We start from the raw sequence: 141,591 nt of genomic DNA, 5'->3' as shown, positions 1-141,591 counted from the left end.
GTCCTTTTTCCATCTCTGTGTCTCTTAGCTGGTGATGGAGTATTGTTTGGGTTCGGCCTCAGACCTGTTAGAAGGTGAGTCACCGGTCAGGGGGATATGCTTGTCTAGGTGTCAGCTTTTAAAGGGTTGCACTGTTTCATTTGAAAACGCATCAGTGCTTATTAATAAACTGTAGAACATTAACCGCTTAACTTCATATTTTACTCGTGTTTATATTCATTTTTGCTCTAAGCCAGCTGTGGTGAGACATTGAGACATGATCCACGGACGATTTTGTTATCGTTAACTCAGTGCAGATTTGCATTTATTTAAGAAAAAAAAAAGCTTTTGAAGCTTAGTTTAAGCTCTTCAGAACTTTGAACTTATCTTCTCTCCTCTCTCTCTTTCTTTCCTTTTCAGTTCACAAGAAACCCCTACAAGAAGTAGAAATAGCAGCCATTATCCATGGTGCATTGCAGGGCCTGGTATACCTTCACTCGCACAACATGATTCACAGGTTTGTGTCTGTGCATCATTGAACATCACATTCGACAGTCATACATTTCTGACACTTTACCTGGAGCTACCTGACTGTTTGTTGGAGGTTGCAGTATGCATTATGAATCCATATAAATGCTTCTTAAGTATTTCTTAGTCATGTTGCTGTTGGAGCAGGTTCTGTGCAGGAATTAATGGGTCTACCTCTCTCTGTCTCTCTGGTATTATCTCTCTATGCTTCTCTCTGTCTATCTGTCTCTCTCTCTATCTCTCTCCCCCTGTGTGTCTGTCTCTTTACCCACCCACCCACCCTCTCAGGGATGTAAAGGCAGGAAATATCCTACTGACAGAACCTGGGCAGGTTAAACTGGGAGACTTTGGCTCCGCCTCCATCGTTGCCCCTGCCAACTCTTTTGTGGGCACGCCCTACTGGTGAGACAGTTATACCACTGAGGCTCAGTCCAGATGAAATGTAAAATATGACCCGTTAAAAGCAGTGAAGATGGTTTATGTGCTGATGCTTGGAGTGACTGATGTACGCTGCTGTGCCGTTCAGGATGGCTCCAGAGGTGATCCTGGCCATGGATGAGGGCCAGTACGACGGGAAGGTGGACGTGTGGTCGCTCGGCATCACCTGCATAGAACTGGGTGAGTCAAGGAGACAGTTTCTAGACATGGGACGACTCTTTCCTGGCATGCTCCTCTTTTTACGGGTGGCCGCTTGCGTAGCAAGTGAGCAAATGAATGTAATAAGATTTTGTTTTGATGGCACCCTCTAAACCATGTGTCTGAATTGGCTTTTTAGCGGAGAGAAAGCCTCCCTTGTTTAACATGAATGCTATGAGTGCCTTATACCACATCGCCCAGAACGAGAGCCCAGTCCTGCAGTCCAATCACTGGTGAGTGAAGCCTCAGTGTCCTCCTGTGCTTTCTCTCTCTCCTTCATCTCCACCTCTGTCTCTGTGCCACTTTGTGTTTTGTTCTTTTAAACTGATCCAATGTGAAGCTTGTTTGGTCTGCCTAACTTTAGACTGGATTTTGTCGGGTTTTTTTTCTTTTCTTTTTTTCTTTTTTTTTTTTTTACGCTCTGATGCACTCTCTTTTCTGTTGCACTCACCATTTCCCAACTAATGGTGATTTGTTTTTTTTTCAGGTCGGATTACTTCCGTAACTTTGTAGACTCTTGTCTGCAAAAGATTGCCCAGGACAGACCTACCTCTGACGTGCTGCTCAAGGTAAAGCTCTGAGGCACAAAAGCATGTAGGAGTGAAATGCATGGACACAGCTCCGTTAGTCAACCACAGCTCTCAACGCTCCAGCATGTATTTCACATATGCAGTGCTAAAGTGTTTATCCTTCTCACTTTCGTTCTCTCTCTCTCTCTCTCTCTCTCTCTCTCCCCCTCTCTCTCACTAACACACACACACGTTCTTTCAGCATCATTTCCTGTGTCGTGAGCGTCCAATGACTGTGGTGATGGATTTGATCGCCCGCACTAAGGATGCAGTGCGGGAGCTAGATAACCTGCAGTACAGAAAGATGAAGAAAATCCTCTTCCAGGAAACACACAACGGTCCAGCCCCAGAGGGTGCCGAGGAAGAGGAGGTCGGTGGTCCCCTTTTGCCCGTGGCTTTAGTCACTGCCCAATCTGCATGTCAAACCTTAACAAGTGCTGATTAAGAACCACGGTCGGTTTTCCAACCCAGGCCCTCATTTTGAAACTGCTGGAGGAATTCACAGTAGTAACTTTACATTCTTTAACTTAGGATTATAGTTTTTCTCCCCTCTGCTATTTTCTGTTCTCATGTACCGGGTACTTACTGTTTTAGTGTTTTTTTTAGAGTGCTCCTGTAGAAATGCCTAATTCTTTAGGGAGTAGTGAAGCAGTGGCTGAATGTTTAGTAGTTGGAAAGATATATTTGTCAGTGGACATGCCTCTCAGCTGTACCTCAGCTAATGTTTTAACATAAAGTACCTGAGCTTTTTTTTTTATTATTTATTTTTGTTTTGTGCTTGAGTGTGCTTGAATACTGTTTTGTCGCAGTAATGGCTCTCTGTCTGTTTGATCTGTGCTCAAAAATAGATTTGTATAACTGGAACTCTGGACCTAAAAGCCAAATACAGTTTTGAAAGGTTTATGTAATATGTCATTGAAATTTGCACAGTTTTATTTTACTTTTGTCTGCAGTTTCTAGTACTGTATGAGGACAGGTTATGTTGTTGGAGAGGAGTTATATCGTCATCCCCTGGCTTTGACCTTCGCCCCTTTCCTGACAGGATGTTGAACAGTATATGTTGCGGACTGGCACGGTGAACAGCATGGAAAGCTCCCATTCGCTGCCCTCAATGTCAATCAGTGCCAGCTCCCAGAGTTCATCGGTGAACAGCCTGGCAGACGGCTCAGATGACAGCGGAGAGATGGCCATGATGCAAGAGGGTGAACACACGGTCACCTCCAACAGCTCCGTACTGCACAAACCCCTGGTCAGTGTGTGTGTCTCTCTTCCTGTTTGTTAGATTTGAGCAGCATTCGTGTGTGTGTGTGTGTGTGTGTGTGTGTGTGTACCCGTGATCGGAGCTCCAGACAAAAAAAATGTCCTTTTTCTCCCTTTTTTTCCCTCTCAGAGCCATGATAACATCTATGACGACCCTTACCAGCCGGAGGTGGACTCCCAACAGCAGGGCCCTTCCGGGGGCCGTCGCCGCGGCCACCGGGGCCGGGATCACTTTGCCACCATCCGAACGGCGTCTCTGGTCACCCGTCAGATTCAGGAACACGAGCAGGGCTCAGCGCTGAGGGAGCAGATGTCAGGATACAAACGCATGAGGAGGCAGCACCAGAAACAGCTCATGGCCCTGGAGAACAAACTGAAAGCGGAAATGGATGAACATCAGCTCAGACTAGACAAAGAGCTGGAGACCCAGAAAAACAACTTCGGCAGTGAGGCAGACAAGCTGAACAAGAAACAACAGGCCATCCTGGAGAAGGAGGTAAGTGGAAAGACAGGAAGCTGGATGGTGATTGAGAGCTTTTTTTTTTTTTTAAATCCACGAATTGTCTCTCTATCTCTGTTGATCGCAACTGACTCATTTCTCTTTTCTTTTTTATCTCTCTCTAGGTGAAAAATTGTACGACTGAGGAGAAGAAGTTCCAACAGCACATACTGACTCAGCAAAAGAAGGAGCTGACCACTCTCCTGGAATCTCAGAAACGCCAGTATAGACAACGCAAAGAGCAACTTAAAGAGGTTCACTCACACGCTCAGTCACTCACCCTCTGATTCACACAGCCTTTCTCTCTCTCTCTCTCTTTCTGTAACCTGTTACTAAAAACTTCAGTGTACAAGTCTTCAGTGTATTGCGTGTCTTGCTCCTACTCTGTCTCTACATGAACAGACATTTGGATTCACCTTGAGAATCTGAGTGTGGGTTTGTTTTTGGGGGTTTTTTGTTTTGCCCAACACAGCAGAAGTTAGGTGGATGTAGTAACCTGTCTCTGATGTGGAGTTGATTGGTCAATTTTGCCCCCTTGGATAGGAGCTGAATGAGAATCAGTCCACACCAAAGCGGGAGAAGCAGGAGTGGCTGGTACAGCAGAAGGAGTGCTTGCAGCAGCTCCAGGCGGAAGAGGAGGCAGGGTTGTTACGGCGACAGAGGCAATACTATGACCTGCAGTGTCGACAGTACAAGAGGAAGATGCTGTTGGCACGACACAACCTGGAACAAGACCTTCTGAGAGAGGTACTGTGGTTACACGCTATGGCCTTATGGAAGGTGCAACATGTGCTTTGCAGATATATCTTTTCAATTATATCTGCAAAGCAACTGTTCCTTTTCAAGTTGGTGACAATGAGCGTTGATCCGTTTTTGTACGGCTTTCTGTTTGTTGGTTTTTTGTTTGGCGTCTTGTTTGTTTGGGTTTTTTTGTCTCAGATTTTTCCATTTTTTTGATGTGAACAATTCAAATGACTGCTAATGTGCTGAATTTATGCCTCCATTTGCATGTCTTTTTCTCGTCCTCCCTCTCTGTCTCTCACCCTCTGGTTTTTTTTTTTTTTTGTGTGTGTGTGTGTGTAGGAGCTGAATAAGAAGCAGACGCTGAAGGATCTGGAATGTGCCATGCTGCTGAGGCATCATGAGTCCACTCAGGAGCTGGAATTCCGACAGCTGGCGTTGGTGCAGCGCACCCGGGCTGAGCTCATCCGCACGCAGCACCAGACCGAGCTGACCAATCAAATGGAGTACAACAAGCGTCGCGAGCAAGAGCTCCGCCAGAAACATGCCATGGAGGTCCGCCAGCAGCCCAAGAGCCTGAGAGTGAGTGACTGTGACAACACTGAGAACACTGGAGAAGGGGAGGGGCCTGAGAGAGATGGGGTGGAGACTGATTCAGAAGGGGTGGGCGTTGAGAGGGGGGGACCAGGGGAAACAGAGGAGAAGAAAGAGGAGGAGGGAAAAGTCGCGAAAGGGGAGGAGGGCGATCTATTCGAAGAGCCTGGTGCTGTTAGTCAAGGCGCGCGTGAAAGTGAAAAGCACGACAGAACCGTGAAAAGTCGTGAAGTTGAAGAAATTGGTAGAGAGAATGAGACTCTGAGTGGAGACATAGGAGAAAGCCTTTCAGAGCCACTTATAGACCAAAATAGGGATGAATTCAGTGAAGGACAGACAAAAGAGGTAGAGGGTTTGATAACAGAACAAGAAAATGCCAAAGGGGATGATCAGATTGATGGACAGAAAGAATTTGGTGCTAAAATAGTCAGGAGTTTGAAGGGAGACCCAGAGATTGTTGGTGAGGGAGCCCAGGAGGAGGAGGAGGAGGAGGAGGAGAAAGATAAGGATGAGAGTGTTGGGGATGAAAGACAGGTTGAGGGTGTGATGTGGGAAGAGGAGGTCGAGGACGGGGAGCAGAGTGAAACTGAGATAGAGACAGAGGAAGAAGGGGAGGAGGACAGGGGTGTGGCCGACGGTTGCCCGTCAGAGTTAATTCCCACTCCCGCCCTCGAGCGACGGCTGCGGGATCAGGACACGGACGAGCTTTCGGAATTCTATTTCCCGGACACCCTAGAGGAACTGGAGCCCCCTCCTCTCTCTTCTCCTCCTCCCTCCCCGACGTCTACGCCGCCCTCCCTACCTTGTCTTTTCTCTCACGCCATCTGTATTGTCCTCTCCCTTTCTGCCGCCGCGCAACCATCCGTGCCCACCCTTCTTTTTCTCTCCGTCTTCCTCCTCTCTCTCCGCCGCTCTCCCCCTCTTCCTTCTCTTTCCTCTATCCTCCTCTCCGCGGAGCTTGCCTTCCTGGCTCTCTTCTTTTCTTATCTGTTCCTTCGGTCCTGCTGCTCTCTGTCTCTCTCCACCTACCTCTCTCTCACTCTGTGGGGCTCAGGCGTGTTCAGTATGGGCCTCTCAGTAAGCCTGGGGCTCTATTATGTCCCCGTAGCCCTGGTATCTGCCCCTTTCCTCAGCTCACCCTCCCTGTTCCTCACCCTCTACTTGCTTGTAGTGCTGGTTGTACGGCCAGCTCGAGTCTTCCTCCAGAACGCCCCAAGAAAACTCAGACGCCTTTGGATGCGCATCCTTTTCCGCATGCCTAAACCCCTGTTCACCGTCTGCCAGTCCCTCCTGGGTGGTCTCACCGAACGGAACCTCTATGATATGTTTCCCAAGGCCGGGCGGAACTGGGGCGTGCGCCAGTCCCGAATCCCCGTGCCCTTAAAGTCCCTCTCCGTCGAATACCAGTCCCAAAGCAAACGCGCTGTCCTGATGTCCAGGTGTCTCCTGTGGGGACGGCGCTTTGTCAGACGGCCCCTAGGGGTCCTGGCAGACCTGGCTAACTCAGTAGTGCTGAAGATAGCAGGTCGCGTACTGAGAGAGCTGCCTCAGAGTTACCTGAGCAAACTGAGGACCTTTGGCCTTTTACGAAAGGAGAAACCCAGCAGGCTGCCCAGACTTTTACCCAGAAGAGTCAGGGAACAGACACGCAGGGAGAGAGAGAGGAGAGAGCGGGAGAGGAGGAGGAGAGAAAGAGAGAGATTGTACAGGGAGGAAGGGAGGTGGGAGAGCGGGTTGAGGAGAACGGCCTCTGGGAGGCATTTGAGGGGAAAAGTGGTTCCCTGGAGATAGACGTAGGAGGAAGGTGGGGGCTGGGACAGAGAGAGAGGGAGAGAAGGGATGAAAGGAAGAAAAAAAAAAAAAGTGAGAAAACGAGGCGTGAAAGAACGGTGCGGTCGCTTTCTGAGAGCGCCGTTTCATTTGTAGCGTGTGTGTGCGCGTGTGTGTGTGTGTGTGTGTGTGCGTGCGTGAGTGTGTGCATCTGTGGAGTGCATCCTTTGTTTTGTTCTTTCTGGCCTGCCCAGTCACAGAGTCCACCTTCTTTTCCTTTAGCCTCAACCAGCAGATGTAAATCTGTTTGTGTTTGTTCATAGCCACAGTGTATGCCTATGCATGCTGAGGTTTAGAAACTCACTCTTCATGTATTGTTCATCCTACATGTATTTTCACTGTCTGTTGTCCAGTGAAGCTTAAGTCAATATTGTGCTTTTTGTAAAAGTTTTTCATTTTTTTTTTTTGTATTTGTATGATTGAATTTTGTTCTTAAATAGTAAGAGGAAAATATGTCTTATGGTTATTGTTAAGACCATGTTTGTGCAATCCTGTTTTATGTGTTTTGTAGAAGTCTTATGATTTCAGGCATGAAGTTGGCAAGGCGCTGCTGAAGCAGGGCTAGTTTTATAACGGATGTCTGTGAAAGTCAACATAGGCCTTATGTTAAAGCCATAGCTGCATTGGTCAGAGGCTGTTTAAACCCCAGTGCAAACTGTGAACGTTAAAGTAGTATGTAAAAGCTTTATGCTGTTTGACCCCGTGACACTACGTTTATTTGAATCAGTGCAATAGTTGTTGTTCCGCAGAGAAACTTGGAACGACCTAAATTACTTGACATTGAAAACCCAGTGGAGACCCTGCTATTGAAGATCAACTATACTGAAATTTGCTTTAAATACAGCATGTTTATGGCACGTTTCACTCAACCGTCGCTGCAGATTTGTCGAACGCATGCTGCTAACCACGTGGAAGCCCATTAGCACTGCTGTCATCAGTACACCGACTCCCATATTATTTTACGTGTACAAACTACAAATCAAATAACAACATTTTTTTGTCCAAAAGCAAGAAACATACAGACATCTACAGATGTGTTGCTTCTGTACCAATCAGCTTTGAAACTGAGACGATTTTCAGGGAGTAATATGATGTCTTTTCCTTTTTTTCGGCCAGTGAGTTGGCCAAAAATAAGGGCATGTGATTCCTGGTGAAGTGAGTTGACTGAATTGAGGCCTTTGCTCTTAACTGGAAGTAGAAACCGTTTACTTCTCTTTTTCTTTTTCCTGTTTTTTTGTTTTTTGTTTGTTTGTTTTCTCATTCTGAGAGTGACACACTGGCCTAGGTTTAGAAATACACGATTGAGTAAAAATTCTCACTCAAGTCGTCTTAAGGCACCAATGGAGCATTTGCACAAAACTAAATTGACGTATTTCATGTCAGGGTCTGGCCAATAGTATTTAATACCTAACAGTTAATTTCACTTCTTGATTGTGAACTATAAGCATGGATAGATTTTATAAGCATAGCGAACTCATGTACTTGCCAAACCTCACAGCGTAACATACTGTTTTATTTTTAGAGAGATGGTGTTTAATAGAGGACCATTTTCACACAACTGTATTTCTTAACCGATGCTGAAGATGGAATAATTAAACTAGATAAAGTAGTTAAGGATTTATATATTTTTTTTTTTTACAGATATCATTGTTATTGTACTTTTACAATAACTTATTGAGAAGGATTTACCATGTAAACACACATTACTATTTTGAATAATACTTACTTGACAGTACAGAACCTGCCTGTTCACTATTCTACAACAGAGAATTTCTTAATATCAGAAGTAGTTTTATTTCTCAGTATCTGAATGGCACTATTATAATTTTTTTTAAATCAATATTTTATAAACTTTAAAGTAGAGCATAGCATACATCATTTCAAGCTGTTGAGACAATCCCTTGAGTGAGTCGTAGATTTTGACATTAAGAACGCAAAATCCATACCAAAGAAAAATGAAGCCATTGAAATGTACATCACAGAGTGGAATAACAAGTTTGATTCCTGATTGACTTGCACTGCTATAAAATCCCTACCAATTAAGAGACCATGAAAATTCAAAGCAAGTGGTTCTTTTTGTGTTTTTGCTATTTATTTACCTTAGATAGGTGGAAAATATCCAGACATTTCACATAATGTCTTTACTGTCTACTGAAGTTATTCATAGAAATGACAGAGATTGAGGGAACATTATAGTTCAGATGAGGCAAATTTGACCAAAGAAGAATTTTATGTTTAAGTGTTTTGTTTTGTTTTTCTTTGTTTTCTGTGAGTTGATACCCCTCTCTGTCAAACCATTCTGATACAAATTTGGATAAATTAGCATTTGCGTCTGCTCATGCTGAATGTAATTTCAACCTGTTTTCTTGTGTTTAAGTTTTTTGTTTTGTGTGTTTGTTTATTTATGTTCTGTGTGTTCCGTCTTGTATGTGTGAACCTCATCAGAATTTTAAATGAGAAATATATTTGCAGTATTTATGTTTTGTACTGCATACCTTTATTTGAGGCCATTCTGTTCATTTCATCCTCATCCGTGTGTGTGTGTGTGTCTGTGTGTGTGTGCGTGAGCGTGTGTGCACTGATTGAAGGCTATTGTTTATGTGGATGTGCATACAGTATTTCTTTGTCACATTCATGTTTCAGAAATAAATTTTCTTTTTCGTTAAAATGATTGTCTTTTGTTCAGTTTATTTCTGTTCTTCGTTTTTGTCTTGATTTTTTTTAATCATCGTTACTCTTTTCCTCATGTTGTCTTGGCCTCTTTGTATATCATCTCTTTATTTTTCACCAACCATCCCAAATTCAGTTTACGCAGGCATGACTGACACACATGCAGTGTAGTTGGATTTTTGTGGGGTTTTCGAGATCACTGGACACAGGTCAGAAATGTTGAACATGAACTGATGTTTAGAGAAACTTGTTCAAAATACCAGCAGCCGGAAGAGAAATGAATTTTCCAACAGCATTACATATTTTCCAATTTAAGGTTAACGGAATAAAGTGGGTATGGGCACAATTTAAATATATCATGTAATTTATTTTCAATGGTGAAATTTTTGGTCTTAATTAGGACATATGTTTGAATGTAGAGCTTCATCACGCTAAATGCACTGAAAGACAAATAGTGTACCACTTGAATGAGAATGAGCTGCAGTGAGTCTACAAATAAAAAGTAGATTCCTTCTAAAGGTTCTGTTTTTTCCTCCCTTAAAGAGTGAGCCACACACACACACACACAGGTTCATTTAACTCATTAACAGCCCTCCTTACAAGCTCTTCTTCCTTCCTTCCTTAAATTAAATTCTTCTTTTCACAACTCTTTCACTCTTGCTTTCTGCCCATTACCTCTTCCCTTACTTTAGTCCAAAGAGCTGCAGATAAAGCGTCAATTCCAAGACACGTGTAAGATCCAGACCCGTCAGTACAAGGCCCTCCGAAACCACCTGCTGGAGAACACGCCCAAGTCAGACCACAAAGCCGTCCTGAAGCGTCTAAAAGACGAGCAGACCCGCAAGCTCGCCATCTTGGCCGAGCAGTACGACCACTCCATCAATGACATGCTGTCCACACAGGCTGTGAGTAAGGCAAGGACACGTCACTCACAATTTCTGCTCCAATCCTCATCACCTTATCTCCCAGACAAGACCCCCCCCCCCCCCCCCCCCCCCCCAACTCAAAAACATGACTAACATCATGGCGATCACACTAGCATCCAATGCCAAAACACTAGAGAAGCTTCTTGATGTCTCGCTTTGCTTTACTTCATTTGCACTGATCCTTTGTAAGACTGTATGGGTGTGAGCAGTCTTGAAAGTGTCTCTTTCATTGTGTTGTCACCCAAAAAGGTGCCGATCTATAACAGTGCTCATGAAGGAGCAGAGACAAGAATGTGATGCTTTTGTGGAGTTTTTGAGTTTGGGTTTAGGTGTGAATGGTAAGGAAATCAAAACATCAAATGCACCATGAACCACGTCCCCGATTCCACCTGCTACACCCCCAGCATGTCCCTCTCACCTTTTAGGAGACTAGTTTGTCCGTTTGCTTGGCTGTTCCTCACTGACTTTTTGACTTTGGCAACACTCTCTGTAGCTGCGTTTGGATGAGACACAGGAAGCAGAATACCAGGCACTGCGAATGCAACTGCAACAGGAGCTGGAGCTACTGAATGCTTACCAGAGCAAGATCAAGATCCACACCGATTCCCAGCATGAGCGAGAGGCCAAAGACCTGGAGCAAAGGGTGTCCATACGCAGAGCCCTGCTTGAGCAGAGGGTAGGAGAGTTTGTGTGTGGGTGTGCATAAATGTAAAGGAAGCCCTAAAGGACTCAGTGTCTAGTAACTCTTAGCGAATAGCATTGAAGAGTGTATGTGTCTGTGGAGTGTTGGCATTTCTTAATGTTCGAGTATAAGTTTATTCTCAAGGTGTTTTTTTTTTAAAAAATTTTCTCCGTCTCTATAGATAGAGGAGGAGATGTTGGCACTGCAGAATGAGCGCTCTGAGCGGATCAGATCTCTGTTGGAGCGCCAGGCCTGTGAGATCGAGGCCTTTGACTCGGAGAGCCTTCGGCTGGGCTTCAGTAGCCTGGCTCTGACTGGCATCCCTTCCGAGGCCTACCCAAAGCAGGGTTACCCGTCCGGTCAAACCCCTCGCTCCTCCAGTCACTGGAGCCACGCTGGAGGCGCCCATCCACATTCCCGCAGGGGCCCCAGCAGAGCTGAATCTACGTCGTCATCTTCATCCGCCCATGCTTTGGGCCTGGGACGAGACGGGCCCGTCCATCACTCCTCTCGTTCATCTTCCTCTTCTTCCTCCTCATCCTCATCCTCCCACCATCACCGCCATCACCTGCCGCAGCACTACCACCACCAGAGCACACCACAGCTGTACAGGGAGAGAGAGAGGGATAGAGAGAGGGAGCGAGAGAAAGAGAGGGAGTGGGCAGGGGGCAGGGGGGACATGGCACACCCCCATGCCTTCCCTCACCACCTCCCTTCCCGCTCCTCCTCCCAGTCCCTCGCTCTCCTCCCTCCTCCTCCACCTGCTCCTCCTTCTATCTCCCTCTCTTCCTCTTCCTCCAACCAATCTTCCTCCTCTCAGGGGGTGTATGGAGGCGGAGGCGGGGGCCTGGTGGTGCGGGGCCCGAGTTTGATGGCACTAAGAAACAGCCCCCAACCCTTACGCAGAACGGCGTCTGGGGGGGGCCCGGGGGGTTCGGGTGGGGGTGACGGGGTCTTGAGCAGGAGTACCTCTGTCACATCTCACATCTCAAATGGATCACACCTCTCCTACTCTTAGACCGGATGAAGTGAGGGTGGGGGTGAGTCCTGGGGAGTAGCCAGTCGCGTTTTATAATTTCAGTCAGATTTGTCTTAGAGCATTTTAAGTAATTGGGAGAGAACACGAGATAGCACATCTTTATTGTTTTAACATTTTTATTTTATTGTTGGATGTTGTAATTTTTTTAAATCTTTTTTTTTTGTAAGTGTTAAAAAAAAAAAAGACAAAACAAAACTGGCTTGGAAAATCACCACTGCCTTTAAGTAGTCTTAAAGGGATGCCATGCTGTTTAGATTTCTATTGGACGATGATGAGAATACTTATGGACATGTACATGCGTCAAAACAGAATGTTTATAATCTCAAACGATTTATTCCCATTCTCACACTTACACAAGTGTGAGAGTGGGTCTGTGTGTGTGTATGTATGTGTGTATGCGTGTGTGTATGTGTTTAAAAAAAAAAGTTCTCTCTCTCTGTTGTTCCAATTATCTTTATAATAATATTTGTGTCTAGGGGAGTTCCTCCAATGCATGAGATTAATGTACAAAAACATTTGTTTTCATATATTACCCGGTCACATTTGAGGTGTAAAGCTACCTGTCCAAATTCATAGACATTTAGAATCACAGTCCCAAAAATTGGATCTTGTAAATACTATGAGGTATAAAAGCATTATGTCCACAGTTTTCTATAGTGACAATGATTATCATAGTAATTTTGATATAATAAGATGGGAACATTGACAGTAGGAGAATACTGGGAAGTTTGTCCCATAGGTGTTGACTCTGGATACCATATTTGTTGTTGTAATCATGTACACTCACGCTCTTTAAAAGAAAAAAAAAACACAAAAAAGCCAGTTTTGACCATTTGGTTGTAAATGAAATGAAACCGTTTTAACAGCAAAAAATGTGTCGCATTGTCAGGTCTGGTGTATTATGGCCATTAATAATTATTAATAATGAAACATTAATAATTATTAATTGTCTGTATGTGTGTATGTGTTGACTGAATGGTAAACTGTTCAATAATATTCCACCTCTGTACACGAAAAATGAAAAGTTAAAGAAATATCTGGCCTACTCAGTTGAATGACATCCTTTTTACTTTAAAGATGGATAGAAATAAAATAATACAAAATCATTTTTAAAATGTTATTCAGCTACTCTGGATTGCAATCACTAACCTGTCACTAACATTAAATCTTGATGTGTGCTTTCCTGACTGACATGAAGTAGGAGGCTCTGAATTAGATATGATAGCAGTGTGATGTCAGAGGGTTGTAGGTTTTCTTATACTGATGGACTTTGGAAAACATGAGAGTTATTATGTTGTGTTTGTATCCAGACTGAAGCTGAGTATTCAGTACAGTGTTTATCACTGCAGGATTCCTCTTTTTTTTTCTCCTGTATTCTTTTTCTTCAAAAAAAGTGAAAGCATTCTCACAGAGTGTAAAATCCTTCTTAGCCTGTGTACTGAAGCAAATTACAAGCAGATATCGGCATATGGCCAAAAAAAAAAAAAAAAAAAAAAGTTATGTTGTCACATGAGGTTTCTCTTCAAGACTGTCTTTGCACCAAGATGCTCAGAGAAAAAAAAAAACTAATGAACTCAAATGGAAGCCAGTGAAAAACACCAGCTTTGACAACTCTCTGTATAACTTACTACTTTATGCTTGGTTTAAAGAAAAACAGTGCATGCAGATCTCCTCATACAATATGATGGTTATAGCATCGAGAGGGCCGATGATGTAGTACCATAAGAAATGGATGAATTTATCTAAGGGATATGGTTTTGTTTGTAAAATATGTCCTTCACCTACCCAGGGACAGTTAATGTAATTTATTCAGTGGAATAAATTAGAAAAGAAAGAAAAAGCCAATCCCAAATGACACGCTTGGATCCATGTATGGTGGTAAAGGAGGCTCTCCAAGAGTATGTGTGGAAACAGACATTTTTATGGATGAACTAGAGTTCCTCTGTCATGTTGAATATGTGTTGACTGACTGTGAAATTGACTGTTGAGTAGAAATGGAGGTTTTGCTGAATGGACATTTTCAGTAGATTCTTTAAAATTAAATAAATCAAGCAGTTTACAGCTTGAAAGAATGAAAGAGATCTCTCAAAAACGTGTTGGACAACAAAAAGTACAAGCAAAGTAATTTAAAGATAATAAATTGATATTAACATGGATTGTCTGTCTGTCTTTATTTGTAATATTTACTTAGGCACCTAAACATATCCACCATGAATATCTGTCCAATCTTGGATTTCTTTAAGGCACGGTAATGAAATCTGTATATATCTGTGTATATGTGTCTATGAACTAAATAAACATGACAAATGTAACTACACATACACATACATATGTGTGTGTGTGTATATATATATATATATATATATATGTACACACACACACACATATATATATACACATACATATATATACATATATACACACACATTCACACACACATACATCACCCACAGTTGAAACTTTGCAATCAAGGATTTTTAATGTTATGTTTATTTAGATTATATATATGTATACACACACACGTATACACACGGGCGTTGTACGTCTTCAAAGCGAAAATACTGAATCTGTAATCTGACATCATCGTCCGTGCCGTCGGTGCAAATCCTTAATGCGTCTGTGCGACGTACCCTTTAAGATGCGTGTGTTGTGCAGCGCTAATGGGTTGTTATTCCTCTTCTTCTCGACGTCCAAGAGCATTTGATTCCGTGGTCTTATGATGTAACCGTTAGCGCTGCAGCCTTTATTCAGTTACCAAGAGCACAGTGCTGAATATATATTTCTGTCGGCACAAATCCTGAGCAGAGGGGGGAGAGAGGAAGAGAGTTTGCGCTCCATTGAGAAAGACGGAAATGAGAGGGGGGAGTCCGACCCGGGGAGAGAGATCCCTTTAAGAACAACTGGGACATAGCGGTGAGAGAAAAGGAGAGGAGGGGGAGAAGAAAGAGGAATTAAAAAAGAAAAGGAAGAAAGAGACAGGGAGGGAGGGGAGAGAGCGCGCGATAAAAAAAGAAAGATGACATCCTCTGAATTGAAGCGCCGAGGTGGAGCGGCCGGGCTCTAGCGCTCTTTGCCAGGGTCAGGGCTTGAATCCAACAACGAGGCTTCGACAAACACCGATTGGCCTGTTGGGGGAATCGAGGAAAAAAACAGATTTATGAATCGAAAACATAGACTGTTACTCTGTCAGATGCGTATATCGCAAAACCTTTAATAGTTATTTTAATGTATAAAATGTTTCCAATCATATGGATATATGATAGCATCATGCATGATTAAGAGTGTAGAAATAATAATATTGATTTCGTCTGCAGATACATTGATTTTTTTTTAAGCCATGCATATTAAAAGTGATACGTTATTTTTTACAGACGAGTCCATGTTATTCAAGTTGTAGCTTCAAAGTTGAATATCAGCACAGGAGAAATATAGAATCTGCAGTGTTGTCCCGTTCCTGTTGAGCATAAAATTTATACGCAGTTTTAACAGCTTTTTTCTGCAAAAAGACTCAAAATAATCCACTTGTTATATGTATTACTAACGTATTCATAATTCCTAACTGTTGGAGCAACATAATATTTAGCCTGCTGCTCTGTCATTTGCCAATTTAGCCAGTAGGTCGCTTGTTTGAAAAATGCCAACCGTTAGCTTTTAAATCTTAATTAGGATTACCTAGCTGACTATCTTCCTCTTGACTTTCGGACAAAATGGATGCTGCGTGGAGCAATTTTCTCTTTCAGGTGAGCCACAAGTCCTAACTCACGTGTGTGGGTATAGAATTAACAAACGGAATTAAGTTTTAAAATGTAAACTGTTTCTGACTTAAGTGTGAATTTGAACTGAAAACAACCAAAATAACTAATAGTTAGATTCAGTTCATTTTGAAAAACTTACACTCAAACGCTGCACTGCATTGAAAATGATGGGTTTGTGATTGTTTTTCCAGACCACACCAACTCAAACTCAAGTGGAGGGCACCCTCCAATCAGATCTCCTGCCTGTTCACACGACCTCTCCTCAGACTCCACCCTCAGAGCACATTGCTCCGCCCCCATCCACAGTGGACACTGCTGCACTCAATGAGGAACCTGTACCTGGTGGGTGAGGAACAGACACACACACATACACACAGAGGGATGGAGTTTTAAGAGGCAGAAGGGGCGGGAGAGAGGAATACTGAGAAGGGAAACTGGGTGGGAGGGGTTGAAGGTTGTGTGATACTCAAGCTCTGTGCTTTTTTTCATGTCAAACTAAAAATGTGATGCTTGGATTTTTTACTAGTTTCTTTTTGGGACTGCCTATTTCTCTGTCATTCTATTACACTTTTCCGCTCTATGTCCTTATTTATCACGGCCTCCGTTCCTCTTCACGTGTCAAGCTCTCTCTCTCTCTCTCTTCCCAATTCAGTGAAGCCAGTATCTCGGCCAGCCCGCGTAGCTCATATATGCGCCATATGTAGTAAGCAGTTCAAAAACAGCTACAACCTGAGACGACACCAGTCTGTCCATACTGGGATTCGCATGAAGGACCGGGCAAGCCGTGACAGAGAGGCAGGAACAAAAGAGAGCATAGAGAGACACACTGTACCTCTCTCCCTCCTCCAACTACCAGTGCTGCCCACTCTGCCTCCTCAAGCTGTCCTGGTACCTCCCCACACACAGGCCTTGGGTATTCAGGATGGTGATGGAGTTGCTATGGCAAGTGTGGCTACATCTGTGAATCCCCTCCCTCCTCCCACTGCTGTAGTCATGGCAACAGAGACTGTACAGGTAGGTCTGTGAGCCTGTTCAGATTGAGTTTCTTCTCCACATGAACTGCATGCTCAACAAGGGTTGTGATAGAAATAATACAAGTAATAGTACACTGAAAATGTTTAAGACAGTCCAAATCTTTGTGATGTTGTACAATACAAGAACCTTTGTTTCATTCTTGCCTTTCTCTACCTCCTTCTCTCTCTCTCTCTCTCTCTTTCTCTCTCTCAGTCTCTCCATGTCACTTACTCTCTCTCACCTTTTCAGCATCCCGTGAATCCGAGCCCTAATCCAGTGCGTAAAAACCATGCTTGTGAGACGTGTGGGAAGGCATTTCGGGATGTGTACCACCTCAACCGACATCGTCTGTCACATTCAGATGAGAAGCCCTTCTCCTGCCCTATCTGCCAGCAGCGCTTTAAGAGGAAAGACAGGATGAGCCACCATGTGAAATCTCACCAGGGCGGCGTGGAGAAACCCTACGTGTGCCAGCACTGCGCTAAAGCTTTCTCACGGTCAGGAGCACACACACACACACACACACACACACACCTTCAGCTAAACTCACACGCAAACATGGCTGTCCCCACAATCCACCAACAAGGCTCTGAAGGGTTCTGCTCTTTGCTTTTTTTTTTTGTCATTTTGTTTTCGTTTTCTTGTTTCTAGTATACAATAAATATATTCAGTCGAGGAACAAAGCCATTAATGTCAAATTTATCCTTTTTCATAGGCCTGATCATCTCAACAGTCATGTCAGACAAGTCCATTCTTCAGAAAGACCCTTCAAATGTCCGGTACAGTATCTCTGACAACTCAAACACTGTGGCCTTATTGCACTGTGTGCAGCATGTTGATTTGTCTTTTGCAGTATTCTCTCACTGTGCACCTATTTTACAGTGTACACCAGTCTGATTATAGGCCTGAATTTCAAGAGCAATAAAAAAGTCAGAATACAGTTTTTTAAAGTATTAAATATTTTGTTTAAAATTGTGGCCCTTAAAGTCATCATAAAGCTGTGTGTGCAGTGTCTGGGAAAACATGCACAGAAAATGCTTTTGAAGCATACAAATGTTATTTGTGTGCGGTGCTGTTTGGTTGTACAGACGTGTGAGTCAAGCTTTGCCACACGAGACCGTCTGCGTGCTCATATGATCCGACATGAGGACAAGGTTCCATGTCACATCTGTGGCAAACTACTGTCTGCTGCTTACATCACTGATCACATGAGGGTGCATAACCAATCACAGCATCACGCCTGCCACCTCTGCAACCGCAGTGAGTGTTCTACTGTCTCAACATTGACAGTGTCTCTTTCTCTCTCTCTCTCTCTCTCTCTTTCTCTTTCCTATATGTATGATGTCCTTTGCAATCACTGCACTTATATCCTCTGCACCTTTTATCTGATGTGATCATTCTCTATAATTCAGTGACTAACCAGTTTTCTCAGTCACAGTGATTACAAGGGAATAACTTGTTAACATGATCACGTGAAATTACATTTAAATAAAATAGCATTGTGCTGTTTCTGTTATTGTAGTGTGCAGTGAAGGATTCTCTTGCTACCTATTGTGCGTTAGTTTATGCTCTGTAAACAAAGATATCCTGTCCTGTCATCCAGGCTTCACCACGCTGACATACTTGAGGGTCCATGCTCAGAAGCACCATGGGCAGGAGTGGAAAGACAGCGCGGGAGGATTTGGCACAACAGGGTCTGGCGGTGTCCTGGTTTGTCAGCTCTGCGGGGTGCACTGCAAGACACCCACCCAGCTCCAAGGCCACATGGGTACCCATAACCCTCCTCCGAGCGAACCCAATCCAGTAACCACCAGTGACGCTGGGGTACCAGGAAACACGGTTACCCTTGGCAACATGGTGACCGCCCCAGCTGTGTTTGTGAGCGGGAATACTGTAGTGGATCTGCTAGTGTCTGACTGCTCTAGCATAGCCCAGCAGCCGCACAGCTAGCAGAGCAGTTTATTAACGCATAGACCCTCACGCAGGAATCACAAAGCTAGCAGAGAAGATACCTAACAATCACGCACTCAAACACACAGAAACCACAAAGCTAGCCGAATACACATAGAACATACAAAAACAAACAGCTGATGCACAGCTAGCACATATAATGTACAACGTAAACTCACACAGATACACACAAAAGAACCACACAGCTAACAAAGTAAACTTAACATACACTAATATATACACTTAAAAATAGGAACCCCTTTGCTAACCAACTTGTAGTGTGCTGCCTTTTACCAAACAAATCAGCCACATAGCAGAGCAGTTATGACACAAAGGTTTGTTGTGCATATAGTCACCACATAGGCAGATGAGTGATCAAACAAACGATGTCACAAAAACAAAGTACACACACAGTGATTTTGCAACTGCTCTAGGGAAGGAAAGAGCAGTTTCAACACGTATACCTAAGGAATATATCTGTCTCTTCACAGTCTTGGAGGTAACAGAACTAAAATGCAGTTTTCTCCTGTCATTCTAGGATGACTAGAAGTATTAGCAGAATGAATAAAGTTAGAGGGAGTGGGAGGGAAGGGTAGAGTAAAAGTGTGAAAGCGTCGTGAATATCTTGCTCTGAAACTGATAAGGTTAACACCCACATTTCACCAGCTTTTCTTTTCACTCCATCCTTCCCACTTAATCCCTCTTTTTCTCTGCCTGTAGAACTCAAAATGAAACTGTGATTGTGTATTCCTACTGTATTCCTACTGTTTTCTCTCCTTTTTGAAGCAATTGCCTGTTTATCATATACACCTACCTGACTCCTCATATACACACATATGTACCCCATAATACTTCTTCTTCAGTTCTTGTCTGTTAAGTGTAAAATAGAAATATGGTCAGAGTTGTGGAGAACAGACAGAATTAGAAAGAAGGAGAGAAGTGGTGAAAAGATGGAAGAGATGGATAGATTGCACATGATTTTTTTTTTAATCTCCTGTAATAGATGCATCTCAGCTGACACTATAGCATTTTTATGATAGAGTGAATAGAAAAATGCATTGACTGTATACACTGTTTGAAGGACAGGGAGTGTCTGGGAATGTCTGTGTACTGTGGTGTGTGTTATGTGCTGTTTAAGATAGGTGTGTTTAGAACATTAGAGAGATAGAGGTACAGTAAAAAAAAAATAATGTGAAAGAAACAAGAATTGCATTCAGGATCATCGTGCACCTTAAAACGTTTAATGCTGAGTATATCTGTATTATTATTTTTTCTTTTTCATCAGCTGAGAATTGTCCATCAGGAACCCACTGACCTAGTAGTTCAATGTCCACTAAAATGCTGACCTTGAAACCAGTTAACTAACAAATAATTAATTATCATATTCTCTTAGCAAATAAAACTATACAGAGAGGGACTTGTTTTATGAATTTATGAGACTGTTTGAGAGCTATGATGTTTACCTTTTTTGTTTTATATCAATATAGTTTTGTGGTCTTCTAAAAGTTACAAGTCCTCATGTGAAATGAATGCAAGTTGTGTTACTGTTTCCAGTAGGACTGTGAGGAAAAAAAAGGTTTTACCCATGATTGCTTTTTTTTTGTCTATTTTTGTTGTAATTGTGTGACACAGATGTTTTGAAGGGCTCAAAAGTGAGTGGTAAAGTGATAGCAAAGTACTTAGAAGATACTGTACTCAGTTGACCAGGTATTTAGATTAAAAATGGAAGCTAGTGGAAGGAAAAAGGTGATCCTGGTTTTCTACTGGAGTGTTTTCTTTTATGAGTTTAGTGTTGGTACTGTATATTATCTAAATATTCATTAATCTAATTTGAATTGGAGATTTGTTCCTCCTTTTGGAAAATGTAGTTGTTTAATAGGATTCAGACTTTTTTTTTGTTTCATTAAGCTAAAATAATACATCTTCAATAGGAATCTGTGCAGCTCTGGCAATGCATCTCAATGCCTTATTGTATCCTACCACCTCTTAATTTGTCAAATTCTAAAACTATTTTAAATCTTAGTGAGCGATCCAGTAAAAAAAAAAATATTAATGGGATGTATTTATATTTATATTTTTATATTTCTCAACCATATGCATGTGTATGAGCAGTTAGAGCAACAGTTAAAGCATTGTTGATGCTTACCATGATCATGAACATTATGTTATTATTTTTTAGATTATGTAGATCATCTTATTATTTTGTAATTTTGACTATTAAAAGAAAAGGAGTAATCATAGCTTTTTTTTGTTTCACTGTGTTCTGTGACAAGTGACTACAGAAGGACAACTTTGTTTGGGAAAGGGGGTGGGGGAACTACCGTTTGTGAAGCTGAGTTTAAAGCATGTAAGGATGTTTCACAATGAGGACTTCACTTCGACCTGCAGTAGGTAATTGTGTAATAGTTTTGTGCGCACGGTACAAATGGTGGGGGAACAGGAGGGAAGCAGTGGTGTCATTCGAAGTCCATAAGAGGCTCCAAAGTCATAAAAACGACAATAAACACAAAATGGCTATAATCTCACCATTATTTAACTGCCAGAAACTGACATTATTCCTTAGCTCCCCATAGCTTTGGTATTCGTTCCAAACGCAACGAAATTTTAAGGTTAAGTGCTGTCGATATGATTGAGTTTGTCAAGCATTCAGTGTTTACCCTCCACATGCGGTGCTGCATTATACGACCCTACTTGATCAGCGGCTTGATAACCTCCTTTTGACATTTAAGAAACTTGCGTCTGAATTTTTACTCTCATCCATCCTACTGACCTACATCATAAATAGAGGCAGTGTGATATGCTAATTTTCCATACATGTAAGGAATAATGTAGTAATTTACCTCTTTCAAAATCTATATTTCTTTTTTGCATGTTAACTTGAAGCAGTGGCATCCTCTGCGCTTATTGTGATTGAGAGAGCTGCGTTCTGCTGCTGTGGCGTCCTGCGCGTTTGCCAGAGCAGCACGGTCCTCGAACGAGCACGCTAATCAATAATGTAGCATGAGCGAGAGGCAGAGAACTGTAGGCACACTTTACCGAAACACTTAAGCGTTGAAACGATTGTAACTTGTCTGTAATTGTAACATCGTTCCACGAAGAACGGTCCGAAAACTATAACAGTACCACGCAAACTAAGACGCGAACGGCAACATCAGGCGAATAAGGGGGATTTACATGGCGAGATTTCGTGTGGAGTGCGAGCCAATCACGCAAAGCATCAGCCGAAGAAAGAAAGAATTTATGTTGCATACTAAGATCTCAGACGCATTTTAGAGAATTTCATTACGGCAAGAGACTGCACTAAATCGTAAACCATGTCAGTGAACACGGCGTGCATATTCCGGATTCTGCTCATTGCTTCTCCCAGGACACGAGTTTCGACAGGCCGCTGACCGGACAACGCAGCACCCCAGCGACGTATGGTCTTTTCGCACCATCTATTTCTGTGTTCTGCCATAACTCCTCTGTCCCCATTATAGCTGTAACGATCTACTAGACTTAATCATAACACGGGTAATCATGCCATCCATTCATCTTTTAATTTTGAAAATTTTCTCTCTATTTCAATTCAGCATGTAAGTAGTCATTGTCTTCCCGTAGCCAATAACGTGTCATAATGAAAGATGTGCACTTTGACGTTTGTTCACCTCGCAAGTCTGCGAAGGTTAATACAACTGGTTGCAAATTTGGCTAAGAGCAATTTTTGTTCAGTGCACATAAAACCTATGTTGGTGGTCACATGCGCATTGCGCAATTCCTAAGATACCTATGCATGTAGATAATGTCAACTCGCAGTTTTGGGTTTCGAGTAAGACTGCCGTAGGCGGTAGTGTATGTAGTTTATAAATACCAAGGTAGTGGCAAGACAAGTGAACGTGAAGCAGCTCTTTGCTTTATTCCTTCAAAATGCACAGGTGTGTCAGAGGACAGCTACAGCTGCTGAGCTGCTCAGTTACTCAATGTTTTTGGCAACAGTAGGCCATGTCCCGTTATACTCAGTGCTCCCTCTGCCCTCAACTCCATCTCACAATATATTACGGTCGAGAGCCTTTGTAATAATCACCACCATCACAGAACTGTGCATAATTCATAATCTTGAATAATCCACCGAACCCATCTGGAGTAAAATTGTTTTTGGGTCAAACATCCCCACTTGCTTCCGATCTACATCCTGTTTTTTTTTTTATCCATATTATCTCTCACACTGAGTATGCCTGGTCAGATTCCAAACCTTCCAAATTCTTCATACTGTCCTGCATCTCCTTGTTCTTGTCTCCCTTCCCTCATGAGCAATGCTCTGTAAAGGGTCTCAAGAGACAGGTGTAAAATGGAAGCAGTTCCATTTGAACGGCTGTGTAGTCACTTTGAAGATATGTGAAAAGGCAGAAAAGGACACGGAGGCTTGAAAGTTTCCCCCATTGTCTTGCCCTCAGAGCCCCACTGTTCCACTGTCAATAAAAGACTTATGTACTGATTATTAAACAAATGTGCTGCCTCTGAAGTAGCCCTGTATCAAAATTTGGTCTCATGCAAGAGCACCGAGGGGGCCCGGTTCATTCCGGAGTTGTACAGATCTGTTGACTTGTGATCTGGGTGACATTATGAAAGGTGACCTTGATGCTTTCCTTTCTCGAGATATGCATCTAGAACAAGAGAGAGTTGAAAAGAGGATTGCTCTGTTCAGAGTATGAAAATATTTTGACAGGGTACTAGCTATTTTTGGATGCAGAGAAATGCTGGCAAAACAGAATTTGTGGTAGAAGCCCTCTCTGAGTCGCTTCATTACACACTGATGTTCTTAATCGTCTGTGTTTGTTTGATATCTAAGTGTTTTCAATAAAACCTTTTATTATAAACATGCCTTGGCACAAGGGGAGGATTAAACGACAGCTGTGTCGATCAAATCCAAGGCAAAGATGAGCATTATTAAATTTATAGGTGCTTTGCAAAAGTTGCTTAACCACAGCAGCAAATTGTTTTGCAGTCACTGTCATAGGCACCACTGTCCGCATGACATAAGACCTTGTTCCAAAGCAAGTTTACAAGAAGGCGAATGCTTTTTGTTTGGCGATGTATTGATTTTCAAGTTACAATTTGCTTTTGAGTAGAAAAAGACTAGAGAGTAGAAAAAGTAAGAGAACTTTGAGAGGAGAGCTAAATTTTCTGGCCGTTCTCTCAATGCCATTTTTGTGTTAATGTTAGAATGTATGAGATACTATTGTGTATCCCCTTCTGAAAGGTATTAATCATTCCTCCCACAGAGCAGAGGGGACGACTGAACCTGTGAAACAGTCCGACTTTTTCCTTGAATACAGTACTGGTGGAGATCGCCAACACAGGACTATGCTGTCCATCCTAGCAGCAGGATCTGTGTTCTTCCCAGGTCTTTTCCTATTGTCAAAGCAATGTCTCAAGCACTTCCCTGGCTTAAAATGGAACGAAGGTGACGCAGTTGTTGTATCTGCCAGGTAAAACAGACACAGTGCTGCATCTGTGTTTTATCTCTCACAGTGATGTTATGTTTGACAAATTTTGGTGGAAAAACAACTCCTGTCATCTACAAAAAACCCCCCCCCCAAAAAAACGATTTTGTAGACATAATGGAATAGTGGGAAAAACCTCTTGTACAGACACCACTGAACCATACTCTGTTTATGTTAGAGAAACTAACAGCTTTTTTGTGGACTATGGATATCATTTGAAGTACAATTTCTTTTTTTTAATTTATGGATTTGTTTTTATTTAGGTTGGTGTCCTCCATCCAAGCCATTATGGCATCCTCAGCTGGGTACATCATTTCCACTTCTTGTGATGACATCATTGAAGACCAGTAAGTACAACCCTGACATTTTCTTTACTCAGAATTCTGTCATCTGTCTCGTCCTTTTTTCTGTAGTTGCTTGACTTTTTAAGTAACTGTATTCAGAGTTTCAGATTTGTTTAATTACATTGCCAGGTTGCATCTGTGGGAGCTGAAACAAATTATTGTCCGTGTATTTCCATGTAATCTTACACATCAGTGTTCAAATTTTAGGTGCCAGAATCTGTCAGCAAAGCATGATTTTTTTTGTGTCAGATGTTGTGTTATTCATTAATTGTTGGGGTACAGCATATGTGCAGTTTATCTGCGTAATAGTATTTTCTGCTTTCCACAGTATAGGACTCAGATAGAAAGTGCTCTGTAGCCATCAGACAAGGCCACTTTTATTCACTTGTTTTTTTTAGTCCATGCATGATGTGTGGTTCCCCTTGCCAGAGCATTAGAAATATGTCACTAGTGCTCCAGGTCACTAAAAAACACAGAACTTGTGTCAAAGTTGTGCAAAGTCTGCTTAAAACACATTAGTCCTCTGGAATTAAGGGTTGTAAATTGCAAATGGGGTTTATAGATGAATGAGATTTTGGTTTTTTTTTATCTTTTGTCAGTACCAACACATATACACAGCCCCATTCTCTCTCACATACACTCTCTCTTTCTCTCTCTCTCTCTCCTTCACTCTTTCAGGCACTGGTTAACCAGCTCTTACATCTTGTTTGCTGTGCCGTATTTTGTGTACGACATCTATGCGATGTTCCTGTGCTACTGGCACAAACTCCAGGTGAAAGGTCATGAGGTGGACACAGGGCCTAAGCCAATGACTGTAGCTCTCAGCAGCTACCTGCGCAAAGAATTCCTGATGGTCCTCCACCATGTCGTCATGGTCACTGTCTGCTTCCCCGTCTCTGTGGTAACTGCTCCTTGTGATGTTATAAAATATTTTTTCCTCCCTCTGACATGACTAGTCACAGTCTGAGTTGTACTAGCTGCAGACATAAAGTGCATGGATTTTAAGTCAAATTACGGTCTTACATGGATACTGTGGGTCATACAACATGTTGAATATTTCTGTATTGCAGTGGGCCAATGTGAACCTCTGCATACAAATTCACAGTTAACTTATGCAACAATCAGCTCCTTAATGGCTGTTTGCCTGGTTTTATATTCTGCCTGTCCTGGAAGTTGCTTTGCGTAAAAGTATCTACAAAATGAATAAATGTAAATGTAACTTTTTCCCCCCTTGTAGTTCTGGAGGCAGGGGAAAGGAGATTACTTCCAAGGCGTTATGTTTCTTGCTGAACTCAGCACTCCATCCGTCTGTCTTGGAAAAATCCTTATACAGGTAAATGAATAATTGATTGGTGCTATTGATGAATACTTTTCAGATGAGACTATGTGATCTGATCTAACAAGATTTTTCCATCGTTTTCTATATTTAAAACAAAGCTTACTGTTACAGTACATCCAATACATAGTGTACATGAGAAAATTGATATGGCATTAAAGAAAGGAATTTATCTGAACTAATGCAGAAAATCAATTTTGCATCGAGTTTCTTTAACTGCAGGGCTGAATCGAAATGATAATGTACCAAGCAAAGCATGACTTTGCTTTAAAATTTGCTCTGAATAAATGAGTGGATGAAAGAGTCTTGGGGGAAATTCAGTCAAGTCTACACACCTTATTAATTGTTATTTTATACATGGTTTCTACATAACCGTGTCACAGGTCTGACTGCATTTATATGTAGTTTCTATAAGTTTCATTGCAGTAGGTTTTCCCAGAGCACCCCTGTGAGGCTCCCACAACTGCTGCTCTCTGAATATAGCCATCTGAATTTAGGCAGGATTTAACAGGGCATATGATATCTGTGGTTTTATCCCCCTATCCTGTCCTCCTTGCCCTTGATGGTTTCGTGTGGAACAGGGCCAAGGCAGCGTGCCTGTAGCATAAATGATCATGTGTTCTTGTTTTTAAACGCTTCCCTAAATACAGTACTTTATGTTTCCACCAAATGTCAAATGTGTTCACACGCACCGAGATGCATTGAAGATTTGATTGGTCGGTTTTAGTTCCCTGTGCTCCTTCGCCCTCACCATAGGGCCAAGGATTGTATAAAGTGTTACACTGCATAAAGTGTTAACTACTGATAAAAAAAAACAAAAAACAACCAAAAAAACCCCAATATGCACTGTTATAGATCACAAATTTGTCAGTGCTGCACTGCAGTGCCTCTCTAGTTCCACTTCTGCTTACTCTTTTTTTACCATCGTTATTCTCTCGTTTTCTTTTCCTCCATCCGACTCTTTTCTTCTCTCTCATGTTATGCCTCTGTACATTCTTTCATTTCTGTATAGCTTACATACTCTCTCACTTGCTCTGTCTTTTTTTTCTATCTTTTCATATCTTAGTACAAGCAGCAGCACACTCTTCTTCACAAAGTGAATGGAGCTCTCATGCTGATCACTTTTTTCATCTGTCGAGTCCTTCTCTTCCCCTACCTGTACTACGTTTACGGCAGGTATGACTCTTATTTCACCCTGTCGTCCTATCTGTCCTTGCTTATCACTGTTCTGTAGCACTTTCTTTTACTTTTCTTGGTTTGACACACACTCCACCTTCTCCCATACGTGTTCTCCCCCCTTCACTCTCTATAACTCTCTTCTTTTCTCTTCCAGATATGCCTCTATCCCTTTCTACCTGGTTCCCATAGCTGTGCCCTGGCAGTGTAACTTGGGGGCAGCGCTTCTGCTGGCCCCCCAAATCTACTGGTTCTCTCTGATCTGCAGAGGGGCACTACGTCTGTTCACTGGCTCATCACGATCCCACAGTCCAAAAGATCCTGCCAGACCCGACCCAGATGGACATACCGTAAGGCCTCAGCCAGCCAATGGATACAGCGCTTGCACAAAGGAAACGGGACACGACTGGAGCCATGTACTAAGAGAATGAGGTTAAGTGTGTGTGTTTGCGTGTATGTGTTATATCTGTGTGTGTGTGTGTGAGAGAGAGTGAGTGAGAGAGAGTGAGAGTAAGTGAGGAATGACAGTAGGAGGTATATGCGTTAAGAGGGTATGAGGGCAAGATGGAGGAGTGACAATAAAAACAGTGCTTAGAAAGTGAGGAAGCAGGTGAAGTTGGAGGAGAGAAAGACATTGACTGAGAGGGTGAAGGAGCTACGTTATTGGTAGAGTAACAGATAAGCTAAACTGTACTAGTGCAGTTAGATAAGCTAAACTGTACGAGGTCAGTTTACTTAAGCACATTACTCCCTGTTAATGACGTGGCTCTTGAGGAGAGGGGTGCTTTGGCTGAAGAACGAAAGCTGTGTCGGCAAAACCTGTAACAGTCCATGGTGATCTTTTGCACAGTGACTCGACCTGTGGAAATATGTACATGTTTAAACAAATATACGCATCTGAAAATGCACTTTTGCATGCATACTCCAGAGGCCAGGGAAGGGGTATCTGGTTTATGAGTGTCAAAAACATGTGAGTACTTGGCATCAGGGAAAATCAAGGCGTCATCGGTAGGTTGTCAGATAGATTGCTGTTTAATCCTAAACTGTGACACTGGATTAGATGAGAGATACGGTAGGCCAGGGAAAGTTCAAATTAAGTGTTTCTTTCTGCGATGTAAATGCCTCTAAATGCCCAGATTCCTCTGTATTAATAAAGAGGAGCTCAGTTACTTCAAAAAAGTTATTTAACGTTGGGTTACAATAATCAAAGTAAAGCATCAGAGACTGTAGAGCTTTGCATTGTAAAAGGGAATACAACATACAATATGTTTAAGAGGAAATACTTCTTTTATTTAAGTGAAAGAAATATAACATATAAAATATAAGGCTTGTCTTGTCCAAAAGTTACATTTCTTGTTCATGAACAAATTACACTTGTTTAACTGTAATTATTAAACTCTCTCTGTCAGTGAAGGAGACAGTTCAGGGTTTAGGAATGTATTATTTTATACCTGCTAATATTTATTAAGAGATGGCCTGATCAGCTTAGCAAAAAAAAAGCAAAAAAGCAAAAAAAAAAAAAAAAGGATGCTACCACTTTAAAAAGACAAATAAAAACTCTAAAATATTATGGGTAAGAACTGATTGTCCTGCCACAAGGCTTTCATTATGATTTCCTAGATATGAAATAATGCTTGATATTACATGTCATGCCATGACAAAACTTAAACAAACAAACAAAAAACATTATTTTATAACAGAACATTCACAGGTACAACTCTTTAGTTGAATCAGCACTTAAATCATCGTTCATTGAAATAACGATATTAGTCGTAAGATGAGTTATGATGGTTTTAGATGAAAGTAGGTGATCAGATATATAATAAGCTGCCTTATCCCTTTATAAGTTTTTCATGTTTTAATTGTACTATGGTTTATAATTTTGCTTTTACCCCCTGAACAGAAGTGTAGGTCTGATACATTTCAGTCTTTGTTGTCTTTTTTTTCTGTTTTTGTGTCTCAATAGATATTTGTTGCAGATATTTATTTATTATGTTATATTACCTGGTAGTAATATATAGTTCCTCACAGTGTATTTATTCATTGGATATTTGACCTGTCAATTTGTATTTTTTTTTCACTCTCTGGTGAACCAACATCGGCAGTCCATGTTCTCTGTCACTGTTGTAATAATCATGTTACTGACAATTAATTGAAGTATGTTTTCTTTAGCAGTTCAAAACCCTGAATTTATAGTTAAGGTCTGACTTAACACCTGCCAATGTATTTGCCTTGAGTTATTGTGACTCATATTTTTTTTTCTTAATGGGAATTTACATGATACATATAATCAGAGCAGTAGATCAGTACTAACTGTTTTGAGGAGTATAGCTGTATTTTTAAGACATTCTGAACTGGGTAGCTTGATATTAGTCAGTCGTATCAGCTTTGTGGAACACTAGTACAATTACAGTAAAAATAAAAATACCAAACAACAATATAAAGCAAACAGTTGGTTCAAACCTAATACATCAAATTGGTTTTTAATTCAGCTAATAATGTTGAATTACTGTAATAATTTAGACCAGTCTTTCAAAAGCATAAAGGAATGTTGAAGGTGACATTTTGATGATGTTGAGTGGAGGTGTTAAAATATTAAAATATATAAAAATATTGGCTGTTTTGTAAAAATTCATTGCTCATCACGTTTTCACGTTGCTTTCAAAATAGCCGCTAAAGCTCTTTCTGGAAGCTCTTTCTAGAATCAGGTCGGTTTTGACATATAATTCAGTTCTTAATGCATTTTATATCTCTGACACAGAACTGATGGACTGAAATACCCTCAATAAAATATTAACTGAATTATATCTGAAAATTATGTTTTTTTAACTACACATTTTATACCAATAATATGACACCATCAGAAATGAACAATGCTATTCTCCTCAAAACTCTGAACTACTGTACTGAACATATGTGATAAAAACCATGAACATTGGTGGATTGTCTCTTTAAGATTAAGTTTTACACTTAACCCTTAAACTCATGTGCTATTGCAAGGAAGTTGAGAGCATGGTAAATCCTCTCTGATGTAGCTTTCGTGGGTATGGTAGATTCTGGGTTTCTAGAGAGAAACGTGGTATATCTGTACATGAGAAGTCTGTGCACAAGCCACATGATTGTGCAAACTCTCTGTTACAGTCAGTAGATGATTTGCACAGAATTTGACTCAAGCATATGCATCTCATACAGAGTACAAGGAACTAGCTCTAGAGTTTATCAATGCATAAAGAATTCAGACATAAAGAATAATTTGAACTACTGTGACATCTATGGCATTAACTGCTTATCATTTTTGTTTTGTTTTTAATCTATCTTTGAGTATGCATATACATACATATTATATTCAATATTCCTTCTGAGGTCTACATGAAATCATAAATGTAACTCAATCCCTCATCTTAAAATATACTCTCTCGTCCCAAACCTAATGTTGGACCGATTTCTTTGTATCTTTTATAAAAAAAATGCATCTGACAGAATTTCCACCAAAGGTTCATTTTACGGCATGTCCTATATTACCACATCACATTTATAAACCACACAAGTGAGATCACACATTAAAATCTTAAATGTTTATTAACTTTATAGAAAAACAAATACTCAAACACACACATAATTAAAAAAGACAAATATCATAAGCAAATATAAAATTCAAGTTGATAACGCCTCTGAAAATGAGGACTTGTTTCCGATTGAGTCTTTACCAGTTTTGCTCAGTATCTCCTTTGCCTGGGACTGAACACAGTACTGGGGTCGCTGTCTCTCTCTTTCTCTTTTTCCCGCTCTTTCTGGCTGTTTGGGGACAAAGGTTCCCCTACTGCAGGCCCTGGTCTTGGTTTATCAGTTTTAAAAAGGTCACGACCTGTCCTGAGGATCTGTTCCTCTATCTTGCGGTGGCGTTTCATGTCCGAAAGAACCTTATCTAGCCGAGCCTCTCGTTTGACTGAGGAGCGGGCTGAAGACCCTAGAGCAAAGAGGAGAAACAGAATGTGTGAGAACAATACCCAGATGGAAGTGCAGAGGCTTTTCAATCGATTCTTCCAAGCAGCTAACAGTTATACCTGGTGTTCTTCGGCGATTGATGAAGGCAGTCTTAGGAGTGACTGCCGTTTGTTCCTCATCAAAGTCAAACTCATTTGGAGTCGGTGCCCTTAGATAAACAGATAGAAAAAAGTACTTACATGTCTGATAAACAGTCCTGAAAGTTTATGTGTGTGTGTGTGCATTGGTGGCTGCGAGTTGGTATACACTTGATGTTCAGCAACCATTATAAGTTCAGGATTTTTAGTCCTTCAATATGAATAATAAATGGAGGAGTGGATCGTATATTTGAAACTACCGTAAGACAGTGACCACAGAAAACCCGACCCACTCCATGATCTGGGATTTGTCATGAAAAATGGGAGAACCCAGAGGAAAAGGGTAGAGGAAAGGAAGCACTCACTTGCGCTCACTCTCCTCTTCTTGGTCCTCTTGTGAGTCTTCGGCATTTCTCTCTGGAGAGGGGGTGCGCGGTGGAGTAGGGGGTCTACGAGGGAGGGGTACCCAGCTAAGTTCAAGTTTCTCTCCTTTCGATAGAAGCTCGTACAGACGTTTGATCTCCTCAGGAGGTGGTGTCCAGTTCTTGGGGTTCTCCATCTCCTCGTCACTGTAAGGGATTTCCCACTCCTCTTCTTCCAACTGTGTTTCTCCTTTACCTCCATTTATCTCTCCATCCACATTTCCTCCATCTTTTTGTTCCTCTTCCTCCATGGTGTCCTTGTCTTTCTCTACATCTTGAAGAGAAATTTTTTGGATTCAGGTAAGATTCAATGTACATTTCTTCTCTTTCCATAAATAGTCACCCAGACGATGTAACTGCTCGCAGACATATAATTCTGAGGAATGAAAGTGTATCAAGATCATTGTTTCTGTTGCAATGAATGACTCAATAACAAAAAAAAGTGCTTGATACCTTCGTCACTCGTTTTATTTGTCTCTTCTCCAGTCTCAGATGTATCTTCTGTTCTCTCTTTTTCTTTTTCGCCCCCCTCTTCGTTCTGTGTAAGTTTTTCCGTTTTATCCTCCTCCCTCACTTCCATCGACTCTATTCTATCCGTGAGGGAGGACTCCGTGTCCTCAACTGCTTGCATCTCGGCGCTGCAGACTTGGGAAGGCGTGAAATTGTTAGTGTTAGACTGTTTCAGTCACATTTAAGTAGCATTTCGGGTCGTCTACGCATTATTACCAACATGGTGTCTTAAAATCAAACAGGTAAATTATTTCATTTTCACGTAAAGACAGTATCTCATCAAAATAGCCTGCATAGCAAACTTAGCGTTATATGACTGCAAGGAGTAAAGTTAGCTCTTTAGCAACACGTCGCAAGTCAATCATTTACTTACCTTTCTCAAGTTTTTAGGACAGCTTAACCCTTTTCTAAAAGCGTTTAATAAGAATAAAAAACTATGATGTGTGACAGTAGGCTGTTAACAAGCATTCATAACAGGTATACAAATATTGCCACATAAACATACCGCCATTTTGCCCTGAAAGAAACGTTGCAGCCCGTCTCTTAGTATATCCGATCAATAATACATGTGGATAAGGGGAGCATATTGCCCGTGTTGTGTCTGAGTCGTATCCATATTACGTTTGTATCACTGAATTGAGCTTACTTTACCCCGCCCCTAATGACGTTTAGTTCATACAAAACAGGCTGTTCTCACTAATCTTCAAAAAACACAGTTGTAATATTCACATTTAAAAATTACTTGTTATTTTCTCTACAGAAATACCTGTTATTTGAGTATGGTGCTTACGATTTTATGATTACTTATAATTTCATCAGTTTAGGAGTAAAGCTAGTACAATTACGTCAGGGGTCACGATGGTTAGGATGCACTGATTGGTTAGTTTTGATCAAGTGAGGTGGACGCTACAGTATTTGAAAAATACACCGGACTGGCTGTACGCGCGCCATTGTTATACGCCTTTGGAACAGGTTTTAGTATTGTATTTTTTTTTTTCCATTTTAAGAACAAAAATAGGAAACATTCTGTCAAACTTTCGTCGATAACAGTTGCTGTGACCTAACGGTAAGGCTGCAGTGTCGTGTATTTTTATCTCCGTCTCCTAAGTTGCGATGTCTTGGAGGCTGTGGGTTTGCTTTGGATACTAACCAAGGGTAGCCAGGGTTAGGTTGAAAATTTTCGATTTCGAGTCGATTGACTTTGTTGTGCCTTTAGACACAGCAATGCAGAAATTCGCGTTACCAAAGCTGGCCTTCTGGAAGTACCCCTCTTATATTAGCGGTAAAAATGTTTGCCATAAGTGCGACCACGGTGCGTGTTAAGCTAGATAGATGAGCCTACCACTATACATCCCGTGATACCTGAATGTTAATAAGTATGCTATTTGAATGCCAAGACAGAAATCTCCCTATGCTGCGTTCTGTTTTAGCAGTGCAGAGCCACTAGAACAGTACCTCTCAATGACAATGACAATGATTTGTGGAATATCTTGGATCTGCATGTGTTGCCAGAGCTGGCAAATAAATAGCTTTGTTTGCTTTGCAGAGAAAACACAAGTAAGGACAATAGCCTGATAAAAAGAGAAAAAGGCCCACAATATCCCATACGAGAAATAACAATAGAGAAATGAAGAGTTTAGTACAATAGATAAATTGTTTCGGTCTCACTCATTCCTGCCTTGTTAAAATTGTGTGAGCCAAACCATGTAACAGAAGACACAGCGACTGAACCAAACTATGGTGTGATGTAATCCGCTATACAGATCTCCTTTCCACAGACATGGCACAGCGTGTTCCTGTGGGTGATGCTTCAGGGGGGTCAAAGCGAACCTCGAGGGTCCGTGTTGCGGTGCGCCTGAGACCCTACATGGACAAACAGGATGAGAAGGGTGAAGGCCCCTGTGTGAGGGGTCTAGGGTCCCAGAAACTGGAGATCATCAACTGGAGGAATGCCACAGAGACCCTGCAGTACCAGTCAGTTTTTACCGGACTCTTCCAGTTTTCTGTTCTTCTGTTCCTTTGTCTCTATCTTATCATTTCTCCTTGTTTGTAAGCATCTTAACAGGTCCTGGTCTTTGTGTGGTAGACCATGATTTGGTAGCTGGTGCTGACATTAAATCTTTCATTGCAACGAAATTACTGGCTTTAACTGTGCCAGCTGAGACTGTTGAGAAGAGATGACACACATTAAATGTTTTCCTATGCCAATTTCCCAACGGCATGTTTTAAAGGCTGTAAGTTATCAGAGAGCCTGGGATCTACATCTTGATACAAAGAGTTTTGGCCTGTGTTTTCTAGTAATATACAATAATATTTTTCCATGGTGTATATGAGTGCAGTTAAGTACATAGCTATGTTTATGACAGCCTCTTGATTAGGCTGAAGTACACCCGTTTCTTACGATGGTGTAAAATTCTAACTTTAAAACATGCATGAATGTTTCAATATTTTCATCTAGCCTGTTAGTGATTTTGAGTATTTATCTGCGAAACATTATCAGGACTTTGCAATAATGTCTTTCTTTTTTTTTTAATTTAGGTTTGACGTGTTCCATGATGAAAAGACCACTCAACAGGAAGTGTTCTTGTCCTCTGTGAAACCAGTTCTTCCTCACATTCTGAAAGGGCAAAATGCAAGTGTCTTTGCTTATGGACCTACTGGAGCTGGTATGGCTATAACATTGAAATGATAGTTTAATTTTTTTCTAGATCTGTCTTAGCTGGTCGTGTACTCCAGATTCCCCCAGTGTTGCACTTTATGTTCTTTTGTCACGTGGTGTGTATGGTTGTGTGTCTGTCTGTCTTTGTCATTTGTGTCTTCTTGTAACTTTCTAACAAGTCCATCTCTTGGCTCACAGGGAAGACTCACACTATGCTGGGCAGTCAGGAACAGCCAGGTGTGATTCCCAGGGCTGTGAGGGAGGTTTTCCATCTGGTGCGAACTGAAGAGAAAGAGCAAGATGACTGGGAATACTCTGTCGGCATGTCTTATCTGGAAATCTACAATGAAAAGGTATCACAGCAACTTATGAAAGCTGGGTTTTAATATATTATTTGACTCACCAAGTGTTTAAGGGGAGATCTGCGCTTTTGTATGATAAGAATCACAAAATGAGCATCAGTCTCTCTGAATTATTTCAGTCAGTGAATAGGAAGAATTGGTCTTTGTCCTACTGTGCAATGGTATTTATCTTGGCTGCTTGTTACTAAAACACTTAATTAGTGGGAAGTCACTTGGTTGTTTAATGACATTATATAGATTTACAACTCAACTCTTGCTGTGTTTTCCCCCCTCATACTCAGGTTCTGATTTTGATGTGCTTTTAATATAATTTGTCTGGATTTATAAACTGTCAGTGTTCTGTTCCTCTTTTGCCTGGAGCTAAGGAACACATTCAGACCATAATCACTTATTGTGGCCACACCTGTTGACTCCATTTCATAGTTCTGTAAGCTGAGTTCAGATGATTTTCTTTTTTAACTAATTTTATTTTTTGTGTTTTATAGGTATTGGACCTGTTGTCTCCGGGCTCACAAGACCTGCCTATCCGAGAAGACAAGGACAGAAATATCATTATTCCAGGCCTGACACATGTCCCTCTGTCCTCCTTCTCTGATTTTGACACTCACTTCATCCCTGCAAGTCTCAACCGCACCACAGCCTCCACCAAACTCAACCAACGTTCCAGCCGCAGTCATGCCATTCTTCTCATCAAGGTGGGCCTCTTTCTGTCTCGCTCTCCTTTTTAGCGTTGTTTTGTTTTGGTTTTCGTAGTGTGTAAAATGTATTTGTGGAACATTACTCCATCTGCAAGCATCTTAACAGGTCCTGGTCTTTGTGTGGTAGACCATGATTTGGTAGCTGGTGCTGAGATGAAATCTCTCCTTGCAACAACTCATTGGCTCTGCCTGTGCCAGCTGAGACTATCAGGGAGAGAACACACACACACACACCTTTATTTGTGTCTATATCCATGTATAAGGCCTGAGAATGTATTAAGATGAAATGAAAACGTAAACAGGACACGTCACACACTGACATTTGTCCTTCATTGCCTTTTTTTTCATCACTGTGTGTCTCTATCGTCAGTTTCTGTCTGTCTGTTTGCTTACTGCTTTCTATTTTTCTTCCTGACAAACATTCACACCGATCAGGTGGTGAGGTCTCAGCGGTCTCCTCCTCGCAGGCAGCAGACGGGGAAGCTCTACCTGGTGGACCTGGCTGGTTCTGAAGACAACCGCCGCACTGGGAACCAAGGCATCCGCCTGAAAGAAAGCGGCGCTATTAACTTATCCCTCTTCACCCTGAGTAAAGTGGTGGACTCCCTTAATACAGGCGTAGGAGGCAGGGTGCCCTACAGAGACAGCAAACTTACCCGACTGCTCCAGGACTCACTCGGGGGCTCTGCACATTCTGTAATGATCACAAACATCGCCCCTGAGTACAAATACTACTTCGATACGTTTACGGCTCTCAATTTTGCAGCCAAATCCAGGCAGATTGTCAACCAGCCTTTTGTCAGAGAAACTGTGGTAGCGCCTGTAACTGGTAAGAATGTGTGCTTTTAGTATTACTTGATCTGTGAATGTAATTTGAGTTTTCAACAAATATTGACCCCAAAACAAGGATGTGTGAGCACATGTGTATAGTGGAACACCAGCAGATTTTTTTTGTTGTTGTTTTTACTGAGGTTAGGCCTTCCTGTTTTTCTTAGTTGCAGGGAAGAGGGCCAGAGAAGAGAAGGAGGCTGGAGGTTCAGGAGAGCCCCGGAGTAAGAAAGCAAAAGAAACAAAGAAAACTGAACAATCATCACCATCATCCTCACAGCCACACAGGTTAGTTCCTCTCCATAGTTACTGGTGCTCAGAAGTCATCTCTCCCTAAAGCAAAACCAAGTGGCTCATTGTGACCCTTTGATCAATTTGGTAGAGAAGACACACTTAATCACTTGTCTAAAAGTCCAAGAGTTCCAGATAAATGTTGATTACCTCTGTCTCTCTTGCTGTCTCTCTCTCTCAGTCCCACAGATTCATCTGTTTTGGACAGGCTTTTAGCTCTGGAGAAGATGATGATGGGCTCTGCAGAAAGGGAGAGACTCAATCTACTAAAGACTGTCGCTCAGTCTCGCAAAGAGATCCAAGTATAAGCTGAATTTTCGTACTCATTCACATTTAGACATTCTTCATACAAAGGCAGACCTGGTATAGACTCAGAGAACTACATTCTTGTATTCAGATAGACTGTTCAGGATAGTCAGCATTTAAAACCCAACATCTCTCACACACTCACATGTACCAACATTTATTGATTTAAGGCCCAAAACACACAGATACATATGCAGTTTTTGGCAGGGTTTGTGCAATTCAGAAACGTGTGTTATGCGTAAGACACAACATTTTTTTTTTTTTTTTTCTTCAAATTTCTTTGATTGGATAACTACTGCAGCGTTTCATTAGTTGGTGATGCAAATTGTTTTATGTTAATTTAATCAGTCTTCCTCCTGTGCATGCATAAAACCTTTGTGCTTGTCCTGATTAGGTTAAATCTTCAGTCTTTTAATATGTTGGTTAACATTTTATGCACTTTTCTGTCACACACTCTCTTTCTCTATTTGTAGGAGTTGAAGGAGAAACAAAGACAATTGGAAAACAAAGCCAAAGTGTTTGGTAAGCTTTCTGGAGCACAGAAGAGTGGAGAAATGTCTGGAGTAAAAGGGGAGAAGGAGGACTCACTCTTCAAAACAGACCTACCTCCTCTTCACAGAAAACAGTCCACGGCAGCAAGACCTAAGAAACAGCAGGCTGTGGTAACACCATTACAGGGTAAGACGCACATCCACGTTATCAATTTTAATGCATGACATCCACAATAACAACCTCAACATAATCAGTTATCAGTTGAAATTCTTGAACTTTTTAGTATGTCTATTGACATTATGGATATTTGACAAATTGAGTTAAAACTGTACAGTGGATCCTTGTAGCATTCTTATTTTTAACTTAATTTTACTTTAAACGTAACAAATTCATATTTAAAATAGTACTAGAGGTTGTAGTTGTTTTCACCTAAAAAATGTATGCCACTAATTTGTCAGTTAAAAATAGAACTTTACCGGACAAATAAAACCTTGTTGTCCACATGTATTTTAATACCTTCCCCTTAAAATTTGCATCAGTAAGGACACAGCCAGCTTGATGTTTGTCTGTTTTTTTTTTTCTCCTTACACACTACCAGTGTCTCAGGTACATCCCCTACAGGAACATGCTATAGTGTGTAAACCCTCACAAACCCTGGAAAAGAGAAAGAAAAAAGACTGGACTGAGGTCAGTGTCTTCTTCTCCTTGTGACATACTGACAAGGCACAGTATGGGCATCACATTTTCACACTGACAGCAGAGCACACATTTTGCTCCTTTAGCTCTCCAACAAGACATACCTCCACTGAACATTGCCACAGAGGCAGCGATACGATACTATCACGATATTTGTGCCACGATACAATATTATTGCGGTTCTTTACATTTTACGATACAGCAAATCATGCGGTTCGTTTCCGCGATTACATTGCGATTTATTTCTCCCATATATTATTAAAATGCATCATAAGTCGTAAGGAAAGTAACACATGACTCAGTTCATTTCACTTGAATCTTCACGTTTAATTCTATGAACAAACTTATCTGCTGTACTTTTTGTGAATAGTACAAAATACCAATACAGTCCTTTATTGAACACACACACATGAAATGAACACAGGACGTCAGTCATGAGTTGAGGCAGTGAACACAGGACCACACTTATAAGTCAATACAGTTAACACAGAACCATGCTGATTAATAATGGCAATGAATGAACACAGGACCACACTGATTAGGAACTGCAGAAATGTAGCACCACACTTAATAATATTGGAAATGAATGCAGGATCACATTGGTTAGTTTCATTTTCTGCTTCCAGATTGTTTTTGTTTAAATATAGATATGGACCACTTAATGTGTAGTATTTACTAGTTTCATTTTCTGTTGTTTGTCCTTAGCAGTAAATGTGTTTAAATAGAGATTTGGAATGCCAAATAAACTAGGCAATGAAGAGAAAATGAATGTCAGAGAATCAAGTACAAGGGTTTTTGTTTGCCTCTGAACAGCAATAATAACATCCTAGATGATCCCAGAATTTAATGAATACAGACTTTCTACAAGTTGTTTATAATGAATGTAAAAGACAGAGATTGGCACAGAAATGTTTACCAGAAAATAAATCTGCACTCCCTTAAGCAACTTAAAATAATTTAAATAACTTAAAGCTTTAATTAAATTTAGAAATGTAAATAAACTGTTTGTTGGTGGGCTGCAGTTAGATGTTAGGTTGTCAACTAAAATGTTTAAACTGATTTGGAAATGTCAGCTTACTTGTTCAGAATAAGGAGCTGGTCAATATGTTCAGAAGTGAGAGTGATCTGATTTGGGGGTGGGGTTTTCGCCCGTTTCACCTCCTCGTAACTCTGAATGGTGCCTTGTGAGATGAGCCCTTGAGTTGGTTGTATTTCCTGAGTATTTGATTTTCATGTAGCATGTCAAGCTCATTATTTGCTGTTTTCTGGAAGCAGAAATAAAGCAGATGGCGGGTTACATATAGGAGTCTCCGCAGCTATCTTGGCGATGATTACTACCTTTCCATTTTACGCTGTGACAGTTGAGGAGAACGAGGTCTTGCACCATCTTGTGGACTTCAGAAGCGATGTTATCAGAGTAGATTTATGTACCGAAATAAAAATATGTTAAATACATTTTAAAAATCATAAAATAATATTAAATAAATAAATATCAATCCTGGCGCCTCTGTATCGATATAATATCATGCGGGAAAATTTCACGATACTAAACTGTATCAATTTTTTCTCCCACCTCAAGTGTCTTCCCTTGTGTGTATCTCCATGTTTCATGTTTCCTTGAGTACAGTGCAGTCATAGTTTTTTTTATTTACCCCCCCCCCCCCCCCCCGAGCAATTTAGGGTCATACAATGCCATTGTATCAAATTAGTTCCTTAGCTTTATTGCATTGTTTGAACAGAAACGAAGTGGTAAATAGCCAGGTGTTAAGAATCGAGAGAAACACTCCCTCAAGCCTGTTTCACATTGATGGTCAAAATGCCTAGTTTCACAACTGCTTTATATCAACAGGCATGTGTATTGATCAGTCTGCTATGGTACACGGGGGTGTAAAATGCCTCCTGACCGGCTGCGTTTACTTAAGTTTTTTTTTTTCCCCTCTCCTTCTACACCAGTATTAGTGAGCGCTACAACAATAACCAACCTGTTGCGTGGCAGTAATAAAAGTAGGCTATCTGTATCTTTACCTTGAATGGCAGGCCAAAGAAGTTTAAGTACATTTTATATTATGTTACATAGCACAACATATCACAAAAAGTTCCCTTAAGTTTGTAATAGAACATTGTTACTGTTCATAACCTTTAATATTTTTTTTTTTTTGGAAAATATGCCTGCAGGACAAATGGAAAAAATAAAACAAATGACAGAAACTGTATTGATCCAGCGATACTGTACGAATTTTACTGCTGTGATCGTTAATTAATCTTTAAATGCTTCATTTGTGTGCCAATGCAACCTACTGGATTTTAGAACTAGCAGCATGGCTTTATGAGCGTACGTGTGTGACACTACTGGTGTTAAGTTAGCAGGAGTAGTCAAGAAGCAGTCTCTCAGTATGCCTTCTAGTCTGGTAAACTTAAGAAACTTCACAGCCAGAGGAGTGATGTCCTCAGTAAATGGTGGTATGGTGGAAGGTATAACAGAATTTGTGAGAGAACAGAGTCTATGAAAGCATCTCTTTTCCTCCTTATAGAATTCACTTTGAAAATTTGTCCAGTGTGAATACAAACTCTGCTTTCTTCTGTTCTGTCTGTGTTTGGGTTCCGTGCCACTTTCCCTGTAAAACAGGTGTTAGACAAACTATTGATATTTAAGTCACTGGAACTACCTCAGAAGAAAATGGCAAGACATGTTCATACCTCAGCCCCACACAGCTTACATTTAAGTTACACTTTTTTGTATTTTTGACACATTCAGTGTAATCAGCAAAATCTTGTCTGTGCCAAAGTCAGTTTTTATGTTTTTTTTTTTTTTTCCCTGAAGGTCACAGAAGGTAAGGAGAATGGGGGTGTCGATCCTTCCTGTGATGTAGAAACTAACTGGGAGTCTCATTTGGACTCATCTCTGCTGGAGCGATTGAGAGGGAAGATCCTACACACTTTGAATTCAGGCTCTCTCAAAGAGTTGAAAAGCCTACAGCTCATTGGGGACAAGAAAGCCAAGCTGATATTAGGGTGGAGAGAGATCCATGGCAACTTCACACAGGTAGGGCAGAGAAGTTTAAGATATGACTTTTGACACAGTAGGAACTTGTTTGTGATTTAATTACTAATCAGTCATATCCTGATAAAGTGAGATGGTGGAAATCTTTCTCTCTTTCTTTCCCTGGTCCTGTTGTGTATCTTCTAGGTGGAGGATTTGCAGAAAATTGAGGGGATTACAGCAAAACGCTTTGCCTCCTTTATTAAGGTGAGACTCCCAAGTCTGACAAATTTCAGTACAGTTAGGACGCATCATAATTTTTGTACAGATTGCATTTACAGGTACAGGGGATAGACAAAATAAGGTTTTACATGATTCACATTCATTTTAGTAGTTATTACTGATGTCTTTCTGCTTTAAAAGATAAGTTCAAATGAAACTTTATGATGTGGGTTCTAAATCAGTATGACATGCCTAACTGATTCTCTGGCAGGCACAGAAACAACAGAATGCTTTATTATGTTAGGTGGAATATCAGTATCTCATGAAACACATGCAATCTAGTCAAAACTATCAACACCACCATTCAGACAAAGAGCTACCTACTGACAGCACAGTCGTTTTAAAAATGCCCCAAAGCTCCATCACTCAGTCTCAACAGTGTATCAGGAACCTCACTAGTCAGATAACTATGGAAGAGCTCACATGCAAAAATTTACTTTTGACAAAGGCCAGTATATAACATGCTTAAATGAACTCTGGACTTCTGAGCAGTGGAAGAAAAGATGGGTTTTATTTTTTTCTATATCTGAGAAAAGATTTACGTTAGCAGATGGCAAACGCTGCCTTTTATTATCTGTTAAACATGATTTCAGAGAGATTACGATATTGGCAGCAATCAAAGCATTCATCCAGTCCAGTTATTACCCTGCATGACAGAATTACAGATGTGGAATACAGAGCCATTTAGGCAACAAGGCTGAAAGCACCTTAAGGTGAAAACATTGTTTGCTTAACATGTTCCCATATTCCAGGATGACAATGGCCCTTTTTACACCGCTTAACTGATTCAGTAGTGGTTTTAAAGAATACCAAGATAGTCAGGCACTTTCCATGACCTCCTTAATCACTGGATCTAAACATCAGTTAATGTTGGTGGGATGTTCTAGAGCATAGAGTGAAGGCTTGGTTTCCACTTCCTTCATTTCCCAAAGAACTGGACAATTTAATTCCTGAACAGATGAGTATCCTGGAATACAACTCAAATAACTCAAAACTCATTAAATAGTAGTCAAAGATGAAGTGAAGCTGATTTGAAGACATCAGGGTGGTGTAACTTATTAGTTAGAAAAATATTTATATATTTATATATCTAACGTTCCCATTATTTTGTCTACTCCCTGTACCATATACTGCCAAAACTTGTAGTCCCAGTGCTAATCCAAATTTGTCACATGTTGTTTCTAACTGTGGATGATATTTTTACATGTATACATTTCATAAGTTTAAAAATGTTGATTAGTACCTCATTTAGGTTCATTTTTACTGGTTTTCTTCATCTAATGCTCCTCTCTCTTCTTCCTCAGGCAAACATTCTGAGCACGATGGGGAAATGATGTGTGTGAGTGTGAGAGTGAGAGTGCACTGTCTGGCCTTTATTTTATTATGTTTTTAATTACTTTTCAGTCTATTTTTAAATGCATTTTTGAAATATTCCGTGTTACATTTTTATTTTTCTTCAGCTGTATTTAAAGGTGATCTTTTTTTTTTTTGTCATAACTGCTGTTATTCATGAAGCAGTACAAAATTGCTCAATAAAATGGCACCAAAAATCTAAGTTGTCAGATTTGTTTTCATATTATTTATGATTATGAAACGTGTAGAATTCTCTGTTCAAATAATCTTCATGACCATTCTTCAAACTTGTATTTTTTTTTTTTTCAAATACCATTTTTTTAAAGTAGTAGTTTAATATGTATTGTATATCCCATATGTGGTACACCAGTAAATTTAAACGACCTAACAATATCAGCCTTTTACTTTACCTTAACCCCTATGGTTTTATGTCTGTAGAATATAAGTTTCCACTGAGTTTTCATCCTGCTTTTTCATTCACTCAGTATTTCATAGTACATTGTTTACCTTTTATAATTTTAAAAATTGCTAGATTTCTCTAAATAATTATTTCTGCTACTTTGTTCTCCAAAAGAACCTGGAGAGTACTTTCTTTTGCGTATGTAGACATGTGTGAATGCTCACCTGACTCTATTACCCTGAGGGTTAAACCAGGCAGAAGCATGAGCCAATAGTTTCTACCAGTTTCTCCTACAATTTTATTGTCGCCCATGCTTGACCATGTGAAGGGAGCAAATACATGCTAATGTCTTCCAATCGTAAACAATAGAATATTAAAGTCCGTGTATTCCCTCTATGTTGCTATGTCGGTCTACTTGAGACTGTCAATACAGAGGGCAAATCAGCATTTTGTAGGTTATCGTTTACACTGAAATACTAAAACACGTTTTTGTTACAGTTGAGGGGTTACAGGTCGCTAAAGCGTTTGTTACGCTAGCCTACACTATATATGAATTATTTACACATGTACCAGTGATATTTTTGTAGTGATTCCATTATTTCAATAGGAGGCGCAGACGCATTGTAGTACACACCCCCTCGAGATGAGACAACACTTAATTCGTGTCCCATTTAATTTTGCACATCATACAAAAACATGTTGAGTGAACTAGGGTACAGTGGAAACTGTAGGTTATGTCGTCAAATAATCGAACTTGGGCCATCTGAGGGGCATGTTTACTATGAGCATGCATCTGCGTGACCTACATTCCTAGTTAAACATTTATCGTTTTTCCCCTCATTTTTTATATATGTACTGAAATAACAACAATGCGTGTCCTCTATTCTGTGAGTGCTCAGTCCAAACAATGTCTTTGAAAGCACTTTGTGAACGCACCTCTGCCCAATAACGTTTACCAATAACGTCTTGTTACCCCCCACAATAACGTGAAATAATCATGTGGAACGCAAAACCATTTACTAGTCTGTCTAAACGTTACAGTTTATGATGCTTCTGTTTTGCTGAAGTGGCATGTATGGGATTTTCCGTTCTTTGCGCAGGGAGTTCATTTAGTTTATTCATTTCACGCTTTTTACTTCGCTCCTGTCCAACCCCCTTCCGTTCTATTACCCCCTCGCTCCCTGCAGCTCGGCACTTAGGGATGGAGAGAGTCCGTGAATGCTCTCAAACGGTACTAGGAATCTCTCATCTTCAAACGAAAATTTGATGCACATACGATATTAGTGATCAAGCGACCACAATCATTGTTTCTATTGTAATTCATCGTGTTTATTTTTGTCGTTAAAATGAGATACTGCATTTGGGGAACGCTGTATATTGAGACATCTGTTTTCACGCAGATGGAACGTACACACGGATAACACTACCCACTGTTTCGTGTTTAGAAGAAGGTAAGTTTTTCCCGTATATCTTACTTGTTTCAAGGTAGAGGCAACATGCACGGCACAAACTCTTAGCGCTATATCAAGGGGTACATCCCTTTCTTTGTCTTGTTTATAGAAAACAGAGATAGGTGATGTTGGCGGGGCTTTTCAGTCTGGTCAGGCATTCATTGTGTTACCTGTCCTCATGTTTTCCTTTTAATCAAATATGTATGTAGCATCCTACTCAGTTTTTCAGAATATACTCATCTGTTCACTATCTGACTATATTATTTTCTCACTCCCTGTTTCCTCCATCACTCATTCTCCCTCCATATGTTTCTGCTCTTCCCTGTGGCTTTGTCTCCTTACCCTTCTGTTCTCTGTGCTGTCTCTTGGTTATTCTGTAACTGTATATATGTATATATATATATATATGTTTTATAATTTTTCTACCCAAGCTCCACATGCTCATGCAGGACAGTTGTTCATATTCAGACTGTCTTTTTCTGATCTGCCCCCCAAAATGTATTATGTGCTGTGACACGACATTTCTCCAAGACATCAACAAGGCAATATCAGATTTGTGATATTGCCCCTAAAGGGTTTTTTCTCTAATCCTTAGGATCAGAGTCATCATCTGTGTAAATAAATTAATAAATATACAATCAAACTGGCATTGTGTGATATTTAAATAATAGGAAAAAAGAAAGAAGTTTTTGGTTAAGTGTAAATGATGAGGATTAGCTAGAAAACAAGGATGTGTCTGAAGGCTGTGATTTGCAGGCAGACATAGAGAAATAGATGCATGTGTTTATGACAGCATGAGTCCAGGAGCATGAGGAAGCTTTTAATTACAAAATTACATCAGATGGATGGTTGATAGTAATCTCGCAAAGATTCTATTAATTTTTTACCATGTTCAAACCCCCTCCCAGTTCCTTCAGGTTCTTGAGACACAAGAAGAGCAAGAAAAAAAAAACAAACCCATTTGGTATCATCTGAGAGAAAAGGAGGAAATACACCACTCAGGCAACCTTTGAACCTGGTCTTGTCTCTATGGAAACAGAAGATCACCAGCCACTTTCAGGCCCATTGGTGAGCTCTCAGGATGGGGAGCGTTCAACCAACCAAACCCTAAGGCCTGTTACCTGTCAACCCTCACAGTGCACTACAGAGACAACGTCCCTCACAACTGAAATGGACTCTTTCCCCTGTCTACGCCCTCTCTCCCTTCCTCATCAGGACGGAGATGACACAGATGGGCCTGAGGACGTCATTGTCATGATCAAAGAAAAAGCAGAGAATGGTAATTCTTCAGTAGACCTGGACTCGATATATGGGATTTCAGTTCTTAAAATGTCCAAAGATAAGAGAGTGTTGAGAATGAAAGTTTTTTTTATTTTTTATTCCTGGCTGAACATAATATTGAAGAAAAAAGAACTTCTAAAAATTCGTTGCAGTCATTTCAAAAATATGGTCTTAACAATTTGAAATGTGAGGGTTTATGTAGGATATAAAGTCATAACCCTTAAACATCTTCATGTTGTCGGATCAGCCGGATGTTTTAAAATGTCTGCGAGCCGTTTAGGTAATGGAAACTTAATTTTCACACATTGAAATTACTGTTTGGTTTGCAGGGAAAACTGTTAAATATTTTCTGTATTTTGAATTTGTTATTGTTGCAAATGATTGAATATTTCTATATTCAGAGGAATGAAGTGTGGTAGGTAAGAGCATCTAGTTGCTTCGTTCTTCTTTTGATTGCCAGGGAGTAGTTGTGGAGAGGTCAGTTTGAGTGAATGTTGTCTAAAATGGTTTATGTCTTCAGTGAGATGAGTGTGCAGTAAATACTCTTAATTTAATTAAATTTGTGCATCCTAATTAAAAGCAGCTAGAGGAGACCTCAGGGTAGTAAGGGCAAAACTGAGTGATATTAATTCATTTTATAGTGGATTCATGTAAGTTTAAAATTCAAGACATACTAGTTGTGTTCACTTTCATCATCGAAATGGAGGTTACTCGTTATGTGGCATGTAAAGCACATGTTTATTCCTTTAATCTGTTTGTGCATGATAGTGTAATCTATTGTTTTCCCTTGCGAGTGAGGGAGAATCAGGACAGAAAGCTGTCAAGTCATTTCATCACACATGTCCTTTCTTTTAACAAACAGAGGGAACAAAAGGAGGTGGCACACACACACACACACACACACACACACGCACAAGGGTGCTGAAAGAGAGTTGTCAGCACCTTGGTCATGCCTCTCTTTTATTATTTCCTCCTTTTCTCTCCTCAGGTCACAGCATACTGTCCTCCCCTACCGACATCGCTGCTCCTGCCTCGACGTTTTCCTCTCCTCCACGTCGCCACCACTCCATTCCCCATTCTCACCATCCTCACGTGGGTCGGACCCGAAAGGGCAGCAGGTCCAGTTCCATAGCCTACACGGCGTTTTCCCCTCGCCCCTCGCTCTCACGGCACTCCAGCATCGCCACCAACCCACCGATTGATCGCTCCAAACCCAGAGACTACCTGATCCTGGCTGTCATTGCCTGCTTCTGCCCAGTCTGGCCCATTAACATCGTTGGATTTGTTTACTCCATCATGGTGAGCAGAGAGCTGCCATGTATAATTGAATTCTCTGTTAGCACTGAGCTTAATGTCCAAGGTCAGTTTGTAAGCCAGTGTGTGTTGTTTTCTATGTAAAATTCTAATTCTATATGGACAAACTCATCATTTAGTCATACTGCTGATAAATTATTGAAAGTAAAGTCTGCAAGCGTGATTGTAGTATGTGAATTCTTACATTTTTGGCATTGATGAAAGTATATCCTGTATGAAGAATGGGAATATATGTATATTTGCTTTGGCATAAAGGGAAGTAATGTGTGTCATGCAATTAAACACTAATCATTGATCTTTTAAATGCTATCAGTCGCGGAACAGCCTGGAACAGGGAAACATTGATGGAGCAAGACGTTTGGGTCGTGTTGCCAAGCTACTCTCGATGGTGTCACTAGTGGGTGGGACGGTCATCATTGTGGCATGCGCAGTTAATCTATCAAGTAAGCAATCTTGCTTGTGTTTGCATGCTTCGTTTCTCAGGCCACAGGAAAATGATCAATTCCCCCATAATAATAGTTTTGGTAATGCTGGAGTCTTACTTTTGTATAACGCTTGCCTTTATTTGGAAACTGCATTCATTTAAACAACAGTGACCTACTTTGAGATAATTTTTTATTTTGTAGTCAATGTGAAGTCCTGAGAGACGGAGCTGCTCTGGAATTTAGATTGACAGCAAGTCCACCAATTGGAAGAGCCTGGAACACTCCATCACGCTCACCGCACAGCTAGTCATCAATAGATATACTTCTCCCTTCTCTGCCTCACTTCAATTAACGAAGCTCCCCATGGTTAGCTGCGCTAAGCTGCACTGCATCACTGGATCAATGTAGGAGGCTTAAAGTTTGCTGTGCTGTTATCGATGGCTGGCCGATGGAAACTCTTTTAAGGTTTTGCCATTTATGACCTTAATCCTGGTTTCACCTTTGCTTCCAACACTGAGCTTATCACTGTTATTACCACCACAGACTCACATACCATTTTTAAAGCATGAAAAGAAGGCAAGTTGTATGAAAAGAAAGAAAGGTGTGCCGTGCTGTATACTGTAGTGTGCTGGCGAAAAACAAGCCAGCATTTCACAGGGTTGCGAGGTTAAATAGTAGAAAAACAGTCTAAATGGAAAGTTTGACCCATATAGCAGAGGGTATTGTTTAATAATCCAACCAGTGGATTATATTCAAATAAATCGTGTAACCTTATGAAGAAAGGGTCTTGTGTCTAGACATGCCTAGCCTCTAGAGCATCAGATCCAAATTCAGTGTATCATCAGAATTTTATCACATTATCCAATGTTTCCAAAAATGGTTACTTTCTTTGAGCATGGCGAATAGATTTCAGAAATTCAAGAAGACATCTGAGAAGATATTTTTGCCGTTACTCTGTCATTGCAAGAAATCTATGGATGAAATCTTAATATTCATTTTAGAGATCCCTTTTCTGAGAGGGAACATCTCAAAGCCAACCAGAGGATAACTGTACTGGATTAAAAACAAGAAAGAACTTGAAATTCTGTGGTCCAAAACGATTTGAACTGGTGGAAAACTCCTATTTGGGCTGCTTTGTCCCAATGACTAGACTTTTAATGCCTTGATAAGATGACTGTTGTAATGTTTTTAGAATCTCAGCATGTAGAGAGACTCGAGTACTTGTGAATGCTGAAAGAAAAACGAGATTAGTTTTCCCATTTACAGTTTTTGACATAAGACACATGAGGCTAGAAAGAGAATTAAAAGAACGGCCTACTCAGCAGTGTTAAATGAAAATATTTTTTTAATGGCTCCATATTTTTGTAAGACAATCAGAAAAGAGAAAAGTCTGAACAATACTGTGAGAATTTTCTTTTTACAAACTTTCTGCCCTAGTAATTTAAGACATCAAGACATACCCATGACTTTCTGAAGACGAAAAAAAATATTAACTAGTATCGCAAAATTGTTTGGTATTGTGCATGAGTTGGAGATGTGGTTCCAACATCCCTTGTATAATGGCAATATTCAAGGAACAACTGGCAAGTCTAATTATTCTTTTCATATAAAAATAGAGCTTCTTTCCTTTGTGTGTGGGTATATATGTATACACACACACACACACACACACATACATATGTATATACATACACGTATATATGTGTATATATATATGTATATATATGGGTATTCTGCACTTTTTTTTTGTACTGAAAGTGCTGTAGAGTTTACAAATATCTTATACTGTGCTCTGTGTAACCAATGAGATATTTATAATTTGTGGTGTAGTCACTGTAGAATCGAATGCTGGCAGTAATTTCGTAGTTATACTTATATCTTAATTATTATCTTATTCTTGTGGTAGCATTACAGGCCAAAACAAATAAGCTCCAAAAATGTGATATTGTAGTCAAAAATTGGTTGTATAGGGATCAGTAGTGAATAAGCAGTGAAGTTCTTTTTACTGAATAGTTAAAATGAATTTTGAAATGATGGGCAGTTTTTTTGTGGTTCCAGTATGGGTACCAGGTATATTCTGTAGCAACATGTAATTTCTTATTTTCGATTTCGTGAAAGTGACACAATATTTTGGTACTGTATTAAAACACTGTGTAAGTAGTCCTGAGGTCTACCAATGCTAAGAAAATATGTACACCTATTATGTTACAGTTTCTTATCCCATGTTGTTCTCTTGTAATGCCTCCTTTGATAAGTTACCATTCTGTAAATGATTTTCAGTGATCTGCTGTAATGTGACCTTTTGTACCTAATGGAAATTGTAGCACAGTTACATATTTGTAATAGAGGGTATAAATACACAAAACTCTAAGAGCTGTATTGAAGACATTTTTAGCATGCCTTTTTGGTTTTCTTTTTTTTTTATTCTCTTCTTTTTTTTGTTTTTCCTTTCTATGTAGTGTAGCAAATACATTTTTTTTTCTGTGTATTGAAAGGGGTAAGTTTAATAAAATAATTATATAATTAGACAAGGGATGGTGAGAAGCAGTTCTGGTGTTATTCTACTGGATTGCTCTTTGTCCTCATTTGCTTGTGGGCTGTGTGTGATCGATCCTTTTAGTTGCCACGGAAACCATCTGGATTTTATTGAGACGCCGGTGATCTGAGCATTAGATCTGACATATTAAAGTCAGGGGAATAAAAAGAAGAAAAACTTTGTTCTTAGGTCTTTTGATTTATTTTAGTTCCACCAGGGTTGGTTAAAAGATGCGTTGCGAGAGCTGTACGTGTGTGTGTGTGTGTGTGTTTGTATGTGTGTGTGTGTTTGTGTGTGTTTGTGTTAAAGCTGAAGATCTGTATATGTGTGAGAGGACGGGAAACAGCATTAGGCAAACACCAGCTGCGAGAGATGGAATAGGCTGGGGAGGGGAAGAGGGAGAGGGAGAGGGAGCGGGATGAATGCCAGTGTAAAACAGATTCACTGACAGGCTGGACTCCTTGTCACAGTGTTCCCCTACACTGAATGTTATATGTCTCAAGAGACCCGTTCATAGAGAGGAAAAGAAAGGAAAAGAATGAGTGAGAGAAAAGGGAGAGCCCTGTCTGTCATTACTCAGTGATGCGTAAGGAGAAGGGGAGGAATGAGAAAATCTGGAGGGAGGAGAAGAGGCAAACAGCCAGGAGGGAATAAGAAATTTAATGAGGAGTGTCATTACACATTTATATCTTGTGTGTGTTCAGATTAAATATCTGTTACCTCGCTCATCAAAGTATAATAGGAAACCTGTGTCCTCTTTGCAAAAATAGAGTACCTTAAATGTTTAGGAAGGCTCTCCGACAGCCGCGGTCCACTACAGATTATATCCCCGGTTCCTATTGGACGTTCACATTTAAATCCCTTCAGAGCAGGATCACTCTGCCTGTAGTGTTCAGCTTTGCTAAGAGTCTTGCAAAATCGGCAAGTCATGTGTCAGAAAAAGAGTTTTTGTGACTTAAATTAGACATGCTTTTAAGAAAAAATGTTATATGTGATGTGCCCCACGAAAAGAGGGGCACATCACATATAACATGCTTGAATGTGTGGGAAAATGTGTGGTTTAATGGATAGAGGTGCTGATATGTCTGGTTTTGACTCTGTGTGTGTGTGTGTGTGTGTGTGTGTGTGTGTGTGTGTGATGTGCACATTGACAGCTGCATTACCCTGCAGTGTCATTAGTGCAGATTAGTCCACTCTAGTGCAATGTCAGCACCATAGTTTAAACACATCCTCAGACGGCTTAGACTTTTTCATTACACTTTTCACACTGACTGCACTGGAGTCCTACAAAGTCATTTAATAAATAAATAAACACAAATCCATCAAATACATCTGCAGACTTCCTAGACTTTCATTAGAGTTGCACAGGAACTGCGCTAAAATCCCACAATTAATACAAGAAATAAAGAAATCCCTCAAACATATCTCTAAATAGCTGAGATATTGATTTTTTTACTAACTGCAGTTCCCAAACATTATTTATTTAATTACTTAACTAATGTAAAAATTATTTATTTAATTACTTAACTAATGTAAAAAAAAAAATTGCTTCCTCATTCATTTATTGATTTTTTATTGATTGATCTTGGCTGCGCCTACTTGAAAACTAAGACCATATAAGATTTCTACCCTGACTAATATGATTAATGCTGTGAGGATGGAAATCGCTTTTTATGGAGCAATTTTAAAAATGAAACAGTCGTAATTTTTAGCCCCCTGGTTTTCATTTATTTATTTTCCATAAATGGTAGCATGGTCATGTTGAAGCAAGAAATCACCCCACATTATTACAATGTGTTTTTAGAAAGATGACTTTTTTCAGTAGTTTAAATAATAATGTGAAAACGGACAGAGAAAAGGACAGAGTCCCCAATGACTTTGCCCGCAGATCCTCCCTTCATCTCAACAGTGTTTGTTGAGAGGCCAACAATAACTTTACGACACGTACAGCAGCTGTGCTAACAAATACATTTACATTCATACGTCATAATTTGGAAAATGCTAATGCTGAGAAGTGAGGGTTTGGAAAGCACACTGAAAAATGCTGAGTTTTCCTAATTTAGTCCTGCGAATGCACCAAACTATTCTTTGCTCTAAGCAATCTCTGACTCACCTGATATGACTCTTCTGCTTCTCAACACACCAACAGCTAATTTAATGTAGAGGGTTGAGCTGAGGGCCACACTGAAAGCAGACTGTTGGTAGGAGCTTCAGGACTGGATTTGAAAAACACTGTGGATACAGAAGTTACACAAGCAAACCCACCCAGTATGCGCTCCCTTGAATTGAGTTAAAAAGATATGAAGATATGGATTTATTTAACGGACTAAAGGATATCTAAGAATGTTCCATTTGAATTATCCACTTACAAACATCTTCACATTCACATTACAGCTAAAATATCACAGAGAAGTGGTCCATCGTAATTAACCTTAAATTCTCCTTTGTAAACACTGTGGTCTTCAGAGTTTTAATGACTGAATGTACAGGACACACCACAGTAGAAGAGACGAAAGAATAATTAGAAGAAACTGTTAATAAATAAGACCCTTTAAATGTAGTATCCTTATAGAAATACCCATTTGAGAATGTATATTTTTGCTGAGGGCTGTAACAGGATTGGACATATTGAGGAAGCCAAGTCAAATCAAGTCAAGTCAAGTGAACTTTCCAGTCATCCCAGCTATGTACCAATGTACAGTGGAATTTAATTAAGGAATTTGGCATCACTTGGATCATTACAGTATGCAAATGTTGTAGCAAGTGGATTGAAAGATCCATGAGACTCACGTCTTTGAAAGCAGCTAGTATCAGGTAGTGATGCCGATATAGTAGTGTATGTCTTGAAACTTTAAGGTAACTTTCCATCGCAGATAATCCCACCCATGAATTGCTGTGTAGAAGGCAGTTTAGACTCAGTATAATTTACTCTGTAGTTTGTTGAGTAACTATTGAAAGTTATGCAAAATCTATATTTGTGTCATACACGTACAGAATGTCATAGCAGTAACCTGTTTACCGCACAGCGCTTGAACCAGAGAGCTGATAATTCAATTGAGTATCCCTAACTGACCACCAGAGGTCTCGTTTTGTCCACAGACCTATGAAGCAAAAGCAGTGTGAAAAAAGGGAGGGGTAGGTTATTCTCTTGAGACAGAGAGAGAAATTCTAAGGAGATAGCGAAAGAGAGGACATTTACGTTACAAGTCTATCCGAGAAAGCAAGTGAAGGTTTTATTAAGCGTGTCTCATAGCTGCCGGTAAAAATTAATTCATACATTTCATTGAAGCGTTTTTCGTAAGTTAGGACTATTAATGTTTCACATGTTCTCAACATTTTCCTGCCCAGCAACCTGACTTAAGCAATAGTTGAACCCGGCGAAGGTCGCGCGCATTACTAAGTGAAACCAACTAGAAACGGACAGCATGGCTTCAGAGCAGGACCAAAATATGCATCTTGTACAGGACTTGAGGAAACGACCAGGCAATGATACTTGTGCAGACTGCGGGGCTTCAGGTAAGAATGACGGCTAATGATGAAGATGATGCTCACCTGCTTAAAATCTGCTTAACAGTGCTAAATAATGGACCTGACAGCGATATGGACAATTTGAACAAGGACCCTATGATTTCATATTTCTGACTATTATTCCGACTACGAGTGTATATATGAATGGAATCACTGTGAATTTTGAGCATTTAGATATGTACTGGCGTTGACTTGATGAGTAATCGCTGTATCACACATTCCATCGTTGTCTGAGAACAGCAGTGCTTGATTACAGTCTGTACGATTAATGGTCATAATGAATGATGAGCTACTGTCACAGTCCGCTACGTAAACTGTTTTAAGTTACCCCTCTTCTAACTGGATATAACGGCTCAGTCAACCGAATGGACTTGGTCATGATCAGCACTGGAGCTTGAGTAGGTGGTATTGTCTAGCTTTGGTTCACCACATAAAAGACAATACACTGTCTCTTGTTCACCCTTTTCCTGTTACCACTTTGCAAAAATGTTAACGTGTACCATTGTTTACTCAAGGTTATTGGGTATATAAATATTTTCCGTGATCCTTTGAAGTTATCTGATGTTACAAAGAGACATCTCTGCTGACGTTGGACTCTGTACCTCAGCACATGAGACTTCTGCTTACATTGTTTAACGTCCCTCATACAAGTTAAAGACTGATTTATCACCTAATCTCATTGGCTGGCCAAGACCAGGGTCATTAATGAAGTTTAGGAATATAAGATGTGTTCACTTAGACTGCTATCCAGTGTCATGGGATTGGGATGGTGATGGTGAGGGGTGGGGGGGTTCTGATTTGGAGGAAAAATAACAAGAGAATAATGTCATGGGGGAGAGACTGTGTTTGTGTGTTGGTATGTGTGTGTGTTTGTGTGTGTGTGTGTGTGTGACGCACAGAGAGGGAGTGACTCAGCTTAATTTACAGGTCTCCTTGGAAACACACCTGTGTATGAGTGTGTGTCTGTGTTTCTGTATGCGTGTGTGTGTGTTTATGTGTTAATGGGTGGGATCTGTTTTTTTATTAGTCAGAGTTGATAGATTTACAGGTTTGTGGGAGCTTGATGTTCTTGATATGTCGCAGCAATCACAAGGTGGGTTTAACCTTTCTCTACAGTACATATTTGCACTGCAGTGGTCACACAAACACATGCAGGCATATATACTCATCTTATATTTTGTAAAGACAGTAAAAAAAAAAAAAGAAAAGAAAAAGAAATGTAGATCTGTACTGGAGACTGTAGTCTGGGACTGCTGCCCAGTGCTGGATTTCTGCCAGTCCTGGCTGTCTTGGCCCATGTTGTGCCTGCAGATCACAGATGTACCTCTCTAAGTCAGATTCATATAGACCTACTGACTGATTCTGACTGCATCGACTCCCTAAATGACAGTTCACTTGCAGTCATATTTAAGGGTTTGCCTGTATAATTGGAGAATGTTTTCCAGCTGTCTGTATCTCTCTCTCTCTCTCTCTCTCTCTCTCTCTCTCTCTCTCTCTCCTTCTGTCTCTCTCTCTCTCTCAGTAGCAACTTGAGTACATTAGAGGAAGTACTTGCAGAATTTTATGAGGCCGAAAGCCACTGCTCTACCGACTGAGCTGACAGAGTGTGGTTTGTGTGTATACTCAGATGATGACATCACTTCATCAAACCAAGTGTGTCCAATCATCTTCTTGCAAATGTCTGACATGCTGAGGATGACTGAAGGACTAACATAGGGTGTCGTTTTGAAAAGTGACAGATGCAATAAAATAGATAAGCTAAACAAAGAGGGTACATGTCACGACCTGAGAGGAGACAGAAGTGTGGGGAGTTCTTTATTGAAATCCAGGTCATTTTCCAAATCGTAGTCAATAAACAGGCAAGGTCTGGTACCCTATAAACTGGCTACGGCTAGGCAGATCAAAGTCAAGAGTAAGCTAAGGTCTGCACACCAGAAGGCTAAACAGAAAGAACAAGGTTAAAAAGGCTGACTGGGAACAAGGCTAAACAGAGGGACAGGGCTAACAGGGCTAAACAAGGTTAACAGGGTAATGAGGAACAAGACTAACAAGGAACAAGACTGAAAGAGCAACAAGGAAAACTAGGAAATTCACAACTCAGTGCTCAGTACTCTGTGCAGCTCAATACTGACAAGTGTAAGATTTCGCAAAGGTACATAGGAAAACTAAGGGGAATATATACACACACGCACAAAAAAAGGAACAAACCGACGACAGCGACACATGATAACTGGGGAACAAGGTGGGTAGCCAATCAGATCCAACTTGGTTCTGATTGGCCAGGAGACAAGGAGGTAGGGACAGAGACCTGACAGTGCAGCTCATTTGTCTCTAGACCTATAATGTATTTGTGGTCGTGAATATTAACATACATGTGAGACCTCCGTAACAAAGTCTGATATACTTCTTTTTTTTTTTTTTACAGTGTTGTCTACTTTCAGAGACAGACTTCCTTTTTTGTGAAATGTACAAAGGGGATTTTTGAGCTAAGATAAATTTCCTCAAGAGTGCAATCAGATTTGGAAGTGTTGAAATATTTCCATTGATTTCTCAAAAGGCATTCCATTCCAGTGAAGTGTGATATCAACCTGTGCTTCTGGTTTTGCAGAACAAAAAACAATTGGTTTTAATTTATGGGTCAATTTCCTCATCAGTCCAAGGATACATTATGAGAACTACCTGGGCTCTTTGATAGCACACTCTCAGCTTACACAGTGGTCAAATTCCACTGACAGTGATATAGTGATGCAGTGGCACCTCCCTCCCCACACAAAAGAACCAGATGAAAATTGTTCATTAGAAGAATGACTGCCACTCTCTTTGTGGCATTTCATGTTCAAAGCACACTGTCCTTTTAATAGACAACTGCAAGTAAGATAGTTAGAGACACGGTTTACAAAGTTATGTGATGGATGTGAAGGCCAAAAAATTGTGACAACCTTCACCCAAGTGTGAATTATATTTTAACTCTCAACTGTAAATGTATTCGAACATGATGCAGGAGGACAGAGGTGGTCATGATAGGCACACGTCTGTCCTGGTTCTCTCTCTCTCTCTCTCTCTCTCTCTCTCTCTCTCTCTCCTTCTGCCTCTCTCTGCGTTTGTCTAACTGTGTGTGAGTGACTGTTGGTTTTTTTTTTGGTTTTTTTGAGTGTCACAGCCACTCTTCCTGTTGTGGTCGGGGTGGGCGTATGTGATATGTGTGAAAAATTCTTGCTCAGTGACCTTTGCTTAAACTCACCAGTAATTATTATTTCAAATATTGCTATCTAATTGGAGATAATTGGGACTGCTATTGGTCTACATTAACAACTTCATAAACACTTACTGTCAAAACGATAGATGAATAGAAAATCTTGTTCAAATCGGAATGCAGTCTTTTTTGGTTTTATCTAAAGGAATTACAGTTAGAAGGAAGAATTTGGTTTTAGCATTCGATTGATAAACAACAAAAACTGTTGTTGTTGCATGAATTCAAAAACAATAACTATAGGAGTCACTGTGTGACCTCATACATGATCTGATGTTATGCTCAGTGTGGATTTAGGATCGTCATCGCAAACCAGCTGTACGGTCTGCATATCAGCAGTGTGGCCCTCTAAAGCATTGTAACTGGATGCACGCTCTGTACAGACGCTGAGGGCAGTTTCTGTTCCTCCTTCTGTAATTCCCTTGAGTTTTCTTTGCCATGGTGCATGCTCATGTTCTTTCTAGGACTCATATCCGTATTCATTAACAAGCTTATGTTGCATCAGTATGCTGTTACTGGTGCTTATGGCACAGAGCCATCTGGCACAGGCCACTATTTTTTTTCTTCTCAGATTGCTTGCCTCATACAAATATATCTGTCATGTTAATAAGTACTGGGTGTATTGAAGGTTGTTACCAGTAAATGTTCTATGTTGTCAGGTTGTTGTTACACACTTTAAATTGAGAAAATGTGAAAGAAACTGTTGAAATCTCTCTCTCTCTCTCTCTCTCTCTCTCTCTCTCTCTCTCTCTCCCTCTCTCTCTCTCTCTCTCTCCTCTTTAGAACCAGACTGGGTGTCAGTGAATGTGGGTGTGTTTGTGTGCCAGAGTTGCTCACTCATTCACAGAAGTATTCCTTCTCTCAGCAAGGTGAAGTCTGTGCTCCAGGACTCTTGGGACACAGGTGAGGTGGAGGTGAGTTCCCTTAAAGTTGGTCCCACACAAATGCACTTTAACGGAACAATATCCCAGTCATGCTACACGTCATTCCCTCTAAACTTAACATGACCTGCCCAGAAAATCGTATGTCCCAGCACGTTACTATCAAGATAATATTACAGCACACATCACATGAAACAAGATTCGTCCGCAAGTTTGAAGGTTACAGGTTATAAAACATTTATGTTTAACTTAGAAATGTATCTACCAAGGTGACATGGGAACCAATACAACATGGGAACCAATACAACACTACCCTCTGAATCTTACTGTACAAATGGAAGTATTTCTCCATTATATCTTCCTTATATAGACGTAACACAAGGCTCTTGGAGAAGTCTTTTGTTAAGGTTCATCTTTGCCTTTTCTCGCAGCGTCTGGCGTCATTAGGGAATAGTGCTGCCAAAGCAAAGTATGAGCAGCAGGTTCCACCATTTTATTACCGGCCTACTCACACAGACTGCAGGTAAGACATCCATGTCCTAAGATATCCATGACCAAACAGAGTTTAATAAAGCCGCTCTCTATCTCCTCACGCTGCCGCTATCTCAAGGAAGCTGTTTAGAGCACCACCTATGATTGCGTCACTTGCCTTGTAAAACTTTTTTTTTGTCAATGTGAAACCAAGTGGTTTGACTTTCACCACTTCTTTTGTGTAGCGGCCAGACTGAGAGCTGGAAACCGGCATGACAAAAAACACTGATGAATACAAAAATATTTCTTTAATTTCTGTCATGCGCGAGTTGTTTTCAAATCTGTGAATACGCACGACTTACGCTTGAGGTCCAATCTGAACTTGTCATTACTGTCACTTAAGTCTTCGATTTTGAATTAATCCTGGGTAGTCTGTGTAGATTCTCTGGATTAGAAGTAGTGCATTCACCACATATAGAACAGACCTAGGAAAACAAAAGAAACTAAGATGATGTTTGGAGCACCTAAATGACAAAATATAGTTATATCCAAATAGATGACGAAAACACAAAGTGATAAGCTCTCTCTTTCATGGATTGTATTTTTGTGTTTTGTTTATTAAAAAATATACGAGTGTTTGTGCGTGTGTGTGTGTGTGTGTGTGTCTGTGTATTGGAGTTGGAATAATGAGTATGATCTTTCATTAATCCTGTTATTGTTGATAGAAGTTTGCATTAATGTAATACAACTGAACTTTTTCGAGGTTTATTTGGTGGGCAAGATAGGGGCCATTCAGGGTTTGATAAAGATAGAGACATGTTTAAAAATAGAATGAGATATGTAGTCTGATTTATTTTTTCATTGTACTTTTAATCTTGTGCCTTCCTCTTACAAATAAAAGTCTTAGTGATTATTTTTCAGGTTCAGTGACACAGTTAAATTAGTCATATTAAGTTGAAGAAGTCTAGACAGATATTAATGAGAATAGGAATAGTATGGCTGGAGAATCAGGGAGATAGATGAATGAAAGAATGAGATAGCTCTCTATCATAGCATGGATTCACCTGAATTCTCGTTTTAAGCTTTTATTAGACTGTAATGGATTGGGAAGAATGGGGCCAGCTTTTGTAGTGAGGACAGAGTGACACAGCACATTTTCCTGAGATTTCTGAAGTTAAATGGGTCGGTCATAAAGTATCATTTTGAACGTTGAGACAATACTAAAAGCACCATTGAGGCTTGTAAAGTGCAGTTCATGTTATGTGGATTAACACACACACACACACACACACAAAATGCATTTTTCCAATGTTGCCCAACAGGATACTGCGGGAGCAGTGGATCAGAGCCAAATATGAAAGAAATGAATTCATTCACATTGAGAAACAAGAGCCTTATTCAGCAGGTGAGCATTCTCTTTCTCTCTCTCTCTGTTTTTACTCTCATTTCTATTTTTTGACGCAGATGCAGCACTACTCAATTGTGAGTTAGAAATAGTGCATTAACACTTCCACTATCTTGGTTTTCCCCTTCAGTTCCTCTTTTTGTAAACAAATATAAAACTAAGTCATTAAAGCGAGTCTAACGAGTAGCAGTATCTGTATAGTCATGCGTTGAAAACAGAACATGTATGTTCAGTTTCATTGCAAGACTGGAATATTCTCTCATCTTTTCATTCATTGAAGAAATGCTCTCATTGGTTGGCAATGACCTCATCTTAGTCATTTGCTCACTCTCTCTCCACCACGCACACACAGACACATGATATCATAATATACCGCCGTCATAGGCTCTTCAGCCAAGGTGATCATAACTCAGTGTTATGTGTTTCTGTCGGTCTCTGTAATATATCTGTGGAGGATGACTTATGGAGTGGTTTATCAATTTAATATATAGCATCAGTGCAGATTATATAGAGCACTATACAGTTATCACTTAGCTTCGATATGTGTGAGTGTCTTGCTCATATGTGTGTTTATATTATCTGTAGGATAGTTGAAAGTGACAGCGTATAAATATCTGTCCTGAACTTTGGCCCTTTTTCTCAGATTTTAATTACCATTTGTCTTTTCTCCACGGGCGGAGTTAGTTTTAAAAGAGATAAACAGGTATCACTGAACACAAGCCTGTGCCACAAGATGACTCAGCTGATAAATTCAGTTTCTCATTGCTGTCAATCCTAGGGAAACTAAACTAGTCTCACCGTCAAACATCTAAGAATGGGAGTTAAATTGTTTTGCCATGTATGTCCCAGAAGCCTAAATAACAAGGAGTTTTACTTTAACCAGTGATGAACCGATATTGTGTGGCCTAATTTTGATGGGTGTTTGAGGTCAGTGGAAAATCACGAGCATCTCTGTGTGAAATGTAACCGAAATCTTTTTGTAACCTTGAACCTCAGGCTGACATTTGGATCAGTGTAGGTTGAGTGCTACTGTTTCAGCTTTACTGTGTTTTACTTTGTCTGGCTGAAGAATTCTGCAGCGTAGTCTCATCTTTTCCTGTACTATTCCATAGCAGTATTGATTGGTCATGTGAGGAATGGCATTTATTGATTGATGAGGTAATGCAAAGTGAAAGATTCATGCCAGATTGGGAATTGAAAGCCTTTTACTTGAGTATAGTGTCAATGTCTGTGTGTGTGTGTGTGTGTTTGTGTATGCATATGTGTGTGTGTGTATGCCCGTGTGCATGTGTGTGTGTGTGTGCATGCGTGCGTTTGTGTGTGTGTGGGGGGGGCGTGTATGTGCATTTAATCTCCATGTTGATTTTTGTTCTTGTCTCAGTAGTGTACAATAAATCAATAACCCTACATTAAAGACCGAAGAGGTCTTTGCCAGCTGTTTTCAGCTTTCGCCCAACTACCAGACCACCTGGAAATTTATCTTTAACTTGAAAAAATTTTGTTCTGTGGTACACCCTCTCTTCTCTTTCTCTCTCTCTCTCTCTCTCTCTCTCTCTCTCTCCCTCTCTCTCCCTCTGCATGTCTACATCCACACAGGCTACAGAGAGGGGTTCCTATGGAAACGAGGCAGAGACAATGGGCAGTTTCTCAGCCGCAAGTTCATTCTGACAGAGCGAGAGGGAGCACTCAAATACTTTAATAAACAGGATGTGAGGAGTCTCTCTTTCTCTCTCTCTCAGTTTCATAAGACAATATATAAAATATGGTTTTTTTTCAGGCCTCTAAAAATATTTATTTTTTTTCAAGGCCAGGGAACCAAAAGCAATCATGCGGATTGATACTTTGAATGCTACATTCCAGCCAGCTAAGATAGGCAAACCTTGTGGTCTACAGATTACGTATCTGAAAGACAACAGCACCAGGAACATCTTTGTGTACCATGAGGATAGCAAGGTAAACACTCACATATAGTGGGCTTTTTTGTATTCTTCAAGAGAGAGAGAATTTTGAACAAACTCTTTATCATTTTAGGTGATGATGGAACTACCAATACATAAAAAATGGCTTCTTTTTGGTCTTAAACTTCTCTACAGCATTCCACATAACCTTCTCAGATATAAATTTGCAAATGAGTCTAGCAGGATTTAACAGAGGAAGCGGCAAGGGTAATTTTTAGGGGTATTTAAATAGTTTTATGTAATGCAGATTAGAACCTGCTAGTTTGACTTTTTTCACTGAAATGAGAAGGTCTTTTTCAGGTTATTAATGTTTTAATTTTTTTTTTTTCATTTCACGAGGAATGGTAATGAGTTATTACGAAGCAGACATGACCCTGACAGGTTCATGAAACTCGTTAATCATGAAACAGCAATTCTGTCTAGTTAAAATACGATCAATGGGCAGCAATTACCCTTTTGTCATCTATTTGCCCCTTAACTCCCACCCTTTTTTCTCTTACTGATATGGCTTTGTCAAAGTCTTTGTCCAGTGTGAGACCTCCACACCCTGTAGAGCACAGTTCCCCCTGCTGGACAACATTTGCAGCAAATGTAATGTTATGCAAAAGTAAAGGTATGTGTGTGTGTGTGTGTGTGTGTGTGTGTGTGTGTGCGTGCGTGCGTGTGTGTGTGTGCATATTACCAGGAAATGGTAGACTGGTTCAATGCAATCCGGGCAGCTCGGTTTCATTACCATCAAGTGGCATTTCCTGGCGCGAATGATGAGGATGTAAGTGTATCTACGTACTTTTTTTAATGTCTGATAAATATAGATGCACTGACAGACAAAAACATATCTTACAAATGCTTTTCTAAGATTTTTCAAACTCTTTTGTTCAGTTGGTCCCTAAACTGACTCGGAACTTTATGAAGGAGGGCTACATGGAGAAAACAGGCCCCAAGGTGTGTGAACTTAAGTTGATTCATTTAATTTCGCATTCCATATCTTACAACTGTCTGTTACTAAACCATTAAACATCTCAAAAATAAAATGGTATTTAGAGTATACTGGAAGTCATTTAACTTTGATTTGAATGAGACCTTGTGTTTAAATGTCATTATGTTTGTCTTTGTCTGTTCTCTGTTTTTCTCTCTAGCACACAGAGGGATTTAAGAAGAGATGGTTCACTATGGATGACAGGAGACTGATGTACTTCAAAGATCCATTAGTGAGTAGAAACCACCATTTGTCCTTAAATCATCCTAAAAGGCTTTTATCTCACTGTTAACTTTTTAGTTACAAAAGATACATATGACAGATTGTTTTTTATTGGTTATTATGCTTTCTGATTGCCAGTCAGATTGGTTACCTAACCAAAGAGTAGTGTTATTATTTGAATTGAAACGTCCAGCTGTTCTGAACATGGTCCATAACCCCCATATGTGTGTTGTCTCTCTCTGTGTCAGGATGCTTATGCACGGGGAGAGGTGTTCATCGGCAGTAAAGAGAACAGCTACACTGTTCTTCCAGGACTACCAGCTAGCATCCAAGGTTACCACTGGCAGTATGGCATCACCATAGTAACACCTGATAGGAAGTTTCTTTTTGCCTGTGAGACAGAAGCAGAGCAAAAGGACTGGATCGCAGCATTCCAGAAGGTGGTCAATCGACCTATGATGCCACAGGAATATGCAGGTAAATATAACACACACACACAAACACAGAGAAGTGTGCATTTTAGACGATGCTCGACCATCCAGTCATGCTCACACAAACAACGTCAGCTAAAACTCTAAAACTCATGTAGACATTTTTGTTTGTGAATGTACTGAAATGTAAAAAGAGCTTGAGTGAAAGATTTCATAATGCCATAAATAGGAATGTATTCACCTCTGAAGTGGTACTATCCTCGGCAGTTTGGAGGGTCTGTATAGATGTGGCACAGATTCAAGTTTTTCACTCTTGTATGATAGTCCTTCTTTCGCTCCATTCAACAGAAATATAAGACATGTGATGATCATACAGGAATAATAATGTACATATCTGTTATTATGTTGTTGATTTGATATGTCTGTTTTTTAATGTGCATAGTGTGATGTTTATTTGTGAAATCACTCTAATTTTATATCTTGTTTGCAGTGGAGGCTCACTTCAAGCACAAGCCTTGATGTTGGCCCTGGATTTGCTCCATGTGGACTTGATAGACAAGAACTTTATCCACTGACCTGGCTTGAATGGGGTCAGGGCACTAGACAAGAGCCAATCCAGAGAGGAATGCAGAAAAAACCCTCCCCTTCCTTCCACTATTATCATTTTGCAAGAGTAATCCTATGAAACACGGACACAAACTGGAGCTTCACAAGTGGTCTACAACAAATGGACAAATACCATTCTGTCTGACCTTTTCGATCAAAAGACTATAACAAGGGAATTTACTGATTATTATATGTTTTCTTGGGGATTCCCTAATTACTGCACCTGGTTTCTACCAAAGTAAAACTACTGACCTTGCTCAGGTCCTTCACTGTATGCATTCATGAATGCTGTTGTATTTTCTTCTACTTTAGAGTGGAATATTCTGTTTTCTCTATACTTACTGTTAGCTCATATCATCATTCAAGGGCTATGGTGAGGTTTTGGGAATGAAAAATGAGGTGACTGGAACATAGGCAACATCATCAAACTTGAGATTTTGTTCATTTGGTCTGAAATATTTTTTTTTAAATACTTCATTGTATACTCCATTCACATGAAAGCTGCTGTGATGTGTTCCAAGGTCTCAAGACTCTCAACAGAGCAATCCATATCTGTTGTGTGTCCAGCTAAAACTACAAATTTTACCACTGCTGTTGTCAATTTTTTTGTTCTTTTTATTCTCAGTAGGGAAGGTTGGAGTGATATTTATCCTTTATTCCTTCTCTCATATTCAGGGTTTCCAAGTTCAGGGAAAAAATGAACTGATAGCAGGTTTGTTGGAAACAGTGTTTCTACTTTCTATACTGATCCACAAGATGGAGCCAGAAACCACATCGGCAGTACAATCTCAACATGCCATCTTTCTGTCTGTTAAAGCAGATATTGGTGTCTGTTGATATCGTCTGATGTTTATGTCGTATTAATTGTTGGAAATGTTATCTGACTGTGTTAACTACAGAACCGCAGTAAAGCTTGTGTTCTTATATCTTGTGCATCTGCTTAGAATTGTGTGATTTCATCAACTGTGTCCTAATTTTGGTAACTCTAGCTTTATTCTCTCAATAAATTAATGCAGTTAGGACCTAAATAATTAAGATGATTACAGAACTTTATATTTTAGCTTTGTTTTTCATTTTCTTTCATTTTCTAATCCTAGTAATGCCTAATACATTACTCATTTTATCTCATTATATAACATTGAAGTCCAACATGAATGAGAATAACTGAGTCAATCAAAGCTACCTGAATGAAATCAAGGCACAAAGATGGCTAGTTTTTCCCTAGTTTTCTTCTCACAAATACATTTTGTTACATCACAGATATCACACAATGGGAAGATAACATATATGACACGTAGGTTCAGTTGCAGTCTACAGTGTTATTCAAGTGTTGACTGTGTCTGTGTGTGTACCTGTGTCTGTGTGTGTGTATATGGTAAGTGACAGATGATGCCACTGAGTCATGCCTTATCAGATCTAGTGTAACTTACCTTACTTAACCATGACAGATGCTTACTGAGGCCATTCAGCAATCATCAGAAGTATTGTTTGCACAAAGAACATTAATTCATCAAGGAATAACAGAAAAAAAGAGTGCACTGTGACATTCTTATAACATTCCCTCACATACTCATCATAAAAAATGAGAGAGAGGGGAGAGAAAGAGAGAGAGAGAGAGAGAGAGAGAGAGATTTCCAGCTTTACTGTCTGTGCATCTGTCTGTGCTGACTGAGAAATGGCCATTTTTGTTTGTGTGGTGCCCCGGTCAATGTTTGTATGTCCATAAACATATGTATATAGTGATCAGAACTCATGTGTGTATGTCAAGCACTGTTTCCTCATGAATTCCTCAGCTGAACCATGCACTCAAGCCTGGCTCCTCGGCCCCCTGGGACAGTGGGTAAGTCAATGTTGGTTCTGTCTGGCTGGTTGTTGTCATTGGCCATTTGGTAGTCCAGGCAAACTAAGGAGACACTAACTCACTCAGACATAGCAGGCAGCTTTTTTTTTTTTTATCCTGCAGGAAATCATTAAATCAGGGTGGAGCTGTAAAAGCAGTGGTCATCAGAAGAACTATGAAACCCAGGGCCAAGAAGGTAGAGTCTCAGAGCCACCCTGAACCTGTGTGAGCCAGTTCTGGGTCTCCTGTTATTCGGCCCATGAGTGCCTAATGGCTCTATTAAGAGAGAGCCATACATGCAGGTACCACTGGTAACTGTAATATAATATTTCATTTTATTTTGGCAGGGGGGGCTACACTATTTTTTTTAATCTTGTTTTGGTTCAAGTTCAGTAAATGCAAATGGAAAATTCATTTAACTGCTTGAAGGACAATCAAACGTATAAGTGAACTTTAAATAAATAAATAAGAACATGATTCGTTCAAATAAAAGTAAAGCAAATTTCCTCTACAGCCATCATCCTCTACTAGCTCTCCCTTGTCCTCTTTCTTCCATTTGTGTATGTGTTCATTCACATCCACAGACCAGATCCCCATCATATGGTATCCATTGAACTCTGACCTCCTCTAATTTTGGTCAGGATTTCCTCTAGTTAAGGTTTGGAGAGGTGTTGTGGGTTGGCTTAGCGAGGATCTTGTGTCCTTTTTCATCGATTAGCTCATGTTGGACTGTTTTGCGTCTTAAAAACAGCACATTGAAAATTCCCACAGAGAGACACTGCTCTTTCCTGTACTGTCTGAGAAACTGGACTGGTACACAGTCAAGTACATAGCGTCCTGTTCACTTTTAAAAATTTTTTTTATTGTGATTACTGCTTACATCATTGGAATGCGTGGATGAAATAAAAGTTGTACATTTGACTCTTGACTTATCGCTTTGCTGGGGGTCTCAGCTTTTAGAGCAACTTGCAAAAAAAAACTAATTTTTCAACCGTTAACTTCCACAATTGTCTAATTTTAAATCGTGTTAAAATGTAATCCCTTCAAACACGATTAAGCTGTATTTACTCTCCTTTAGGAATATGACCTGTTTGTTCTCATTCATTCTTGCTGAAATCACAAACAATGAAGCAGTCATTGGTGGGTAAAGACAGAAGAAAGAATAGAGGAAAGAATGGCTCAGTCCTCCCACGCCCATCAGTTCTGGAATCATTAGTACTGTCTTTTACCACTCTAGGCCCCATCAGTGTTTGATGCTGGTATGTGCATCTGTTGCTCTTGTATTTGTTCAAGCAGTCAGAAGATATGACGGCTCTAATCTTTCATTTACAGCAATGCTAATGGTTTGTTAGTTTGTAATTGGACACCATTTTCTGTCCAATTAATCCTTCTTTCTTGTCTGATGAAGGAAGACAAAGAGGTCCTACGTAAAATGAACAATTAAAACTCTTTCTCTCTCTTCGACATACACGCACACACACGCACACACACGCACGCACGCACACACACAAATTCTCACTCACTCTCCCTCTGTCTCCTTTCCTGTGTAGCCATGCACTTGGCATTGCTCCCTTTTGTCAAAACAGTGAAGCCAACTTGAGAAGTTGAAATTTCTATTTCACAGATGGCACAAGATGTCACATTTCCAGATTAAAGTGCTCAAATAAACTGACTTACACACCATACACGGGTTCTATGGCCATATCTGCAAGTTATTTTATCATGATCACGATTCACTTGGTAAGCGATAACATCAAATTCAGTAACAAAAATAAAATACGTTTCATTCGGATGATTTTCTTAGTCCTCAAAATTGTTTGTAGATATTGGAAAGCCACAACACTTCTATTTGGATTGCACTGCAAATCAACATTTAACAAATCAGATCACAGAATACAGACCAAAAGACTGCAGAGAGGCTTACGAAATAATCAGGCCTTAAATGCTTGAAATGAGTTGCATTCATATCCCCTCTTTCTTAATCCTACTGGTATTCATATTTATTTTAAAGTGTGTTACATAAACCACGACTCATTTCAAAAAGAAAAGAGAATGAAAACAAAACAATAAAAACATACCACACCAGCAGTTATGTGAGATGGTTTGTACGTTTAACCTATCAAATCAAATTTTCGGTCACAGGTCCTGAAACCCTCGAAAGCACGAGTTGATTTAGGACCGTCATAACTTTACATGGATATTGACGGAGACATGTATCAGTTACTCCACAGAGACGTTGTCCTGCAACGAAGACAGTAAACCTGTTTAAGCTCACTGAAAAGTACAGAGAAAAAGAAAGATTTCTAGAGGGAAATTTGATATTCTTCCTACTTAGGCATAAGCATGAATTTGTCCTCCGTCAGTTCAACAACGTCCTCTCACACGCATAGCCTAACAGCCCAAGCGCTCCAAACTAACCTTAAAGGGAGCGCCAATTTGTTCATTAAGTGGAGCCTCCGACTCCGATACGCATCGTTTAGTAAGCAAACAAAAATAAAGCTGCATAAAAAATACTTAATTATACTTTGACCAGCAATAATCTCGTGCAACCTGATGTCTACGCTAAATACCATTACTCAGAAAAGCTTAGTTGTTTCTTTCATTTTTGACGCAACATACTACAAAATATCATCAGTAAAACGCCATGTCTTATTGAACCGTTATTCAAAAGACCATAAAAACTTACGCATTTAACACTGTGAGAATTTTTTACTCTATTTGCATATACCGTGATCAGCATATAAGAACAAAATAAATATATAGGGCCCGTTGCCACAGTTAAATTAATAGCATGATTTATCAAAATATATGTTCTCAGACCAGCTCAATACCTCAGCAGAGTTACATGCAGGGGCTAAAGGCCGAGTGGACAAATTGCTCAAAATTGACTTCAAATAAAAGTGTTCATGCTCTGAGGTAAATGCAGCCCAGGTTTTGTTCGCTCAATCAGTAAATGTTACATAACAACCAAATGCCAGTTTCTGGGTTCCGTCACATTCCAGTACCACGTAACTACATAGCATCGGCCCTCATCTGGCTTTTGATTAGCCTGCCCAATTAAAGGTGTAACATACACGTTCAGAGGTCACTTATTGTTTAACGTTAGCTCCATAAAGTCCAGCTGAGTCTTTGTATCACCAACAATTTCCTAAGGCTTTGTCAGTGTTGTGTACACGGGCTGTTCCCAATTTGGGCTCGGGCTATGTGGTGGTGGAATAGTTAGACTGTTCAGTACGGGTGTTACGTATGGTCGGCGCGTGGAGTGGAAGTAAGGATACTGGTAAATACTGGTGGGGTAGCCAGAGAATGTTGAGAAGTAGTTAGAACTCTGTATGTCTGCATAATCTCCCACTGAACTGGTGACAGATGTACCCGACTGAGTGCTGTTGCAACCGTGTTCAGAGGTGGTCGGGGAGCCGTGCGGCTCGCTGTAGTGATCAGGACTCAGTTGTTCCGTTTTAATTTGCGGCCGTGTCTGGTCTATACTGTTGTTCTTGGCAGGAGTGATTGTAGACAACCCCGAGCTTTTATTCGTCCACGCGGAGACATGACTATAGGAAGTGCTGAAGCACCCAGAGGTTAAATGGTGGCCATGGTCCAAGTTCACTGACCCCGTGGCATGGAACGGGAAGTACTGATCCAGTTCGTGAACATCAAAATTCTCAATGTTACTGATGACATCAGTGCTGAGCTCGGATATGTCCACATTGCTGAAGTCAATGTTCTGTCTCCCGCTGTCCAGAACGCGCCTGGATTCATGCTTCAACTCGACCTTAGATCCTTGATGCGGATCGGCTTTGGGTGTGGTAGGAGGTGTAGGTGGGCCATGCTGTTGACCTTAATTAAAAACATTAAATATATGAAATTACACTGATACAGTATGGATATAGGCTACATCTTCAAATAAGTCTGATTTTAATAATTCACTTAAATGTCCCTTTGTTATTGATGGTTTGTAATAACAGAAAGGTCTGTAAAATACTAAATCGACACATTGATACAGCACCCAGTACACCACCACTATACTCACTCCCATGTTCCATCTGATGGTGCGAATGTCCCATTTCCATCCCTTTGTGCTCTGTCTTGTACAGATGCTGCTGACCAATCTGAGGACCCGCGTCTAGCTCTGTCTGTCCAGGCTTCAAATTTTTCCGCCGTCGTGGCTGGTACTTGTAGTCGGGATAGTCCTTTTTGTGTTGCACTCGTAGCCTCTCTGCTTCTTCCACAAACGGTCTCTTTTCGTTCTCAGAGAGTAAGCTGAACAGTGAATCATACAATTTTTACGCTAAGACAGTGATAAACCCCGATAAAAAGTCCAATTCACACACAGTAGCCTGCTCTCCACATCGAAATTCATTAAACAAAATGTAAGAAACACTATTTTGGAATTAGATTTTAACCGAAGTAAAAAGCAACTGCGAACCAGGTTCAGCCGAATAGAACCAGTTAACTTGAAATCTTTAGGAATGTCTTTTACATCCGATATAATTACAACTACTTTCACGCTCTATATTCTGCAGAACACCCCAGTTATTAAATAAATATATTTTAACGTTTCAAACTGCGGGCCCGAATTCACCTGTTGTAGCCTACTTACCGCCACAACTTTCCCAAAGTCTTGCTAAGTTCCGCGTTGTGGAGATGTGGATATTGATCCGCTAGTTTTCTGCGCGCTGCTTGTGCCCACACCATAAATGCGTTCATCGGTCTTTTGACATGAGGTTTATCCCTCATCGATCTGCTGCCCCGTATAGGCAAAGGAACAAGAGACCAATCGTAGCCTTTAAGAACTTGCGACACCGCATCTCGAATACATGCGGGGAAACGGTCATCTTCATCTACATCCAGTTTGTTTGCGGTAATAGGTTTGATTTGTGAGGCCTTGAGTTCAGATTCTGTTGGTGAGGACGGAACGTCTGAATCGCTTTGAGATAATCCCACTGTTCCTGTTACACTGCATAGTTGATTACTATGAGATTTGCGCAAATCTTCTGACATTGTATTCTGTAAATGGAAAAGTTATTTATCAAGAGATTCTTAGACGCGCATTTGTGCGCGGGGTAGCTCACATTTAAATTAAACGTTTTTTTTTCCGAACAGCCAGGAAAATATTCCTCTGTGTTTTAACCAACGATACAAAGACCTAATTCTTGTTGTCCTACTTTCATACTGTGTGCGACTGTGAATGTGAGATCTACTTGAATCCAGAATCCCTTTCCCCACCTCTCATAGCTTATTGGTGCGACCTGCCACGGGATTTTCAATTGGTCTAAATCGACCATCCTTGGGAATGTTATCGATTCCCTCATACCTTTCAGTTGAACATTTCGAAAGAATGTGTTCCAGGGTTTTTTTTTTACTTTGGCCACTTTGCAAGGAAAAAAACCACTGACAAAACACTGAAATGTACACCAACTTCATATTATCCTAACATTTTCAGCGCAATTGCACAAATAGCCTAAAGATGAAACACAATGAACCTATTCTGTCTGTCGGTTTCGGAGAGTAAGTCTGGAGGTGTTCTCCCAAACATCACGAGAAAGAACTTTTGGGGGAATGATTTATACCGCATAACGTCAGTTTGCGATATAACTCACCCATATACTACTATCCTCCAAATGTCTCTAAATGAACATTTTTTTCATGACCGTGTCACTTTCACAGCGTGAGACTGAGCCTTGTTAGTTTAAGATGGCAGTTATTGTAAGATAGTAATTTATGCGCTAGATAGAAAAAGAAAACGTATAATGATTAAAAAAAAACATGATTTCTTAGGGTATAGGCCGGATTAAATTGAGCGCGTAGTTTGGACAAGTCGAGTTGAACAGGCTGATCTTCCTTTGGCTCTTCATTAAGTGGATTCAACAAATTTATCCGTGGGCTAATAGTGGGTTTGCCATGTTTGTAAGAACGTGTAACATTCATACACACTTTTACTCTACCCCAAATGCGCTGATCAATTACGACTACAGCAGATGAATTTAGATAATGCAGAACCAGTGAGGTTCTGCATTATCTTCTGTTTTTTTCATCCAGCTCTGTAGTTACAGCAGTCATGCCGTTAAACTGTTCTGGAAGCCTGAGATTAAGACTGTGGCCTCGCAAACAATATACATTTTAATGTGCTGCTAACAAGTCTCCCGCACTGGGGTTTGACTGTATCTGTTGCAACTGTACAGTCTCAAATGCATAATTTCGATCTTCTACCTTCTCCTTTAAGAAGCGTGTGGTGCAGCTGAGCTTGCGCAGATCATGCTACAGCCATGGCGACCTCCAGTGAGAGCTCAGAAACCAGCGAAAGCACACTGAGGAAAAGACGTGGCGATAGATCGAACTCAGATGCCATTTCGAGTGACAGTAACAGTGAAACAATTCAAGAAGAAGAGCTTTTCAAATATGAAAAGAAAGGAGTTATTTCTTTACAAACTGGGACTTTTTGGCTCACTCGAATTGTGCTGTTGCGATCAATTGCTTTCATCTACTGTAAGTTTGACAGTTCGCACTCTTGCAGCCTGCAAGTCAAGTTTGTCTTCATGTTTCTTGCCCATTCAGTCTAGTCCCGAACCAAAACATTTGATGTATCAGCATTAATATACAGGCATATTTATCGAGTTTCCAAGAGGGAGAAAACAGTATTTCAAATTTTAAGAATCACGCTTCTCGAATATGAAGCTATGAGTGATTTAGGCATATTAGTAAAGTTCTTTACCTTTTTTGGAAGGCTCTTTAACGTTCTTAGCACAAACTTTTTAGTTCAGTTATTACTGAGACTCTAAGATTCTTCTTTCAGCATCATTCTCTGACTACTTACAGTTGAAGGGCACTCCTCGTCAAACTCACGATCTTGATAATGTGATGGTTAATTATCTCTCCTGAATATCTTCCTTCAGTTGTTGCTTTCAGCGTGGCCTACAACCAGAATAAACAGCTGATTGGAGACAGAGGGCTAATGCCATGTAAAGAGTACCTGCGCAGTGTTAAACGTTATGTGGGAGGCAAGATTGGTACGGCTGCCCTGGCATACACCCCCTCAATATTATGGTTCCTTGACTGGAGTGACATGGATGCCAACCTTGATGGCATTGCACTGGCAGGCCTGGCACTGTCTGGCTTTGTCTTAGTAACAGGAAGGGCCAATATGTTTATTATGGCACTACTGTGGATCCTTTACCATTCTCTTGTGAATGTTGGTCAACTCTGGTGAGTACACATAAATTGCACACCTACACAGCCATACTCACAGAGGTTTGATAAGGTTGTCTTTTGTTAGACTGTAAAGAGAGCATTTCCTTTGTATGATGAGAATGTTAACAATATCTCTTCCCTGATGAAGCAGTTGAAACTTGCTGAATGTTGTGTAATTTACAGAATATTTTTTTTGTAATAATTCTCGGACATTTGCTAAACCAGGACTATCACAGGATTGTGCAAAAATGTGCTGTCCTCAAATTATAAGTAAGTAACATGATTCTGTTTTCTTTGTCTTCTCCTATGCAGGTATTCCTTTGGTAAGTGTACCTTTTTGCATTTTTGTATGATCTTTATCAGACTTATATTATTAACGATATTTATTAACGTTACTTCCTGCACTGGGAAATCAGTTCTTTTTAGCTATCTCAAAAATATTCAGCTACGCATACATAGCTTTGTGTTTAAAAACAGCCTGTAGCACAGACCAGCATTCAACTGTAGGCATTGATATAAAGAGGCATATGCTTATTTGTAACTAAGTGATTTAGGTCTTAACAAATGGTTTAGGAGTTTTTTTTTTCACATTTTCCTATCCTTTCTCAAGGATTTTGACTGAACTGGGTTATGGTGCAGTATAGGTACTCATAGAATGTATGGTACAATAAAGCATGCTAGCCAATTCTATGTAGCAAATAGTTGTTTGACTTAAGTCATATTAGTGAAATTCTTCTTGTTACTGGTCATGACCTTTCAAATAGCCCAAAATCCATGCACAGGTGTTCTGAGTAACTCATTGCATTTAAACTTTGACCCCGTCTTGGTCCAAATTTAGCCTATGAACAGCAAAGTGTAGGCGTGGGTTAAGTGGCCATTTAAGGTTAATTGAGTGTAATTAGAGAGTTCAGCCAGTGTTACAGTCCAGAGATAGATTTTTGAACAGAAGGAAGAGATTAGCATTTCTTTTACTTTCTTTTAGTTCAAGATTTTTCATTTATTGTCATGAGTTTGTCATTTATAAAAGGACTTCAAGATTTACTGCTTTAAAATGAGATGTGAGTGTCTTATGTAGTGTGCGTTTTCTTTTGTCAAAAAAGAGATTTTTTTTTTAATGCAAAAGTGAATTCCTTTGATAGTTTTAGCATGACTGTGTTGCAAGTTATATTACCAGCACTCTTCTGCCTTTTCCCCTAATGAGCTGTTGCACCAGAATCGGGTAAACCATGTTAGAGGCAATGAGGACATTCCTCAAACTCTGGCCATCCAGAAACCCTATGTTCTCCTCCCAAAACTCAAATTCAATCAGACCAGTTTGAGATTTAATAGTGCGCATCACTTTTTGGACTAATATTCTAAAGTCAGTAATTGTATCTGGTGATCTAATCTTCAGAAGTGGTGTAAAAATAGAAGGTTCATCCTTTCCAGTCAATTAAACCAACCCACTCACTTTTATCTGCTTATTTGTTAATAACTCCTTGGAGAAAGAGACGCCAGCGTCATGCCTGTAGTTAGCATTTCTCTGCTTTTGAACTTCTGTCCAAAGCTTTCTATCAGTTTCTCTTTGTCACATTTTCACCTCTGGTCTAGAACCACAGAAAATCCACAGTAGAGAAGTGATCATTAAGGTCAACAAAGCTCTCAGTGCTTTAGATATCATTGACTGCCAGAGGGATGGTAATGTTTTATGAAGTCTTGATGATCCTGTATAATATATAAGATTTAAAATTAGGACAAAATTGAAGTCAGGTCTTTGTAAAATGCAACAGTGGTGTTGGACAAACGTGTCATGGAACCTTGTTATCTGCTTTTGTACAATTACTGATAAACTTAATGAGCACTGAATAAGTTAGTCATAACTTGTGTCCCTTCCCTCTCACTATAGTCTCTAAATTTTCTATGTGTCTCGCTCGTGTGCTGTTTGTCTTATTCATTGTTTCTCTATTTGTGTGTGTGTGTGCACTCAGGTTGGGAGAGCCAGTTACTAGAGACAGGATTTCTGGGTATCTTTCTGTGCCCGCTCTGGAGCCTGGAACAGCTGCCCAGGAACTGCCCTCCTTCCCTCATTACTATCTGGACCTTCCGCTGGCTCATTGTACGCATAATGCTTGGTGCGGTGAGTATCACAGAGGTACAGTAAAGATGGGAAAAACTTAGGCTCTTGAGTCATCGTCCCTGTTGCTTACAGAAATAGGTTTGACATGTATTATTAATACAGGTATGGGTCGGGTCAGTGAGTCTGGATTTTTTTTTACGGTTTTCATGGCTGCTGCAGCTCTCGACTGGAGCTGTTGTGCGCCAAAACAAAGGGGTTGCCACGATGATAAATGTTTTTCCAGTTAAGGATGTAAAAGCTGAGGAGGCCAAATGGATGGAGAAGGAAGGCATATTTGGTAAACGTGTGCCAAGAATATAATTGCCTTAAAGTGCTTACAACTGTAAAAACCCCAGAGTCATTTCTCTTAGGTACATGCTTGATTAACTCTATCAGACATGACTCAAAATTGCCTTAGATGAAATCCATAACTGTCAGAGACTGAAAGGTAAAGTGAATAAACAGACTTCAGTCTTATTACTGTGATTGCGTTTGATGTATTGTGTTCCTGTGTTTATTTTCTTATAATTTGCAGTTGATGACTCAGGTAAAGCTTTAGCAAGGGTTTCTTTTTGTTTGCATGTTGTAGGTGGGTAAGTTGTAATTTTGAATGTTTTAGGGGTTTTTTTTTGGGTTTTTTTAGAATTGTGCTGAATGTAGTGCTTTGATGACAGTGTCAAGCACTCATAAATACATAACAGGTGTAATAATCTCAATCCATTGTCAGGCACAATACTACATATAATATTTGAGTGGATAAGATTGACGGAGTTGGCAGAATTACATATGTTAGTCAAAGTATATAGCTGATTGCATGCAAACATGATCACAATATTTAAAAGTTTCAAATTTTTGTACTTGTAACCTGGCACTTATATTTTGTATTTGAAGTTTTTTGTTGTGTTAAATGGCTATAGAAAGAGATGATTTCAAAAGGGCTATGGATTGTTGGAAATCGTTGTTGTTTATTAATAATTGTTTCCTGTATTTCCTGAGAAATCTTGGTTCATTATGTTACTTCCTCAGTCAGAGCTCTGTTATTCAATGAGCTTTGGGAAGTATCCCACTGAAAGTTTTGCATTCTCATTATTTTACTTGTTTTATCTTTATGCATTTAATGGCTCTCGGCGTTTAGAATAGCTTTACAGGCATTAGTTCAGGTTTAACATTTCTTTAAATCCTATTTTCTGTGTTTTAAATGTTCTCAGAGATACTAAGGGAAAGTTTCCCTAACAAAGGGAAACTCAAGTTGGCTTTGTCCAGCATGTGTCAAAATTGTCTTTTTACATTTGTCTTAGGCTAGATTTAAGTACTTTGACTTCTTAGAGGAAGATCTGAGCTCCACCAGTATTCAGGTCTAATTTTCACTGATTTTTGTTACTGGATTTACATGTATCATTTGGAATGCTTCACTGAAGATCAGTGAACCTGACAGAGATTAACCACACGAGTAGGCCTACTTACTGACAGGAGCAAGACATTAAACAATTTTGATTTTCATTGTTTTGTTCTTTTCCCTCCTTCCATTTCATCTACATTTTCAACTGATTGAACACAATTATGGACTGTCTGTAGTCTGTTCCATATTTTATGTGCGCTCTCAGACCAGTGGCATGCGCACACACTTAAACTAATGAGGACTGACGCATATGGTGTGATTAAATCTTGTTTAACTTTATAAAGGATTCAGTAGTTAAGAAGTAGCTTAAGTTGTGATTCAGATATACACTTTTTTTACAATGTGATCAACTACTCTACATTAAGGCCAACTTCTGTATTAAGTTATACCCTGTCTGGCACACTGGCCCTGAGTGTTTGTCTGATTGTCACTTGCAGTCAGTCTCTTGAGATGTTCTGTGTTGATTTGTTTAAATGTATTCTACAGGCAAGTGGCAGAACGCAGTAAAACATTCATTAGTGTTGAGGCATGATCCTCAGTGTCTGTTCAAGTTGTGAATTATAATTACCAAAGATCAAACCATGTTTTTGTGACTGAATAGGATGTGAATGAAAAGATGAGCTATTGGGCTCAAATTTATGTTGTTACATTTTTTAGGGCTTCATATTTATCCATATGTTTTACATTAAGAGTTTTAAAAGAGCAGTGGAAGTGTGCTCCACCGTGATGTTTCAAAACATGTTTTGGACAAAACAACCTTAACTTAATAAAAAACAGTCCCAGTGTTAATGATGTGTCTCTCTGGAGCTTTCTGCATTTTTTTGGATTTGAATGTCGTGATTGGACTTAATGTACATGGTTGATGACTAATATTTAAAACAGACAATAAGGGTTTGAAATACAAAGAACAGGGCAATTTGTAAAAATATGAATGAAAATGTTCGTAATAGGGAAACAGATAAGAGTAACTGCCATGCACGCATAATAATGACCCAAAGTTGCAACAGTAAAATTAGACAAAAGAATAGCAATGGAATAAACACATCTTTAACTCTTTTTCTTGGCCTGATTTTGGAAGTTATTTGACTCCTTTGCTACTGTCATTTATGTCGAATAAGTTGCTTTTCGTAAAGCCTTTGAATTATTTTATGTTTGCTCAAATCTGTATGTTAATTTTCAATGCCTGCATGCTGTAACTGTTGAACACACTATGTAGTTAATGTCCTATCACCCGTTTTGTCTGTAACAGGTTACTGGTTTTGGCTGACTTTATAAATCATGTCTCTCTTATTTGGCTCAATTTTGAGCACTGTCTCCTGGCCTCAGCCTGCCGTTAGCTCCAGTTTTGTTTTGTCTATTGCTTTTTATTGGAAGGGTATGTGCACACAGGCTGGCTTGAAATGTAACTGTTTTCTCTGTAACAATTAGGAGAGTTATGCTGCATCCTTCGCTTATAAAATTGCTCCTAGTTTTAAAACAATTTTGTTTTATTACTTTTTGTTTTTATTGGTCTATTTAGGATATGATTTATTATAGTCTGCACACAGGTGCTGTTTTTAATTAGTGTGTATCTGTATGTATGTGGTAGTGTGCAATGTGTGTGTGTGTGTGTGTGTGTGTGTGTGTCTATTTATATTTATAAAATAGAGAGAGAGAGAGACAGGAAGATTGGTCAAAACAATTGAATACATTTTTTCCAATACTGATTTAAGAGTAAATGACTCAGTGTTACTTACCTGATGCACTTGATTGCATCCTGTCGTAAAACGTGTATATTATTTCAATGTTTCTCTGTGTATTTAATTTCTTCCTCTTTTGGCTGTTGGCAAGGGCAATGGGGCATATTTTCAAACTTTGCCAGGTTTGGGCACGTGGATTGCCTCTCATAATATTTACTGGCCCTTGTCAGGAAAAAAAAAACAACAAGAAAAAAAAAATTCATTCTGCTTCAATGCACCAAACCGGTTTTCTGCCTAGTGTAGTTTGCACATGTCTGTGAACATGGTAAGACAGGAAATGGGTGTTTCATTACAGCGGGAATACTGGGAAATCATGTGCATGAATGAAATTCAGATGTCAGAATCAAAACGAGCATAAATTGTGTCTGGCATCATACATTTGCCAAGGGTTTAAGAATGATGGCTGCCCGGTCAGCCACACCCGCATGCATTAAGTAGTCGGAAGAATGGTTTTCTGTTTAGTCACCACTTTGAGTGATATTATATATTAATAACATAAACAGAGATCTGCAGCATATGTTGCCACAAAGTATCTAATCCACCCAGTGCACTGGAAAGAAAAACCTCCATTAAGGGTTGGTCTGCAAGGTACCACACTCACATGTACCATGACTGCTTCCCTTATGTACTGTCAAATGTTCTAGGTTCTATTGACAAAGATCCCTGTAACATAACTCAGAGTGGTGTTCCTGGTTGAAGTGCTTGTGGTCTTATCATACAGGCCAGAGTTAAAAATGTCTGAAGTTTCAGTGATTGATGTATTGTTTTTTCTTTTGCATTTTGGGCAGTTTTGGATGTGAACGTTTCTCTGAAGCTTTTAAATAATTGACCTTTTGGATGAGTATGTTTCTCTTCTCTGGTCCTTTTTGGGGAAAGGCACAGTGTTAAAGGAGATGTAATTTTGCGGATATGATAGTATAGTGTTAGACAACTTTTGAATGATTCATGCATAAGCCTCAAGAGAATAATCGATACAAACACATCTGTGGACATAGAGCTGTATGTTGGTTTGTCCAGGTTAGTGTCACCAAACAAATGATACTTTTTCTATAGTAATTCTTTTAAGTAAAGTCTAGAAGCATACCTCTGACCTGTGTTAAACTGAAGTCAATAAGTTAGGTTAGAAAACAAAGAATCTTGCATGTGAGATGTCCTAATCAACTTCACGGTCATCAAGCGTAACAACCAATGACGATGGTTAGGTCGTCAGAACAGAATCGGATTATTCAAACCAATTACAGGGCATGGTTGCTCTCAAAAAGCCATAATATCCATAATGTTGATGCATCTAAATTGACTAATATAGTTAGCTTGCATTCCTCACTGCAAGACAAACAGATGGCTCAATATTGATAAATATCTTATGTTTTACCATATACTTTAAGCTACATTTATGTACATTAGATTATTTTCATTAACTATAGTAACCCAATGTTTACTTGAATAACCGAGGACAAGAAAGCAGTACTTTTCAAATTAGGTATTGTTCCTTGAAGAATCATTCAGTGTAGTGGAGTTCAAGGAATAATCTGAAGCAATCATTTCTTGTCTATCATGATGTCAGTTCATTTTCTATGCAAAACCTCATTGTCTCATCCTGACTATTCCCACCGCTATGCTTTTTCCTGGCTCTTCGACTATGAAATGAAAAGAAATGAAAAGATATGACACGGATAGATGATGCCTAAAGTGAACACAGATTCACTTGAGAACAGCAGTCTGTTCTTGCAAAAAAAAAAAAAAAAAAGAATATGAAATCAGCTTGTTATATAAGAATGGTTTGTACACAAATGTACTGAATTTATCAACTAAATGGCTTGACCACAAAGTTCCCCTGAGGAGACACAGAAATACAACTTGCTGGCATAGGATGATTGTGTGAAGTTAATATCCAGCTGTTAGGTGGGATGAGGGTTGGAAACAGTCATTTTCACATTAGTGGAATCACATTTTAGAGAGAAAATACATTCCAAGATACCTTATTGGATTATCCTTAATGTCATAAATGCAAGAATGCACTTGATAAGCAGTAAAAGTTACTCCTGCATTAGTTTCTCCCTCTAGATGGAAATGTTCCCTTCGTTCAAGACTTTAAGGTACTTTTAAGAAGAAGGATTAAAATTTAAGATTATGTTATACTATATACATTATGTTTTATGTTGGTATGAGGAAACAGTATATTGGCCACTTAAAAGTCTAATCTCAGTCCTAAGGAAAATTAATGGTCAGTAGCTTTCTCTTTTTTTGTCATATCCATGTGGCTCACAGCCATTAGCATTGAATTTGGCCAGCATGAGTTTGGCTAATGCACACTTGAACATTTTTTCCACTTAGCTGTTGCTTAGCACCAAATTATTCTACATTGCAACAAAATTGTGCCTTTCTCACTATGTGAGATGACAAAGTATTGTGCAGAGAGATGAAATGCATTGGATACACAACACAGTACACTATTGTCTTGTCTTTGACTGACATTCTAGTTTTAATTTGCACTCATTATCACAAAATGCCGATGTTTCCCATTTTTGATACATTGTGAGTGCCTTACATTATTTTAAATCAGTGATGCTTCTGTAGTGAGTTATTAATCCATTCACAGTGTGTATAATATTACATAACTGTAGCCCTAATAGCCAGCATATCAGCACATCTGTCATCTGTCCCATTCAAAACATTTTACTCTTGTGAGTTAAAGCTGTCTACGTTAAACTAATAGTCTGATCGAGCTCCTCTGATATAAGTTAAGTGAGACACTTCAACTAAAATATTAATTTATTAATAAAAACTGAAATAATTTGCATTTTTTAAATGCCTGAATTTTCAGCCAGTGTTTCCTTACAGTGTTTTGTAAGGGTCTGGTCCAGTTTTTGGACGTATCCATTTACTCATCATCTGTCTCGGCAAGACAACCCATAATTACTTTTTTTGTTGCTTAACAATTGTGAATTTGTGTGTGCGAAGTTATATAATGTTTCATTGCAACTGTAGATGAAAAGAGGCTGAAATCACATTAGGCCCAGTAAATTTATCATCATGTTTTTCCCCTAAAAAACAACAAGCGTTCAGTTAATATGTAAAAAAGTTCTGTGAAGTATGAAATAAATGATTCATCCAAGCCCAAAAATTGATTCATAGAGGGTCTTGTCTTAGTCAGCACTCACAAATGATATTCTGTCATAAGGAGTTTGCAAAAGGAGCCTTTTCCAAAGCACAATCTGGCATAAATTTCTGAAGTTTCTGTTGGGAACTGTGGGTTCTTGCCACACTTTCAATGTTTTTTGAACCTTTTTTTTTATGTTTACTTTTAGTTGTGTAGTTGTTTCAAACTTAGTTATAAGATACTGATGATCAGCAAACCAGCTGATCAGTAAGAATATATCGATTTAGACAAGTCTGTTGGTGTATAACTGCTGCTCCTCTGTGTCAACAGGGGCTGATAAAGATCAGGGGAGACCGCTGCTGGAGAGATCTAACTTGCATGGACTACCACTATGAGGTGAGTGCGTGTATATAAACACCAGTGTCTTTAAAACATTCATTTTCCATCCTGGTGTAAGCAACATGTTGTTATTCACATGGTGAATGAAATGTCCAATGGAGAGTTTAGTGGAAATCAAATCATAAATTAACATAAATCAGTTTGACCGTGCACTTAATTTACATGGTTACAGTGCTCATTAACATTTTATTTTTCTGGGATTTCCCGCTATTGTATTGTGTATTCAGCTGAACTGGATTATGCTTATCAATGATCTCATGTCTTTAAGTGGATTGAACTGACCACTTAATGACAAAATTCTTCCATTCTCTACCTATTGGTGCCACACTTAATATCAGTGCCTTGTGCATTTAAAGGATTTGCAAGGTCATCCTTGTTGAAGAGTTTCTGAGCTTACAGAATGATGATAATCATTGTCCAGAACAACTGATTTTAGCTCATCTTAGTTTTGATGTTCCAATCCATTGAATTTGGATCTCCTTCAATAGACCCATAACAGCCACATATGAGTTTATGAATGGACTCATGAGACTCTGAGATCCATCAGAAATGCAAGTGACAAGTAGGCACAGTGTAAAAAGTTCCATCCCATATAGGTGTATGCTTTGTGGTAGTGTTGTAGATGAGCTGCTGGCCTTGTGACAGCCTTTGGAGATTGACATTTTGCAGAAGAAAAACCTCCGCTGTATTAGATGTTTTGGTGTGGAGCAAAAGAAAGATGTTGTTATGCTTTAGAAACAATATCATTTCCAGATTCATGGGGATATTGGAATAATTTGAATGGACTTCCCCACTTAGGTTCTCTTCCTTTTAAAGCACTAAATACCCACAAATGACTTGATGGACTTTATGGTGGAACACAGATGGAGACTATTGAATCTACTCAGAAAGATATATATCTTTTGTCTTTTTTTGTGTGTGTTTGGTCTTTGTCCTTGTTTTTAGTTAAAATATTGTTTAGTCCTCTCCACGTCTTCACATATGATTTGAATGATTTGATCTCTGAATATCCGTTATTGAATCCTGCCAATTCACGTACTCTGCATACACAAAAAAATTCACAGTGAATGACTATGCTTTGAAACACGTTTTGAAAGAAGAACTTAACATAAATTGGTCATGAAGATTTTTCAGTTTGGCTACTCGAATTTCAGACTGGCAGCTTCAGAATGGAATGCATGTATGTGCATATTTGTGCGTGAGTGAGTGTACGTATGGATGTCTTAGTGTGTATATCATTGTTGCAGATTGTGCACAAGAACAATATGTATTTGTGAATACTTTGCTTTGTCGTTCAAGAGAAAGTTTTATAGTCAATAATGAGCCAAAAATACTAAAATATTACCCATTCACTGTCTGGTTGAATCGACAGTATATTTAGCTGATAGTTAAAAGTGTGCGTATGTGTGTGTGTGCGTACGCATGTGTGTAATCAAATTTATTGATATTAAAATCGTGCATGTGTTTACATATTTATAAGATTTGTTTGCATAACATCAAGGTTGCGGTATTGTAACACTTGTCAGTCTAAGCACATCCCGAAGAACACATGTTTGCCTACCCCTCCCAGCCAGTTAGATATTTTTTTCATAATACACATTATCGTATTTACATTAATAATTTCATTTGTACACCTTTTCTCTTTCTCCCGTTTTGTTATACCCCCTTCTCCTTTCCCTCTCAGCTGAGATGAGACTCTCCCTGTGACCATTGCTGTGAGCTATATTACTGTAAGGGAGTAGAGCCAGTGTGAAAATGACCCTTTGATTAACCTGTCAGAGCTCTCCTGCTTCTTCTGGCAGACTAGTAGGAAGTTATGTTTTATCAGGCCTATAAAGGGTGTCTCCTGCATACGAAGGATTGTTCTCACTGGGTTGAGTAAGTGTTTTAGACTGTGAAAATGATGTTTGACTTCATACATAACTAATGCTATTACTTACAGAGGTAGGGCTGGGTACCGAACTTCGATACTTTTGTGGCACCGACCAAATTGCTTTGATACTGTTGAGTATCGAAAAATGCCTTGTCATTCGGTACCAAATTTCAATATCTTAAGAGTAAATCTCATCGTGTCAGTGAGCTTATAAGCGTCCAGCATGCTTATACCAAGATCTAATAATGCTGATGACTGGCTGTCAAATGTAGCGTTACCCAAACACGTCGTAGAAGCATACAGGAAAAACGCTATGTTACACCCAGAGATGGGCGGTGTTGTATTTTGAGAGGCTTGACTACAGTGTGCGTCGCATAGTAGGTGCAAAAATGTGTGTGTTCACACGTAGCATCTCTCTTTTTATGAAAAATGCAGGCTGGAGCATTTTTTCAGGTAGAAAAAAACGCTGGCAGTGTTCGTTCCAAAAAGCAGTTCAGAGCATCTTTTGTTGCCATAGCAACAGGAGCTAACAGGCTAGTTTGACAAGCAGTAAACACAGACATTTATCAGAAACTCCTAGGATCCATCTAATTTGACTCCAAACAGTCTCTTTATGATGAATGTTATGATACGGTTTAATTGTCATGTTGTACAGTTCACTGTGCTAAGAAAACTAGCACAGTTAACTTCTCCACCACAACCTTCTCCATTTTTGGTGGTTGTTATGGGAATTGATGGGTCTCACTACTCTGCTTGTGATTGGTCAGCTGTCAAAGAAGTGTTTGTACCGTAATGTGTTATGTAATTTTCTTTTTGTTAAAATGGATTTTACAAAATTGGTATAGAAAAAAGTATCGTTCAGGACTGACTTCCATTTTTCTCCACGTGTTGCCACACAAATTTAAATCATATACAAACACATCCATAGACTGCTTTTATGAAGAACTTATTCAGATTTTCATGACAGAGAAAGCCCCTTGCCATCCAATGCTCTCTGTCCTTGCAAACTTTAGAGGCTACTGCTGGGGAAAATGTTCCCGTGTGTGGCAGAGGAAGGAGTGGGCAGTGCAGTCTGGCTCCTGGCCCATCTCTAGAGCTCAGAGAATGTTCTGTCTATCTCCCTCCCCTACACAGTCACTTTCTGCGTGCTCCACCTCATTCAGTATTTCTACCAGTATTAAACTCCCTATTCAGCCCTCTACCATTCACACTACTGACAAACTCACTACAAACCTCTGCATTAAATCAGTCTGTTTCTACTAGAAGCACAAGGCACATTTACTTGTGATTTAACATGTCCCCTAACTAATCAAACTATCATCATGCTAACAGCAACTACAAACTTAACCTGTTAAAGAAAGTTGTTAATATACATGTCGTATTTTAGCTTAGTTATATTTTTCTCCAAAATTACAAATTGTTATCAATGCAGTCGTGAATATTGGGGAGTGCTTCGAGGGTTTAAAAAAGGCTCCGGCTGTAAGAGGTCCGTGCTCGGTTTTTGTTTATGTCTCAAAACTACCCCACACCAGTGGAAGTGTGCTTTCCTTCGCTCCTCGTCCATATTAAAACACTCAGTAGTAGAGGCCACAGGCGCCATGGGAGTGGCTGCCACCCCGTGTACCACACTACTGCCATTCACCTTCAACAAACAGGGCGCAAGGCAGGCTGGGAGTGGGTTGCACTGGCCATTGTTTCTTTATTTGCTGAAGAGGACCAACTCGGATTAGTTTGGTTATTTGAGGTTGCTGACTTCCAAACCTCAGGCCGTCCTGCTGGGGGGGGAGGAAATGGGGGGTGCCTATGTGCGTGTGTGTGTGTGTGGGCCTACACCTTATCCCAAAAAAGAACTTCACAGAACCCTCTGTGTCTATTCGAAGGGTGAAACTGTGTGTCTGGAAAACCTCTCTATCTACTGACAAAGAGGGATACATCAGAACTGTGGCAAGTGTGGATGGTGTTTCTGATCAAAGTTTTCTTCCAAATTATGGCATTATTGCTGGTGTTAGATGAATGATGTTTTAGAGCCTCTCTTTGTCATTTATGTGTATATGTCTATATAAAACCCCTTAGATTTTTTTCCACATTATAACTGTTACATCTTATTCTATCTTAAGTCTCTCTCTTTCTCTCTCTCTCTCTCTCTCTCTCTCTCTCTCTCTCTCTCTCTCTCTCTCTCTCTCTCACACACACATACTCTTTCACTCTTTCTCTCTTTCTCTCACACACACACAGATGTGGTTTACATTCATGTTTTTTTTAAGACTTTATATTGTAGTCTAGACCTCTTTTTTTACCCTCTCTCACATAACATGTAGCCTTTCTCTTATCACTCATGAGTAAAAGCCTTAATAACACAGACAGTTCAGGACGTTCTCTGTTGTGTCCCTTGTGATAAATTTCATACTGTGAAGTTTTCAGCCATACTTTAGGTAGGATGTTATTAGTAGGAGTATGAAGTATGAAGCTGTTTGGGGCAGATAGGCACTGCAGACCTTTACATGACCCACAGCACTCCTATCTTGAGCTCAGTAATGTCTGCTGGAAATTTTTTATGGGAATTTGTGTCAGTTTGTGGTGAGGAGCCCCTCAGGATGACTGTTCTTGGTCCCCTGTTGTGGAGAGAGAGAGGATGTGGTGAGATATTTTTGCTTGCGATTGATTCCAGTTCCCTCCTTTCCTTTCTCCCCTGTCCTCTCGGAGGACCTTACAGAGAGTGTTTTGGACGTGCCTGGCCGCAAAGTCCCAGAGCCATATGTGTCTGCGTCCATCAGTCGTACTTTTGCAGACAGCCCTTTTTTTTCCTAGGGTAGTGTTGTTTATTGCATTGTAAAGCCTCATGCTTTATTGGATTAGATTTTACTTGCCTTTTCTCCTTCTAGGCTTCATCCCTTTGTGATATGTCAGTTACTTATGAATGTTATTGTTTATGCAAATGCCAAAAAGAAAAAAAAAGAACACCCAAAATTTACAGTTGAAGAAGTCTCATTGATGGTCATTTTTTTCCCCCTCTTTCATTCTCTCAGACCCAGCCAGTGCCAAACCCCATGTCGTACTACATGCATCGATCTCCTTGGTGGTTCCATCGTTTTGAGACGCTTAGTAACCACTTCATCGAGCTTATTGTACCTTTCTTTACCTTCATGGGCAGACGAATGTGTATGGTGAACGGAGCCCTGCAGATCCTCTTTCAGGTCAGAAAATAAACATGCAAAGCACTCTCACTAGTCAACATTTTTTCCCCAGTCCTGCCTGGTGAAATCCCTGCATTTGTGTTATGAGTCTTCAAATAAAATCTCATGCTGGTTGTTGTGGAAGTGTGGCTTATAACAGGATTATTATTGTCAAATGATCGAGTTCTGGGATGAGTACTGAAATCCCTGTCTTGGAAAAGTTGTAAACAGATGTTAGAAATATGATTTAACTAACACAATACTGACATCTAGTGGCCTTTGAGAGGCAGCACTGTTCAAATTAAAACAAACAGACCTGTGAAAGCAGAGTGCCTTTACTGCATTCATAGCAAATTAGCTATGCTTTCTCTCTGGTTAAGACAAACGGTCATACCGGCAGTTTGATGTTTATTTCTGTGCCTGTGTGTTGTAGGTGGCTCTGATAATAAGTGGAAACCTGAGCTTTCTGAACTGGCTTACCGTGGTACCAAGCTTGGCCTGCTTTGACGATTCAGCTTTGGCGTTTCTGTTCCGCCCTTCTGGAGGACCAAGGCAGACACTACTGAAGATTCAAGCTGAGGAGACTGCAGGAAAGACTCCACCACCCACCAAAGGTGTGCGCGTGTGTGTGTGAGTGTGTGTGTTTGTGTGTTTACTGTATGCCTACTTCTGCGTTCTTTCTTCTCCGTCTGATTTACCAGATATATTCCTCCCCTGACATGCGTATTTTGGAGCCGTACATGTACCTCAGTGTAACAACTCACTGTTTATCTTCTGTCCCCTCTTTCTCTTTTTCTTCCTCTTTTTTGGCAGGTCTGTTGATAAGGCGGGTGTTGAATGTGTCTCTGGGTGTTCTGATAGCGTACCTGAGCATTCCTGTGGTGATGAACCTGTTCAGTGCCAAACAGATCATGAACACGTCCTTCGATCCTCTTCGCATTGTCAATACATATGGAGCCTTTGGCAGGTATAGGACTCTCACGTATACTGTAACCTGTCCCACCTTTTACCTTGGCTATATAAAACACCTGCACCAGTCAGGCCACAACCCTTATCCAAATATGAGCATTGTCTCTCACTTTTGGAATAGTTAACATTTGTAATGTGCAAACTATTGGATTTCCACTCTTTTGATCAAAGTAAACACATACTGGGTAGGAGCGAAAAGACCAGTAAATCTCTCTCTGTCTCCTCTTTCCTCTGCGTTTTCATCTTTCTCTTTATATAGCATCACTAAAGAGCGGACTGAGGTGATTCTGCAGGGCACGCTGAGCGCGGACCCCTCGGACCCTGGGGCAGTATGGGAGGAATATGAGTTCCGGTGTAAGCCTGGAAACGTGAAGCGTCGACCGTGTCTTATCTCTCCATATCATTACAGGCTGGATTGGCTCATGTGGTTTGCAGCTTTCCAGGTGTGAAGCTTAAGTGTGAATCAGTACCATAATTAAGCTTAGATGCAAACAGCTCCTTTCTCACTGGACAAGACATATGTGATGCCTGTTATTGCAACATTTTTTTCTGAAGATATTTAGTTAACAACTAAAGGTTCTGCAAAAGTGGTATATTTTGATAGACATTCCCTAGCCTTAGTAGAACTGATAGTCTGAACTGATTTTGCATTCGCGTGCATGTGATTGCACAGGCTTGTGTGCTTGGGTATTTTCTCTCTGTTTAAATCAAACTGTTAGGAAGATTTTGCTGACGTTTACTCTAAATGAAATAACTAAGGGAAATTTATGGCCCGACAACAAAAATCCTTATCAATGGAGTGGGTCTTCAGTTAAGTCGAGAGGACATGAAACATGTCTCTTGCTCTTGCTCTCACTCTCTCTCTCTCGCTCTCACACACACACACACACACACACACACACTTACACCGTTCAGTGTGATCATAATTCAGCAGCCTAGGCAAATGGGATAATATATCATGAGAATGAGGATGATAAAGAAACCAAAGAAGTGTCCAGTTCCTCTGCTCATAAAATCCTGCCCAAGGGGCCTGTGGAAAACTGTCATGTTTCAGTATAGCTATAAAACTGTAATCTTGACCTGTGGCTGTCAGTGCTCAGGATTGCTCGTGATCATTTCTCGACTCTCACGCTTTGCCCCCGGTCTGCTGTGATACTCAGATATGCAGTATCACCTCTCAGAAGCTTTACTGTCTCAGGTAAAACTGTTAAAACTGCCTGTAGGTTAGGATATTAGGGACTTTATATGAGGAATCGCATGATGTGTTGTGTTTCCAATGCAGCATACATGTCACCCTTTAGTTTTCACAACCAGCAAAGAAGAACATTAAAAAAATCATTTAATGTAATATGTTGTAAACTGATTAGTTAGTCATTATTCATTCATTGTTTTTTTATTCATGTGTTGTTTATTTCTCTTTCTCTTTCAGACGTATGAACAGAGTGAGTGGGTAATTCATATTGCAGGGAGACTTTTAGCTAATGACTCCACTGTATTGTCACTAATGGATCACAACCCTTTCCAGGGAAGACAAAAACCAAGGTAAGACTAAGCATTGCTCGCCTGAGACACTGAATATGTAGACACATAGCTGTGCCTGAAAACGATATAGCATCTTAATTTATGTGTTTTCACCGTCAGCCTCACAGAACATATGACATCAGTCTAAATGTTGTGTCCAGGAAAAACCCTTCATAAAATCTGGTTTGGCTGTGCTCAGTTATTCTCTCCACTCCAGTTTAAAAGAGTGAAAAGTACTGTCTCAGCTCTTTTTGTTAATTAAACAACTGGAGTCTTAGAAGAATTCCTTCACAATAATGTAACTCTAGATGTTGTAAACTGCACTTGGTTCTTTGCATTGTACAGATAATCGTTGGCTCCCTCTAGTGGTGCATTTATGTCTGCAGCGTTTAATTGGTTTTGCAGCACTGTCTCAGTAAACGTTTAAATACCAGGAGGATTTAATGCATTATAGAGAGATGTAAATGGAGTCTGGGTATCTAGCTCAGTTTTTGTTTATTGGTAATGTTTTAGGGACTCTGATGATCTTGTGCTGAAAATCATTCAGTAGCATTTAGAATCTTTTCAGTATGCTAGAACCTTTATTGTGCTACAGCACGGTTCAGCGAGCCCATACCTCATAAAGGTGAAAAACTTTCATACGGACACTGGCCATTTTGCCTTTAGAGCAAAACTGAAAATGATAACTGTTTCATCATTTTTTTAAAAAAAAAATGTCTTTCTTTAGGTGGATACGTGGAGAACACTACAGGTATAAGTTCAGTGAACCTGGCAGTTTGAAAGCTTCCCAAGGGAACTGGTGGATCAGAAAACGCATTGGACCCTATTTCCCCCCTGTGGACCTTGCTGGACTCAGAATGTACTTCCAGTCCAGGAACTGGCCACTTCCAGACAGTTAATAACATTCTGTCTCTGAAGGTGCTGGACATTTTTAGCAGTTAAATGGTCAAAGCCTTCATCTGCCCAATATTCAAAGACAAAACTGAATAAAAGCCTTGTCTACTCTGCTTTGACAACTGTGTGCCCTTGGTGCTGTCTTACATAACAGAAATGAGACATCTTTTCTTTGGCCGTTTCAACATCTCTGCAAAAATAGCTTCAGAGGACTCATCGCTGGGAGTATATCAGAGGATGTATGACAGCAAGGGTAGCTTTAAGGTATATATATATATATATATATATATATATATATATATATATATATATATATATATATATATATATATATTGAGAGAGAGGGAGAGATCATTCCATCATTCCATCCATTTTGTATTATCCATTCATATCAAATGCTACACAAAGTAAGATTTACCAATAAAACTGCCAGGATATATGAATATTTATTAGTCATCGTTTGTTCTTTCTTTATTCATTTTTCTTTTTCATTCAGCAATAAGTGAATGTGTACTATACTTTTAAGTATAAAAAGAGATGCAATGTCAATTAGTCACTGTTGGGCTCTTGGTGGCTCTAAGTATCCTAAGGTTTGTCTGACTGAATTATTGTTATTTTACAAGGGTAGCATGCTTTGCTTTAGTGACAGTCATCAAATGTCCGAACCTCTCTTCAAATCAGTCATTAATTTTTGCTGCCCTCTTCCCAAAAAATCGTCCGGCTGCCTGCCTGCCTGCCTGCCCTCTGCAGAACCTAAGGGTCTAAGTTTAGCTTTCCAAGCATCCATGGTCTTTGAGTCTTGCGATCCATGTTCATATCTTGGTGGGACCTTTTTGTGACTTGCGATGCTCCCAGTAAAGCAAATAAGGTTGGATGTGAAACTAGGATGTGAAGTATCTGTTGAAAATACAGTCACCTATCCTGCTAACTAGAACATACTAAGTGAATGCTTGACAGTTTAAGCTAATTCCTGCACTTACCACAAGTTTATGAAACCCTCCAAATCAGGAGAGTACAGTTGGCTAATACCGCAAACAGGTGAATTGCTCTCTTAACTTAGCAAAATGCTGGAGAATGCAGGCATTGCTCCAACTATCTTGTGCTAAGCAGACCTGCCACTGTTTGAGCTAATTACCCTTTACAATTAGCTCACCAACCCCTCCAGATAAGCAAGTTGGCATAAGTACAGTGCCACAAACCAAAATCCCGCTACCTCTCAAAGTGAGTGGCTGACCAATCATGCCAATTCTGACTGCGCACAGCTCTCTTGTTAGTGGTGTGAGCTGGAACATGCATTCATTTCGGCTGTACTTGCCTGGAAAATTGCTTCCGTCTCCCCACTAAAAGAGCTAATGTTAGGAGGCTGATCTGGGGACTAAGAGACCGTGACTAACACAGAGCTAATGTGTTACTGGATTGCAATTTTCACCATACGTGGTCTTTGCAAACCTTGGAAGATTATCTCATCTCTCACTTTATGTGAGTGTATTGTCTTTGAGACTAGAGTCCTACATTGGTTGGAAAGTTAAGCCTTAGACCTACATGAGTCTGTAACCCGTGCATATATAGTTGCATACATATTTTAAGACTGAAAGCCAGACTGACTTGCTGTCTGATTTCATCATGACCTCACAACTTGTGCTGCAGCCTGAGAGGGAAAAAACATCAGTATATCAACCAATATTGCATGCAGTCAAGCTGAAAATGAAACTGAACGTGGCAATAATGTTAGAGGGAAAAACACAAATCTTAAGATGTGCATGAAGGCCTACCACAGATGAGTTTTTCCTACAGTAAACTAACAAACCAGTGAACACCAAAGAAAGCAGTGAAAGCGTTAACACCAATGAAAACGAAGACAAATGTTCGTCAGTAACAACTAGATGAGTAAACTTAATACAAATTAGCTGTTTAGCTAATGGCAGCATTATTCAGGTCATGGTGTGAGAGAACACTACATAACACAAGGTTTTGGCACAACTACTTCTCTAAAGGTTTCGTAAAGAATTAAAAACAAATAAATTGTGAGTAGAAAAATGTGGTCAAATCTTTCTGTACTTTTAAAGTTTTGTGACTAAGGCTAAATCTGAAATAGGCAGCAAAATTAACACTGTTTGGACAGGTCTGCAAATACCACAGACAAATGATCAATTTGAAAAAGACTAAGGTGCTGGGTCAGCATGCTGGTGCCCCTCCAGTCATTGCTATTGATAATTACATGCTGGAGGTTATCCCCATGTTCAAGTACCTCAGTGACGACCTTTCCCCGGATGCTGAGATCCGCAAAAGCTGCTTAAACCCTTGTGTTATTCACTTGGAAATGTCCGAGAAAATATATACATAGCTCATCGTGCAGCTTATAATGACAGTGTGCAATGCTTGTGTTGTAAATGACCTCTAGAAGTTGTTACGACTTGTTACAAGAATTTCAACCTAAATTTGTTCACGTACTATATATGAACCATGAATCTTCAAACTGGGATAGGGAATCCAAATCGATGCTTACTGTGAATGGGTGTGTAATAAGAGTTCTAAACACCAGAATGTAATGACCCAAGTGTGACAATCTGTCTCACCAGATGGTACATACCCAAATCAGAGTCTTCTCACAGTTTGAGCCCATTCAGACTTTGAGCATCTGCTTTTACTAATTATCTATCTTAATTTCACTGGTGTAGTTGTGCAGATCAAACAGCTCATTTAATTTTGATTGCATCAAAGATGAAAGTGTAAACAAAACATAGAACACTCACCAAAGAGTAAAATATAATCAACCCTGTGCAGTGTACCTTTCTCTTTTAAGAGGAAGTTTGCCCTTTCTGACACACAAGCTCATTATAACCCTTACCTTGCTGTTTGTTCATACTTCAGATTATTTTTTTTTTTTAAGTCAAACACTGATTATTTTTTTTGTATGACACCCCCCCCCACCCCCCTCAACAAAAAATGCTAATGACCTGCAACACATTCTAAGCTATGTTGCTGTACTATGTCATTGATGAGATGAGGTTGTGAATTTCCAAATGAGTGGTTTTTTTTTAAAAATGACTAATAGGTGAAGTACACCAAAGACTTATTATTTGCTGGTGCAAGATTTCTGAGTGACATAAGTGATGATACTGTCACAATTCATTGTAACTGAGTGTGGGATAACACAGGTAAATACTGGTCTATTGACATAGCATATAAGAAAAATCATGTTTCAAGTTTAATTACAAAAAAGCGAAAAGTGACATACTCCTTTCAGCCTTGTATTTCTCAATTCTAATCCATCACATCTGCCTATTTTACAAAATCCCATCATAGATTAAATATCTCAATCAAATACATTTGAGAAAAGATGTGTTTTGAGGAGTGCATACAGCATGTGTATGCAAGAGCAGAACAATCTACTACTGCTCAATAAATTAGGTCAGGGTTTGGAAATTCAGAGCTTATCCTGAGTCATTCTTTAGGATTCTAGAAGGAATCAGAGCAACTGGTAAGAATTTGGCGAGGGTTTTCTGTGATTCACTGAGTTCTTGTGAGTGTGTGTGAAAGTGAGAGAAGGAGGGATAAGCAAGAGATATCACCCTTTTGTTTCCTCTGATTGAAGAGTAAGTGTCATACACAGAACTTGCACCCCTGGAGATCAGTTTACTCATCACTGAGTAGATTATGGCTTGTCTTCCCACAAGAGTGAATATGTATTAATCTTATGGTTTATGTCAGTTTTGAACTTGAATGTAGAGAATTTGATTCTAACCATGGTTTGTTAAATACAAACACCTGTTAAATTAAGGTGGACTTTCCTCGTTTATTTGAGTCAGCAGAGTTTGTGGTGCTTGCAAGGTCTGTGACTATAGGGTAAAAATGCCTTAATAGCATAGCACTGACTTTCACCAACTGAGCCATACCATCTTGAACCAGTCGCATTTGAACAAAAGTATTTTTGCTTTATGAATAGGAGTCAAGAGGGGGTGTATGAAGAAGACACACAACAAATTCATCAAGGCTAAATCAATTCTAAGAGTGTTCATCTTGTCTCACTCTTGCTCAGATTGGAACAATACATACTCTTTTAGAGTCATGACATTGTTTGACATTGACAAATTTGCAGTCCAACAGTGATGAATAATGAGGGGATATTGAAGCTGGATATCGTAATAAAAACATTGAATATGATAACTAAAAAGGGTGTAGTTGCGTAGTAAGTAAAGAGTAGGGAAAAATAAGCACTGAATGCTGTCACTTCATGTGCTTTAGTTCCTCTTTATTTTGTTAGTTTTGGTCATCCAGCACAAACAGTGTGCTTAGTATATGCTCTTAAGTTTGTGGTTATTATAATGGAAATGATTATAGAATTCAAATATCTAAGGTGAGTCCCTCGCACGATGAGGTAACGTCACTGTGCCTTTAATAAACTGCGTTCCCAAGAGAATTGTCGCCCAGTGTGTGTGTGCAAGGTGCGGGCTGTGCGTGTTGTGCGCTCAGCTGTAGTCAGCAGTGCCACTGGTGTTTACGCATCTTAGAAAACCACTAGGACAAGCAACACACTCGCCAAGTACGCCACATTTTCTCAGTGCTGACCAAGCGGTACTACAGGTGAGGAGAAGGCATTGGACAAAACGCACGTCCAGTCGCTTCAAACTGCGCTCCGGGCTAACTTGTGTTGAACGAAATCAGCCAGGTACAAAGAAACGGCTTCAACATTAATTGTGCCAGGAACTCGAAACGTTTGGGAGCTCTAAGACTTCGACAGGCATGATCTTGCTGCACAGGTAAAAAAAAAGTTACATCGCACTTCGCAGCACGTTAGGATCTAGAGAAGCAGAGACATCAATTTGTCTCAAACATAGCTGGACCCGTTACTTAAAGTGCGCGTTAGTAAATCTGACAAAAATAGAGGGAAACATGTCAAGGAAAAAGGCACTGAAAGGAAAAGGGAGTGCAAGCACTCCGACAGCTTCCCCCAAGAGCGAAAAGGAGAAGGGAAAAAGAGGCAAAGGAAGCGCGGGAGCTCCTACCCAGTCGAACGGAGTGGTCCACCCAACGCGACCTTCTCTAAGCAACAGTGGGGAATTCTATGATGTTGCCTTCAAGGTACGCTGTTCCTCTTTCTCAGTCCGTTATAGCGCTGTAGGCATCCACACATCTCACCGTAAAACAAACAAAAACACATGCATTTACATTGAACAAATATGATTTATATTCTTCATAACTTTTAACATTCGAGTGAGTAACGCATGACTAATATGTTTGTTAGTTCACCATTATAACTCATTTTCTACTGCCGACAACATTATGACTGCAGGAGTACGTTTTTGTCCTGTTCTCAGCGAGACAAGTGCATGCGAAGACCCACCTCGCGACTGTTGAAGATGTATTAGCTTCAGTTGCCTGCTGTGTTTCTTCAGTTTTCACTTGTATACAAGGTGTCTCTTTTTATGAAGTAAAACCAGGGGAAATGTATGTATGCTTTCTCGCAAGACATGTGGATTATGCGCTCCATCAAACCGTAATTTCAGATCATCCATTTATTTGACATAGCCACAGCTGTGTCAATAAAGATAAGCTCATGAGAAAAGCGACCATCTATTTGGTAACGTAGCCTACTTTCAGCGCACAATCAGCGTAGGCGACAAGAATGTAAGTAATTGCAAAGGAGTCTAACAAGGATACTAATAAGTTTAAACACTAACCAAAATTGTAGCTATGACCTGAAAAACCGGTCGTAATTAAAATTTTGTACCCCCCCCCCCCCTTCCCCGACACACACACACACAGACAGACACATACACACACACACACACACACACACACACACACACACACACACACACACATTTTTACCTTAAATTCTTGAACCAAAATCATATTCTAGGCCTTGAGATAATGTATCAAAATCATTCCTGGTCATCGAATAAGAATTAAGATGCTGAATACCTATGAGGGTATGTCCTAAGGATGCAACAAGGATGTGTAAACAAAGTGTGGTCTGACAACTTAATGTTATCCAGACACTGGAACTCTAATTGGACACTTGCCGTGTTTGTCAGGTTTATGTGGAATGGACTTAAGTGGCTGTTGTCTGTCATGGGCTCCTAGAGATTGTTGTGAAATTTTGTTGTTGTCCTGAACTGCAATTGGGAAACACTAAGTTAAAGTGTAGAGGTGATGAAAGCTATATTTTACGTAAACATAATGGCACATTAAAATTAATCGTCTGACACATTTACCTTGGCCTTTTCTGTTTCTGTCATTTGGTGGTTTACAGTGTTGAGGTTTTACGTGGTGTTTTCTGGGCTACTTGTTTGTGTTTGAATGAATCCCTCTGTTCTACTTTGCCTCCCCTCTTCTCTGTGTTTATATGATTTATTTGCTGTCTCCAACTGTGCTTCTTCTCAACCTTGGCAGTCCTCGAGGAAGCATTATGAGGAAAGGTGCGATTTTGATTGGCTTATGGCCATTGGGTCAGGAGAGGAGATTTTGATTGGCTTATGGCCATTGGGTCAGGAGGGGAGATTTTGATTGGCATATGGCCACTGGAACAGGAGGGGAGATTCATCTCAGGGAGGGGCAGACCTTAAGTTCAAAAAACAGGAGGAATATGAGATTGTGTTGTATCTAAACTCTTGAGTGATAGGTCTTTTGTTTCTCTCTCTCTCTCTCTCTCTCTCTCTGTCTCTTTCTCTCTCTCTCTGTAGGTGATGCTAGTTGGAGATTCTGGGGTGGGCAAAACCTGTTTGTTGGTTCGCTTTAAAGATGGGGCTTTCCTGGCAGGAAGCTTCATCTCTACAGTAGGCATTGACTTCAGGGTGAGTCACATGTGAATATTCACACAAGCACATCATATACGGCTCAGAGGTGATGCTCACAGGTTTTCCCTCTATGCTCTTGAACATAATCTGAACAAATTTCAATAGTTTTTGATACAAATAAATGTTAACATGCAAACACCATTTATTCAAATATCAATTTTATGCTAATTTTATTTTAATGACAACTTTATGTGTCCTTATCCATATGCGCTGTTACTCCTCTGTTAACAATGGAAGTGTATCTCCAGCCTCTGCAAATAACCAACAGCTGTTTATTAGTGTTTTAAAATATGAATTGTCCTTTAAATGCCATTTTATAGTCACTGTAATGTGAAACTGAAAGTATAAATCCCTCTAAATTGCACATAACACATATGGTTTGGTGGATCTATCTATCTATCTCTCTCTCTCTCTCTCTCTCTCTCTCTCTCTCTCTCTCTCTCTCTATATATATATATATATATATATATATATATATGTATATATATATATATAGATAGATAGATAGATAGATAGATAGATAGATAGATAGATAGATGACATGATACATATTGATAATGTAGTGTAACAGTTTGTATAGTGAAAAGGTTTTGAGAAGACTTGCTCATTCTGTTTTTGTCCTATATCCATCAATCCATTTTAGTATTCCTCATCTTTCTTGCATTTTTCAAAACACAAGGTGGTAATGGATGAGGCACAGGCGGTTCTTGCATATTTGGACGCCTATAGTGACTCAGCCCTTTTGTTCTCGTTGTTTCTTTTTGAGCTCCCATGGTTTGAGGGAGCAAAACCGTTGATTACATCTGTTTATTCATCTATTCTGTGAAAGATTTCATTACTGAGACAGTTTTCTCAGAGGACTTTGCTACACAAATACCCGCGCAAACATGCAACAAGCAAGGTTTTCTCTACGTGGATTCCTCTCTCCTGGGAAAAAAAAAATACATATTTGAATACTCTTTTTTGGAGAATATTATTTGAAGAATAATAAAATATTATTTTTAGTTGTATTCAAATTTGTGAAAGCAAACCTTTTCTTTAAATTCAGTATTCTGAATGTGAACTATTTTTCTTTAAAATATCACAATACAAAGCAATTACTTGGATGTCAGCAGGTACATGTATTAAAAATGCAAAATTCCACTGAGGATGTTTTCCTATATGCCAGAGTGGGATTAATATTGTGGTGAAATGAATTCAACATGAAAGAGGATTTCCCATGCTCTATAATTAAATCTAATGTCACACTCAAAAACGGTTTTAAAACTGTTTCAGAAAATAGTAGTTTACTCAATCACCTGCTTGTGTTCTGAAGTGTTGCCATCTGTGTTGAAATCTCTGGATTTATTAGAACGGAAAGGTTCGGAACAGAGTTTTTATTTTAATTCAAAAAATGAGTCACATACACAAGTCACACAAAGTCACACACAAACATATGAAACTGCTTTAGTTTACACTATTTGTGTGAATCTTTAAATGAGTGTAGAATAGTTAAAATACTATATTGCATTTTCAGTAACACCTATGTTCAACACAGATCCATCCATCATCAAGACCTCTTATACCCTACTGGTACCACTTTTACAAAGTTCAGAACTTGACAATGAAAAGTTTTTTTCTTAATAGGATGTAAATAATCAAATCAGTCTTTAGCATGGAATACATTACAGCACTGAGCTATGGGTTTATAAAAAAAAAAACTACTAAAGTACTGCCTGTTAAAAGACTAAGAAGACTAAGGATATGCCAATGTTTGACAGTTTGAATTTAGAGCACTACTGGTTTCCCTTCAGCAGTATATGGTAACCTCTCTTCTGAGTACTGTAGCTCTGGCAAAATCTTTTATCTGCTTACACAGCTGATCCAGTAAACATTTTGGGAATATCCTTGGTAGGCTTGATTTGTTCCCCAGAAAGCAATAAACGGTTCTGTGTTTGTATGATAAAGTCTGTGGTGATAAGCACTTGATTACTCTAGAGTACCTTGTCAGCCTGGGTCATCTCCACTCTAGTTTGGATGCATCAAGATTATTTTCCTGTTTTCAGTTACAAAAAAGTTGTGATTTATGTACAATATCAATAGTATTGCATATTGAAACCTTTGCATTTGTAAACCAATTATAAAGTCAACAGTAGGTCAAACAGAGATGTGAGAAGCATGAATACAGGCTCATTGCAGAGGTAGGCATTAAAGGTTGTTCAGTTGGTTAATCATTACAGCCTGTTTTGAAAAGTCTATCCATGTAACCGCACTAGGCTTTGGCTTGAAACTTGACAGTGTGCGGAAATTATAAGACAACATTTTTACAAAACGTACAGGGGTCTTGTCACTATCGTGTCCTTGCTGGGGTGGAGTAGTGCTGGTTTATGATTAGCTTGTTGTTTTGTGCCATCTCGACCCCTTGTGTCCCTCGTGGAGTGTTTATGTCTAGTGTGTGTTGTGCATGCTGGTCTGCCCATATGAAAGTGTCTGCTGACCAAATAAATGACTGATAAACAAGTTACTTTCCCCCTGTGATACTGTGTACTGACAAAAGCAGAAACACTCACAATACAAGGGCATGCCAATGATATTATTTGATTCACACCAGTTCATTGTAACAATCCTGATTTGTTGTTTTTTATGAACATATCAAGTGAGTCAACACAATGAGTTATGTTTTTTGAAAAAAAAAAAAAATACAGAGCTGCATCATGCCTCTCACTGGACACACATTTACAAGACATGATATTTTGGAAATTGTTTGTCCATTCTTCTATTTGTCATAAACCTTGAATTTCTTTGGAAGACCCTTGTGCTTGTTACAGTACCCATGACATTTACTCCCTTCCCTCTGCACTGATAAACTCGCACTCCTAACATTCTGTATTATTGTCAGTGTAACTGTTGATTTTGCAGAGAGAAAGTTGGTCTCCAGGGACTGAGAATGGTCACCCTGTACATACCTGTATGAGTCTCATGCCACAGCCAAGAGCACTCTTTAGACACTATTGATCTTCTGCTTCAAGAGCAAAGCCACTGGACCATGCTACTTTTGCACTTATAGAGAGAGAACAAGAGAGAGAGAGAGAGAGAGAGAGGGAAAGGGGGACACATACCTTGGCAGAACCACAGGGATTTGGCTGCTAATACAAGACGCACATACTGTTGAACCGTCGCACACCGAATCACTGGAAACTATGTGTCTCTTGTGTTCTTACCTTAATTCACCCCAGTTTACGTTATCTTTGTTCCATCATTACCATTTCTCTGTAGCCCAGGGCGTATAGTCTTCTTAATGTGGAATGTGGACCACAATAAGAATAGCTTAGTAGCTCATGTAATGTATGCGAGGGCCTGCTGTGAGAACTAAAATGAGAAATTGTAATGTAGCCATTTTTGGGGAACATGCAAGGAATTTGATAGTGTGCCAAAATTGAATTAGATACAAATTGACTAGAAGAAGAGAAAAAAAAAAAAAAAAAAGGAAAGAGAAAAATAAGGAGGCAACAAGGAGGAGTGAAGAGTCTAATTGTTGTTCATTTGAACTTGTGCATATCTCTGTCTCCTTTCTTCAGCTGTCAGAGAGAGAAATGTTCTTTGCGGAAATGTCTCTTTTTCCATACTTTGCTTTTTCATTGACATTTGAGGCTATTAGACTGCCTCTTACCCCTAACTGTTACATCACAGACTGTTGGCCTTTTCTTTTATCAGTAGAGACAGCTAAATATGCATATCTTTACCATTAGCACGAGCCTGTTCTCAGATCAGCGCAGAGCCAAACGGTGTTACTTACTGAAAGCTGAAATGGGAGAGGAGACTCCTGACCAGCCTCCTAAGCATCACGTGGTGCAGAGTCACACCTTAGTTTTCCATCTATACATTCATGAGGTTCCTTCACATGATACAGCGGGTTTGGTCATACAAAGCTCCCCCCTTTTTTTTTTTATAGTAAGAGCTGCTTTTTATCAGGTCTCTTAAAGCATTAATGTTATGTAGGTGTAGATGTGTTCACCTCTCCTACAATTTTATGCCTGTAATCTCATTTAGTACCTTACATAACTCACTTTGCATGACTGGAACACTGGTCTCTGGGTAAAGTGCCTCTTCAGTACCTCTGATCCCCTGTCCAGTGAGTCAGTCGGCTCAGCTATTGTTCAGACCCCTGGACTTATTAGTCTAATCAAACAACAGAATATGAAATCAGTCAGCACTGCAGTTATGAGTCACTGCCAACAATATCACCCAAATATGGAGCAAGATAGCAAGGTAGACTGTAGGCACTAGCTAATCATGGGTAACGTTCACTATTCACAGTTTAGCTATTTGTCGTTTATATTAGCACACCGTTTGCTACAACTGAAGTTACTGTAGAAAGTTGCCTGCTAGTAGGTGGAATAATATAAAAGTTTATTGTTTCAGATGTTCGCCTCTTTGGATTGAAGCTCATTCAATAGGGAATTCAAACTTGGCTAAGATTGGTGGGACTCTGAGTCTTGATGACTCTGGTTCCCATGGAAACACTGATTGCAAGGCTCATTGCTGGTTGATATCTTGATTATTTGATTTAATGCGCTTAAGGCTGCAATTTAAATGTCTGTTTTGTTGTGACTGGCAAGCTTTGATTTGCAAAACGGAAAGCATTGTGGAGTACTGTCGTGTGTTTGTATTCATGGTCTGTTTTCCTAATTTAGAAATTAAAGAAAGGTGCTTAAAGGTGTGTTCCATGCATCATTTATGCGTTACTTTGAAAAATACCTCTGTGGCTTCTAATTTAAAGCAGCTGCTTAGTAGCTATATCATTAAGCAACTGCCCTATTCCTTCTCCTTTGCAATTCTCTTATCAGCCAATGTTTTCATACTGTGGTTCTGTGGTGGTTGTTTAATACGTCCCGTGTCCCATCTGTGTTTACTGCAGCAGATCTGGATTATGCCCTTGGGGGCTGTAAACATAAAATTCACTTACTGTTTCTCAAAGGTGATGATAAAACTATTTACTTTTATGATTAGGCTAGTTATACTGTTTGTTTCAACAGTCCCTCATGTCCTCCTGTTTGTGCTGTGCTTGGAGAGAAGCAGTTGAAATTAACGTGCCCTCATTAAGTTCGGTAAAGGTGTTTTTTTTTTTTAAATTCCCAACCCCCTAATGAACCGTTAATGACTGGAGTGCCTAGGTAGGGTCACTGGAGGGAGGATGTAGTGAGGCTGGTGCTCCACACTGGACCAGACCATACTTGAAAAATCATAGTCAACGGGCACTAGCGCAAACATTAAATATATCAAACAGGAACATTGTTAAAAAAAAGTAGTTTAAAAAGTGCTTTAGTTGGAATTTAATCTTATGTCTCTCTTGAGTGCATCTCTAGCCCAACTTGTTCTGAACGTACGAGTCTCAGCATCAGCATTGCACGGATAAGAATTTGAAATAATCGCCCCACTAAGGAATCAAAATATGACGATCTCATGTTTGTCGAGTGCCGTTCCCGCACACCTGAAGTGGTTTTTAGTCATGTGAGTGACCGGTTACTCTTCAGTGAGCTTTGCACTACCTAGCATATTCTCTTTAGGAGATGTTTTAGTATGCATGTGGCAGTGTTCAGTGGGGCACTGCCACCTGCCACCCTTTGCCTTTAAGGAAGCATCCTCAAAGCAGCAGGGATCATACACAGACTGACAGGCCTTGCCTCTCTTTCTACTCTGCACTGTTGTCACAGAGATCAAATACAACACCCAGCTACTGGCTACATTTAAAAGGAGTGAAGTTGACAGTGATGTGTGTGTGCATGTATGCATATGTGTTTATGTATTTGCGAGTGTGTGCGTGTGGTGTATGTGTGTGTGTGTGTGTGTATGTGTGTGTGTATGTGTGTGTGTATGTGTGTGTGTGTGTGCGTGCGCGTGTATGTGAGAGAGAGAGAGAGAGAGAGAGAGAGAGAGAGAGAGAGAAACTGAATTGCTTTTTGGGGTCTGGGGACCTACATGTCTTCAATCTAAGCACTGTAGGATAGCTTCTTTGCTCATTGTAGAATCCATACACATTTTTTCACACAAAGTGTCTTTGTTGGTGAACTTTTTGCTCGTGAAAACATTTTATCAGCACAGGCTCCCTTGTGTGCTTAACATATACTCTAAGTGTGAGGAAATATCTCATCATTATTTTTTTTTGTCTCAGTGTAACTCTTTTGATTGTAATTGGGACTAATGAGGGCTAATCTATCAAAGACTGGGCCAGATGGTGTTCTTGTGTGTGTGTGTGTGTGTGTGTGTACGTGTGTGCGTGTGTGCGCGCGCGTGTGTGCGCGTGCATGCGTCTGTGTGTGCATATGTGTGTGTGTGTGTGTGTGTCCTTGAGTTGCTATTCTTAAGAGACTTATAGCTTTGGGCAGTTCAGTTCAGAGGTGTGAGTTTTGTTGGAACTTTTGTTTACTTTTGGTGCAGTCTGTGCCACTCTCTTTCTGATGTGACTGCAGAGGAAAAGATGTGTGTGGGATGTCTGTCACTAAATGCCTTCAATATGAAGGAATATCACACCCAAACTAGCCCAAAGATTTTCCTCTTCTTTTCGGGCTTTAATAACATATTATATAAGAACTAATAATAAATATCATTTAGTTAATAAATATCAGAGTTTAAACTAATTATTAATGAACAGGATAAGTGGTGGATAGCTGGTTTCAAAAAGCTATTAATCAGCTTCACAGTTCGACCATTGATACAGATAGCATCAAATTAAACTTTTAATGCTTTGTCCCTTGCTTCTGATTTAAACGATCAGTTTAGCTCTGTCTGTCTCTTTGATAAACATATCATATAATAATTTTGCCTTGAGTCATTCAAGACCAGACCTGCAGGTTGCCATCATCATGTTGTAAAATAATAATAATAAAAATCAGATCATTTTCGCTTAGTCTGATATTTCATCAGTGTGTTCAGAGGAGACCGCACCAGAGGCTGCTCTTTAATATCTTATCATTACAGAATGACCCATCTTATCCACAAGACCTGAAGGATGTTTGTGAGATAAAGGGAACTGAAGGGGAGGGGGCATAAGAGAAAAGTTTTTGAGTTTGCCCAGGAGGGGGGAAACTGCTTGTGTAATCTCTGAATCCTCACTGTGACAACTACATTTATTCTGTATAAAACATGGTCTTTCAGAGAAATAATGTGTACGAGATTCCAGGGAGATCTTGTCATGTGGAAATGGAAATTAAATTAAACCCCAGGCAACTATATATATATTTTTCCCCGCTGTGTCCTTTTCTTGGAAGTACTTGCTGTCTTACACCAAATTTTTGATAACGGTTTAGTGACAGTCTTTGAATTAATAATGTCTTTTTTTTTCAATTAGAGCTTCTAAGTAAATCTGTTTCAGTGAGTATAATGGGTTTATCAGATTATCAAATACTGCATGGATACAGCTCCCTGTCTGACAAACTCTCATAAAATCATTACCGTCCCTGTGGATTACATAGGAGGTTTTGTATGGAATTGCTGAAATGAACATGATCTTGATGGTAAATCTGTTAAGTGTTAAACTAGAAGCCCCCATCTTACCCAAGAGAACTCTTAGATCTGTTGCTTCCTGTTACTCTATTCTAAGCATGTTGGACTCAGAAAGCAGCACAGTCTCTCTCCCTCTCTCAGATTTGATTTTCAAATCTCTCACTTTCCTGCTCTCTGATGTTGATGTCAAAGCCTAAAAGGAAGCTTTACAGCTGCACTTCATGCTTTCATTCTCTCTGTCTCTCTCTGTCTCTCTGTCTCTCTCTCTCTCTCTCTCTCTCTTTCTCTCTCCCTCTCTCTCTCTCTGGACAAGAACTCAAGCCTGATTTGACAAATAGTCTTTCTTTGCAAGAATTTAAATCATATGTTGTATCAGTAATAATAGTCATGAAAGGAATATGCACTTGAATTGACAGATAGCTTAGGTACATCTGAGAACTGTCAGTTGTCCCACATGCAGTGATTTCACATAGTAAGGTGATTTCAAACAACCCTTTTTAATAACTGTAGCTTCATATTCAAAGCCCTTATTTAAGACTGCTCTAATTTAAGACAGCCAAATGGTTAAACTGAAAGAAGTTCAGTATTTTTTGTCCAGTAAATGTTTTTTAGATGGAAAAGGGTAGAAATAATGGATTGAGACAGGGGGTCATGCAGGTTTGCCCTTATAATGGTCAGTCAAAAAACATTTTCTCATTTCAACCAAAGCATGCTCTCCATCATTGTGTGCAATGGTTGAACTAGAAATAATATGATATTAAAGGATAAATTATGTTTATGGTTTGCCCAGATTAAACAAGCACTGACTTAACTGAAATACTCACAAACAAGGGGTGGGGGTAGGGGCATTGTCCTGTAATGCTTTACAGGAAACAAAATAAAACTTTCCAAATGTAATTACAAATGTATTACATTATTCTTGGTCAGGTACTGGCCCCAGTAAAGTCAGCACTTAACGGTGCCATTACACATACCTTAACAGAATGGCCACAGTAGAGAGAACACTATGTTCTTGACAGATACACTATGCACCTGACAGGGTTTTTGAGCAGTTCAAAACCCAGAGGACAAAAAAACCCTAACAAACAGAAAAAAAGCACTGAGAAAGTCCGCAGTTTCCTGATGACAGGTCTCTGGATGTGTTCCTCTCATTATGATCTGCTGGAGTTGAGATTTAGATAAAGGTAGTTTCTCTATTTTTAATCAAATCATTTTTTCCAGTTTCAGACCGTACTTCTTCGATACCTCAATGAATATATCTCGGAAAACGGCGTCAAGAAAAGGAACAATCGACTGTTCATTGATTCAGTTTTGAGGTTAGGAAGTATTTTCTCAATCAATAGATGGTCATCAGTCACAAGATTTTAGAATGTGCCGTTTCATCCATTGTTTCAAGCATCCAAAGGGGTTTCTCATAGTCAGGACACAGTTAGTGAGTGTTTGTACTGGGAACACAACCTCTGGGCTGTCAAAGGACAACCCGGTTACTCATATCAGTATACTGTTCTCAGCTGGGCAGTGATTAGCTGAAAAAAAGTTAACATGGAATTTTTACAGGATATCAGTGGATTGTAGACATCACAGATATGTGTGTTTTGAATATGGAAAGAAAGTGAAGATCTGTGCAGTAGAGCTCAGTGTTTATTTTAAATGTTGTATGTTGCTGATATTTTTAAGTTTTTGACATTTTCTGTGTGTGAGTCTTTGCGAGCATACAGTATGTTTGTGTTGCTGATGCTGAAGCACACAAATATGTATTATATAATGCGCACTTAGATCGCGCTTGGCCGTGAATCTGTACTCCAGAGGAAATATACAGGCTAGTGCCCCGGAGGAGCACTAATTTAGCAGTTCACACAAAGAGCGGCTGTCAGGAGCAACCCACACATTATACACACAAAAACATATTTGTGTACTCAGAGAGCAAGAGGGAGAGAGAGAGTGAGAGAGCGATAAAGAGAGAGTGAGAGAGAGAGAGAGAGAGAGAGAGAGAGAGAGAGAGAGAGAGTGAGAGAGACAGAGAGAGGGTGAGAGAGAGTGAGAGAGAGAGAGACGTGCTTAGGAGCTTCACAGAAACTGAGTAGTGATATCAAAGATTTTGCAGCAGACGTGAGTATGGATATGGCATAGAGTAAAGGTGCATCTCTCTCTTCCTCTGTGTATAGAATATGCCGGAAGGATCTCGACCTCTGTTGTGTCTGAACGCAGTAATGTGTGCTGAATGCTGTGGTGACTTTCTGTTCTCTCTCTGCATGATATTATAATATTTTCCTGGAGGCACAATCATATTCCAGGCTATGTTTGACTGTCATTTGTGTGTGTGCATTATGACAGTGTGTGGAGCCGTGTGAAATCTCCTACATAGCCCCATTTCCTCCGGGCCTGTTGACTGAGTGTTCAAACAATATGGCGGTGTGCCCTGGATCTTACTGGGTCATATGAGGTAAAGAGCAGCAGTTCAGGAGAGTTACCTTTGGCACTTTGACAGCGGCGGCAATGTATCTTTTTTCTTTTGTCATGAATGTATTTCAAATGAGGCTGCCTGGCTCAAAGGAATCAAAGTCAACAGTGACTCACCATGTGTTATTGTCCGAACACAACTGAAATCCAGCACGTTTGTTCTTAAAATGACCATGAAATCATTACAGCATGTTGTACATAATTACCTCTCCAAGGGGAAGTGTTAATTACACAAAGGTGTCACTTAACAATGTTATGCTTGTATCATTATGCCGTTCCGTCATTAGCCCCCAGGTAATTTTCTGTCTTTTTAAGGGGATGGTTTCCATGGTATCCAGCGATAATGAGGATATCTTTATTACTGTTGAGAGACTCACCTCAATGCTGAATGCTTTTGGAAGATGCAATAAATTAAGTCTCGACTATTGTAGACGATGGTAGGAAAGGTTCAAAACAACACACACGTGAACACGTACACTTCTAATAACAAAATAAAGCTGTAAAAGTAGGGGCATTCATAGTATGTAATATTCACAGTATGGAATATGAGTGACAAATTGATGTCAGATATATGAGCAAAAGGATGACCCATGATAAGCTCCTCTATGATTTCTAGCTCTCTTTGTTTGATTAAAAGCATTGTTATAAATATTCATCCTATCACCTTGGAGTGTACATTAACTTTGATTGGCAACTCAACTCCAGCCCGACGCATCTGGACGGAGATCACAGCTTTCCCCCTGATGAATATTAAGCAGCACCTGTCCATGTCCAAACAGTGAGTGTATGTACAGAGACTTTTTATTGTGTTAGCGTGAAGCTTCTCTTTCATTCCCCCTCTCTCTGCTCTCTCACATCAGTACAGCTCTCAAACTTTCTGTTTGAAAACGGACTTGATGTCTTAATAATGGGATGAGGAGAAAAATCATAGTCTCACACACACACACACACACGCACGCACACACACACACATACAGAGAGATATGATGAGAAAAAAAATGAGTCATCATACCTTTCCCAGGATAATGACATTATACAAAACACCTCTGGTCCACTATGCCGGCATTAATGCTCTACACATACTGGAAGAGCAGACAGGCATACTTCAGTACCTCAGTACATCTGCATTAAAAATTGGTGTACCTTCTGCAACAACTCAGTTTGAAGACAAAGTCCAGAAACTGATGGAGATATGGAGAATGAATGTGGACACAGGGAGCAGAGAGAAGATAGGAAATGTTCTGAGGGGAGAGAGGAGAAATCAGGAGGCAGCAGGAGTGGTTCAGACTCAGACTCATGCACATGTAAGACCTTGCCCCATTCGAGAGAGAGAGAGAGAGAGAGAGAGAGAGATAGAGAGAGAGAATGACAGTGTGAGGTGCAGCTGTAAAAGCTTTCTTTTAGGATTTGAGATAGCATATTTTGACACCAGAGAACAGCAAAGTGAAAGATTTGAAAATCAACATACGAGACAATAAATATACCGTCAGTGTTGCGGTACGCTGTATGTGGGGTTTTTAAACTAAATTCGTTTGCATGAGGGAAAAACGGTGAAAATGCTTACTGAAATCAGGGCTCACACAGTCAGCATAACATTAAGTGCACGTCTATGATTGTGGCAGTGTACACAGGTGCTGTGATGGTAATTAAAAACTTGTAGCGAGGTATTCTACTGGGGGAGCATTCCACCTGCAGTCATAATTTCAGCATGAAGATGCTTGTACAGCTCTGGAGTGGACAAGTCTGAATACTGAACAGGACACAGGAGATGTGTCCTCCTTGCTGTGTGATTTACCACTTTACCCACTGCTTTTTTACATCAGTGCCTCCTACACACACTTATACAATCACTTGCAGGTACAGCTACAACACACACACACACACACACACACACACACACACACACAGCTTTTGTTCTTATCTACATTGTCTGGAAGGAACTTTCAGATGTGCAGGGGTTTTGTGTATTGCTGATTACTAACAATTTTCTGAGTGTATTTGTTTTTTCATTGCTTGGTGAATCATCTCTCTCTCTCTCTCTCTCACTAGCTCCCTTTCTCTCTTCCCCTCTCTCTCACACACACACACATCATTGACTCTCACCTTACTCTGAAATGATATTGAACTTTAATGTGATGATCAGTCATTGCATTCAGTGAAGAATCATGGTCATTTTAAAACTGTGATATGCAGTATAAATGTTCAACATTGAGTGAATAGTTCTATAATAGTGACCATATTTTAGTGGGCTGTTGTTGGGGGGGGGGGGGTTCTCTGACTGATCTTGGGGCTGAAGAACAGATCCACATCACATTGAATATCATAGCAGTCTTCAACAATGCCTTTTACACTGAATGTTATCGCATTAAACTTTATGTATTACATAACAGCCATGACATTTATGAGGTTTATGGCAATACAAAACATTGTCATTGCAGCATTCATCATTTTTTTCCTTTTCTTTCTTTCTTTTTTTTTACTTTCCGGCTATTTTTGAATAGTTATGTGGCCACTGGTTGTTGTCGGTGCTATGCTGTGTGAACATAGACCATAAACAATCACAGCTGGAGCCAGAGGTCAAAGTAACCTTGACTTACTCAGTAGCCAGTTCTGTTTGAATCATGACTGGAGGCTTTCAGTAACAGTGAAGGATTATGCATGTGTGTTGTAGAGTTTACAGTCTCTTGTGATAAAAAAAAACAGTAAGAAACTGAATGATCAGGAGTGTTCATAAAAAATGTATCAGAATAATCTCTTTCTCTTTTGACAACTACAGTATTTGACCGGTGTTGCGCTCGGAGACAATAGCCGTATATTGTACACTGTATGCAATATTGATGGAATAAATTTTGAATGGAAGGGCATGGTTCTGATCTCCAGGCAAGAGGAAAGAGCAAGAAAGTGAGAAAGGGAGAGAGAGAGAGAGAGAGAGAGAGAGAGAGAGAGAGAGAAAGAGAACCATGTCCTGGGGATCCTTGTATCCAGAATGTAGGAGATTCAGTTTTGTTTAGTTCCACATGCTGTGATGTCTGCTGTTATCTATTCATACATTTTCAGTGAGTCTGATTCAGATCAGAGATCAGATATGTCGATGGCGATAGCAGCCAACAGAGACTGCTTCATGAGGCTCATGTTCCTTAACAGCTGAACAGGACGCACCTCAGGGATGAGCCATTACCATTCAGTGTTGCCCCTACATGCTGTCATATTATCATCCCCCTGGACCCATGAACAAAGGCAGCTGAATGTGAGGCTAACAGGAATGGAAAGGTGTGGGAATTTGTGTTTAACAGGTTTATACTGACACAGTTGTGTTGACGAATCTCTTCCTGCCTGCTTCAGCTCAGTACAGACCTCTATATGAGAACTGTAAAATTATTGCTTTATACATATACATATTTGAATCTGCTGATAGATTCATTCTATGCATCAGCGTCTTGCTGCACCACAATAAAAGCACGAGTGTATGATATGAAATGATAACTTTTAAAGTGTCTCAAAATGTCCTTTGCAACTTACTTTTCACTGATAGATTTTATCTGTTAAGAGCCTTTGTTGTCTTTTGCTTGGCTCTTTAATAACATTCTTCATCTCTACTGGCCCCGTTTGGTTCTACAGAAAACTGTAACTGGACTGGGGTGGAACCAAACCTTATGTGTGCTGTACCTGTTCTGAGACCTAACACTCTCCTGTTAGGATGTATTCCCTATAGACTCTATTAATGCATGTCTCCTGTCTACACTCCACTGTGTCCACTTAACCCTGATCTAATAGAAGGTATCCTTATTTTCTCCTGGCATTTCCTCAGGTGAAAGTCTCATTAGACCTCATCATGCCTCTTACAGCTGTGTCTAACTCATGCACTGGGAATGGTGGGTAGAGAGTATTTGTGTGGGTGGATGGAGGGTTTGTTTGTTTCCATTTGTTATTCCAGGGCTTCACATTGCGTTTCAGGTAAGTTTTTGCTACATTTTGTTTTAACCCTTTTCACCCTTTACAGCTTAGATTGACAGCTGATTTATAATAATACAGAAGAAGTTCCATAATGTGCTGACAAGCTGACAGCTGTGCTGTTTGTGGCCATGTTACCGCTAAGCTCTACCCAAACAATGTGCTGTCTTTTTTTCTGAGGTTCACTCTTGAGGGAAGATCCCAAGATGGTTTTTAAGTTGTCAAATGTGCCAAACACAGGCTCTGCAGACTTCTCCAATGTCTCAGTTAACTTCCCTCTCCACTTTTTAAACCTTGACACAGCAGTTCGGCAGCAAGAGAATAAAGACACAACAAACTGTACCACCGCACAAATAAGACATATTGTTTCTGGCATTGCTCCTGGCAGTCTTCAGCTAAAATGTATAATGGCCATCTGTTGGTCTTGCAAGCTAAATAAAGTGAAAACTTTTAGTTCTTTTTATTATTATTATTATTATTATTTTAAAATGACTTGTTTATCATTTCTTGTAGGTTTTTGTTTACATGTCTTAAGATTGAGCATCTGTGAGCATGTGTCTTGTTTGACTTTTTTTTTTTTTTTTAATCTCAGTCTGATGGTGATTTTAGTAATGAGGTACTCTGAGTTTCTCCACAGCTGGTCAGAGTTTGAGGAACAGCTGCTTTCTGTCCAGACAAATTAAAAGTAATGCACTTGGATTTCCCCCTAAAACTGTTTTTGCCCTGTTAGATGCTCATTCCAAAAGACCTTGTCCAGTCACGAGACAGAATCAGCACTAATGCTTCAGAGCCCTGAAATTCCAGACAAATTGAATCAGCCGAGTCAAGTTGAATTGGACTAAATATGTTTGAGTTAGATTGCTCTTCTGTGACAGCTGTATAACTTAACAAAGTCATTGACCTTTACCTTATGTTGAGCATCATATGTGGTCAAACTGTCTGACCAGAATATACCAGAATTACGCCACATCATAATCATGATGTCAGTTGAAACATTGCTTGTGAGGCTGTGTGGAGGATCACAGTGATGGTAACCAAAGCCCTATGTTGGCATCTCTACAGCAAAGCATTGCTTGGCAAAATCCACAGGTGCTCACTGACTCATAAGCAACATTAAGTTATGAGACGTTTGTCTGGCTCTACTCAAATTTTTCTCTTTGCACTGTTTTGTTGCAGAATAAAGTGCTCAACATTGATGGCGTGAGGGTCAAACTACAGGTAAGGGCAATTTCTGAAATTTTGTATGGCAGTAACATTTTTGTATTTCAATGGAGCAGTCAACAGTTGAATGTATAGTGATTCTGTTTAATGTTGTTGGGATTTGTACACTAGGGGTATAACGGTTTTGCAGCGAAACTGAAAACCACGGTCTTATAGTCCTCGGTTCGGCTCAATGTATATGTTTAGTCAACTGCAAATATTTTTTTTTTCATCTCAGCTTCTGTAAGTGAAATTTGTTTTTTGGTCTATTTTTCTAGAACATGATACCAAAACTCTACACTGTTAGTCCTTTTTTATCATTAACAATAGCATCAACCATGTTTTGAAACCGGTATGAATTCTTCTTCATTTCTCACTGTGCTCACTGTTCACTCCCATGCTTATTATATGGAATGTGTATGGTTTAACTAATAGATAGTTATAACAAGTTTAATGACTATCATGGCCAAGTAACCATTTAGAGAACAACAAGACACTAGCAGCCCTCCTCCCAATATGTTGCCAGTGTTTGGCCTTTTACCTGCTCCACCTGTCCACCATATGATCGTGCTGCCCGTGTGCATGTTTGTCCAAAATATCTCGCCACTTCTGCTCTATGACTTTCAAGCTCTTCTTACACATGAACCCTTGTTGTGAATTTGTTCAGTCTTTACCCTGGTGCACATAAGTTTTTTTCATCCTTGATTCTTATCGCTGATACCCGTGGGTGTTTGTTGCCCATATCCTGTGGTTTGTCGTTTTTGTTTTTAACAGAAACCTGACTTGGTGTTGGTGAGTCAAGCCCCTTTTCAGAACTGTAGTCTACAGACTGTAGCCTTTTTAGTTCTCTTAGTTCTCTTAGGATCGCTAAAAGCCATTTTAAATGTCATGTAGTCTCTGTCAAGAAGTGTAATATCTTCAAGGTACAGACATTAAAAATTGAATTTAGAAAATCCATGGCGAGGTGTCCTTGTATCAAATAAGTCAAGTAAGGATTGTATTAATGGGTTTTCTGATTTTTTTTTTTAGCAGAATTCTGGCCATAACCGGCATAATACTAAATTTTGATTTTAATATTCATATCTGTTGCACTTCTAAGCTTATGGTTAGTGAGTTTACTCAAGCCCTTGATTCTTTTACTCTTTTTCAGTCTATCCATGGGTCATATACTTAATCTTCATTTATCATTTGGTTCTTCTGTTGGTAATATTAAAATGGAAGATTCCTGTGTTTCAGATGCTAAGCCAGTAGTCTTCAATGCTATGTCGCCCTGTCAAATCCGTATCTGCGGAACCTTAGGTCATTGCTCTCTGTCCATAAAGTCCCCGACAGCCGGTTATTTCACAGTTGCCTTCATAAAAGTTCCCCTTACTCATTCCACCGCGGCTTCCTCTCCTCAGCTGAGTGCAGATGAACTTGTCACTCTTTTTTAATTCTTTCTGTTCAGCCATTCTTGACACTTTTTCTCCCCTTAAACTCAGACGACAGCCCAAGCCTAAGGCGCAGCCTTGGCTAAATGACACCCCCGTGTCCCTTAGGCAGGCCTGCAGAAGAGCAGAAAGGAAAGGGAGAAAAAAAAAGATAAACTGAAAATATCTCACGATCTTCCGAAAGAACTGTCTAGCTAAGTTCCAGGAAAGAAGAAGCTGGAGAGAGCAAGGGCAAAAATATTTCTCAGACATCATTTTCAAGAACTGTCATAGACTTAAAGTTCTATTCAGTACAATCAATTCTGGGCTTAACAGCTCCCTCTGGCTCTTACATGATTATGGTGAAAGCTCAAGGTGGACTGTGCCTCTGTGGTTGCTCCACCAAGGCTGTAGAACAGCTAACCACCCGGCATTAGGTGTGCCTCTTCCATTTCTGTTTTTAAATCAAGAATCAAAACTTCCCTTTATTCCAAAGCCTTTAAAACTTGAACTGTGCGTATGGGTGACCTGCTGTGTTTTCTTCTAGTTCAAGTTCAATTGTTTATTCGTCACATACACGGTGTTGAGACATTGGCAGTGAAATGTACCCCCCCCTCTATTTCTGCAAGAATATACATATATAGTAAAAAAGGTTTTTAGAAAGTGACAAAAAGTTTTTTGAAAGTGTTTTTTGAAAATAAGTAAAAGTAGATAGGGTAATATAAATGTAGAAATGTAATATAAACATGATGTAGTACGAGTGTAATATATACATGTAATATGAACTATGCTGATATTCGCTATGCTGATATTCAAACTATGTGTTTGTTCTCTCTATCTTTGTACAGCACTTCAGTCAATGCAAAAACATGTGCTTTATATATAAAATTTCCTTACTTGCAGTAGTTAGCACTGTTGCCTCACAACAAGAAGGCCCAGGGTTCGAATCCCGGCCATTCCAGGTCCTTTCTGTGTGGAATTTGTACGTTCTCCCTGTGTTTGCGTGGGTTTCCTCCGGATGCTCTGGTTTCCTCCTACCACAAACACATGCATGCTAGGTTTAACAGGAGTCAGTGACCTCGACTGAGGCACTGGTAAGAAGACCTGGAGTTGATCCCTGGGCGCCGGCAGCTACCCACTACTCCTAACTCATAGTGTGTGTGCTCCCTGGTGATAGGATGGGTTAAATGCAGAGGCCACATTTCACTGCTCACTGCTCGGTGTGTGTGACAAATAAAGTACTTCTTGTTCTTCTTGTTCTTCTCCTTCTTCTCCTTCTTCTTCTTCTTCCTCTACATCGTGTCATTACTCAGGCCATACTTAATATAAATTATACTGACGTCTATGAATCCGCATGAAGAGAGAAAATCTCTAAGCTTCTCTAAGTGAAAACTTGTTTTTCTCTTATATCGAAGTCGCCGCACATTGATCTGGAGAAAGGTCAGAGCAGTCAGTCGTCATTTTGCAGTCGTCATGTGCTTCTTTTTCTGCTGAAATGGCATGATCGAGCGACAGTCCTGAAACTGAGGGCCCTCTTGCCTCGTTTAAATTGCGCGTGTGGCAGTACTTCGGTTTTGCAGTCATTTATGCAACAGAAATTTTGCAGTCATTTTCTAATGTTTAGATTTCTTCCACTCACTGTCATGGAGAAAAGACTTAAAATAATTCAAGTTTGGTTTTCTTGCAGTCATTTTCTAAAAGAAAACCTTTAAAGGTCCTGAGGATTAGTTTTCTTTCATTCTTGTTTTTTGATGAGCTTTTGCACTGTTTGTGTTAAATTTGTTCTTTTTGTGTTAAATTTGTATACATTTAAAAAGAAAGACAAACTCAAATTTTGAATTGGTTCATTATTCTTTCAACCCAAACTGTGATACAACCCAAACCGTGGCCCAAAAACTGAGGTACAAACTGTGCATAGGGAGAACCATTAGACCTATCTAAGAACAATGTATCCTAAAGTGTAAACCATCTAAAATGATTGTTTAAACTGGACTTTAACTATAGACTCTTAACTACTACTGATTTAACAAGTGTTGCATAAGTTATGTCTGGATTAATAAAGACATGTTAAACAATGTTGCATCACTTGAAACTGTATCCTTAAATCTGTTGTGCTATCAAGTTATTAAAGTAAAAAATATCGGAATTATCATCAAGCTTATTGTGAAGTCCCAGTCAGTTTAGTCCGATAATTTGTTTTGCTCTTGTTTTGTTGGATCATCAGTATTTGTGGAGAGTGTGTGTCCTTTTCTGTGACAAAAGGGAAGACCAACACAAATGAGCCTTTTAATAAGGTCATTGCTAATCTTTACCACAGTGTTAGCCTGGCTACTAACAAGACTGAGGACATGAACTAGGTCATTACTGTGTTCATTATTATATCTGCCAGACAGACATTATAATTATGAGTCACACATACATTTGTTGACAGGGGCATTGGTTATTTGTACCCTTGAATGAAGACATATTCTACCAGCCACTGCTATGACAGCTTAATCATCTTGTTCAAAGACCTGCGCAGTGTACTTACACTGTGTTTTTCACGTGTTTTTCTCAAAAGCAGGTCAAAGACTTTATGAGGCCACTGCTTAATTCTGTATAGAAATCACCTCTTGAGTCCATCCAGTATTTATAAGATCTTTATAACAAAACATACTGAATGGTTTAGTTTTTGATTTTAAACTATATGAGAGTGACTTTTTCAGCCTACAGTTTGCTCTTTGGTGTTTAGGAATTAATTAACTATGGATGAATAAATTACATAAATGTGAGCAGATTTTTAACTGGATGATTAATGTATTGGAACTACTGATCTGTAAGGGGTGCTAGATGACATGCTCCCTTATTTCCTAGGTTTGTTTGTTTGATAGGAGAGCAGTAAGTGACAGATAAAGACAAAAGGCACTGGTGAAGACTGTAGATGGTTGACGATGGCTCTTTCATCTCTCACTTGTAGATTTGGGACACAGCGGGACAGGAACGCTTTCGGAGTGTGACACACGCTTACTACCGCGATGCTCACGGTGAGTTCCACGCTTTCTGTGGCTCTTCATAATGCAGTGGTTCAAACAAATTCTCAGCATCCAAAATCGACGTTTCCCAGTTCTTCTCTTGGAGGCTTGTGACACTTTTACTGTTTTTTCTGCTCCGACACGCCTGCTTCAGCTAATCAATGACTTTCAATGAAAATGAATTACCATGAATTAATTGTAGTGTGTTTTGAGGCAGAGAGAGATCTTAATGTGTACAAAGCTGTGAGAGACCCCAGGAGCAGGTATAGGAATACACTGCTCTAAATAATGAATACTAAAAGATCTCAAGAACGTTTGACACACCATTATTTATACGTGATTTAAGTGTCCTCTAATTTCCCCGTGTGTAGTTAATGACCTAACTACTGCTTAGGTTATTCGTACTCGTAATGCCCTTAATGTCTGTATGGGAGAATATTGTGACAGATGCCACTGCCTGTCTATTGCAATGTACGTAAGTAATCTGCATCTGAGAGCTGTAATCATGTAACTCTAAAGAAGCTACACTGTGTTTTATAACTGTCAGGTAATTGTATGTTGTGTAGGCATACCTGAGAGCATTTGTTAGAGATACCAGGTTTTAATTTAATACCTTTAAATTTATTTTCACTATAACATTAACTCATGCTGCATATTTTAGCTCTGACACTAGTATACCTGAGTAATTTCAGTTAGCACCTGATGATTAACTGTTCATATAACTGGGGTATTGAGAGGCTCTGAAGTGGAAATGGATTGAATGGCACTGTTCCAGCAGGCCACTGTGCACACCAGTGTAAACAAATAGAATTTAGGGGCCGAGGCGTCATTTCACTCTGCCACAGCAAAATGATTTTCTTTCACTGATGCAACAATAACTTTCGCGGACACAGATATTGGGAGCAATGTGTTACATATTTGTATAGATATGCTTCCACCTCTCCTCCTCTCTCCCTCTCTTTTCTTTCTCTGCCTTCCCCTCTCCTGTCAGTTGTATTGGAGCAGAAACTTTGGGGTTTCTTATATTCTGAGGTTATAAACTATGGAAGAGGCTGCATCTGGTCAGAACTGGGCATATTTGTTAATTCATTGCTCTCTCCTCCTTGACCTGACTAAGCTGTCCCTCTGAGATCAGAGTACTCTTCAAATCCTGCTTTCTCCTTACCTGCTGTCAGAGATGACAGTACAACCAACTTGACATGTAATAGGGTGTGTGTGTGTGTGTGTGTGTGTGTGTGTGTGTGTGTGTGCATGCACATTTGTGTATGTGGGTGTGTGTGTGTGTGTCCCGTCTACTGGTTACTCATTAGGCTGTGTGGATTCTCAGGTACCCCAAGGCTAAATGTTGGATGGGACAGTTTCGGTCTCTCAAACAAGAAGACAGACAGAAACTACTTGTGAAGCATGGACACTGGACACACACTCACATGTACACACACACACACACACACACACACACTCGCATGCACACATACAATCACACACTCAACTTACCTTGTTTTGAATCTGAGCATCTTTCTCCTGTAGTTATTGGACTGCTGACAGGAGCTGTCTCTGCCTCCTGCTCTGGCTTTAGTGCTATGATGGATGTTTAGAGAGGATAAATGGCATAATACTCACACTCTGTGATACAACCTCCAGAACGGAAGAGAACAAATATTACTACACACAGTAGTAATTTTCTTTCCCTTTGTCCAGAGATACAGTCATTATGTAGTATTTTTGAGTGGAACATCAGTGGTGGTGTGTTAGGTATAGAAAAGTGAATAGACTTCATTAATGTAGTTTCTCTGGCACATATAGGAAACTGATTACAGAGAGAACAGCACACCTGCATTTTTATGTGAGCGTAATTACTTGCATAATTTTGTATACAATCAAACATGGCGTGTTGCAGTGTTGTATAAGAGTGTGTTAATGAATGCATATTGTATGCAAATAAATCAATTTGGTTGAAGTTACATGGCAGTTTCAGTGGTTTGCATATGAAGACAAGTTTTAAGAACTTTTTTGCATCGTTGATGGTTGGGCAACAAAAAAGTGATTTATGTACATGAATCTTCCAAAACATTATGAATACCGGCCTAAAACTGTGCCGTAATTTTTCTCCTATTCAGACCTCACAGTCAGCTTTGGTCATCTGGTTGGTAAAATATGAACTGGTGCAGATTTTTACCTGGTGAACAAGGAGCATGTGAAATTAAGCAAAAACAAAGCAAGAAATGAGATTTTACAGTATCCACAGCTCTCACAATCTGGTGCATCATCTGTGCCTTGTCTGTACCCCATCCAAAAAGAAACTGAGCCTCTCAGATGCCAGTTTACTCAAGCACATAACCCAGTGTGATCCAGCCATTTCCTCAGCATGCACATTGCTCTACTGAGATCTATGTGCTTTTTGATGTTATAAATTTTAACATTTATACACATTATCAATACGCGGTGAAATAAACGTATCTGGTATTTAGTGTTCATAAGACAAAGTGGCACTTTATCGAGGACTGATATTTAAAGTGCACTTAAATGTAAGTACGTGCAACGGAAGTGACCAGACCTAGAAAGGTCTTAGTGTGACATTAAGTATGATGCTATTAAAATCGTTTTTCTATTAATTGCATTTTATTTTATTATTTTCTATTACCATATGAAACAGACGTGCTGGAGGCATTTTAATTCTGTACAGTTCGGATGAGTAACTACTCTATAAAACACCCATGAAACTCTCTCCTCTCCCAGGGTTATTTAATGCCTTGTGTTGTTATGTTTGCATATTCAGTATCTTTACTCTTTAATAACACACTATGCATCCTCATCATCTGCTGCATATGAAAAATCTTATGTAAGTAGGAGTCAAAGGTGAACATAGAGACCAATCATTAAAAAAGGTTTCAGTGACTCACAGGATTTTAGTAATTGCAGAGCGAAACATCTTCATCAGCCAAAACAAATTCCAGAGCACTTTGTCATGTATGGAATCGGTGAGGTGTACTGCCAGGGTTTTTTGATCAAAGAAAATCTGTGTTTCTGTTTGACTGCGTTTTTCTTGGTATTTAGCTATTTTCTGGGTTTTTTTTCACTCATTATGCATTATTAATTTTGGCTCCAATCTCTCGTTTCTGTCTTTTTTCCTCAGGCATTTGTGAGAAAAACAATCATGGACTTCAGAATGGTTTTGACATAATGATTCTTAATTACAGTTATTACTGATATGCCATTCAAGTGTGATTGCCTTCACTCATTTGGCTCTGTCTCTTCAAATTGCTTTCACTCACTGGTCTAAGTGTGTGTGTGTGTGTGTGTGTGTGTGTGTGTATGAGAGAGAGAGGGAGAGAGAAATAGAGAGGGAAGGCAAGAGGCCATTGTCAGTGGTCTGCTTTTGTTGTTAGCTGTTTGAGTTCTATTTTGGAGTCTGAGAACTGTATCTTTAGTCTTACTTTGCAGACCTTTTTTCTCAAAATGAGCAGCATAATAGAGGAATTTTCCTAACCTTCATAACTGAAGACTATAGCCTCAGACTTTGGAGGGCAGGAATACACTGTGAGGTACAGGACATAGAGTGTTGAGAAACAGTTGGGCTCTTTCATCTTTGTATGCATAACCAGATGCGTTTAATTGTTGTAAACCATACCGTGAGCTCGGTCATTTGTTTGATGCATCTGCATTTGATAACATAGCAGAATGTTGCAGCACTTTTTCCGCAGTCATCTACACTTTCATCAATACCGCTTCCTTGATCTGTATTGGTTATGTTCACTAGGGGACAGTTCAACAGACAGCGAATAGCTAGTGGATGTCATAGACTACGTGTGATTGACTGTCCTCTGTTATTAACCACTCATTTTTCTCACATATGTTTTCCTCCTCTGAGGGAGATGCGGAGAAAGAGAGGGATGCTGATATAAAATGGGGGAAACAGCTCTTCGTTACCGTTAACCAGTTGTCAGTTCCCATTATGCTCAGGGTTATCCGAATGTCTCTGCCTTCAGCACACAGTCTGGATAAATACTACAGCTATGGGCTACAGGAACAGTTAGTGAAGTTTAAAAGTTTGTTCATGTCAGGATATTTTGGACTGACCATGTCAGCAATTTGGTAGTAGTTTAAATTTGAACTTATAAATATTTTTTAGATGTTAGATTCACACAGTATGTGTCATATCTGATACCGTAAACTGAGTGTATTTGATGCAGTATGCTGCATGATCTGAACTCTATATTGCATTTCTTTTACCCCATATCTCTCATTGGTATGCGGTGTGTCTCTAGCTTCTCTCAGAATATAAATGTCGCTCACACTGATGATTTAATTAGCTGGTCTTTTGTTTACTTTCTTTAACATACAAACACTCATAAATTTAAGTCTTCTGTCACACACATTTATTCAGGCCCTAGGCTGCGAGGCACTGATAAAGACTGCCTCCATTCAGGCTCCTGCACCTCCACTTACAACACATCTCCCGGTTTGTTTGGACAGCCAAGGCTCCGGGGAAATGCTAGAAAAAGAGGAGGCTAAACAAGCGTTTCTCACGTTGCTGGTTCTAATTACCTCTTATTATGCAGCCCTCACGGCAATGCCCCCCCCAAAAGAAAAAGAAAATAGACAAAGAAAGGGCTAAATCCAGAAATAAACTGGAAGATAAAGGCCAGCAGTGGGTGGGCCTGAAAATAAAATAAAAAAAAAAAAAGCCTGCTCAGAGTCATTTATTCTGGGAGACAAGGAAATTAAAGGCCTAGCCGTTCACCAGATGACATAGTCTGCTGGGAATTCAAGCTGTGAATGTTCCTGTGTCAACTTACAGTCAGGCTTATATTCATTTGTAACTAAACGAATGTGAATACATTGAACTTTCTCACCTCACCTCACCTCTCCTCATCTCACCCCTGTGCCTGCAGAAAAATACAAAAGTGTCGATGTTTTTAATAAAGCCTTTTTTTGAAAAAATGATTTTTACGTCATGTGGCGGTGTACTTACCATTTACGTTAACTCTTTCCTCAGCTCTTCTTCTACTATACGATGTTACAAACAAAGCTTCCTTTGACAACATTCAGGTGAGAACAACATTTCTTCATAACATTTTTTGGTTAATTTTGTCTATATGGGACATGTTAATGATGAGGAATTCTTAGTTCCACAGAAGTCTACTAACTGGCATTTGGTTAATTATCGAATGGACTTCTACACTAAGAGAAAACCAGTAGCTCTTGTTCAGCTGATTCCAAAATGACTGGTGTGTCTTGAGAGACCAGTGTGTTGTACATAGCAGCTTTCAGAAGGACTGAACTATTTTACTTGACCTCTCTCTCTCTGACACACCACCATTGGCAGTGTGATGGAATGCTGTTACTATGGTAAAATGTACCCACTCCACAGGCTTTCATCTGTCTCCATTGGTCTGACATAATTTATCTCTCTTTTAGTAGCTTTTATTACTGAGCTATTAAGAAGTACACTGCGTTAGTCTTTTTGATGAATACTTTTAAAGTATGCAATCATGCCATAACATCTTGGCTTAACTCTGCTCAGTGAGCATTTGCATTTGCAGAACAGTTGTGTGTGTGTGTGTGTGTGTGTGTGTGTGTGTGTCCTTTCATTAGAATAATTGTGTGACATATGTCTGTGAATACCTATGACACTAATGATTACTTTTTATTTAATTTAACAATTAAATTGGGCTATTCTTTTAGATAGTTTAAACCTGACCTTTAAATGTGCATGTGTGTGTGTGTGTGTGTGTGTGTGCGTGTGAGAAAGAGAGCAAGAGAGAGAAAGCGAGTGAGAGAGAGAGAGTTTGAGAAAAGGAAAGAAAAATTGATATTGATCGCAATATTTGCAGCCAGCTGCTGTGCTGGACGAGTGCGAGATACACAAAAGATAGACACAAAGAGGTACTTGAAAATGAATAGAGGTTACAGTTTAATAGTTTTAGCTTCAGAAAGATGCATTAGAGCCACCTGTTCTCCAGGCTGTACCTGCAGCTGGAACTCTTGTTATTAATGATTCACACAGAAGTACCATAAAACCAGGGAATAACCCCTTTGTCTCCCATTTATTCTCAAAGATGACTTCATACCCTTGTGCAGTAATACTATTTCTCTCTCTCTCCTTCTTTCACACACACACACACACACACACACACACACACACATACACACACACACACACACACACACTCAGATACACAGACTTATAGGCCCACTCAAACTTTGCATTTCTGTCTTAGCCAAACACTAGACCCTCTGAAGTCTTGATGTGCATTCACACGCTCTTACGGTATTTGCGTTTCAAGCGAAGTTCATTTGCTGTTTCCTATGCACAGTCATGAGAGAGAGATGAAGTCTGTATGTTTTTGTGTGTGTGTGTGTGTGTGTGTGTCTGTGTCTGTCTATGTACCGCTTTATTGGTTTAGTTTTGCTTTTTTTCACAATACATTTCATTGCTTTTAAAAGCAGTAACATCATTGTAGCTCTGATTCTTAAGCATCTTATTAATCCCACATTTTTCCTCAAAAGCAGATTCTGTTTTCATGACCTTGACTGTTTGTATTGGTATTGCTAGTCTAGGTCTGTTTTCAGTAGCATATGTACAACAACAAACTGAACATAATGTGCTTCTGTGTTCCATCAAAGAAATACGAAGAGCTGTTCACACATGTGCATAGATGCATACATGGAAATACCTTCACAAACATACAAACACTATGGATAACAGTAAAATGCTAAAAATGTAAAATGCACAAAACTGCTGGCCATTTTGAACACGAGATGTTTCTCACATATTTTTTTTTTTAGTTTGTTTTGTTATTATTATTAAACTTATTTGTATGTTTCTGTCCTTGTGATGTGTGAGTTTGTCTTCAGTTTTCGATATGTCCTGTGTGTTAATGTCTTGGTAATGTCTTATTACTGCTGCACCCACGTTGCCTGTCTGGCACAATAATGACTCGCTTCCTCGAATTTCTGTGCAGATTAAAACTATCTCACCCTTACGGCACATCCATCTAGTCTTTCTGCTCCGGCTGCGGCCTATCACTGGGCAACAGAGAACCTCGTGTCAGCTGAAGATTTGATTTGTGCACTTGTCACAATAACATTCAAATCCTTTAAATGGCAGACACACTGAGACTCCCTGCTCTGTGTGTGTCCTGAAAGGAGGCAGTCTGTTTGACAGTGGAGCACTCTGACATTCAAAAGTTCCCCACTGTGACACGGACTCAGTCTTTTCTTTTATTTCCATCATTGCTGTAGATGATGCTAATATGCATGGTTTCTGGTATTCTGGGATTTTCCAAAAAGCTATTATTCTAATCAAGGTTCTCTTTTATTTGGTGTTTTGCATTGTCTGTTGACACTTTTTAATATGCTGTTCTGAAAGGCCTTGGTTGTTATGCTTGTGAGTCATGCTGTGTGGTGATTGACCAACCACTGAGAGCAGAGTGCTTTTTAGAAACAAGTTTAGAGGTCTCAGTTCTATACATAGATGATAATATTCTTTCCCTTTGAGTCAAAACTTTTCAGTTGAGTGTATAAGCTTTCACAGAATATTTCTTATAGACTGTCCATTTCTTCAGAACTTAAGATGATGCAGACAGTGCTAAGAGACTTCTACATACATCCAGTCTGATGGTTTCCATGGATTACGTTGTAACAGTAGATTCAATGTGGCACAGGGTTTGGTCGGTGATAAATTGTAGTTTCTGCAGGTCTGCATGCAAAGAAGCTCATTTTGTAATGAATTTGGCCGAAAAGCAAATGTCATCACAACACCAGCTTCCAATTAACTTTTGGTTCAGTCCCTCCTAGCTGGGCTTCCTTCTGCCTTTCCTGACTATTAGTTTCTCTTGTTGCTCATTATTACAGGCACTGTGACTCGTATGGATAGAGACCTTTGTTGATTCTCCAGTTTGTGAGGTCTTGAGTGTTGGCACCGGCACCATACCTAGCCTTAGTTCCTGAGAAGTGTTTATGTTAATTGTCTGTGTATAATCCTTGTTTTCTTACTTGAAACGTGATTCTAGTTAATGTTATGATGATTACCCTGTTTATGAAATGACAGTTATTGAATTCCTGCCTGTTTTACCCAGGATAGTTTTGTCTAAGATTTGGATTTGTTTGACTTTAATAAGCATTGGATAAACAAATGGATTAGTGACTCTCCTCATCACAGTCATGATAAAAACACCTGTTGGTGTGGTTTTAAATTTTCATACCGAAACATGAAAAATAAAAAAAGCTATGAACTTAAAATGTTGAGTACATGCTGCCTTTTGCAAAGCAAGCACAAAGACAGACTGAAATGGAATCATATTAGCTTTTTTCCTCTCATCCAATCCAAAACGGAGTGTCAGTACTTAATCTTAGTTCTTATCAGCCACCCTCCTGCACCCCTTGTGATGAGTTCTGCTCTGAATCCCTGCTCTGAACTGAGATCAAGCTTGTGTAGCATTCTGATTGGATTAACAAAAAAGATTTGTTCAGTAACTCCTTCCTATGGGAAGTTTCTCAGGTCATTTTTATCTCGATCAAGTATGGCTGATAATATATATTGGTTGGATTTGTAAGACTGAGTGTTATGTAGTCTTTGTAGTCTTCATGTAGTCTTTGAATTCAGTTATGTAGTCTTCATGTGGTCTTTGAATCCAGTTCCTGAGAAGAAAGGCTACCCTCTATTCATCTGGGTACCAGTTGATAGAGTCCCTGCACCTCACAGGAACACCAAATCAGGGGGATTTGAACAAATAATGAAGTGTGATTAAGTTAAGGTTAAGGTTAAGTTGCTTTTTTAAGAATCATAGTAACATAAGCCGCTTGTGGGAATACTGTTTGTTTAGATGTCCTGAATTGTTTAGTGTTCTGTATTGTCCAGACACTCTTGAGAGACTGAACCAGGGCTCCAGCAAGAGGAAATCCCCTAACTGCTCTTAATAAAGTCTGTGAGCAATGATATTTTCCTAAACAGGCAATTAAAGGAATGCCCGAGTGCACAGTTTGAAGTTTTTCTTGGTAATCCTACATGACTGGCTCTCTCCTCCTCTTCTCCCCTTCATGAACAGTGATCTGAAAAAGAGTATGTATCTGTATCCAGGTCTGGCATTTCTGACATCACTCATACGGTCCTTTCAGGTCAACGAACACAAGGACGCTCTTTATGAAAAGTGCCTGTTGAAAGGCACTTAAGATCTGATAAGGATCTTGATGAGCAGTAAGATCGGTGTGAATGTTTCACCTACAGAAATGGTTTTACCTAATGAAAGTTTTTTTATTGGAATTATAATGATTTAAGATTTAGCAATCCAGAAAATCACAGGAACCTTTGATAGCTCATGACAGTATGAAATGAGGTTTTGCTCTGATATAAGAGATTATTAGGAGAGATAATGGATTGTGATTCAGTAGAGACCTAGGCTATGTAATGCTAATTCCAGTCAGATATAGTGAAGGCGTGGTCAATTGAATATGGTGCTACTGTATCAGTGACTGAATTCTAACTGTGCTGCTCTATCACAGTAATGTTGTGGCTCAGATGGAAAAGTCCAATCTCAAACCGCTATGACAGGCCAGGAGAAACAAACAAATACACACACAGGAAAGCACACACACAGCAGACGACCCCGCAAACCATCCCGGAGCGAGGCACTTTTTCAATTTCCCCTCACGGATACCATCGCGGTTGGAGAAAATGTGAAATCAAACACAGTTTTGCCCATTTTCAACCTATTCATCCCAAGTCTGGAACCCAAACTGGACTGAGAAACCACAGATGGCTGAGCTACAAGAGAACCCAGCAGTCATATCGTCACTGTAAAAAGTGACAGCCCCTAATCGATCAGCGTCAAAATTTGGTCCCATTATCAGTCCCACTCCTCTGCAGCCCCAGGCCTGTCCACTTGAGGAGTTATGATAACACTGCGTGCCGGTTGCAGGAATACTAATGTTCATGTGAAATCGTTAGGACATTTCTGTCTTTCTGGCTGCCTGCTATCCCATATTCACCATTCAACTGGAGCAAATGTCTTTCCTGCACTAAGACCTTGTCTGGCAGCGTTTGCCTTTCCGTTGATAACCCCTTACAGCTGCGGCATGTAACCGAAGCGTTACTCAGGTAACTTAACGGAGAGAGAAGCTGCTCTAACGTCCACATGGAGGCTGCTTCACCCCAATCAATTAGTGTAACAGAGAACACAATGCTCTCTGTTTTCAGGTCATATTGTGTATTTCTATGTGTCTCTTAAGGCCCACGACTGTTTTGTTTCAGTACACAGTGTGCATACTCATCCCGTGAACTATCAGTATGCACATACACACACTTATGCACACACATGTGGTAGTACTGGTAATGAAACACATGAAACATGATGTTTCATCATGCACGGTGACATGCTATACATGTGAGTGCTAATGATAGTACAGCAGCACGGACTGAAAGCCAAGAATTCATGGAATAATCGTGAGTCAAAACTGGTTCTTGTCACAGTACTGCAAACATTTAAGTGTTTTTTGATTTTGTTTGTTTTAATGTTTCAGCAAGAACTTTTCAGGGTGTTACTAATGCAGTAGTGAGTACAATTATGTTATCTGGAAGTGCGATAGATGCCGACATGGCAATGAAAAGAGTAATGGCAGTAATTGTGGTTATTTTTCCGTTATCAGTGGGCTTGCAATTTTTCATGTTTTGGTTTTCAGAACCCACCTTTGATGTAATCTGCACATATTGCCAGCTCACTCACGCATAACAATTTGATGAATTTTACCTTAGAATGCCTTGAGCAGGTCAGTCTCATACTTAGATATTTTTCAGAGAAGATAGTTTTGCTTCTCCTGGCCGGTAGCAATGGGTAATGCATTTTTCATGAAGGGCTCAGAAGAGAACCACACAGACACAAATCAATGGAGATAGATGATGTCTCTCAAACATTCTCCTGGGGAGATTTGCCTGTTTCATTTGCTTCTCTTATTGCCTGGCAATCCACCCTATCGTCGCCGACAGGCCGCACTGTCCTCAGTGCGTATTTTATTCAGCGTGGTGTCCAATGCAATCTAAGACATTCATCAAATTAAAGGCAACATCACCGCAGTGTTTGAAACATCCTTGAAAGTTTTCACGCATCTATTCATCCCTCACTGAGAAACATGATGGAATGCAAATGAAAATAATATAATAGTGTGTGTTATCTAATCGCTAGACTGACATCACCATTTTCTGTATCATTTCTGCTTTAGTAGTTCAGATTTAAGAAAAAAAAAATAAACAAGTAAATAAATGTGATGACGGTGATGGAAACAATTCACTGAGTGGTCCTTTTAGCTAAAGAGCATACTTTTTTGTATTCTGAAATGTGTTTGGATGCAATAACTGTGCTGTCCACTGTTTTAAATTACACAGAGAGCCAGCAGTAGGTTAAATGTAACCACAGATCTGAAATTCATCCAATCCCTCCATTTTACAGAGCTGTGGAGAGTCCTTTAAAATATTCATGAAATATTCAACAGGCCATTTAGTTTAGTTTAATACATTTATATTTTGATGTTGTCTGGATGGTACATTTCTCCAGATGGCTTGTCTGACTTTCACATCATTTGAGCCAGATACGTGAAGCTCAGTTTTTTTTCTTTCTTTCTTTCTTTCTTTCTTTCTTTCTTTCTCTTTTTTTTTTTTTTTTTACTTTTTTTGGTTCAATACATTCAGTCTCAATTGGTCTCTTTGCTGAATCACTTTACTCTGAACTATTCTGTTTCAGCTTCTTCCATATTTATCAAATACATTTGATTTCTCTGTTTACTGGAGGTGATTAGTGTCAAAATGTGCCCTCTTCATGTGATATTGTGTTATATGTTATAGGTTATATGTGCTATATTTCATTAGACTGAATGTGTCACCCCTTTATAACATCTAACTCATTATAGTAAAACAGAGTATAATTTGTACCAACTGAATCTCACGTTTTTATGAGAGTGTCATATAAATCTTTTATCAATGTGGAATATAATGGGAGCCTTTGCCCTCTTAATTTGTCTTTGATAAATCAGACTATGAAGGACTTATCCTTTTTAAGCGAACTAGGCTTCTAGACTGGAGGGTGAGACTAATATGTTTAGTGTGAAGCCTTTTGTCCTGCTTCTCTGTGAGAGCTCGTGTAACCCCACTCTGCTGTGGGGTTCAGTGTCCACTGACAGGCACAGAGAGCTTTTATGGTGCTGTTGGTATATCTGGATAGACATTACAATGTTTCTGTTTATGTACGCTGAGCCTCTGTGTTATCTTTCCTCAATATCTTTGATTTACGTACGCGCGCGCACACACACACACATACACACGCACACACACACACACACACACACACACACACAGGCACACACGCATGCATGCACACACACACACACACATGCACGCACGCACGCACACACATACATATACTCTCAGAAATATCCCCCATAGTTTGCTTGGTTCCTGGGGGACAGAAGCTCATTTGTAGCAGTGAGATGGACAGGCTCTTTTACACTACCTGTGGGATACTGATATGATCTGTATGCTGATCATCTCACCTGCGGAGAGCGGTGCGGAAATGAAGTGTAACCGGGACGTTTGTGTATACAGCTCATAGTCACACCACAAGCATGACTCACCGCTCATTCTGCACAAGGAAATGAGGCACCCCCTCTCTCTCTCACAAACCCCATTATTTCTCTCACATATTCCTTCTGAGACCCTCTCTAACTGTGCGTGTTTGTTTATAGTGTCGACAACTGACATCCATCATTTACAGCCATAGGCTGTAGGAACTTCTTTCTCTCACCTCTCTCAATAAATTGGACTATTATACATCTAGTTTCACACATCTTCACAGGCCCTCGAAGATGCCTGTTTTAAAATGAAATAGCTTTTGATATTTAGAGAAAAATTATGCAGGACATAAGAGCTGAACAAGGTACTGTTAAGCATCATAGTAGCCACAGGTCATAATTCTGCTTTTTTTTTTTTTGCTGTTGTTATTGTTCCTCTTATTTTTTTGTCTTTTGTTACCTTGGCCGGTTTAGTTTTGAATAAATGAAGGGAACCAGCGCTTTTTTGCCCCCACTCTTCTTCTACGTTGCATAATAAGAACAGGGTGTATGAAATGCTTTGAAAGCCTTTTTTTTTCATGTAAAAATATGACCCCCCCCACCCCCAGTTTGCTTTTGATTGGGGCTGTTTTCTCCGGGCCATTACAAAACCTTTAGCCTATTTCTTTTTCTTTGTTTATTTTTTCTCTCTTACTTGCACCCCTCTCTTCCTTATCCCTGCCCTCCTCTGGCAAGAACAACATTCTTCTTTTTTCTCCTTTTTTCAGCAATTAGCAAAAACGATCTTATTTTACCTGCTCTGACCTTATCAGAGAAGATTTCCAGACGGCATCCAAAGGCCATAAGAAGTCACATTAATATGTATAAGACAAGTGCTTTGAGACTGGGGAATAAGAACTTGTTGCGTCAGACATGGTGACAGGTGTTTTTTTCCCCCCTCTCTCATCTCTTTTGTTACTTGCAATTACTCCCTAAGATAAATTCACGCTACGGACTGTGAAGGACTGCAGTAGTTTTGTGGTCACGTGAGGTCACAGTGTTGTCAGTATGATTCTTGCCATGCAAAAACACTGCAGCTCTTTCATTATGTATTGGACCATAATTGAAATGAGATGGTCCATGCACTGAACCCCCCCCCCCCCCCCCCGCCCCCCCTTCATGTTTGCCGTGTGATTGGAACAGTTTGCCAATTACAACATTTTCACATGTGAATGGATGCGATTTGAATCGTATCAAATGTTTCATTCAAAAACCTGTTGGGTGTCGTTTCAGCGAACATTCTCTGACAATCTGTTGAAAAAGCAACAGAAGGTGACTAAACCACTGAAGTGTTACTTTCATTATTTCTGTGGCTTTATGCAACTATCTCTCATGCCTGTATCTGCTATCTCTCATGCCTGCAGCATAAATCTTAACACATTCAGAAATTACAGCCTACTTTTTTTGCATGTGTGTTTTTGGAGATTCCCAAGGGGTGAGACCCAGATTCTGATACTTCTCTTCGGGGGTTTTAATCAGTTCTTGATTTGCATTCTTTTTTCTTTTCATGTTCAAGTTGCACTGCATTTCCAAGTATTTAATCTTTCATAGGGAACCGCAGCCTCTGTAACACTCCTGTCCCCAGCAGCTACCATTCCTCAGCCTGGTCCAAACTCCACAGCCCTGTCAGTCTGGTCCAGTCTCCAGAGCCCTGTCAGTGTAGTCCACTCTCCACAGCCCTGTGCAATCACCTTTTCTATTGTACTGAAACAATATCCCTGATTACAGCAACACAGCATGTCATGCGGTCTGACTGACTGACTGCTGAGAAAGAGCCTGGTCCATCTAGAGAATTTACATACGATAAGTGTGTCTGTCTCCTATAGGAGATCCACCATGTAATTACACTTTAGGTAGAGATAAGGTGAGAGTGCTTTTTAAATTGTAATTGTACAATACGAAGCATATTGTAATTGTAAAGCTAATTCTTAGATAAACGAGCACACTGTCCAAAATAAATTCACTGCTCTGTTCAAAACGATTGAGCAAATAATTGTGAGTGATTTTTGAGGAAAAATGGAAGAATGCAGGTGATACAGTTCATAATTATTTTGTTAAATTCTGATTTCTTTAAATTTACTTTTCATTATTTCGTACTCTTAACTCTATGGTTAATTTGGATTAGAATGATAAATGTAAATGTCATATTCAAGTGATTTTGCATTGGTGCAAAGAGGGACTTGTGTAACTGCATGATCATTGGTCCATTATAGAAATGTGGTTTGATATCATGCCAGGATCAGAGGGGCATGGAGAAACCGTGGTTCTCTGAAAATTAGTCATTCAGAGAGACTGTGTGCGTGCGTCTCTGTGTGTGTGTGTATGCGTGTGTTGTGTGTACGTGTGTGTCTGTGCGTGTGTCTGTGTGTGTTTTGGCAGGGGTGATGGGGTTGTGGGAGGGGGGGGGGGGCAGGTAGGTAGGTAGGTAGGCAGGTTGGTAGTAAGGTGTTGGACAGTAGGACAGCGAGAGGCAGATGGAAGGTCATGGAGCGAGAGAGAGGCATGTGTGAAACACAGCATGGAGCCATGGACAGCAAAATGACTCAGAGTCCTCTAGCTTGCAGATCCTTGGTTGTCTGTTTTGCTCGAGGAAGACCGGTCCTGCCCACCAGCTGTTTTTTTTTTTTTTTTTTTTTGTTTTAGACTTCAAAACTAGCTTTGAAAGATTCACAAGGAAAATTGGTTTATCTCCTCTCTCCCGGGTTTCTCGTTCTGCCGCTCTGTCTCTTAATCTCCTCTTCTCTTTTTCCCTCTCTCCGTTTCACTCTTTTGTCTCCATGCCCAGACGGCCTCCCCTACCTCTGCCTTCATCTCTCCATTCAGTCTGTGTGTTTGAATCACACTCTTGCAAAAAGCAAAATTCCAATATAGCAGTGTCTTCTCTCATGGCTGAGGTTTTTCAACCTTTCACTCACCTCCTTGTTTTTCACCCCCCCCCCCTGCTTTTTCTGTCTCACCTTTCATTGTAGGCTCTATTCTTTCTCTGTGCTGACTCCCTTTATCTGTTTGGTTCTTACTCTCTTCTGTCAGCTCTGAAGTTACTGCCATACTTCTGTATCCTAATTTGTCTGACGAAGCCTTAATAGTTACATTTGCATTTGTTTCAAGTGTTTAAATTGAAGTGTTCAATGTAGTGTGTGAGAGAGAGAGAGTGTGTGTGTGTGTATGTGTGTGTGTGTGTGTGTGTCCCCAGTCAGACTTGCTTTAATTGGAGGTGAAGGATGTTTTGCTCCAGTGACTGTGTGAGGAGTAGATTGGTTGAAAGTATGACTTTGTGTCCGTGTGAGCGAGCAGCGCAAATCCCTTCCTGCTTTCGTGTCAGAAAAAGAAAAAGACATTCAATAAGTCTCAAAGCTTTGAGCTGTTTCTCTCTTCAACTCACAGGTCAAACCAGCCATGGTCTCACAAATCTGTCTCTCTGCTGTCACAGACAGCCAAAGTCCGACGCTTTCAAGACACTTTAAATGTCACAAGGACAGGCTGACTTTCTTTTAGTGCTGTTTTTATGGTTTTACCCTGACTGGTCAAACATCTGCATTACTGCCCTTCAAAGCTCTCCGGCAATCCAGTCTCAGAACGGAAATATCGTTAGTGTTTTTCCATTAAGCTTATCCTAGTTTCTTTTGAAAAAGAAATATGCATATGAAAACCGCTGTCCTTGGGTAGTTCAGCTTGGCTTTGTCACTCTTGTTTTGTCACTTTACATCCCAGACCGACCAATAAAAAACTCATCGTTTCTGACAGTGTTTGCCACCACAGTAGAAACCTTCCACTGCTAACAGTGTTCCTAGGCAAAATCCTCCTATAAATGCATTGAATCTTAAAAAAGAAAAGAAAAGAAAACAAAAAGAAACTGAAGTAAAGCTAAACAAAATAAAGCTTTTGTTTCATTCTCTGCCTTTTAGTTAGGAAGAATATTTTTTCTGTAGTCATGCTTCAAGTTTTTTTTCTTTCTTGTTTTGATGTGGCTTTGATGCACACAGCTCAATACTCAATCTCAGTAATAGATAAACTGTCATAAATGAATTTGACTTTCATTGGCGCAGCGAACTTTTTGAGCCTATGTGACGCACAGTTCTCAACCACTTGGTTTGTCATCTTATTGTTGTTGTTGTTGTTGTTGTTGTTCTTCTTCTTCTTCTTCTTCTTCTTGTTATTGTTGTTGTTGTTGTTGTTGTTAGTAGTAGTGGTAGTAGTAGTGGTAGTAGTAGTAGCATTAAAATTGTTATTTGCTAACTTGATTCTGTCTCTGAGCACCTTGTGGGATGTGTTTTAGGAGCAGGATGATATTGACAGCCAAACCTTTCTTTTGAAATCACATTCAGTAGTACAGACCTGGAGGAGCCCTGGTGAATGATGCTGTATTAACAACAGAGGAAATGGAATTACAAGGCGATGTTTCTCTCAAACGGTCGTGTTTGTAATAGGCTGAGTAATCCTATTTGGACCGTCACATCACAGCACAGTAACCTCTCCACAGGTGGGGATTATAAGACTTCCACTAGATGATGAGCATTTTCATAATCTGAGCGTGCGCGCGCGCGTGCGCGTGTGTGTGTGTGTGTGTAAGAGAGAGAGAGAGAATTTGTAAATAAACAGAGTGGGATGCGCATAGTGCAGATGTTTAAGAGTTGTTTAGGCAGGTGAACTCAAAGGAGACTTATCTCATCCGTTCCTCTTGCTGTCTGCTTACTCTGGTATGGACAGCATTCACTTTAGCACCGACGGTATGACATCATTTATTCAGCGATCACATTCAATACACAACCGCAATAACTCAGTCCTATTCTGACAGTCCACAGTACTATCCAGCATAGCCCCTTCTGCCTCTGCCCCTGCTGCCCGGCATAAATCAGAGCTCTTAGTGGACCCCGTCTGTATTCACACTGGCCTTGTTGAGCATGATAAAGCTTTCAGCCCTGCTATCTTTGGGGCAGTGAAGACACAGCGGCTCTACTGCATCACTGGAGAATCTGAGGAAAGACCTCATTATTTAAGACTGCATCGCTCTGAAAGTGGGCAACATACATCCCTATTAGCATTTCCTCACCGCAGGAATGCCAGGAGCATTCATAAACATGGGCCGCGCGGCCTTTACATTCTGACTAGCGGCAGCCTTCACCGCTATGGCAGTCGTGGTTCTTTCGCCGTCACTGTATAGCATTGCTTTCTGTTAATAAAGGCTGAGAATTTAGATGACCTTTCTGGGGAAATGATAAAGTAGCAGGACGTATAGAAATAATAAAAGGCCACGATTTCGCAGCGTCGGTTTTATGGCGATGAGACAAATTAATTGTGCTAATTTTCACAATTTATATCCGTACGCACACTTATGATCCCTGAGACATCCATCAGTTAGGGAGAAATGCCCTTTTCTCCGTGGTGTGGGGAGAGGTCGCAGTGCTGACACAAAATCACAGGACAATGGCTGAGGATCAATCTTCCAATTTTCTTCTCTTTTTAAAAAGAGAAGTGTGTGTCTGTGTGTGTGTGTGTGTGTGTGTGTGTGTGTGTTTGTGTGTGTGCCTGCGCGACTGTGTGTGTGCACGTGCGTGCGTGTGCATGCATGTGCATTTGTGCATGTTGGCGCTTGTGTGTGTGTGGGAACACAGCGTGTGTGTGTGATTCTGATGAAAAATCCACACGGACAAAAACCACTGATTAATAATTAGAGGGTGGATGCCAAGCAGTGCCGTTGTGGGAAAAAAAAAGCGACAGGTGGAGAGGTGATGTGTGTGCACGTTTGTAATGTGTGCCTGGGTGTATTGTGTATCTGTGTATGTGTGTACGTGTGCGTGTGTGTGTGTGCGTGTGTGTGTGTGTGTGTGTGTGTGTGTGTGTGTGTTTGTGTGTGTGTGTGTGTGTGTGTGTGTGTGCGGCTTTCTCTCTGTCTCATTCTGTCCTAGTTTGCATTTTAAAAGCATCACAGTGCTACTCAGCAGACTGTCATCAAAGGCAATAAGAGGAGCAGCGTGGCTGCTCGTTTCCCTTCAGACAGGACCTGCTGTAGAGGAAGATGCAGAGAGAGAGAGAGAGAGAGAGAGAGAGAGAGAGAGAGAGAACCTCACAGTCAGTCCCTGTTATGAGCCAGGCCAAGGGAGCGTGGGAGGGATGACACATTTAGCAATAAGAGTTTGGTCCATAATACTGATGCACAAACAGGGAAAAAAGAGAGGGGTGGAGAATAGGAAAAGCACAGATAAATTGGACTGTATGTGTGTGTGTATGTGTGTGTGTGTGTGTGTGTGTGTGTGTGTGTGTTTGTACACACAAAACCGAAAGAATGTTTTGAATGAATAAGTAAGGGAGTGAATGTGTGTATATCACAGTCCTAAAGTGCACTTTGTGGGAGAATCATGAGATGACAAAAGTTGAAAAGAACTGGTATCTGTAGCTTTGACAGAGAGAGAGAGAGAGAGAGAGAGAGACAGAGAGAGTGAGAGAGCGAGAGCAGAGAGCTGTTTGTTCGATAGGTCTGATGAGAATGTAAGTGTGGAATAATAAGTGGTTGGAGAATAGGTGGTATAAAATAACAGCAGAAACTGTAATGTGAACATGTGTGATGTACAATATGTATTGCTATAAGGGAGAGCTTCCCTGAAGCGAAGGCATGAAGCGATGTATTAGCAGTTCCTCAGAGTGATATAGATACTCATAACACTCGCCCTCTGAGAGAAAATGAACGAGGTGAAAATAGTTTAATGGAGAATAAGAATGCATATGTGGGTGGATTTCTTCCTGTTAGCAATGCTGGAACATCCAATCTTTCGTGTGTGCGCCAGTGTGTGGTGAATGTATTAGATATACATAGGCACATGATCGTCATATCATCTTTACGCTGTGGCTGCCTTATATATCAATTATCAACACGTTTGTGTGGGAGAAGTGTGCCTCAGATGTCGTGGTCATTCATTTTTTCAGTTGTTATCTTCCATATCTCACCTGAGGTGCCTGCCTGTTACATTTACATTTGGTTTTATTTTTCTGTGCTCTTCTGCTCAATGCAGAGTCGTTTTTACCATGTAGCTCACATGTAATATTATAACAACATTATAGCATCACTTTATGGTATCTTTTTCTGGTTCGGTGGTTCTCCATGCCATTATATGCTGAGCTCTGGAAGAGAGATCTGTGCGTGTGTGCATGTGTGTATGTGTGTGTGTGTGTGTGTGTTTTTTTCTGTCTGTTGGACCCTAGAGGTGTTCTGCTGATCAGGCCTCGTTATTTGGCTCAGTGTGTCATAAAATTTTATCACTTCAATAATTTCTCACTTTCAATATTAGCATGAGGGCTTTCATTAACCTAAGGTCAGTGTCTGTGCCCAGAGGGATTTTCTCTCTCTCTCTCTCTCTCTCTCTCTCTCTCTCTCTCTCTCTCTCTCTCTCTCTCTCTCTCTCTTTTTTTATTAAGGTAAGATAAATTCTAATCTTTCTCACCTGTCTAACCCTCTTTATCTGATCACTTTTCACTCACGCGTCCCTACATTTTCATTCATCAGACATTACAGTCAAATCCTGTCTCTTGAGGTACTTTACTCTCTCTCTCTCTCTCTCTCTCTCTCTCAGGCTTGGCTCACAGAGATCCATGAGTTTGCCCAGCAGGATGTGGTGCTTATGCTGTTAGGTAACAAGGTGAGTGAGTCACATTGAGATTCACATTCGACCCACCACGGCCATAACCTCACACAATCTTCTAAAAGAACTGTCTGGAATTCTCCCTGTTGTGCACTGTTACTCAGTGAATTCAGGCTCTCTCTGGAATCCACCACAGGTTTTTTGCTTCATGCATTCAGCATGAACCAGATGTAAGAAGTCAGTGTTGTCAAAATGATAAAACACTGTTTCTAACAATTATACTGTTACGTTTGTTCTGGTAAAATGAATGGGGATAAAAAGTAACAGCTAATCTGTATGTTGTGGTATTATATGGTGGTGTGAGATAAGGATTTCTGATATGCTTCTTGAATTGACTGTGTTCCAGGCTGATGCCACACATGAAAGGGTTGTGAAGAGAGAGGAGGGTGAGAAACTGGCCAAGGTGTGTTAACCTGAAAACACACAATCACACACACACACACACACAAACACACACACACACGCAAACACACTCACACAGCTTGACACTCACAGACACACACACACACACAGCCTTTTCTTATGCGTCATAATTCAGACTGCATAGTCCGAGACTACGTCGCCATTGATTTTTTTTAAGCAGGTCGAGCTTGCACCACGTGCAACCCATTTAAACAGAAATGCAGCGAGAGGACTGACAACACACCCATGGCAAATGAGTCTTACTCAGCCAGATTTCTTGATTTAAATATTCATACCAAAATTTGCCTTTGTGTCTGTGTGTGTGTGTGTGTGTGTGTGTGTGTGTGTGTGTGTAGTGGTGGTGGTTGGGGGGGGTTATTTCTCTTGCTGGCGTCAGCTGGCTGGCTAACTTGATTTTCCAGGCAGGTGCACTCAGCTACATTCACAGGCTTGTAACAGTAAACACGAATACACAGTGAGTGGTTAAATGCAAATCACATGCTTTTTATACCCGCTTTCATTCACTGTGAGTGGAGGCCGATTTTAAATGAGTCATCTCTCTCACACGGGCACACAAACACAAAGGGCCACAGGTGAGTGGACAGACACAGACACAGACACAGACACACACACACACACACACACACACACACACACACACACACACACACACTCTTTCACCCATTCAGTATGTATATTTAAATTGTTTTTGCGAACAGAAAATGAGAAAATATGACTGTGTTATATATCATTGTGTCGGATACACTGCAGGAGTTCGGGGTTGCTTTCATGGAGACCAGTGCTAAATCTGGCCTGAATGTGGAGTTGGCCTTCATTGCCGTGGCAAAGTGAGTTTGTGTCAATCAGAAAACCTTCATTCGCATAACTAGGTTCACAATTACGCCTTCACATCGACATCTAGACAGCCTGTTATCAAAGGCCAGGCTTACTGACACTTCGCAATATGACAAACAAGATGCAGGTTAATTGCTGTGTTCTCTGCATGCACTCATCCATCCTTCAAATGTCATCGCTCAATATCATTGTTCAAATAAAGACACCCTCCCCACTCTACTTCAGACTCTACTTTTGCTCCCCCCCCCTTTTTTTTTTCTATTGTAGGGAATTGAAACATCGTGAGATGAAGGAGCCTAATGAGCCAAAATTTCAGTTGCAAGAGTATGTCAATAAGGAGATGAAGGGCGCTGGCTGCTGCCGCTTCTAAACGCTAAAGAGTATTTTCTGTGGTGTGCGTGCGCGCGCGTGTTTGTCTGTGGATGTCTGTGTGTGTATTTGTCCAGTTTGGGTTATGTATGTTTTTGTTTTGTCTGTTTTATTTTTTCTTTCCTCTCGTAGAGATAAGTTAATGTTTTGTGATATTGTGAAATCAGACTCTGTGCTGTCTTTCAAACTTCACTTGCTTCCGAGTACCCAAACAAACGCTGAAGCTCACATTGCGCATGCAACCCAAGCTATAAAATTCTGCTCAGAGATGGAGGGATGTTCATCTTTTGAGAATTAGTTTTCTGCCCTCAGCTGCCCTTGACTTGACTTACTGACCCTGTGAAATCTCACTCCCAGTCTGAATCAGGGCACCAGTGGCATTGGTCTGTCCTTGGAGGTTCTTGAATCCATGACCTTAAGGCTGGAGTCAGATGAGCACAGATTGAGGCGTGACCTTTCACTAGCTACACTTCTACACTTTAAGGGATAATGCTTTGAGTTATGTGCCTTTGTGTGCTTTTGCTGTTGGTTTGTGTCCTTTGCTTTTTCCTTACCCACCTCTCCATGCAACTGTGAATGTATCTCTCAAATGAGCATGACACACATACAGACACAACACACGCACCATTATCTTATTCCACAGAGCTATTCACAATAGTCATATACACTTACACACTCTCATTCTAAACCTTGAACAGCTAAAAGAAAAAAAAAATGTGAATGGTATTGTTTTTCATTGTCTTTGTCCAGTTTTAATTTTTCTGTTTCCGGTGTTGATCTGCAATCCTTTATACTTTTGGGCAATATAATATAAATGAATGTATGTTGTATAACTGACATGACATCATCAGGCGCTTCTAGGATTTATTAACTGTAAATGGATATTTGTTGTGGCCTCTCAGAAATCATGTCCTGTGAAGTAGGTAATGTTGAGGAATAGAAGTAGCATTATGATGTAATGTTTAATACTGACATGAAATTGTCAGTAAACTACAAATGCATATAGATGGTGGTGATGTAGTGTCATGATAAGATGTTTTTGTTTGTTACATGTAATGTGTTGTACAGAATATTGGGTAACACCTCCTATGAATTCCATATGCAGAAGTCTTCATGAAATCATCTACAGGACATTATAAAACCTTTGTAATACCTTACAATGCCTAATATATCCCTAACCATGGGGAATAGCATGTTTAGCTGAGTCTAAAAGCACACGCAGTCTATTTTATACCAAATACCATCCCTTAAAATGCATAAAACTTACAAAAATTAAACATGCATATTAAAAGTGCAGTTTCTCAAACTATGTTAGGAAAACCTTCAGCTAGACGTGCCCCACAGTTTAAAGTGAGATAATAGTAGTGTTACTATTACATTTTACATTTGCATTTCAGCTTGACTAACATTCAGCTGAATGGCACTAAAATAGAATCAGAATAAACAGGCTGTCATTTCACAATCCCACCACAAGAGACACTGTCTTAGCAAGGCCTGTCACGGTGCAATTTCACCAGGCTTCAAAAAGAGCCTGTTCTTCTTTTTTCTTTTCTTGCGTACAGCTATGAGTGCCATTATGAAGTCCCTCACATGAAATAAAATAGAAAAGAAAGAAAGCATGAGTCAAGGTACTTTGCTTATGTCAGTGCTGCAGGAAAGTTTTCAAACAAAAATGCCAGCATCTTGTTGTCAAGCCAACTATGGCTTACATCAGTCATTCATTAATAACTGCTGAATTAAGTTCATTAAAAATGTTGTCTTATGAGGATATCATAACACAGGAGTAGGAGTTCTAACTTTTAATGACTTGTAAGCACATAACTATAACTATAACTGCTAGCATGACATGTTCAGCTCTATGTGTCTTTTACATGTCTGCATATGTCTTATTTGTGTAGTTGTGATGTAATGTTTTATCGCTGTATGCAGGCATTGAAAGACACTATGAAAACTTTATAATTTATGTTCAATGCTATTATAATACAATCTGCATATAGTATTTGTAAGAAGTGTTACGAAATGTTAATTATAAACGCAACTGATTATTTCATTAGTTAGGGAGAGCACTTGTATTTTAATACATGTCATTTTGGTCAGTGCTGACAGATTTCTCCTTGTGTTTCATTTGATTTTAAAATTTAGTGGAGCAAATGCAAGGAGAAAATTATACGTCTAGTTTCTTCTTTCTGATCAAGAAAAACTTTATACTGACTCGCAATTTTTAAAGTTGCTTCAATAACTACATTTAATATACATAAAAACATATTGGATAGAGTTGCCAAATGTACAGTAAGCTTCTTGTTTTTTTTTTTGTTTTGTTTTGTTTTTCTGGTTCTTGATTTTGTACCTTGGAAATATTGTGACTATAATTATAATTTGTACAGCATTTCCAGAATGTAGGTCATTTTGATTTATTAATGAAAGTGTGTGCTGACTTATTTGAATTTTTTTCAGGGTTTTTATGTAACTTATATGGCATTCACAACAATAAAGTTTACTGTGAAAAGAAATTATTTTTTCCTGTGTAGATGTCAACATGTTTTCTGCTAAATGTAAGTTGACAGTGCCCCCTGCTGGACTTAGCTTTATATTACAGTAATTCTTCATCTCTCATAAGCACATAGGCCCTGTTTACACTTTGCATTAAGATCCAATTTTGGTGATCCGATCACAAGTGGACAGCTCAAAAGTACAGGTGTAAACGCATCCAATGCGCATTGAGGTCGCATCGAGATCCGATCACTCAGACCACATTGGTGGTTTGGACCACATATGACCGCTTTCAGACAGTTTTGTCTCCTATCTGCATACCTCTAATACCTTTGTATTATGACAAATGATTATGATTACAATGTAGATGGAAAAGGCCCTAACAAGTATTATATCTGCAGTGTATAATGGCAACAATTTCATATCTAAAAGACAAAGCTTAAATTACAATGTTTGTAATATAGCTCTAGGCAGTTCTCTGGGCGTCCACTAGAGGGCTGTTGCTGAGATACCTAAACCCCTTCAGAGGTTCCACAGTCATTCCAGAATGTTGCAAACAATCAGGACTGATCAGTCCCTGCTTCTGTTCACTTACCTGCCTCTCATGGTTAAGTAAAGCATCCTGTAAGGCCTG

The 141,591-nt window shown here is 39.8% G+C and overlaps 10 protein-coding genes and 1 non-coding gene across 12 annotated transcripts in view; 9 read left to right on the top strand and 2 right to left on the bottom strand.

The window, feature by feature from the left end:
* taok2b (TAO kinase 2b) overlaps positions 1-11,932 on the top strand; it is a 15,491-nt gene extending 3,559 nt beyond the window's left edge. The window contains exons 5-19 of one of the 2 annotated variants that reach the window (XM_030773590.1): positions 29-74; positions 400-496; positions 796-909; positions 1,034-1,125; positions 1,283-1,376; positions 1,631-1,712; positions 1,915-2,082; positions 2,755-2,961; positions 3,103-3,468; positions 3,597-3,725; positions 4,015-4,218; positions 4,555-4,794; positions 9,999-10,211; positions 10,726-10,908; positions 11,096-11,932. In XM_030773590.1, the coding sequence (XP_030629450.1) occupies positions 29-74; positions 400-496; positions 796-909; positions 1,034-1,125; positions 1,283-1,376; positions 1,631-1,712; positions 1,915-2,082; positions 2,755-2,961; positions 3,103-3,468; positions 3,597-3,725; positions 4,015-4,218; positions 4,555-4,794; positions 9,999-10,211; positions 10,726-10,908; positions 11,096-11,932 (3,072 nt within the window). Of the gene's footprint in view, positions 1-28; positions 75-399; positions 497-795; positions 910-1,033; positions 1,126-1,282; positions 1,377-1,630; positions 1,713-1,914; positions 2,083-2,754; positions 2,962-3,102; positions 3,469-3,596; positions 3,726-4,014; positions 4,219-4,554; positions 8,141-9,998; positions 10,212-10,725; positions 10,909-11,095 lie in introns of those variants that run through there. The other variant, XM_030773589.1, reaches the window with a different exon arrangement.
* A 2,863-nt stretch (positions 11,933-14,795) lies between these two features.
* mazb (MYC-associated zinc finger protein b (purine-binding transcription factor)) lies at positions 14,796-20,695 on the top strand. Its single transcript, XM_030775630.1, has 8 exons — positions 14,796-14,866; positions 15,620-15,693; positions 15,900-16,050; positions 16,361-16,722; positions 16,972-17,219; positions 17,438-17,501; positions 17,811-17,982; positions 18,326-20,695. The coding sequence occupies exons 2-8, from the start codon at positions 15,661-15,663 to the stop codon at positions 18,670-18,672; spliced, it is 1,377 nt and encodes a 458-aa protein (XP_030631490.1). The 5' UTR covers positions 14,796-14,866; positions 15,620-15,660; the 3' UTR covers positions 18,673-20,695.
* A 1,076-nt stretch (positions 20,696-21,771) lies between these two features.
* Positions 21,772-27,512, top strand: tlcd3bb (TLC domain containing 3Bb). Its single transcript, XM_030774555.1, has 7 exons — positions 21,772-22,089; positions 23,934-24,140; positions 24,419-24,502; positions 25,178-25,400; positions 25,737-25,832; positions 26,902-27,011; positions 27,169-27,512. Exons 2-7 carry the CDS (start codon positions 24,016-24,018, stop codon positions 27,440-27,442), a joined length of 912 nt encoding a protein of 303 aa, XP_030630415.1. The 5' UTR covers positions 21,772-22,089; positions 23,934-24,015; the 3' UTR covers positions 27,443-27,512.
* A 3,147-nt stretch (positions 27,513-30,659) lies between these two features.
* On the bottom strand, positions 30,660-32,471 carry pagr1 (PAXIP1 associated glutamate-rich protein 1). The gene is made up of 5 exons (XM_030775777.1): positions 32,399-32,471; positions 31,969-32,160; positions 31,459-31,789; positions 31,076-31,164; positions 30,660-30,978 (listed from the first exon to the last, which is right to left on the bottom strand). The coding sequence occupies exons 2-5, from the start codon at positions 32,144-32,146 to the stop codon at positions 30,728-30,730; spliced, it is 849 nt and encodes a 282-aa protein (XP_030631637.1). The 5' UTR covers positions 32,147-32,160; positions 32,399-32,471; the 3' UTR covers positions 30,660-30,727.
* Positions 32,472-33,805: 1,334 nt separating this feature from the next.
* Positions 33,806-42,953, top strand: kif22 (kinesin family member 22). The gene is made up of 12 exons (XM_030775701.1): positions 33,806-33,999; positions 34,564-34,691; positions 34,883-35,037; positions 35,532-35,741; positions 36,180-36,573; positions 36,740-36,860; positions 37,045-37,165; positions 37,643-37,847; positions 38,260-38,348; positions 41,179-41,400; positions 41,545-41,604; positions 42,924-42,953. Exons 1-12 carry the CDS (start codon positions 33,806-33,808, stop codon positions 42,951-42,953), a joined length of 1,929 nt encoding a protein of 642 aa, XP_030631561.1.
* Positions 35,836-35,968, top strand: LOC115813457 (small nucleolar RNA SNORA30/SNORA37 family). The gene has a single exon (XR_004025323.1). It is a non-coding gene; the product is annotated as a small nucleolar RNA SNORA30/SNORA37 family (small nucleolar RNA).
* A 2,899-nt stretch (positions 42,954-45,852) lies between the features above and the next one.
* Positions 45,853-48,061, top strand: prrt2 (proline-rich transmembrane protein 2). Its single transcript, XM_030775044.1, has 4 exons — positions 45,853-46,102; positions 47,093-47,403; positions 47,732-47,861; positions 48,045-48,061. The coding sequence occupies exons 1-4, from the start codon at positions 45,853-45,855 to the stop codon at positions 48,059-48,061; spliced, it is 708 nt and encodes a 235-aa protein (XP_030630904.1).
* Positions 48,062-53,804: 5,743 nt separating this feature from the next.
* LOC115812902 (arf-GAP with dual PH domain-containing protein 1) lies at positions 53,805-64,020 on the top strand. The gene is made up of 11 exons (XM_030775461.1): positions 53,805-53,895; positions 57,941-58,071; positions 58,470-58,561; positions 59,832-59,914; positions 61,511-61,623; positions 61,721-61,867; positions 62,558-62,641; positions 62,752-62,814; positions 63,009-63,080; positions 63,319-63,547; positions 63,992-64,020. Exons 1-11 carry the CDS (start codon positions 53,805-53,807, stop codon positions 64,018-64,020), a joined length of 1,134 nt encoding a protein of 377 aa, XP_030631321.1.
* A 5,075-nt stretch (positions 64,021-69,095) lies between these two features.
* Positions 69,096-70,948, bottom strand: sox8a (SRY-box transcription factor 8a). The gene is made up of 3 exons (XM_030773252.1): positions 70,548-70,948; positions 69,978-70,207; positions 69,096-69,784 (listed from the first exon to the last, which is right to left on the bottom strand). Exons 1-3 carry the CDS (start codon positions 70,946-70,948, stop codon positions 69,096-69,098), a joined length of 1,320 nt encoding a protein of 439 aa, XP_030629112.1.
* Positions 70,949-72,213: 1,265 nt separating this feature from the next.
* On the top strand, positions 72,214-90,566 carry lmf1 (lipase maturation factor 1). The gene is made up of 11 exons (XM_030774106.1): positions 72,214-72,433; positions 72,841-73,150; positions 73,448-73,458; positions 75,103-75,251; positions 81,799-81,864; positions 86,767-86,934; positions 87,347-87,527; positions 87,727-87,880; positions 88,142-88,325; positions 89,312-89,424; positions 90,131-90,566. The coding sequence occupies exons 1-11, from the start codon at positions 72,214-72,216 to the stop codon at positions 90,300-90,302; spliced, it is 1,728 nt and encodes a 575-aa protein (XP_030629966.1). The 3' UTR covers positions 90,303-90,566.
* A 4,624-nt stretch (positions 90,567-95,190) lies between these two features.
* Positions 95,191-138,482, top strand: rab26 (RAB26, member RAS oncogene family). Its single transcript, XM_030775436.1, has 9 exons — positions 95,191-95,379; positions 96,984-97,094; positions 112,167-112,208; positions 116,556-116,622; positions 121,607-121,659; positions 136,773-136,838; positions 137,188-137,244; positions 138,015-138,091; positions 138,366-138,482. The coding sequence occupies exons 1-9, from the start codon at positions 95,191-95,193 to the stop codon at positions 138,466-138,468; spliced, it is 765 nt and encodes a 254-aa protein (XP_030631296.1). The 3' UTR covers positions 138,469-138,482.
* The last annotated feature ends 3,109 nt before the right edge of the window (positions 138,483-141,591 follow it).

Source organism: Chanos chanos, chromosome 5, assembly GCF_902362185.1.
Source record: "Chanos chanos chromosome 5, fChaCha1.1, whole genome shotgun sequence".
Classification (NCBI taxonomy): Eukaryota; Metazoa; Chordata; class Actinopteri; order Gonorynchiformes; family Chanidae; genus Chanos; species Chanos chanos.
The sequence above is the reverse complement of the archived record's forward strand: the minus strand, read 5'-3'. Positions and strand labels throughout refer to the sequence as shown.

What these genes read in the sequence shown, in the direction of transcription:
- lmf1 (XM_030774106.1), top strand. Translation starts at nt 72,214, where the DNA reads ATGGCGACCTCCAGTGAGAGCTCAGAAACCAGCGAAAGCACACTGAGG. An exon ending in ATCAATTGCTTTCATCTACT is followed by an intron (nt 72,434 to 72,840) that starts GTAAGTTTGACA and finishes ATCTTCCTTCAG; the next exon opens with TTGTTGCTTTCAGCGTGGCC. An exon ending in TGTGGTTTGCAGCTTTCCAG is followed by an intron (nt 88,326 to 89,311) that starts GTGTGAAGCTTA and finishes TTTCTCTTTCAG; the next exon opens with ACGTATGAACAGAGTGAGTG.
- pagr1 (XM_030775777.1), bottom strand. Translation starts at nt 32,146, where the DNA reads ATGCAAGCAGTTGAGGACACGGAGTCCTCCCTCACGGATAGAATAGAG. An exon ending in AAATAAAACGAGTGACGAAG is followed by an intron (nt 31,790 to 31,968) that starts GTATCAAGCACT and finishes TTTCTCTTCAAG; the next exon opens with ATGTAGAGAAAGACAAGGAC. An exon ending in CAATCGCCGAAGAACACCAG is followed by an intron (nt 30,979 to 31,075) that starts GTATAACTGTTA and finishes TCTTTGCTCTAG; the next exon opens with GGTCTTCAGCCCGCTCCTCA.
- sox8a (XM_030773252.1), bottom strand. Translation starts at nt 70,948, where the DNA reads ATGTCAGAAGATTTGCGCAAATCTCATAGTAATCAACTATGCAGTGTA. An exon ending in ACTTTGGGAAAGTTGTGGCG is followed by an intron (nt 70,208 to 70,547) that starts GTAAGTAGGCTA and finishes TTCACTGTTCAG; the next exon opens with CTTACTCTCTGAGAACGAAA. An exon ending in CCATCAGATGGAACATGGGA is followed by an intron (nt 69,785 to 69,977) that starts GTGAGTATAGTG and finishes TTTTTAATTAAG; the next exon opens with GTCAACAGCATGGCCCACCT.
- LOC115812902 (XM_030775461.1), top strand. Translation starts at nt 53,805, where the DNA reads ATGGCTTCAGAGCAGGACCAAAATATGCATCTTGTACAGGACTTGAGG. An exon ending in TGTACCATGAGGATAGCAAG is followed by an intron (nt 61,868 to 62,557) that starts GTAAACACTCAC and finishes GCATATTACCAG; the next exon opens with GAAATGGTAGACTGGTTCAA. An exon ending in GATGCCACAGGAATATGCAG is followed by an intron (nt 63,548 to 63,991) that starts GTAAATATAACA and finishes TCTTGTTTGCAG; the next exon opens with TGGAGGCTCACTTCAAGCAC.
- kif22 (XM_030775701.1), top strand. Translation starts at nt 33,806, where the DNA reads ATGGCACAGCGTGTTCCTGTGGGTGATGCTTCAGGGGGGTCAAAGCGA. An exon ending in TGTGGTAACACCATTACAGG is followed by an intron (nt 37,848 to 38,259) that starts GTAAGACGCACA and finishes ACACACTACCAG; the next exon opens with TGTCTCAGGTACATCCCCTA. An exon ending in GCTTTGCCTCCTTTATTAAG is followed by an intron (nt 41,605 to 42,923) that starts GTGAGACTCCCA and finishes CTTCTTCCTCAG; the next exon opens with GCAAACATTCTGAGCACGAT.
- tlcd3bb (XM_030774555.1), top strand. Translation starts at nt 24,016, where the DNA reads ATGCTGTCCATCCTAGCAGCAGGATCTGTGTTCTTCCCAGGTCTTTTC. An exon ending in TCTGCTTCCCCGTCTCTGTG is followed by an intron (nt 25,401 to 25,736) that starts GTAACTGCTCCT and finishes CCCCCCTTGTAG; the next exon opens with TTCTGGAGGCAGGGGAAAGG. An exon ending in TTGGAAAAATCCTTATACAG is followed by an intron (nt 25,833 to 26,901) that starts GTAAATGAATAA and finishes TTCATATCTTAG; the next exon opens with TACAAGCAGCAGCACACTCT.
- mazb (XM_030775630.1), top strand. Translation starts at nt 15,661, where the DNA reads ATGGATGCTGCGTGGAGCAATTTTCTCTTTCAG. An exon ending in TGGCAACAGAGACTGTACAG is followed by an intron (nt 16,723 to 16,971) that starts GTAGGTCTGTGA and finishes TCACCTTTTCAG; the next exon opens with CATCCCGTGAATCCGAGCCC. An exon ending in TGCGCTAAAGCTTTCTCACG is followed by an intron (nt 17,220 to 17,437) that starts GTCAGGAGCACA and finishes CCTTTTTCATAG; the next exon opens with GCCTGATCATCTCAACAGTC.
- rab26 (XM_030775436.1), top strand. Translation starts at nt 95,191, where the DNA reads ATGTCAAGGAAAAAGGCACTGAAAGGAAAAGGGAGTGCAAGCACTCCG. An exon ending in TTACTACCGCGATGCTCACG is followed by an intron (nt 116,623 to 121,606) that starts GTGAGTTCCACG and finishes CTCTTTCCTCAG; the next exon opens with CTCTTCTTCTACTATACGAT. An exon ending in GCCTTCATTGCCGTGGCAAA is followed by an intron (nt 138,092 to 138,365) that starts GTGAGTTTGTGT and finishes TTTCTATTGTAG; the next exon opens with GGAATTGAAACATCGTGAGA.
- prrt2 (XM_030775044.1), top strand. Translation starts at nt 45,853, where the DNA reads ATGGAAACAGAAGATCACCAGCCACTTTCAGGCCCATTGGTGAGCTCT. An exon ending in CAAAGAAAAAGCAGAGAATG is followed by an intron (nt 46,103 to 47,092) that starts GTAATTCTTCAG and finishes TTCTCTCCTCAG; the next exon opens with GTCACAGCATACTGTCCTCC. An exon ending in GATTTGTTTACTCCATCATG is followed by an intron (nt 47,404 to 47,731) that starts GTGAGCAGAGAG and finishes AAATGCTATCAG; the next exon opens with TCGCGGAACAGCCTGGAACA.